At 46.1% G+C, this 144179-nt stretch overlaps 1 protein-coding gene across 1 annotated transcript; it reads left to right on the top strand.

Moving 5' to 3' along the window:
* The first annotated feature begins 48897 nt into the window (after positions 1 to 48897).
* On the top strand, positions 48898 to 124860 carry LOC147701032 (phospholipase A2 inhibitor and Ly6/PLAUR domain-containing protein-like). Its single transcript, XM_086929292.1, has 5 exons — positions 48898 to 49189; positions 62453 to 62572; positions 64217 to 64372; positions 97022 to 97171; positions 124730 to 124860. The coding sequence occupies exons 1-5, from the start codon at positions 48898 to 48900 to the stop codon at positions 124858 to 124860; spliced, it is 849 nt and encodes a 282-aa protein (XP_086785418.1).
* Positions 124861 to 144179: the final 19319 nt, after the last annotated feature.

Raw genomic sequence — 144179 nt, 5'->3', positions numbered from 1 at the left:
CCCTTGTGCCACTACGAATGGATCTGGATATTCTCCCAATAGAGAACTTAACTTCAGCAAGGCCACTGTTATATTGGCGGCGGGTGTGGACTACACCCGAGTTGAAACACTATACGGATGAATTGATAGTGGTACTGTTATTATTGGGGGCTGTAGGCTGCATACCCTAGCTGTCGTTCATCAGAGACTCCTTTCAGGCCATGGGTAGGGAGGACTTATGGACCACCACTGAGGAATCATGTTTAGTTATTTCCAAAAGTCAATTTGCTAAAGCTGTGAAAGTCCATAAACTCACTAGCCTAATACAGGGAGTAGCAACGACCAGTCTAACGTACGGGTTCCCTGACTTTAAGTCACTGTATCAATTCAAACAGGTATTAGATCAGATCCAGCCGCCTCTAGCTAGGAAGCTGTATCTGCAATTCAGATACTGGACGCTCCCGCTATATGCAGTAACTAATAAGTGGGCTGGGGGTATAAAGTCTTTCTGCCCAGGATGCATGGTGGAGGAGGAAACAGTGACCCATGTAATTTTATTCTGCCCAGCATACAAGTTGACTAGGGCAAAATGGATCATTCAACTGTGCAGAAATATGGGCATTAGAAATTATCGAGACTATTTAAGGATCCTAAAATCTGATACTGCATTAGTATATGTTGTGGCATGTTCAAAATTTCTCTTTGCCATGTGGCTTAAACATATGTTTTTGCTAAAGAAAGTTATTTAGCCACTAGTGACTGTTTTTTTGGACACAATTTTTTAGCTCATCAAAGTGGGATGCCTTTTTTTAACAATGTTTGCTAATTTTTAAAAGTTTTTAAATGGTCTTAACCTCAAATTATGTTTTATACTAACTATTAATTACTATAATTGATCCCCTTGTCATTCTATCTTGATCCCTGTGTAAACTGTTAAAGTCAATATTGTAATGAAACCACAATCCCTCATGCTGCGATTGACTATATTGTATTGTATTGTTAAAATGTACATGTGCTTTTATGGCTGAAATAGCCGCAATAAAGTTCGGTGATGATGATTAGTCAGTCGAAGTCCGGGTTTTCCACTTACCCCCTCATTTGCCTGTTTCCACACAGAAGCCATGTAGCCTACTGGTAGAAATACCTTGTACAAAGTTTAGCTGCTACTTAACAAACCTGATAAAAAACAATACCACAGTGTACATATTTAAAGGGTGCGCTAAATAACACCTGTTATGAGTTGGTGGGGAATAGCACATAGATTTTGGAAATTTAACTCACCAAAATCCACATGATACAGTAACTATTGTATACTATTTCCACATTACATTTTGACAGGTTAGACCTCCTGAAAATGTAACGAAGGTTGAGGTATTTAACACATTCGATAATTATCAAATGTGTTGAATAACTACCAACTACTAACTGCAACCCATGTGTGAACAGGGTTTAAACACTGGTTGGAATATAATGACCACCTCATAATTAGAGCCTTAGAATCCCTCCGAAAATCGAGACATTATGTGATGGAACTGTCAATGTATCTCCCGTCATCAGTGCTAAGAGCAGGGTATAATATACTAAGTAGGGTCCAGGCAAATGGTATCCTTCGTTAATCATCACGATTGATACATCCACCAAAGTGGGTTTCTACCAGGTAGGAGCCCCTTCCCCAACAGCAGACAGCACTTTAGTGTTCTGAAGACAGTCCTTATTTCAGACATCCAATCGTTGGTAGTGTCGAAAGACTTTGAGAAATCTTTTAACATTATTAGCTGGACATGCATGTTTTAGAGCAGAAGCTATGAAATGGAAATATGCGGCAAGGGAGGGACAAATTATGTAGCAGGGTTGAGTACATTATGCAGCATATAAAGGCAAATTATGTGGCACAATGAAACACATTTTGTAGTTTAACTTCGTAACACTCTCTGGGCATTGGTTGCACCTCATTAGTACCAGTTTGACATCCATATAGAGTAAGAAGCAACAGAAAGGTGACCGGTCCAGCTTTGCAAAGAGCGTTCTACTGTGTGTCAACATGTGTCATCCCAGTTTTAGCAACTTTTGAACCATTTGAGTTAGAAACAAATCTTGTTTTGTTAAAATCTGCAGAATATGCGGCAGATGAAGGATTGTGTAGCAAATGAAGAACATTTATAAATATGCGAAAATTGCTTCTGCTGAAGAATCACATAATTCTAGTGGCAATCCTACGATGAGGGTATGCACAGAATACATTTAATAGAGGTTGTTGCAAATTGGGTTATTAGTTGTGTGGCCGTTACAAGTAATAGGTCCGCAATTCTTTCAACACCATTGTAGCGCTTAACTCACACAGGGTAGTGAAGCAGAGCAGGTGAAGGCCTACTGTAGGCTAGTAAGCACCAATCACTGGCACGCAGTAATAACACTGAGTAAATCATTGTTCAGTCAGTACTTTTCCTTTAGAAAAAGGAGAAATACATTTATTACACACCTATACACACTAATAAATGCTACGCAGTAATTTACAAATATGTAAAGTGGAAGATGGATGATACAATAGATGACATTGTGTAACCACTGGTGACCTCCTAGAGAGGTAACCCAAACATACCAAGTGAGTTTAACCACGTTGGCCATGTTGTTTCATAATAAACCACATTAGCAGAGATAATTGTCATTTTTGTTTTGATCAACAGCGCATTATGCATCATTATAGTGAACCATACATGTGAAATCATTATGGTGTACCAATAACCAATAAAGCATTTATGAGAAATACGCTCTGTATTTGTGCAATTCTCAGGCACTTCATACCAAGCTGCTATTATACAAACAGCCCATAGAGAGCCTCACATTGCAAATGTTTTGCAATGCAACCATACATGCAGTCCCTAAAGGGCATAATAACATCAAACCGACATGTATGTATTTTTAGTCCTTCCAGAATGCCACTATACCCATGGTCCCCAGAGGGCATAACACTCCCTGTTGTAGAGCAAACGTTTCAGCCATGAGAGTGCTCACAAAGACATTGAAAATCCAGGGGGAGATGATAAGACCCAGAAAGTATGCTTGGAGGAAAAGCTGTATTGTGCTGAGTGGGGTCCCATTGTCCTGTGACCACCACCAGAAGATATATGTAAGTAGGTACATGTATTATTGCTTGGTTAATCATAACCAGTGCATACAATTGTACATAATAAAACATTACCCCACCATATAAAGTTAGTTTAGAAAAATATATGTTTCAATGATTCACACAGATGCTTTAAAATGCATGATGGCATCGAAATGGTACACAAGTGCTTTCCAGCTCTCACGCAGGAGAAGGTCTTTGGACAGAGTGTGCAAGGACGCAAGGAAGTATTTGCATATCCAGCAAATAGAAAGCAGCATCAAGTAAAAAACAAGCATTTGCAATGCAATAGGTCTTGCATTTATGGCAGTTTGAGCAATTTGCATTGTAAATAACAATGTGTAGTAATCTAGTCCACGCTGGTAGAGTATTTCATGAAGATTTATTGAGGTTGGTTACAGCATAGTAGTACAGTAGATACTAACCCCACCACGAGCACCCAGCTAGGCGCTCAGCCCTTCTCCAACTGTGAGTTCCCACTCCCAACATTCCATCTTACATGACTCAAGCAGGGTTCCACTGGTGCAGCAAAAATATGATCATGTTACACATTCTTGAAATCCTGGATTAAAAAGACAAAAACTGCAGAGCATCCTAATTCAACAGTCTTTGTGGAAACAACTGGCATCCAAAATCGTCACCATTCACATTGTGATTTGGATGTGAAACAGAAGGCGAAAGTAAACTCAGTCAAGCGTATTCTCAAAATATTGAAATGTCCATGCAACCGCAAAATTAATCTCTTACCAGGAAATACTACCGATGACAGGAACATGCTGCAGGACAACCATTTGCTTCCAATAAAGTTTCATCTTGCTCGGAAAAAAAAAACTGCGGCAAAATTAGAGGGGTTGGCAAATGGTCATGTGAAACAAGTCAAAGGTAAAACCATCTTGTCTGCAGCAAAATGGCAGCACGTAAATTGACGCCCCGCCGGAAAGCTCAAGGCAACAGAGTGCGCCAAAATGGTAGAGGGCAGTGGTGCAGCTGATGCGTCACAAAGAAGATCGTTTATTAGATGAAGAAGATACCAGAGACTGAATAGGACCCTTGAGCTGCTCCAAGGTGAGAGCGAGAAAAGTCTCTTTTAAGTTTGAAATTGACAGTTGAATAGAGCGCTGCACACTAGAAGAAAGCATTGGCAAAAGCAAAGATCTGAGAGTACATACTTTGCCTGACTCGCGAATCAAATGGCTCCATAAAATGTACTCGAAATGACACACACTGCTCTGAGAGTCAGCACAGCGAACTGTGGTAAATGAAGAGACGCACTGTACATGTATGGTCACTTTGCACAGCATCCACAAAACAAATGAAACAGCTTACTGTACTTGTACTGTACTTGCAGGGCTTGTGCATTTGGTGGCAGAACTCTCTTTGTGACATTTGGCAGAAACATAGAGTGTGCAGACATCTGAAATGAGTGACAGTCAAACAGAAATTAAGATAAGACACTGCAGCATAGGTACACGTCTTCTTCAACTGAATCATACTTGATCAGTCACACTTCTTCCCCAGACAGTGTGTGGAGGCTTGATGAGACAAAAGGCTTACCCTCATGTACAGCAAAATGAGCTAGGAACTGAAAAGATTCGGGTTTAGCCCCCCTGAAGGCACAGCTCCGGTACAGGGTGCAGATACTTGCAGTCATAGCAAAACGTAGAAAGGCTCACCCTGTTTTGTAGATTCAGCACGTTGTTGAGGAGTGGCTTCTTACCCTCATAAAAACCATAGCTGAAGACAGAAAGAGGTTGTGGGCTGTCTTGCTTACCCTCACTGAGAGCACATCACGGGAACCAACTTGAGGGCTGATTAGGGCGACCGGTGCATAGGTCACTGGTGGGGCTAACTTGACAGTTGGTAGACAGCAGTGAAGATAGCTTGAGGTTCCCAGACACATCTACTTGAACTTGAGAGGTAGAAATCGCAGGTTCTTTCTTAAAATCATCGCCATAAATAATGTAATCTAGTCCACACTGGTAGTAGTATTTCATGAAGATTTGTTCAGGTTAGTTACAGCATAGTAGTACAGTAGATACTAACCCCACCAGGAGCACCCAGCTAGGCGCTCAGCCCTTCTCCAACTGTGAGTTCCCACTCCCAACATTCCATCTTACATCACTCAAGCGGGGTTCCACTGGTACAGCATAAATAATAGCAACCCAGGATTCAACACAACACCTTTTATTTATGTGTTTTGAAAACCTGCAAGCAGCGTGTAGACACGCACTTTGTACTTTTAGTCGTCGCTCATGAGAAGCAAGGCTGGCAGTAACTGCACCTCTTTTACTGCCAGCCTTGCTTCTTGTAAGCAATGACTAAAACTAGTACCTGTTAACGAATCAGAAGCAAGGGACTGAGTAATGATGAAGCCAACCAATAGGAAACAATGAGTGGGCTGTAAACCCACTGTAAGCTAAAAAAATATATGTGTACAGGCCATGGATGAAGAGATTCTGAGCAACCTGCATCGTCATGGCAGTAAGAGTAGCCTAGTCCAAGGTAGAAAGAACATTTGGAAGCAGGCTTTCAAATCTTAATAGGAAAAAATAATCTAGCAAGCACTTAGCAAAGGTTGAGTATAATCAGAACACAGAAAACACTTAATTTAGTATCAATCACACACACTTAGCAATATATATGCCAAACCTCACATGCATGGTTATTACTAATTAAAACCTGGCATAAGAGCAGCACTTCAAGCATGAAATTGATTATTCGAAAACAATCAGTCGAAATAAAATATAATAGAAAAGAGTGCCAAACGAACACCAAGAGAAATTAGGAAACCAATGATTCCATGTGTTACACAAATCAGGAGGTAAAAAGGCCAATTCATGTTTTGTGTTGGAAAAATGCTTTCCAAGTGCCTATACAGTTTTACCTAACTTAAGACAGTGCATTAAAATGCTATTTTTTTAAACAATTAATGTTTTGATCCGTTTACAGTGAGTAGATCTCAAAATTCATTGTCATGTGAGGAATGTTCAACTCCTCTCGGAGTGTAAAATAGCAATGCCAATATAAGTGTGGTGACCGCATTCTTTGTTAAAAAAATAATTCGTTATTAAACATAATAATATAAATAAATCAAGGTGTAAACAGGCTGAAGTGAGCAAACCAGCTTGTAAGGGCTGGGAAAGCACAGAGGGACTATTACTCAAATACCCAGATCCAGTGAAGTGACAGTTACCTGCAATGCCATCTCCCACCGGAAGTGAGCCTGTGGTAATAGGGTCATCAAGAAAACCGCACTGAGTGAGAAAACCGAGAACTCGATGTGCTATGGAGGTTAGGCACCTGAATGAATTAAATCCAGGTCCCACATAACCAATCAGTCGCGGAGGTGAGAAGAGGGGCAGGAAATTTAACAAGGCTAAGTTCCACTTTCGTTTTCAAAACCTCCTATGAATCGAACTTCAAACAGCTCAACTAACATCGTCTGAGGAAAATGTTACATTGTTTTAAAAAGAAAAAACTGCTAGAGGCTTTCACGGCTATTGCACCGGAGCTGCTGCACTATTTGCTGCAGCAACTAACTCATAAAAAGAGAGGTTTCAATTCTGACCCTGCCTCCCATCGGGCCATAAACACGTCATGGTCCCAAATTTGGGGGAAAAGGCCGCTTTATTGGACAGGTAGGCAATACAAACATATTTATATACAGACCATAATACAAATTCCAAACTAACACCCCTGCCCCCAAGCAATGTCCTCATAGCAGCTATTACCCTAAGTTGTTCGGCCTAATTCTCCTCCCCAAACCCCTATCTCCCTCTCCTGCCTACCTCTATCCGAAGCTATTCCTAATACCCCCAACCCTTCCTGCCTGTCTGGATCTCCTCCAACTCTGCCACCAGAAAAAACCCTAACTCAGGCATTTTTCCTATCCCCCTCATTTACCAGGAATTCAAGAAAATTACATGCTTTTCATCATTTATATTTAAAAGAACAGAGTACCACTGTCACCAAACAGGTGAAAAAGCTTTATTCAAATATAAAAACCCATGCTACCTGAAAGCATAAAACTCTTTCTATCGCCAAACATTCAATATATTATCCAAAATAAACATATCCAGAAACTAAATTAATTAAAACTTTTTATGTGGAGGGGGAGAAACAGGGTGGATGGGGGGTGGAGGATTCTAAATGGTAAGAGAAGAATGTGGAGGAGGGGGAATGGGTAGCTTATGTTTATTAATGAAAACATTTTGAAAAAACTGGTAGGTACTGTACACCCTCCACATTAATGCAGTCGCTTCTACAGCATGAGTTCAAAACCATGTGTGTATACCCAACACTTTAGAAATCATTTCTCTTTTGTTTAAAATGTAAATTTCAATTCCAATAAAGGACAAGTGAACTCCATTGTGCTTAAAAAACTGTTACGCTTCTTTAGTGATCTCAACATGAACTTACCAATATATTCCGTTTATAAAACAAATACGTTGCTGTTCTCTGTTGACTTTCCTTCTTGCTCTTTCAACGGCAGTAAATCTCTCTGCCCCCCTCCAAATTCTGCGAGGCATCAGTGCGGTAAGGATGAGTTGTGTGTTGGGCCACATCTTTGAGAAAAGTTCCAAATATGTTTTTATCTCTATCAATAGCTCATGCCCTGACTACTGGACTAAATAATCTTCTCCAGGTGTAACATGACCACTTCTGGTGTGTTCTTAACTGATAACTCTCTCATTAACGGCATTAGCTGGCTTCACTTCATGCCGATTTTTCCCCCCTAAGACAACAAAACTTCTTCAAAAGAAAGATCCAAATTTTTCCCAATATGCCATTTCAGACTGTTTTGCTGCCCACTTGATGAATGAGTGTCCAATAATCCAAACTTGATGATGGGACATTGCCAAACCTGCAACCGAACCTGAAAAGAGAAAACAATTAATATCCTCATTTTTAACTGTCATGCTCTAACTCCCTATTATAATTCAAACAACAATCCGAGGACCAACGCCCCAGTTTTTTAACATCGCTAATGGAAACCCCCCAACTGGCAGCTTCTGAGGCTGCCCAAATGCGGAATGAGTGTGTACCAAAATTGGATGGATCCTTCCCAATTCTCTTTAATGACTTCCTCAATATTGACAACAATTGTGAAGCTTTTAGTTGAGATCCATCCAGGTGTCGAAAAATAAAGGTTGAATTTGCACCTCCTACTGTTAGAAAATGTAACCATGCTTGTTTAGGGCATAAAGTACCACCTATAGCTTGCAAAATTATTTTTGAACCTTTGCCTGTTTGGTCGGTTTTTGAGTGCTTAAGAAAAATGTCTATATTTGAATTCAGGATATGTTGTGTGTTTTTATGTCATCATTAATGGCAGTCCCTAACAATTCAGATATCCTGAAGGCACTAAAACAAAGCCAAATCATGCACAATTTGAACAAATAAAATTCAAAAGCAGAAAAACAAATCTCTTGCTGATTTAATGTTATTTTATAAAACAGTTTTAGAGATATTGGCTGTCTTTTGTATAACTTTCTCTTTTTTGTCTTGCCCAGCCTTGCAGTATTCTCATACCCATTTCCGCTGCCGATGGCTCATATCCCCAAAAGAACTTCCCGTAAAATGATATTCCAGCAGGTCTACCAGCTATTGTAGTAGAAGAAATGTTCTTGTCAACCATAAGCATAATGAACTTGACTATATTCTCTCTGTGCTGCTGTAACCCAAAGCTATCATGAAATCTATACGTTGCACCTGAGTCTAGGAACTCCAGCCAGCTGTAAGCCAGTTTGGTACTCTTTGCTAATGAGTTTTTGATGAGTTGATGAGCATTCATATCACCAAATCACATATCTCGCTGGGTATCTGAGTCTTCGTATATCTGCTCCAGGCGCCAAAGCATGGAATCTCTCCCACTGAAAATGAGATAGGGCATCTGCGATGTTATTTTCCAATCCTGCAATTTGTTTAACTTTGAATATAATGTTAAAATTTAAACAGCCTAGCATAAAAGTTTGCAACAACTTCAACATCTGTTTATCTTTGGCCTTCTGACTGTTGATTAAGTCAACTACTGTTTTATTGTCTACATTGAATTGCACTGTTCTGTTTGCCAGTTTAGTTCCCCACACTGCCAGAGTGAATATCAAAGGAAAACAATCCAGGAAATCTATACTTTCTTTTCAGCAACCCACCTGGCTGGCCATCTTTCTGTGCACCACTTTCCTTCCCCAAAAAGGCCAAAACCTTTGGCCCTAGAAGCGTCCGAGAAAAGTTGCATCTGCCAAATGAAATCTTTATCCAGTGACCCGAGTGTCACACCATTAAAAATGTGGACCATCCCTCAAATTCTGCTCAAATGTGCCGTTACCTGGATTCTAAGATGTGGTATCTTGACACCCAACATAGAAAAACCCAGACGCCTGCAATAAGTTCTGCCTGCTCGTATGACCTTACAGGCAAAATTTAGATGACCTAACAAACATTGGGCCTCCAATAATGTCAATTTTTCAACCTTATGCACATGTTTCAATAGCCTGGTTATTTCAATTATTTTTTTCTCTGGGAGCCTGGCCTGCATCCTATTGGTATCTATTTAAATGCCAAGATATGTGAGACAACAACGGGGGTTTTCTGTTTTGTCCTCTGCTAAAGGCACACCCATCTCCTGTGCAAATTTTTGAAATCTTGTTGCGCCTTTTTACATTGTCATGGCAGTGCATCACTCCGATAAGCCCTGTACGAAAAAAAAACCACCACTGCAGGAAAGAGCTGAGGGATTCAAACAATCAGCAAGATATAGCACAACCCACGGGGAGGGTCTTATCTACGAAAAATTGACCTTCAAAAAAGATACCCAGCAACGAAAAATCTGGCAATAACCTGAAAGCCCTGGCAATAACCTGAAAGCTGACTTAATATCACATTTTGCCAATTCAGAATTTCCCCATGTGTTCCTTATCATTGCTAACGCCAAATCTATCGAAGTGAATTGGACCATGGAATCCTCTCTTGCAATAAAATCATTGATTGAAAAACCTTGGGGCCATGATAGGTGTTGAATCATTCTGAATTCCCCTTCAGTTTTTTTAGGGACCACCCCTAAAGGTGCAACAATGAGATTATCTAACAGCCAAGAATCAAAAGGCCCTGCCATCCTTCCTTACTTTACTTCTGTCAGTAGTTTTTTCTTAACAATATGTGGAAATGTATTTGCAGATTTCAAATTTTGCGCAAATCTTCGACATCTGGGCCCTTGATATCCCAATTTAAATACTTCCTTGAAGCCCATTCTAACAATGCTGCGTCTTGCGTATCAGGGTAGAAATTTAACCATTTGCATAAATTGCCCACCTTGGAGTAGAAGCCCTTGTTTCCAGACTGGAACGCAAATCCTCTTCCTCTGTTTGCAAACCACCTCCCCTCTTTGATTGCTCACCGAAACATTGCATTACTGTGTGTTTTCCCCCGCACCTTGAACATTCCTGTTTGTATTTGCAAGGGCTTTGTTGTACAGTACCCTTTATTACGATTCCAGCATGCACCGGAGACAATTGTCTGTGGTCTGTTCCAAATACCCAACCCCGCTGGGTGGGTCTATTCTGAAAGAGCCGATAAGAAACCGCTAAACTACTAGTCGTGTGCATGGATGGCGGAGGCCATTAAGGGTACATCCATTGGATGCAAAGCTAGTTATCGACCTCCCCCTTGATTTTTCTAGCATTAACACCAGTCTGGCCCTGAATTCCTCATCATGGTGTAACCAGGAATAACCCCCAAATTCTGTTACTGCCTTCTTAATAGTGTCTAAGTACTTGAACAATGACACTGACCTATCAGGGAATTTTTCGCAGTATACACTAGCGAAAATGAGATGGGCAGAAATCCATGTGTCTATATTTGTTGGTACACTTGGTCTCTTTGACAATTCCCATGCTTCCTCCTTTGATCCTTCTTTCGCTTGTATTTCCCTATGGAGTAGTTTAAATACATCAATGAACTCCCCTTTCCATATCTTACCTTTTGTATTTTTGCTTAAATGTGCACCAAATGGCATCGAAAATCCCATATAAGGTAAGCATTTAAAATTCAATGTGTTCTTTTCTTCAGATACTGTTTTATGCATGGTATCTGAACCTACCGTAATGTTAACCTTGTCATCTCCTGTTCCTACCTATTCAACTCCTTGACTGTCTTTATTTGGTATTACCACCTCGTTAAGAATACCATCAGTGGGGCGTGGCCAAGTTGGCGGCGGAGTAGGACGTGCTTTTAAGTCCCTCCGGCGCCTGGCCTTCTATAGCTTTGTTTTAGCATCCTGCTCCGGTCTCGACTGCGGCCCTCCGGGTCCCCTTGCATCTCCTGGAGATCTGTGTCCCACTGCCGATTCTACGCTGCCCAGCCAAAGGTGTCCTGGGGGCGGAGAGCGATCTGGCAGAGCTGGAGCTGGCGGCCCGCGCAAATGGGACACGGCGGTGAACTGACGACTGCCCTGTTCCCATGATGCACTGGGCCAGGGCCAGACTAATTTGCATATAGCCAAGTTCTGAGCTGGGATGGTGCAGTGAGCTAAAAAACGGTGATGGATCAAGCCCTGATCTTTGGACTGGGTAAGAGTGGTCTGCTTAATTCAGACACTCTGTTCATCACCACCCCCTTTTCTGAATCATTTTTGTCCACCATAAGCATGGAAGGGTATACTCAGATGTGAGTCCCTTGCTCATTGCACCATCAGGATTCAAGCAAGCCGGGCCGAAGACGGCTGAAATGCCAGAAACCGGTCCCCGGAAGCTTGTTTCCTTCCCAGTATAAGAATTGGCTTAGTAGTTTGGTCTGCCCTGTTCCCATGATGAACTGGGCCAGGGTCAGACTAATTTGCATATAGCCAAGTTCTGAGCTGGGATGGTGCAGTGAGCTAAAAAATGGTGATGGATCAAGCCCTGATCTTTGGACTGGGTAAGACTGGTCTGCTTAATTCTGACACTCTGTTCATCACCACCCCCTTTTCTGAATCATTTTTGTCCACCATAAGCGTGGAAGGGTATACTCAGATGTGAGTCCCTTGCTCAATGCACCATCAGGATTCAAGCAAACCGTGCCGAAGACGGCTGAAATGCCAGAAACCGGTCCCCGGAAGCTTGTTTCCTTCCCAGTATAAGAATTGGCTTGGTAGTTTGGTCTGCCCTGTTCCCATGATGCACTGGGCCAGGGTCAGACTAATTTGCATATAGCCAAGTTCTGAGCTGGGATGGTGCAGTGAGCTAAAAAACGGTGATGGATCAAGCCTTGATCTTTGGACTGGGTAAGACTGGTCTGCTTAATTCAGACACTCTGTTCATCACCACCCCCTTTTCTGAATCATTTTTGTCCACCATAAGCGTGGAAGGGTATACTCAGATGTGAGTCCCTTGCTCAATGCACCATCAGGATTCAAGCAAACCGTGCCGAAGACGGCTGAAATGCCAGAAACCGGTCCCCGGAAGCTTGTTTCCTTCCCAGTATAAGAATTGGCTTGGTAGTTTGGTCTGCCCTGTTCCCATGATGCACTGGGCCAGGGTCAGACTAATTTGCATATAGCCAAGTTCTGAGCTGGGATGGTGCAGTGAGCTAAAAAACGGTGATGGATCAAGCCTTGATCTTTGGACTGGGTAAGACTGGTCTGCTTAATTCAGACACTCTGTTCATCACCACCCCCTTTTCTGAATCATTTTTGTCCACCATAAGCGTGGAAGGGTATACTCAGATGTGAGTCCCTTGATCATTGCACCATCAGGATTCAAGCAAACCGTGCCGAAGACGGCTGAAATGCCAGAAACCGGTCCCCGGAAGCTTGTTTCCTTCCCAGTATAAGAATTGGCTTGGTAGTTTGGTCTGCCCAGTTCCCATGATGCACTGGGCCAGGGTCAGACTAATTTGCATATAGCCAAGTTCTGAGCTGGGATGGTGCAGTGAGCTAAAAAACGGTGATGGATAAAGCCCTGATCTTTGGACTGGGTAAGAGTGGTCTGCCTAATTCAGACACTCTGTTCATCACCACCCCCTTTTCTGAATCATTTTTGTCCACCATAAGCGTGGAAGGGTATACTCAGATGTGAGTCCCTTGCTCATTGCACCATCAGGATTCAAGCAAGCCGGGCCGAAGACGGCTGAAATGCCAGAAACCGGTCCCCGGAAGCTTGTTTCCTTCCCAGTATAAGAATTGGCTTGGTAGTTTGGTATGCCCTGTTCCCATGATGCACTGGGCCAGGGTCAGACTAATTTGCATATAGCCAAGTTCTGAGCTGGGATGGTGCAGTGAGCTAAAAAACGGTGATGGATCAAGCCCTGATCTTTGGACTGGTAAGAGTGGTCTGCTTAATTCAGACACTCTGTTCATCACCACCCCCTTTTCTGAATCATTTTTGTCCACCATAAGCGTGGAAGGGTATACTCAGATGTGAGTCTCTTGCTCATTGCACCATGAGGATTCAAGCAAGCCGGGCCGAAGACGGCTGAAATGCCAGAAACCGGTCCCCGGAAGCTTGTTTCCTTCTCAGTATAAGAATTGGCTTGGTAGTTTGGTCTGCCCTGTTCCCATGATGTACTGGGCCTGGGTCAGACTAATTTGCATATAGCCAAGTTCTGAGCTGGGATGGTGCAGTGAGCTAAAAAACAGTGATGGATCAAGCCTTGATCTTTGGACTGGGTATGACTGGTCTGCTTAATTCAGACACTCTGTTCATCACCACCCCCCTTTTCTGAATCATTTTTGTCCACCATAAGCGTGGAAGGGTATACTCAGATGTGAGTCCCTTGCTCATTGCACCATCAGGATTCAAGCAAACCGTGCCGAAGACGGCTGAAATGCCAGAAACCGGTCCCCGGAAGCTTGTTTCCTTCCCAGTATAAGAATTGGCTTGGTAGTTTGGTCTGCCCAGTTCCCATGATGCACTGGGCCAGGGTCAGACTAATTTGCATATAGCCAAGTTCTGAGCTGGGATGGTGCAGTGAGCTAAAAAAACGGTGATGGATAAAGCCCTGATCTTTGGACTGGGTAAGAGTGGTCTGCCTAATTCAGACACTCTGTTCATCACCACCCCCTTTTCTGAATCATTTTTGTCCACCATAAGCGTGGAAGGGTATACTCAGATGTGAGTCCCTTGCTCATTGCACCATCAGGATTCAAGCAAGCCGGGCCGAAGATGGCTGAAATGCCAGAAACCGGTCCCCGGAAGCTTGTTTCCTTCCCAGTATAAGAATTGGCTTGGTAGTTTGGTATGCCCTGTTCCCATGATGCACTGGGCCAGGGTCAGACTAATTTGCATATAGCCAAGTTCTGAGCTGGGATGGTGCAGTGAGCTAAAAAACGGTGATGGATCAAGCCCTGATCTTTGGACTGGGTAAGAGTGGTCTGCTTAATTCAGACACTCTGTTCATCACCACCCCCTTTTCTGAATCATTTTTGTCCACCATAAGCGTGGAAGGGTATACTCAGATGTGAGTCCCTTAGTCATTGCACCATCAGGATTCAAGCAAGCAGGGCCGAAGACGGCTGAAATGCCAGAAACCGGTCCTCGGAACTTGTTTCCTTCCCAGTATAAGAATTGGCTTGGTAGTTTGGTCTGCCCTGTTCCCATTATGCACTGGGCCAGGGTCAGACTAATTTGCATATAGCCAAGTTCTGAGCTGGGATGGTGCAGTGAGCTAAAAAACGGTGATGGATCAAGCCCTGATCTTTGGACTGGGTAAGAGTGGTCTGCTTAGTTCAGACACTCTGTTCATCACCACCCCCTTTTCTGAATCATTTTTGTCCACCATAAGCGTGGAAGGGTATACTCAGATGTGAGTCCCTTGCTCATTGCACCATGAGGATTCAAGCAAGCCGGGCCGAAGACGGCTGAAATGCCAGAAACCGGTCCCCGGAAGCTTGTTTCCTTCCCAGTATAAGAATTGGCTTGGTAGTTTGGTCTGCCCTGTTCCCATGATGCACTGGGCCAGGGTCAGACTAATTTGCATATAGCCAAGTTCTGAGCTGGGATGGTGCAGGGAGCTAAAAAACGGTGATGGATCAAGCCTTGATCTTTGGACTGGGTAAGAGTGGTCTGCTTAATTCAGACACTCTGTTCATCACCACCCCCTTTTCTGAATCAGAACTGACGACTGTGGCCGAGGCTCGGCTGGGAAGAGCTGCGCGCTGGGGCTGCACGGTGAGAGGCGCCTGGGTGTTGCCTGATTTTGCGAGGAGCTGACCTGGACCCGGCGGCGGGCACTGGAGGAGACGGAGGCCCAGCACGGATGGGGGCGCGCCTCCCGGGCCCACGACCCATGCGAGCCCGAGGCTTGTGGCCTAGATCTCCCGGAGGTTGCTACCGTGAAGTGGGGTCTGCCCTGACGCTGGGCTCTCTGGGGCTGCGGAGCTGCTACTGGAGGTGAGCGCGCGCTGGGCGGCGCGAGACGGAGAGCTGTGCGACGGCCCAGAGGAGCGGGAACCCACCCCGGAGATCACCGGCCCACGTAGCGGACTGTTGGAGGCCTGGACGGCCCTCCTGGGATACCCTCACTCCCCCACTGATGTTGGAGGGGGGACGGCTTGTGGGGCCGGAGAGGCAGTGATCTTGACACTGAAGCACCTGGAGCCTGGGTAGGGCCTGGAGCAGGGGACGCCGGCACGAAAATCGAGTCCGGGGATTACGGGCCTACTGCGGCGGAGAGCCGAGCCTGTGGCATCCAAGGGCATGCGAGGGGTGGAATAGTGTTGCCGACCCGCCCGGGCCGCTGTGGCGAGTGCCTTCCCCCGGCGTGGTGCGCTGGAGCCCCTGAGCCCCGTGGGACTACTGGATTAAGAGATCACCGGTGCAGAAATCGAGCCCGTGGATTGAGGGCCTGCGGCCGCTGGGAACTGGACCTGCAGCATCTAGAGGCCCCCGAGATAGGGTGTGAGGCGATCGATGCATCGGGGCATTGGTGAGTGGCGCTCTCTCCCGGCGCTGCAGTGGTAGTCCCCCCTGGACTTTGTATACCTCTTGAGCTAAGGAACCACCGACAGTGGGTTCAGTCCAGCTGGTGTGGAGCTGAGTCAATTGCGGTGCCCCCCGACGGACCGTGCTTGGGCCGGTTGTGGATTTGCATGGATGGGCGGATAGTGAGAAACGTGGCGGGCGCCATATACCACATGGGGAGCACGACGCCTGCCAGGGGACCGCTGAAGCAGACATCTTGCTCTTGGGCTGAGATCTGGACAGTGAAGGTGTAAAGTCGGGCCAGCGGCGCTACATACTAGAGATAGGAGATCCCTCGCCCTGAATACCTGAATGAGCGGGGGACACGCAATGTCCTCCACACAGCACAAAGGGAAGCCCGGTAAGGATGGCCCCCCAAAAGGATCCCAGCAGCCTGCGTCCCCCGGACCCAGCGTATCGCCTAGGCAGAAGGATGATGAGGCCCCCGCAACCAAAGCCTTTATGATAGAGCTTTTCGCTTCTATCAAGGAGGACATCTCTGAACTAACCCTGGGCGTAGTGGGCGTAGTGGGGCTTCGCGGAGCTACGTGAAGTGGGCGAGAAACTACGCCCACCTACCGACAGTAGATGCCTTTAAAAAACATTTGAAAACACATCTGTTTAATAGTGTAATCTAGGATTTCTTCCCATGCTCTGCTATTTGCTTTTATTTTTCCTCCGCGCCAGGATACTCTCCAGTAACGGAGCGCGTTATAAAATTGTTTATACTTATACTTATACTTATACTCCGCGTAGCCCCACTACGCACCACAGGCTTCCCTCCCGCCCTCCCTAAATACGTTAAATTAAAAGTATAACATAATTAAAAAGGCACTTACCTTGCCCACCGCTGCCCGCCGTGTCCCCGGGGCTCGCTATTTTCTTTGCTGCCGTCTTGTTTACTAATGCGCATGCGCGGGCGGCCGCGCATGCGCATTTTCTTGTGAGAAATGCGCATGCGCGGCCGCCCGCGCATGCGCATTAGTAAACAAGACGGCAGCAAAGAAGATAGCGAGCCCCGGGGACGCAGCGGGCAGCGGCGGGCAAGGTAAGTGCCTTTTAATTAATTTAAACATTTAATTTAAAGTATTTAGGGAGGGCGGGAGGGAGGCGGGTGGCGGCCAGCTACGCTCCGTCTGCAGAGCATGCGTAGTGCCGCCTGGCTACGCCCGCTACGCATAATGCGGAGTAGGCGGCACTACGCATACTCCGTGCACGGAGCGTAGCTGGCCGCCCACCCCTACTCTGAACTCCGTTCTCAGCTGGCCTTGGACCCCCGCGAGGTGAGGAGGGACGTGGATGGTATCGGAGAGCGGGTAGCTACTCTGGAAGATCACGACCTAAGCGTGGCGAACGATGTTCACCAATTGCAGCAGGATGTAATTCGGCTCACGGAGCAGAACCTAGACCTCCAAGCACATGCGGAGGACTTGGAGAATCGTTCCCGCCGGAACAACATCCGCATACGTGCAGTGCCATGGGACGGGGAAGCAGGTGATCTACGGGGCTATGTGCTGGCACTCTTCTTGCAGATCCTGGACGATGAGGACCTACATGAAATCAAGATGGACAGGGTCCACAGGGTCGGACTGCCTAGACGGGGAGGATCCGCCACCCAACATTTTGGTCTGCGTGCACGACTTTCAGCTGAAGGAACGCATTCTTCGAAAAGCACGGGATATCCCGTCATTACAGTTCCGAGATCATCGTCCTCAATTATACCAGGACTTGGCAGCATCAACACTCCAAAAGAGGCGCAAATTTCGTCCAGTGACTACCTTTCTGCGGGAACACAATGTCTCCTACTCTTGGGGCCACCCCTTCCACATTATTTTCAGATGGCAGAATAGGCTGGTGCAAATCTGATCTCTTCAGGTAGCGAAAGACCTCCTGGGCCTTGATGACACGGCCCCCTCCCCAGGGGGCAGAAGCTCCCCATCGCGGAGAAGATGGCGGTCCTCCTCATGGCAGAGAGTGGGTCGAGAGACGGATCGGAGATGACCTGCTCGTACAACCAGCCTACGGGAGAGGGGAGAGGCGGTGGCCTCTGTGGCTTCGGCAACAGTGGCGACCTCCCAGCATAGCTCCGGGGCTGCCTGAGCTCTGAGATGACGGCCGATTGGTGCCGGAGGGGCACGTATCTTCAGGTACCGTGGGTAAATTTGTACTTTTTGGGAAGACACCCCGGTCCATGGCCCAGGGGGCACTCCCAGTGTTGCCCCGTCCTCACCCCATGGTGGAATCTACAGACTTCTCACTGGGACTGCTAAGTACATTGTTCCTCTTTGTTTTTTGGGGGGGTGGGAACCGGGGGGTTTTGTGGTGGGAGTGGGGAGGAGGGTAGTTGGGGACTGTGCTGGGACTGAAATTGGGGGTGGTGGCGACCGATGTGTGCTTTCTGTGAGAAGCGTTGTTTTTGGAAGTATGAGACATGTGCTCCTTGATAGCCAGGTCCTGGGCTATGGTGCCCAATGGGTCTTTGATAGAGACGCCCTAGTGCTGCTGTTGGGTTGGCCTTCAGTGGGGCCTGAGGATTGGTTCCGGTGGTTTATTGGATGGGAGGTGAGGCTTGATGGCGGGATGGGGGGTGGGGATGAGGAGCGGAGGGGCGCCTCGCAAGCCTGTGGTGGGGAGGGGGCTGGGGCCTGTTGACTGGGTGGATGCAATGCGGTTGGAACTAATGGTTTGTCATGCCACTTAGTATTGGCACGTGGAATGTGAGGGGCCTGAACTCCCCACAAAAGCGCCAGAAAATTTGGAAATACCTGACTGACCATCAATTAGATGTGGTGGGTCTCCAGGAGAACCACCTGGCGCGCAAAGATGATCTCCGGCTCTGGCACAAACACTTCCCCCTCATCTACAGGTCATCTGACTCCACAAAACACAGGGGGGCGGCTCTTCTGTTTCGGGCGTCCCTTCACTTTCAGCCTATGGGAGTGTGTTGTGATAAGGAGGGCCCCTGGTTGATGGTCAAAGGATTGCTGTATGGCAGGTTATGCACTTTTGTGGTGGTGTACGTCCCCAATGCTGGGCAGAATAGCTTTCTCCAGGAGCTGTTGGATAAGGTTGGGAACTTTGTGGAAGGGCACCTGTTTTTAATGGGGGATTTCAATTTGGTTTGGGACAAGAACCTGGATAGCTCCCGCACTCAGAGAGCAGATGCGGGCATTTTTTCCAATGAAACGCAGCGCCTTATGCGTGACTTAGGTTTGATTGACGGTTGGCGTTCTTTGCACCACCAATCCCGAGACTACACCTTCTTCTCCCATGCCCACCATTCCTATTCCCACCTAGACCACATCTTTTTGAGCCAAGCCCTCAGGGGAGATGTCCGCGACTCCAGCATTTTTCCACTCTCCGTGTCTGATCACAGCCTGTTGGTCCTTGGGTTGCACTGGTCGGTGAGAGGGGACGGACTGCGGAAATGTTACTTACCGGCTGCTCCCATCTCCAGAATAGAAGTGTTAGATGCTATTAAGGCCCTAAAACTCCATAAAGCACCGGGTCCAGACGGCTACACTGCTCTTGTCTATAAGTCGTTTGCAACGGAGTTGTGCGACTATCTGGTCTCCCTCTTTAATGAAATGGCTGTCACCGGGAAAACCTCGGGGTCTATGGCCGAAGTCGTGATCTCCGTTATTCCCAAACCAGAGAAAGACCTATCTAAATGCTCGTCGTAACGCCCGATAGCCCTCCTCAATATTGATGCTAAAATGTATTCCTCTATCATTGCACGCAGGCTCCAGGACTTAATGCCGGCTCTCGTTCACCCGGACCAGTCTGGGTTCATCAAAGGCCGGCAGACACATGACAACATGAGGCGGGTGATCCACCTGATGGAAAAGGCCACTAGATTTCGCATTCCGGCGGTGCTGGTGGGTCTTGACGCGGAAAAAGCTTTTGACCGCGTGGACTGGGGGTTCATGTCTCGCACCCTGGTCGCCTTTGGCTTCTCGACTCAGTTCATATCAATGATCCGTGCAAATTACAGCAGTTCCCGCTCTAGAGTAATGATTAATGGACATCGATCCGCCTGTTTCACTCACTCCCGTGGTACCAGACAGGGCTGTCCCCTCTCCCCCTTCTCTTCGCTCTGAGCATCGAGCCACTAGCTCTAGCGGTGCGGGAGCATGAGCAGATCAAGGGTTTCCCCTTTACTGGTGAGCAGCATAAAATCTCCCTATTTGCGGATGATGTATTATTATCGGTGGGGGACGCGCCTCACTCATTACCGCATATCCAAGCAGTGTTGTCTGTCTTTGAAAGGGTGGCCGGTTTCAAAGTCAACTTTGATAAATCATATATCCTAAATCTCACTCTTCCTCCAGCGGAAATGGAGCGTGTGCGGCTGCTCACACCTCTGTAATGGGCATCCACCTCTCTCTTATACCTGGGGGTCTGACTGACACCCTCCATGGGGTCACTGTTCTCCGCGAAATTCCCCCCATTGCTGGCGGTGGTGCGAGCTGACTTGGACCGATGGAAGCCAAAGTATATCTCGTGGCTGGGCAGGATCCATGCTCTTAAGATGGTCCTCCTCCCCAAGTTTTTATACCTTTTCCAGGCCCTTCCTATTCCAATAGGCGTGGACTTCTTCCTGCGCCTTAAAACCTTGATGCTACGATTCATCTGGCAGGGAGGGCGGGCGCGGTTCTCCTTCGCAACTCTGCGACGACCGCGGAAGGAGGGGGGAGTGGGCTTCCCCGATATGCACCTGTACTATAAGGCCGCGCAGCTACGGGTCCTCGTGGAATGGTCCCAACAGCTCTCAGAAAAACACTGGCTGGGGACACGGTCTCTGGTGACGTCCGCTGGACTACGTTCCCATCCCCCTTTACACCCATACACTTCAACCCGGCCTTTCCGCCGGCGATGCAGGAAGGCCCCTTTCAACTATGGAGGGAGGGAGGATGCAGGGCTGTTACACACTTGTTCCATGGGTCTGCACCGCTCACTTTTAACAACTGCATGAGAGATTATGGGGTCCCGGCCACTGAACTATTCCGCCACATCCAACTCCTCCACTGGGCAACCTCACTGGGAGTGGGAGATGCAGCTACAAGACCGCCGTCACCGTTTGAGGCCTTTATCCTACGTACCTCCACCATGAAGGGCGCGATCTCCATCTTTTACAGTTTGCTGCTTACCACTGCAGTGTCTCCCCGTCCCCGCTACATGGGGCAATGGGAGGAACTTCTGGGCCGGGATATTACAGATGAGGAATGGAATGGTCTCTGGCGGGACATCGCTGCACACAACCATTCGGTGGATCTTAGAGAGGCCCACCTAAAGACCCTTATGGATTGGTACTTCCAAGCTACATCGAATATTTCCGGCCTCCTCAGACAGATGTTGGAGGGGCTGTGGTCTGTTGGGGGACTTCCGCCACATTTGGTGGGATTGCCCGATCATCCGCCCACACTGGGAAGAAATTCTGTCCCAAATCAAAGACCTCCTAGGCTATCCGATACCTGATTCCATAGCTCATGTCCTACTGGGTCTCCGAGATCCGGCTCTGGAACATCAAACAAGAACGGATAAACAAATCCTATGGCTCTGCCTCGGAGCCACCAAACTCACTTTGGCTACAGCCTGGAAGAAACCGGACGCTCCGGCGATATCCCTGTGGCACGCGAGACTATGGAGATTACTGAGCATGGAGCGAATGGTGGACATCTTCCTGGGCAACTTCAAGAATTTCCTGTTCCGCTGGGGCCCCCTGGTCCGCTTCCTCTCACGAGGCCTACCCTCTGTGGTCTGCCCGTCCGCTGTGCGCGCTCTACACTTCTTTCAGATTTAAGTAAGGATGTGGGAATGATTGTGAATTGATGTCGCCACCACCAGGGGGGTGGGTAGGTAGGGGGAAAAGTTGGTTAAATTACTTGTTGCGACACCTCAGGGCATATGGAGGCTGCCAGACTTTTTCTTTCTTTTTGCTGCACTCACTCCCTCGCCTGGGTTTCACCACTCTTTTTCGCAGGGCTGCTACCCTTCTGAGATTCGAGAGGGGGATTGATCTCGATTTCTTATATAATTACTATTGGACACTGATTCCTCGAACTGCACTTTGATAGCTCTCTATATTGCCTCCTTTTCGCCTCTTATTTTGCCTCTTCAACTGCCCCCTGCGTGGGGAACATTGCGGGACTGTCGCTTGTCTGATTTTATTTATTTATTTATTTATTTTTTCTCCTGTTCTCTTTCTTCAAAATAAAAAAAAAATTAAAAAATTTAAAAAAAAAAGAATACCATCAGTGCCCACACTTTTATCCACCCGCAAACGTTTGCGCACAACATGAGTATGTACCTCACCTGAATTTAAATACATATGGTCTTCTGTCAACAGTCTGTTCTTTGTCCCTTTGTTCTAGTGCCTCGAACTGAGTCCGCACTGGGTGCCCTCTTTCACTTGGTTCTGCAAAATATTAATTATTGAGACGTCTTTAGTATAACCCCCTGATTCCCCGTCAATTGTTGACAACCGTCCGGTATGTCTCCATATTCTGATATTTCCCCTTCTTCCAAAGACTTGTTTCCATCAACTAGCCCCTGAGATCCTACCAACCCCTTATTCCTACTCCTACTGCTAGACTGTTCCCCATCCCCTATACCCCCATCATAAACTGAAGCTCTTTTTTTGTCCAACAGTGTGGGGAATTTTGCTGAAAAATCCCCCTCTTCGCTATTTCCTATCTTGCAGAAGGCTAGAAGCCTGACTGGAATATCTGTTCTGTCCTTTCTTGGGCCTGGCAGTATCCTGCTCACGTTGGGCTGCAAGACGCTTGAACATGCAGCTGGGAGAGACCTATTCTCTTTTAAAGGTAATAATCTGTGTTCATCATTTACTTATTTCGGTATCCACACCCATTGTCCATCCTGCTCGGGTACCAGGGAACTGACAACCTGACTAACCTAGTCTTTTTTTTAATGTTACAGAAAAGGAGGTCGTCTTTATCTGTATTTACATTAAAGTTACGCAACTCATGACCAGATTTCTGAGGTAAAGTAGGTCAAACATCGATTTTCTTTGAGGTATGTTTTGGCAACAAAATAGTATCACCTTTTTAACTGACTATAATAGGGGACAAACCTCTGTCAGTTAACTGTTCCTCCGACATTTCAACATTTTTAAACACACTTTTTTTAAATATAAAAATATCTTTATTCCCCTTCATAACCTGTGAATTAGTATTGTTAGGCGTTTTCTCTATTTGGTCCTTATTTATATCAGCCACTGAGTAATTTCTCTTCAAGACGATTTGTTTCTTGCAATGTCTTCTCCCATTAACCCATTAGCTGCTGCCGTTGGCCAACGGCCGGCGCGAACATTACCTCGGTAGTGCTGCGCACGTCCGTTGGCCGACGCGGCCCCGCCCGCGCAATAGAATACCCGCAGCATGGTGGATTTTGCACCACGCTAAACGGGTTAAAGGAAAAGGAAGGCACTGCATGTGTGCGCAACCTGCCCCTCCCATTTTTCAGAGTGCTTGAGAATTCAGAGGCAGATGGCGACCGGGGGAGCTGCTGACTAAAAGAAGGTGAGGCGTCCCTCAGCGAGTGGTTGCCGCTAACAGACGGCACTGGTGAACCCAGCGGAGACAGCTGCTGAAACTCTCTCTGCAGCCTGTCGCCTTTGCTGCTCCATGCCGACCCATGCCTCAGAGAGTACACCGGGCACAAGTGAATCCTCCCTCCCGGCCTTGCACATAGCCCGCGGCGCTTCCCTGACAGAAGTGGCGGTTTCCATATAAAAAACTACCAATAATTAGCAAATGTATTACCACAAGTAATAGAGCACCAAAATCCGTTACCCTACCTCACCATGGTCAAGCAGAGTGCGCCACATAGAATGTTCACAACTGAGGCTTGCACTGATAAGCGTCAGCCAATCCGCATTGCCTAAACTGTCCTAGAGCAATTCTATGTGTCCGAAGCTGCCCGGGGGTGTACTCTCTTTGGGTAACACCCCCAGTAAACCCTCATTCCCGCAGCCACCAATTGTATGACTGCAATTTCCACCGAAGACGGACAGACTCCAGACAAACTTCCAGATTAAATAAAAGTAATTTCTTGACATACACGACCGAACACGTTTGTACCTACAAAAATGAACATTACCCCAATACCTCTGTAGCTCTAAGAAAAGCAGGTCAGGGAGAGTCTCTCTGTCTGGTATTATAAGAAGGTGGCTGTGGCAATCCATGGCATTATAAATTGTGAGCAAAGTCACCTGTCTCTGCTTTCTGCTGGAGCCCCGTGACTCATTGAAAGGGAATGGGAGGATGATCAGATAGAGTCGGGCAGAGGAGCAGGGGAAAAGACACAAGAACAAAAGCAAATCTAGTGCAGCGTTCGTAAAAATGGTGCCACTGGTAGAAAGAGCCCATATCAGCAGTTCGCTGCAGAGATCAGAACCAGTCCACGTCTGGGACAGCTGCGAGGAGCAGGGACAGACAGCAGTGCCCCTGCTCTGAGGTAGCCTGCAGCACAATCCTCCCTCTTGCCGCCTGGCTCCTCTGCTCTGCTGTGAGGCAGATGAGGCTGGATTGGTGGGGGAGGGAGAGCAGGGAAAGTGGGAAAAAGAAAAACATTGGCATAGCCAATAGGTCTCGATTTTAGGACCTTGTAAGTATTTAGTTATGCAGCACAATATCCTTGGTGCAATAACATCAACTGTTGCATGGCTAAAAACTTATAAGGTCCCAAAGGCGAGACCTATTGGCTGTGCCCAATTCGTTATGGGGCTGGCATAAATAACAGGAGGGTGAAGGTTATTTACTCAGTCATTTAGGTAGTTAGTGAGAGTGATTTTCGAGAGTAAGTCAATGAGAGATAGTCAGTTAGTGAGAGAGGTAATTAGTCAGTTAGTTAGAGTGAGAGAATCAGTTAGCCAGTGAGAGAGTGAGAGTCAGTTATTTATTGGGACCGTGAGCGTTAGTGAGAGTGTGAGAGTCAGTATATTTAAGCAAGGCAAACAACCAGCACACGTGTGCTTGGAAATATTTCCATTCTGGTTTCACTCGTGTACGGCTAGGTCTTGCATTTGTTTTATTCACAGTAAAAGAAAACCTTCATGGCACAAGGGAATGAATAAGTAAAACCATTGCATTTAATATAAGAGGAGCGAAATCTTAAAAGGTTGAGAGATATGTTGTGGGCAGAAAAGCGTGTGAAGAGCGATTGAGGGTGGTAATATGTTTGCATTCAGAGATGCCGTAGAGTTGTCTGTGGCCGATTACCAGTGCTTAATTTGTGCAGGCATTTGCTTGTGTTTGACACAGATACAGCATTTAAAAAAAAAACTTTGGCGCATATTCACGACAGCCTGTTCCAGCCGCAGCCTATTTTTAAAAGAGCGTAGGAACAAGGGGCCTCATTTATGAGGCCGTGCGTCACTTTTACGCCGCCGGTGCGTCACTTTTTGTGACGCACCAGTGGCGTAAAAAATGCGCCTTGTTGCGCCATATTTACAAAGTGACGCATCTAGGTAGATGCGTCACTTTGTAAACCCCTGCACCACATTATACCTGCGCCAGGTATAATGTATGCAAGGGGGGCGTATTGACGCAAGGAAGGGTCTTAGAAGTGACGCAGTGAAATCTATGAGATTTCACTGCGTCACTTTTAGGACACCGTTGCGTCGAAATCTTACGCCTGCTGTGAGGCAGGTGTAAGACTGACGCAGGCCCTTTCACATGGGATGTATTGCTGGAGTTGCGTCACTTTTGTGACACACTCCAGCAATGCGTCACTTTTGCGCTTACAGATACGTCAGAAATACTGACGTATCTGTAACTCCTTGCGACATGATGTGTCATACATAAATATGATGCATCAGGAATGTCGCAAGGAGTGCGCACTGAGAAGTGACGCATCGCTGCTTTCACGCAGCGATGCGTCATTTCTCATAAATGAGGCCCCAAGCGTTTGCAATCTGATATAAATTAAAAATACACAAAAATGCTATAAAAGATAATCAATTTTATTCCCAGGCTAAACTGTATGGGATAGGCTGAGCTTAAGCACGTTGATATTGTTATTGTTTTCAATTAATAAGCCTATTCAGGTTCTTAAGGCACGCCATCAACAAAAACAAACCTGTTAACAAAGTAAAATATAGAAATAAGTCTCCGCAAACCAAAATCAGCTTCTTGCGACCCGTTTACAGAAGAAAACACGCGCTGATGCTGTAGGGAGTGGGTCTGGGGAGCCAGTAGGCCACAGGTTAGGGGAGCACTGAGGCCATGGGGTGGCAGGGGCTCAGAGCAGCACTAAGGCTGCAGGGGATGGGTCCCTACTAAAACATTAATCGGATGCATGCCATATTTTTCAGGTAATGTCTGTAATAGACAGCAATTTTTTTTGCAAATGCTTTTAGAACTTCTTTTAATATTTGCTGACTATTAGACAAATAGAATGATGTTTAATATTTGTGATGTGAACTGCAGCTTGCAAAAATGTACGCTGTTTTCTAATTCGACGTAAACTGTTCAGAATAGCCCACAGTGCCTCTGAATCCAGGCCAGGTTTTGTGTACGGACACACATCTACAAGGACATGGCACCATTTTTGTGAAATACAACAGAAACAATAAGTTGGACATCCCAGAGCAGCAGAGAGCGAGTGGAAGGCGCAGCCCTAGGTTTGCAGCGACTTGTATTGGCAGAGCGTGGATAACAAAATCAAAAGTTGATTCGAACGGGGCAACAAAATATATCTTGCCTTGCGGTCTCGAAAATCATTAAAGAGGCCCTGCAGCTTTGCAGATAAGAGGCTGTACTGTCCTTGTAAAAGGTCAACCCCTGACACTTTCTCAAAAGTTCATCAGCTCCGTAGTAATCAATCAATCAATCAGTGACACTTATAGAGCACGCTACCCGTAGGGTCTCAAGGCGCTGGGGGGGGGCGCTACTGCTCGAACAGCCAGGTCTTCAGCTTCTTCCTGAAGGAGAGGTGGTCTTGGGTCAGGCGCAGGTCGGGAGGGAGGGAGTTCCAGGTCTTGGCGGCCAGGTAGGAGAAGGACCTCCTAGTAACATTTGACCACCTGTTCTGAGTACAGTAACGTTGTTGCAAAGTGCCAGTACTGCCCCCAGTGTATGCATAGAAGCCTAAGCCAGATGTCCCATTAAATTACAGAAACTCAGCTATAAAGTGCCTTTGAAATCTAGAAGTGCCTAATTTGTAATTCCCTCAATAGGCTACTGTTGTGCCTGACTTATTTGTTTAATGCCCTGGCCTGGTTCACAGATAAACACAACAGTGAACTAAAATGAACAGCGAACCTCACGACACGACACGACAGACTTGCCCGCCCTGCACAAGACGTACAATGGCATCTGTCAATAGTGGTTCTGCTGTAAAACTAGCTTTTCAAGCCTTGTGAGCTTCTCCTGGGGGGAGGGGTTAGGGCAGAGGGGAATTGGGGTCATGCCGATTTGGGAAGCTCTGAGAGGCATCCATGGGTGACAAAAGCTAGCATCTTCGTTTACAGCACAACAGGAAATAAAAAGCTGAGCCTCGCTGACTCGGAGCAGGAGCAAACGCAAAAATGACAGCTATTTGAGGTATTCAACAAATCAGGGCTGGTCAGCAAGTCCCGGCCGGTGCGCGCGCTTGTGTTCCTTAAACAGAGCTTCTTGCGGCGCTCGAGAGCCAGCAGCTGCTGTTTTGTTTAGCTGGAGGAGCCCAGGCTGTGCCTCGAGGAGGAAGAAGGGTCTCTGGGCGCGCCATGCTCGCTTTCTGAAAAGTTTGAAACACCAGTTCAGCACCAGCTGTGCCAGCGCAAGAAAAAAAAGAAGACAAGGCGTGAGACTGAAGCCTGCGCCTTGTGTTTCCCTTGTGATTCCCTTGCGGGAGTGAGCAGGGGCACAATATGTTTGCACATTAATTACAAACATATGCTGTCAAAGCTTGCTCCTGCAAGGGAATCGCCAAACGTGCATGTGTTGCCATTGAAAGCAATTTATTTATTTATTTTAAAAGTTTTATAGAGCGCGAACAAGACCCTTGTGGGTATCAGAGCGCTATACAGGCAGTGAAGAAATATTATACAACGAAATACAAAACGAGTTGAAACGAATGTACGTGTACATAATGTGCAAACATACATCAAACCATTGAGGTAGATCAAATATGAATAATACATTGTGCAAAATAAAACAAAGAGAGGGGTGCGGGCCGAGGGAGCATCTGTGCAAGTAGGTTTTCTGTTTGCACCCATAAAAGTAATGGTATCTTTAGGTGATGATCATGCAAATTTTTCCATGAGAATCGCCTTTACTTCCTTTTTGAACAGTGAAGTAGATGTAACAAGTCTTATTTCTGGGGGTAGTGCGTTCCAGATCCTAGGAGCCATCCCTGAGAAGGAACGTTTATAAGTTTTTGACTTATTAAATCTGTGTGGCTTCAGTAATAAGTTTTCTGCACTTCTTGTGGATCTCTTACCCCCAGAGATAGTCAATTTCTGAGAGAGATAACTAGGTGTCTTGTGGTGAATGACTTTGTGCATCATGCAGGTTATTTTTAGGTGAATTCTGGCTTCCCATGGTAGCCAATGCAAGGCTTTTAAGTTCGGGGAGATGTGGGACCTTTCTTTGGAGCCCGTGATGAGTCTAGCTGCAGCGTTGATGGTGGCTCTTAGTGGTGCTGTTGTTGCTTTGGGGAGGCCGCAAAGAAACAAACTTCTGTACTCGATCCTGGGAATAACTAGAGCTTGCACTGCCGTCTTGAAGTTGTTTTTTGGTAGGAAGGGTTTAAGCTCCTTAGAATATTAATCTCGAAATTTGCTCCCTTTGTTGCGTTGCCAATATGTTTATGCATGTTGAGGTTGCAATCAAGGGTTATACCCAACGATTTTGCTGAGTCAATGATTGTTGGTTGAACGTTGAATGCCGTGAGGTGATTGAACCAATCCTGGAGGAGGGGTATTTTGGAAGGTGGAGCTATGAGTAGGAATTTAGTTTTGAGTGCATTAAGCTTGAGATGGTTCTCAGCTAGCCATGATTGGGTGTTCAGCAGCGTTTTGTTAAGTAGTTTGATGTCTTTTGGAGTATGAATCTTTATGTAAAGTTGTGTATCGTCTGCGTACCTGTGTAATTGGACGTTGGATTCTTGCAACAAGACAGTAAGAGGTTCCATAAATAGATTGAATAGTGTAGGGGATAGTGCGGACCCTTGTGGGACTCCCAGAGTTACTGGTACGGGTTTGAACAAGGAGTTATTGACCTTGAATTTTTGGGTCCGGTTTTGAAGAAAGGAGGTAAACCAATTGAGCACTGAGCCTGATAGGCCCATTCTGAGATTCAGATCAGGTTCTCGTGTTTGACCCTATCGAAGGCTGAGGAGAGGTCTAATAAATTGAGTAGGCATGATCCATTCTGATCGATTTATTTGTAAGGCGTCGTCGATAATGTGAGTCATGGCTGATTCGGTGCTATGCCCTGCTCTAAAGCCAGGTTGGTGATTGTCAAGGAGGTCGAAGTGGCCAATGTGTTTAGTCAGTTGTTGGAGTACACATTTTTCCAAGAGTTTGGCTAAGGTAGGGCTGTTAGAAATAGGGTGATAGTTGTTAAGGTCCATCGGGTCAGCTGTGTTTTTTTTAGGATGGGTGACACTTGACCAATTTTGAGGATGTCAGGGATGCAGCCTTGATGATCCTGGTCCAGAGAGGCAGAATCAGAGGGGTTAAATCTTTAACTGCGTTAGCGGGGAGAGGATCGGTGGTATGATCGGCCAGCTTGAGGGTTTTAAGAATCTTGCCTAAATCTTCTTCAGTGTAGGTATAGAAGGAGGACCAGGCTGCCTCGTTTTTTTGTTTAATTTTTGTGGATGCTTGTTGTGGTGGGGTTGGAAGAGAGGGAGGGATTTTGGTGTTGGGGCAAGACTGCAAGCCTGTAAGGTCATTGAGAAGATCTCTCTTGATATTTTCATTTTTTTGATTAAAGAAAGCAGAGTATTCGTCACATGTGGGCTGGGTGTGCAAGGTATCTTGTAGTTGTTTAGGTTCATCTTTAGATAGGGATTTGATTAATTCAAAAGGTTTTTGGGGACGATTTCCTGCTTGATCTAATTGGTGAGAGAAAAATTTGGCTTTGGTGCTTTTGATTTGTCTGTAGTAATCCTTTCTCTTATTCCTTAGAATTTTAAGGTGCTTGGAGGATGGGACTGATCTCCAAATGCATTCCGTAGTTTTGAGCACACTTCTGTCATCGTTCAGCAGGTCATTGAACCAGAGTTTAAAGTTTTTCGATGAAACTCTCTTTAGTTGCAAAGGAGCAACCTCATTGCTAACCATAGACATTGAGTTAAGGTAATAGTTGGTGAGGTCCTGTACGGAGGAGAGGCCATCTGGAGGCTGGAGTAATTTATGGGAGTGGATGGGCAAAGTGTTGGGCTTGAGTTTTTTCAAGTCTCTTTTCCATATCTTTGGTTTAGTGGATTGGGCTGTGTTGAGTTTCACTGTTTCCTTGATGAAGAAAGTAATGATGTGGTGGTCTAACCAATCACAGGGAAGGATTGAGTCAAGCTGAATGGAGTTGTTTTTGGAAAATATTAAGTCCAGGATTGCACCTTTGTTGTGTGTGGGGCTGTTGCAGATTTGGGTGAGGTCAAGCGCGCTGATGATGTTTTTGAGACTGTTGATCATTGAATCATTGATGTCGTTCCAATGGAGATTGAAGTTGCCTAGGAAAATGAGTGTTTTGACGTCCGGTGGTCGTTGTGACCATGTCCATGAAGTGTTCAGTGATGCTAAGGTTATCACGAGGTGTATGATATATGATGTGTAGGGAGCATACTGGCGTTAAGCATGAGCGGATTTTGCGGATTGGCAATCCGCGAATTTGCGGATTTGCAAACTCGCAATCCGCAAAATCCGCGAATTCCCGCGAATTTGCGGATTTTTTTTTTTTTTTGTGTTCGCCCGTGTTTCTGCCAGTTCGCGAGGGTTTTTACAATTTTGCAATTTGCGAACTTACCTGTCGGGTCGCAAGTTTTGCGAACTTGTTGTTTCTACGTGTCCAACCTGTTTGGGACACTCTTCTTCATCACTGCCACTCTCTGTCACCACTGCCACTCTCTGACTACTCATGCCACCCTCTGGCCCACCCATGCCACCCTCTGTTTCATCACCACACCCTCTGGTTGTCCAGTGTACATTATTTTTGGCAAAGCAAAGCACACCTTCCCTGCCTCAAGTGACCTGAATTAATTTGGGGCTGATTAATGTGTCACAGAATATTTTTTTAGCTGGCACCTGCTTCCTTAGTGCGCCCTGATTAGTGATCTTTTGCACTTGCTAAGTGCTTTCATTGTTGCAAAATTAGTTACAACACCTGCCCTGCCCCAACTGACAATAATGAATTAGGGGCTGATTAATGGATTTTAACTTCCAGCCTGGCTCCTGCTTGTCTCCCTTAGCTGTAATTCAGGACCTTTGTGGCATATGTGTAACTATTCTGAGGTTCAGAGCAGGGTCACATAATAGTTTCAACTGGCAACTGAACTCTTGAGGGGCCCCTCAGGAAGCACTACAGGAAATGGCTACTAATGATGAGCCTGAACTTTTGAACCTGGTAAGTAGTTACTTTCAGTTTTGCTAAAATCGTATTTCTGCAATTTCGCACTTATTCGCGGGGCGCGAACTCACGCGAACAGTGCGAGCAGTGCGAGCAAAATCCGCTGCTCGCGGATTTGCGGATTTTTCAGGAAATTCGCAAATCTCGCGGATTGCGGATTTCCCGAAAATCCGCAAAATCCGCGAGCGGAACGGATTTTCCGCCCATGCCTAACTGGCGTACTATTACTGGTGATGTCAAAGCACATGTATTCACAAGAGGAGAATGTGGGTGATAAGGCTCTATTTACTGAGATGGTGCTCCTGTGTATGCATCCTATTCCTCCTCCAGATTGTTCACTTCTATCAAGTCTGATGATGTCGTAGTTTGGAGGTACCAGGATGCCCAAGAGGGGTGAGGAGGATTCAGTTAGCCACGTCTCTGTTAGCACAAGCAAGTCAAGCTCATGAGAGATGATGATGAGGTCAGCGACATCTACTGCGTGTCTTGCGGCCTATCTACAGTTCAGGAGGGTGCATTTAAGACGGGGTGTAATGAGGGAAGGGGTGGGATCAAGTGTGAGTGTGAATATTGTCAGTGATGCAGGACACAGATGTCGCTTTTGAGCTTGGCCAGGTAATCTAGGATCTTCCTCCTCTTCACTGGGTGGATGAGGCCCTTTTCGTTCAGGGACACTACCTTAATGTCTGTCGTGAGATTATGGTGTGTGTTGTGTTTCATCTTTCGTTCTGTCTAAACTGGTGTGTTGTCTGGTTGTGTTTTGATCGTCTTCTTATCTTAGTCCTACGTTTTTCCTTGTGTGTTGTTCGTTTACTATCTTTACACCTGTGCTTAGAGTTCCAGTGTACATTCCCTAGGGATAGGTGATAGATGTAGAGAGATGGGAAAAGAGAAAAGAGTAGTATCAGCCCATTTGTGTTCTCCCTGCACCCCTCTACCCCCTCCTTGCCTCCCTCGCCTCCCTCCCCCCTCCCCCCTTACTTGCATATTGGGTGTGCGACAACAAACTTCCTTTGCTCCGTGTCGTCCTGAGGTCATGTTGCTGGTTCCTTATTCCTCCAGTGATCGGCCATTCCTATGTCTCTGGGTTTTGTGCAAGTTTGTGAGGTAGGCGTTCTTCTTTTCTTCACAGTGTTAAGTTGGCTGTTGCTGTTGCTGCCCTCCCCTTTAGGTCCCGGCTGTTTGCGTTCGTAGGTCAGCACAGATGCTGCTTGCCTAGTCTGTGGGTTCTGAGGTAGGTTGTTGTTTCGGGGTTTGAGGTAGCATTGAGGTTGCTTCTGTTGAGTTAGTGTTTTGTTTGTCAGAGGCATTTTCTAGGACTTTAGTCTGCTTTCAGTCCGATTTCCCTTCCTCGTTTGGCGAGGTGCTTCTTTTTGGGGCGCTCTGGCTTTTTGTGTCCATTTCTTCAGTCGGTGGTCCTCTGATGTATCTTCTCAAATCCTCTGGGTCTTCGAAAAGCATTGTTCTCCAGTTGTCCGTAACTTTAAAACGAGCTGGGCCGGTGAAAGTGTAGCTCAGATTCCTTCTTCGCAGGGACTCTCTCATGGCCAGGAAGCTCCCTCGTGGCTATGATGTTCTTGCTTGTTGCGTCTTCGACATCACTTGTCCTTCCCTCTGCTGTTTCCAGTCTGGTATTTGTGTTGTGCTGGTCGGCTCGAATCGCAGCCAATTCTAACTGCATGTTGTCAATTGTGATTTAGTCTCTCTTGTTACTTCTTTCACCTCATTGATTCTTTTCAAAACTGTTTCCAGGGTGGCTGTCTCTGATTTTAGCTTCGCCGGCGAGTCCTGTATGTCTTTTCTCAATTTTTTTTGGTCATTTGAGTTTTTCCCTTCAGCCATCTTATTTGACTGTGTTTTGCACAGGCTGTCTGCCTTCCTTGTGTTCGCTCGCTCCCTGGTGCCGGTTTTGTAGCTTGCGCTATATAGTTTGTACGATAGCGGCTTGGTTCCCTGATGTACCGAGTCTTAGTTTTTAACTTTGTTCCTGCCAGCGCTTGCTTTGTCTCGTTCTCCCTTAATAAAAACAAGGACAGTGCAAAAAGAGCAGTCTAACCATATAACTGCATATATAGGGCCAACATGTTTCAGCCTTAAGGGAAACGCATCCCACGGCTTTCTTGAGGCCACAGTCCTAAACGTTTGCTAAAGCATATCAAAAAAGTGAAAAATAACTAAACCAATTAAAGGATACATATGTGTAATCCGAATGTCATGTTCCTCTGTAGCAATCAGTATCGTTTATATCTGTATTGTACAGGGAGTATACCTCACCTCTCCTCGAACCTTGCTCAGGATAAAAGAGGCCCCGCTCTGTCCGTCGTTGCCTCGTTGCCAGGAACTGAGCTCAGTGCGACTTACACACAACAATGAAAAGTGAGGCGCAGGGCGGCTTACACACTGGCCACCAGTGAAAATATCGCACAGGGCAACATGCACGCAAATGACGTACAACAAAGTGTCCAACACGTGTAGAGAAGGGATTATCACCATATACCCAAACACGAGGGTTAACAGTAGAAGTGTGGCTCAATGATTAGAGCGGCAAACCCTGATGCAGAGGTCTAGTCCGGGACCAGAGTTCAATTCCCCACCTCGGCGGGTCTTGGGCTCAAAAATTCCATTGACCTGATAATTCTCGCCTGGTGCCTATTCCAATCATAGAGTCCCCCTCTGCAACTCTGGGCAATAGCTTGCTTAATCTCCACAACGGCCCCCACAACGCTAAGGATGCCTGGCCTTCACCCTGGGGGTGCCCAGGAGTGGACGCCTCACAGGGAAAGCCAGGTATTCGCACAAGCGCCTTGAGACCCATACGGGTGAGTAGTGCGCTATACAAGTATCAATTTATAATTTTTATTTAAATTACAAATTACTTAGAAAGGGAATTGTCACCCCACAACCCTAGAATAAGGGTTAACAGTATAAATGCATTTAAAAAGGACCTTGAAGCAGGGCTGACACACATCTCAACCTTGAAAAGGACCATAACAGTGAAAGAGGGAATATGGAAATGAAACCCACTCCAATCCATTGATACACCGGTGAGCGAATTCTCACCCAAGCTGACCAACCTTTGGAATACTTTAGACTAAAACCCAACATTGTACTAGGACCAGCAATCTTGAAAATGCATGTAACAGTTAAAATAATAAAAATGTCCAGCTGTGAACGAAGTAAAATACTCAAATAAAGTGTGCCTTCAAACTAACTCAAATAATGCACACAGACTTGCCTAATAGGTGTGCCTGTCACCGAGGAATGCAGCAGAATAAAAAATGACAGGCTAGAAAAACAAAACAGCAGAGTCACTGACCGCATCGCATCATTTTCATAGTTCATGTGATCTCTGGAATCCAAATAGGAAATGAACTTCAGCAAATAAGTCACACATGACTGAGTTAATCCCAGCTGCATCTTGCGTTTTTAGTGCTGAATATTAACGACTTTGCATGACGAGGAGAACAGACTTGAACGATCACGCAGCAAACTCCATGAAGAAAAACGAAATCCAGATATCGCGACGCTGGCTTTGCACATGAAAAAAAATACTTTATTGCGAAAACAATGGTTGGAAGGTTGTCAGAGGGCACATTATGATAGCATGCAAAGAAAAGTGCCTGCAACTGCCAACATCGAAATGGCGGGACATACAGGAGACGTATGTCGGGTGGCTCAGGGCACGCTCCTGCTCCAAACACCCTTTTTCTGCCTCTTCGAACGTGAAGATAGATGACATCATGGGAGGCTCAAGAGAAGCTCTGCACGGAACAATTCAAAATTTGCAAACATTCGTGACAAGAATTTTCAATTCTATTAAGGACTAGGAGGCGAGGATTATGCTTAGACTCAATTTCTTTACTGAAACACAGCAGCCAATCACAGAACAGTAAAGAAACAAAAAACTACATTACCCATAACCCTGGGTAACCATAGAGTACACCAATGGTATATAAACAGTCATAGAGGTAACCACTTCCTCTTTCTTTGTTCAAAATCCATTAGGAAGAACAACTTGAACATCAGAAATCCAGTAAGGACATCATCCAGAAGAGCCAACATCCGGACGAGAGAGCGAAGGAAACTCCCAAAGCCACAGGAAGAAAAGCAGGCCAACGAGGAGAAGAAATTCGCCGTACATCTCACACAAGGACCGAGCCGGAGGAACGTCACTTGGGATCAGAGCCTGAAAAGAGACACAAAGCCGTAATACACATTCCGTGTAATCATGAGCAAATAAAGGGTGGGTAGAGAAAAAACAAAGCAATCACCACAGTACAGTAGGAATAAGATCCATGAATCATTGCACATTAACAATATATGATATAGCAAATGCATATACAATGGGTGGGATAATCCTCGCCTCCTAGTCCTTAATAGAATTAAAAATTCTTGTCACGAATGTTTGCAAATTTTGAATTCTATTTCAGGACAGGAGGCTCCGATTATGCTTGTTTAAAGCTCCTCCACCACAACAGAAGCAACAGTAGCAACAGGCTTAAAGTAAAAGGTCTTAAATACAGAATCCGATGACCAGTCAGCCGCTTTCATAATGTCGCATAAAGTGACACCTAAAGAAAAAGCCTTAGAGGCCATGGCCCCCCGAGCCGAATGAGCACCAAACACAGAAACATCAATGCCCACTTCCCCCATGAGCCACCGTACCCAACGAGCCAACGTGGCCGGAGTAACGGGGCAAAAGGGCTTCTGCAATGCAATCAACAATTGACCTTGCATATCAGAGCGATGAAGAGAAGTACTTACCTCATAATCTTTAAGGCATTGGACAACACAAAGGTTAGGCCGAGCGGGAAAAGAAGGGTAAGAAATGACCTCAGTGTTAGTTTTAGTGCGCCTGGAAAGGCGAAAGGAAACTCCTTCAGGCGTGAAGCTACGTCCCGCAAGATCCAAAGCGCGGACATCCGATATCCGTTTGCAGGAAAGCAAACACAACAACATAGTAAGCTTGGCCGAAAGTTGTTTACGATTCAATAAAGAGTTAACCGGCCAAGCTTCTAGAAAACGTAAGACAACCGAAACGTCCCATAAAGAAACATATTTAGGACGTGGAGGAGTAGCCATACGAATACCTTTTAGAATCTTAGCCACAAGTGGATGTTCACCAACAGGTTTCCCATCCACAGGAAGATGGCCCGCCGAAATGGCGGAACGGAAATTGTTGACTGTGCAGTAGGCCAAACCAGAAGAAGAAGATAGAGAAGCCAAAAAATTAACTATCAAAGAGACATCAGCCGATGTGGGATCAACTTGTCGTTGAGTACACCAATCACTCCAACGCTTCCAGAAGCTTCTGTAACGTTTGTGAGTGTTTGGGGCCCAGGCGTTGCTGAGAAATCTGGTAGCGTCTGCAGGAAGGCCTGGCACCGCCCAACGTTCCCCGAAATCCGCCACGCCAGGAGAAGGAGTGAGCCGGACTGAACCAGGGGATGCGGATTCTGCAGTGGATCTAGAAGGAGATTCTCCTTCCGAGGAAGAAGAAATGGCAAGTCGCATGCCATCTCCAGGAGAACAGGGAACCACGGCTGAGCCCTCCAGAGAGGGGCAATCAGAATTAATTCCGCCCGAAAGCGTGTCACATAAGCCAGAACCCTGGGGAGCATCATGAATGGGGGAAACGCATAACAGAGGGACGACGGCCACGGCTGGAGGAAAGCATCGGTGGCCAGAGCTTCCGGATCCGGTCTCCAACTGAAAAAACGGGGAAGTTGGGTGTTGAGACGGGACGCAAAGAGGTCGATCAGACACGGGCCCCAACTGCGAAGAAGTTGGCGAAACACACGAGGATGGAGCCTCCAGTCGCTGAAGTCCTTCAGGTACCTGGAGTTCCAGTCCGCCACAAGATTGCGAGAACCGGGAAGATACTCCGCAATAACTGTGATCTTGTTCTGAAGGCAATAGTGCCAAAACTCCTTGGCAATCTCTGCCAACAACCTCAAACGAGTCCCTCCCAGCTTGTTGATGTAACGTACTGCTGAGACATTGTCCATCCGGAGAAGGATGCAGCAGTGGGACCGAAGAGGCGACAGGCATTTGATCGCAAACGACCCCGCCAGCAACTCCAAACAATTTATGTGGAGTGAAAGTTCCTGTGGAGACCACCGCCCCCCCGTCGAGATTGGACCTCAACGAGCTCCCCAGCCCCAACAACTGCCATCCGATTCTATCACAATCTCCGGAGAGGAGCCGAAAAGAGCCCTGCCGTTCCAGGCCTCCATATGGTCCAACCACCATTGCATTTCCGATTTGGCTTCCTCCGAGAGAGGAATCAGATCGGAATAACGAAGGCCCCGTTGAAGATGTTGAATCTTCAAACGCTGTAGGGCACGATAATGTAGCGGAGCTGGAAATATCGCTTGCAGGGAAGACGCTAAAAGACCGACAACTCGTGCTAACAACCTCAATGAAACAGTCGGACTCGAGATAACGGAAGTCAATTCCCGTTTGATGTACTGAATCTTCTGTTGGGGAAGCAGAAGCTGACAAGTGAGGGAGTTGACCCTGAACCCCAAGAAATCGATCACTTGAGTAGGTCGAAGCACAGACTTGGGAACATTCACCAGAAAACTGAGGGACTGAAGAAGGTCTATGGTCCAGTCCAGATGAGTCATCAGTTTGATAGGACAATCCGCCAGTAGGAGGATGTCGTCCAAATAGATGATCAAGCGAACTCCGCGGCTGCGGAGAGATTCCACCACAGGACGTAACAGTTTTGTGAAGCACCACGGTGCTGACGAAAGGCCGAAGGGTAGAACCTGATACTGATACCAAGTCCCCAGCCACTGAAACTGCAGAAAGCGGCAATGGGGACGGAAGATCGCAACAGAGAGATAAGCATCTTTGAGGTCCAGACGAACCATCCAATCCCGTTCCCGCAGGAGATCCCGCAACAGATGGATGCCCTCCATCTTGAAGTGCCGATAAACTATTCCCGCATTGAAATCCTTCAGATTGAGGACCAACCTCAATCCCCCTCCCTTCTTCTCCATCAGGAAGACCGAACTGGCAAACCCCTGAGGATGGCGTACTGTCGGCACAATGGCCCCTTTCAATACCAGAGACTTGAGTTCCTCTGTGATGAACTCTTGACTTTGCCTTGAGAAGTGAAGGGGAAAAGGAGGACGAGACTGGTGTAAGGGATGATAGAATTCTATTTTGAATCCCTGAACCGTTTCCAGCACCCAAGCATCGCCGGAGATTGCGTGCCAATTGGCTAGAAAATGGCAAATCCTGCCCCCCAGAGCAACACTGCATGCAGGAAGAAGTCTCACCTGAAGTGGCGGAATCCTGATATCCACCGGAGTTGCCGCTTGATCGTCCTTTTTTGTACTGACCACGTCCTTTCCTGGAAGGGTAGAAGTTAGAACTCTGGGCATAGCCGGAATCCTGCTGGCCTCCCCTATGGGACTGATACCCACGTTGACTGGGTTGGTATTGACCACGGCCGGACGAGCATCCCCTGTTTCGTCCGGCCCTGTCGAAAACCTGACGCATGGCCCGTTTCAAGGATGCCTGTGCCTTGTCAATACTGCTGAAAGTACTGACAAAATGCGTGAGTTCCTTTAAAAAGGCTGGCCGAAAAGAAGACCCTGAGCCCCAGCCCCTGCCTCAGAAGAAGAAAGTTCAGATCATTTTGGGTCCAACTTAAGCAGAATAGAACGCCGATGTTCACTTGAGAGGGCACAGTTGGCGTTTCCCAACAGGCAGATGGCACGCTGCGCCCATTCAATGAGCTCATCAGGATCAACCGTGGAGGAAGCCTCCTTGGCTCGGAAACCCAGATCCAACATTTTTGTGAGAGGACCTAGGAGGTCCAAGACCTTATCCTGGCAAGCCCGCCAGGAAAGGTCTAGACCCTTCTTGGGGTCCTTAGAATTTTTTTTCATATATGTCAACATGGTAGGGTCAATCTCAGGCGTGTCCGCCAGGTTATCCGCTAAATCGGGCCGCAGACACTCTGAGCGAAGACGCGCACGCACGTCCTTATCAAATGGATGGCGGATATATTGTTGAACATACTCCGCCACAGCTGGGGAGGGGAGCCAGGCAGATGAATTAGGGTGTACAATATCCTCAGGTTCGAAAGTCAAGACAGGAGGTTGAGAAGGTGCATCAACAAAATGTTCTTTACATTTACGCTTTTTAGGTGGAGGAGGCAGAACCTCCGAGGAGGAGGAGGAAGCATCGTGGTCGTCACTCTCAACAATTACGGGAACAGACTTCAACTTGGAGGAGGACAATGACCGTGCCAGTTTGCGAAAGTCAGAAGAATGGGGATTACCAGGGAAAGAGGACTTCTTGGAAGGCACCCAACCTTGCTTTTGCGCATACTGCGTCAAATGGCGCTTCAGGGGCGTAATGGCGCGAACCATCGCCTTGTTCATGGCATGCTGAACCCCTTTGTCCAGCGCCTCAACAAGGTCCTGCTCAAAAAATTCGGACCCCTCCTCCTCATAGTCACCCTCCTCCTCATAGTATTAGGAATCACTCATGGTACACAGGGAACGTGTAAATACAGCCCAGTAGGTGACTAGAAATCCGGTATGTCAGTGACACAGTCAGAGGGAGTGAAAAAACCTCACAGCCAGCAAGTACAGGCAGAAAAAACTGCGTGGAAACAACAATTAGAGTGTGGAGGGAGGTTTGCTGACAAAAAATATAGTCACTCTTGGCACAGCCTATGCAATTATTCAACCGGGACTCTTTTCCCAAGCTCCGGTGTCAACAGGGGTCAGCTGAAAGGCAGTGGGCGTATTCGTCGAGCAGATGAGTTCAGGAGCCGGCGCTGCAATGTAAATAAACGCAGCGTGAGGAGGAAACACAGCGTGGCAAGTCGCGCATGCGCAGAGAAACCGGCTGGCCAGACAGCACCGGAACCGCTCGCGCTAGACGCGTGCGAGGCGGCACCACCCCAAAACTCCCTCCAAAGAGAACGGGACACAGGCACCAAGCGCCCGACCCAGGGAGGTGTCACACGGTCCCCTACCGCTAGCGCCGAACGAGGAACACACGCAACGAAACGGCAGCAAGAGCGCGAGAGAAGCGCTTATCAAAGCGGTACACAAAGTAAGCAAAGCGATAACAATAGCATGAAAAAATGCACAATGTAAGCAATGCTAGCAATATAAGAATATCAAGAATGCACTTAACTGGCTGCGGAGCAGCAAAGAAAGAGGAAGTGGTTACCTCTATGACTGTTTATATACCATTGGTGTACTCTATGGTTACCCAAGGTTATGGGTAATGTCGTTTTTTGTTTCTTTACTGTTCTGTGATTGGCTGCTGTGTTTCAGTAAAGAGATTGAGTCTAAGCATAATCGGAGCCTCCTGTCCTGAAATAGAATTGAAAAGGTGAGATGCACGAGCTCAATTTGAATTTGAAATAAAAATGCAACTGTCGTTTTTACTGCCCTTAGATTATGTGAAGTTAAAAATTGGACATTTAGAAGCATATTAAAATTCATTTTGCCCATAGATTCAGTTTCACGTCAAAAGAAAAAAACGAACAAAAGACATTCCTTAAACTGACAATACTTCCACAATAGTTTCAAATCCATCGATGTAGCTCTGACCCAAATATGCACTGAAAAGTTATCACTGTTTGAATTCCACGCATGTTGAGTAAAACAGTCAAAAATGTAAACTCGTACAGAACAACTATGCCTAAGACGGAAATTCTTTACTAGAGAAATGATACAGAATCTCAGTCAGACACAGAGTACCCTAAATTTAGCTGAATAGTAGTCGATAGTAGTTGTCAGCGTAAACTTTAGTTGTTGCCTTGAATACCTTAGAAGATTTGAAGACGTAGACAGAGGCAGCTTTGATGACATATTACCAGATGTAGAGATGACTTCACAGCACGCCTGGGCTAGGGCTGTCGCTTTAGTGGACACTGGTGGGGCTACTACACGTGCTTGCTGAAGTTCCTTCATCTTGAAATACTTGTTGCTTGTTCCATATTAGTTACTGGTGTGTTCCAACTCGTGTCAGATGGCTCATTTTACACAGATCAGTCTCCTCAAGATCGTCGCCAAGAAAAATGTAGTATGTTAGTCCATACATACATTTAATGATGTAGCTGAGGCAGATGAAGTAGAGTTAAGTAGAAGATTTATTTTGTCCATAAGTTAAATACAGGTAGTAGAAGTCGGGACCAAGCAGCCCCACCAGGAGCAGCCTCCTAGCTGCTCAGCCCATCTCCCAACTGACAACACTCACACCAGGCACACACGCATTCCATTCATGTCAATCACACTAACATTCTACCCGGAACATTCACACTGGCTGAGCAGCTAGATGCAGAGGAGTACTGAAACATGAGTACAAATCCGAGGATACTACACAGTCCCTTCTGGGTTGGCTCCAGTTTTCTTGGCACTCTCTACTGTTCAGTGGGCTTGGGTACAGCTGACAGCTGAGTGATTGATGGAGATCATTCCGACCCACCACTTTCCTCCTCAGGAGCTAGGAGAAGTACTGCTAATTGCTCCTTTTGTGTGGGGTGGCCTTTGTTCCTGCTGCTTGAGAAAATGTGAATACCTGGGCACAGCAGGAAGACACAAGGCCTGGGCTCTGATCCTGATCCTGAACTGAGCCAGGAAAATATGGAAACACTCGACCCATAAGATGTTCAGTTATCATGTTGAAAGCTATATATTTTATTTCCCTGCACAGGTTGTGCTCTAGTTTGAGATGTCAAGGATCTCTGTAGGTCAAGGGGGAGTGAAACAATACTCTTAGCCAGTTCTCTTCCAATGTATATAATGGGTGCCACTACAGGAAAAACATTAATGTACACTAACTTCCCATGTTAGTGTACACAGCCCTTAAAAGGCCTATCCCACATGAATACATAATCCTGCAGAGTCCCCATTATCTGTTCACTGTTACATGGCTGGGCACAACAGCCCCTATGTATCCAGCCAAGTGCCCCTTACCCTTGTGGTATCGCAGCAGCCTTACCGTAAAAACAAGCAGACACTGGTGGTAAACCCGAGCGGTTCGTTTACCATGTTATTACTGTGGGTAAGACACCAGTATTGAGACACACTCACAGTAAAAAGTTAAAAGACTGGGTGATCAGAAAAGCAAAACATCCAACCATACTGAAAAGGAGGGACTCAGTGCAACAGGAATCATGCAGGGTAGAGCGAGGGACCACTCAAGGTTGCATTTCTAAAGGAACCATTAGCCAATTGTATGGAACCGAAGAGCAGGAAAAGGGAGGGTTCAGGCTAGGCATTACTTCCTTTTAAGAAGATGATATACTGCTTTGTGTAAGGGTATGCAGACATGGTTATGACCATTTATAGATGGTTAGAATAGTTCAGGGAACTATCAGGCATGAAGGGAATTTGGCCCAAATTGTGTACATTTCCAGTGGGCTTGTGCAGGGCAGCGGCATGCCACAAGATGTATCCACCCTCTTAATCAGGAGCATCACATTGCGGTAGTTAAGGGCGCAGATACAAAGAATGGAAAGGAATAATATTGAAGGAGGTATAGGACAAACTAAAGCATCCTTCTGAGGCCCGCATTCTCTGAGTGTCCCAATCTGGAGCTTCAGAGGAATAGGTGGACAGAGTGGGTCCCATGGTTTAGTATACTAGACCTCTATGGGGGTGATTGCAGATGAGAAACTTCTACAACAACAGGGTTCTCAAGCACATGACACAGGAGAATGGGTTTTCAGGTATCTAAGGAACAGTTCATAACTCACAATAATATCATCAATGTGGTACAATAGTTTTAGGGCAGCAAAAGTGATAAATCCCCGACATCTGAAATATTCAATCTATTAATCATGATAGTAACTGGAAAAGAGCAGTTTCACATCTATTTACAGTTCTAATACACTGAACCGAAACTATACCGGCTGGGTTATATATATATCTCCTTTTGTATATTCGGGAGTTATGCAACACAATTTTACAGAAAGCAGTTGATGGTATTCAGGAGGGGACGCACATTAAGGGATTCTCTGTACCCAAGTTACATAACCTCAACACCACAAGGAGGTACTGGATTGACATCCAAACGATGTGGTGTTCATACATGTAATACCTATAATGTATGTCCATATGGCAGAAACAAGACAAACAACTTTAGATTCAATACATCACAAGAACACAGTTTAAAATATTTCATTAATTGCAACACATGCTTTGTAGTATATCTAATTTGCTGCTAATGCAATATAATTTAAGCAGGCGCAACAGCAGTTTTGATCTTAAGACACGCATACAAGAACACAGCAGAGAATTAAGGAATGGAGACAGCAAATATTCAATGGCTGACCATTACAGGGTGATTCATCCAAATAACTTGAGCTTTTGGTTCCTAGGAATTGACCATATTATTGAGAAATCATATGAAAGGAACAGAGAATTGATTTGTAGACAACTTGAGGCCAATTGTATATGTCTTTTGAGAACAATCACTGATGGCCATCACGCCGACAATGAATTTCACCACTTCTTTGGTTAAGATCATGTCCATATATACCATTAGTCTATGAAACTTTATTACAGACTTACTCTGACACTTTCAATTGATTTGGTATGCAGGGGTACATTAAAGATCTCCATATAAAGATGAATGGTACCTGGACTGACCTCCAGTGCCACATCTAATTTTAAGCTTACATTTTTTATATGGCTGAGTGTGGTGATGTTTTCTTTCCCATCAAAATAGAATCTTGTGACTATTAAATTGTAAGTTTCCTTTCTCTTGATCATTATGCCCATCTAATATTCCGTACAACCTTCGTGACACACTTTTAACATAATTTTTATTCTGAGTCATCAGCATTCTGATATCGGAATTTTTACTCACATCATTGTCTCTTTCTCAAAGTCTTTGTAATAATGTGAATGTGATCCCACTTCTTTCATTCCACCTTTTTATCTCTAATTTTTCTGATACACTGATTTGTGACAATGCATATGAATCATTAGGATCAGTTATCAAGTCATATAGTCTTCTATAGAGCAACATATCACCGCTAGGTCTCAGGGAGCTTGCAGACACAGTGAGGGTCATCAGGTCGCTATTAGTTGGGAAATAGCCAGGATTTTAGTTCCTTACGAAAGGACATATGATCTGAAATGGAAGAGATATGTGGGGGGAGCTTGTTCCAGAGATGGGGGGCGAGATAAGAAAAAGACCGTCCACCCTGTCTTGTGGTGCGCACTCTCAATGGTGTTAATAGAAATTTAGAGCTAGATCTCAAGGTTCTGTTCGGTTGATATTTACGCAGTTTAATAATTAGGTACCCGGGCTCAGAATGGTAGAGGCTCTTCTGTATGAGGCAGAAAGTCTGAAATTTGCCTCTCAGCCTAATTGGTAGCCAGTGTAGAAATTTCAAATTAGCACAGGAGGATGATCTCCTAGGAAGATCCAGAATACGTCTGGCAGCAGTGTTTTGAAGGGTTTGTAGCTTGGCATAGAGATTGTCATTTATGCAAGCCAGTAGCGCATTACCATAATCTACTGGACTCGTAATTAGGCCCTGGATTAATTGTTTACGAGAGTCGATAGGTAACCACTTCAAAATCCTACGCAAATTGCGTAAAATTCCATAACAAGTACTCACGACCCGGTTCACATGATCTTTCATTGACAATTTATTGTCGATGGTGATCCCCAAATTGCAAACAGTTGATTTCGGTGGTGGGCAGGGGCCCAGTAATTGGGGCCACCAGTCACTGGACCAATGATCTTCAGCTCTGCCAAACAAAATTATCTCAGTTTTGCTCTTATTCAGTTGCAATTTATTTTGACCTATTTATTATACCATTGTTATCCATTGTTGTTATACCGTTTTTACTCATCCTAAAGATCTTTATTTAAAAATGGATGGCATCTGGAGTTACCTCCAGTGCAGCATCATATTTTAAATTTCATATATAAGGGCTTCTCTCAGCACAATGGTATTCTTTGACTTTAATTCCAAATATTTGTTTTCTTGGCCACTATGCCCTTCCAGTATCACCTCGATTGGATATTGGCTATTTATTGTTTATATCGTACAACATGCCTAAGGACCTTAATTTGTAAAAAATAATTCTCTAGCCAACTATGGCCTTCCAGTATCACCTCAATCCAATATTTGAAATGTGATTGTTTATATTTTTCAACATGTCTAAGGACTAAACAATTATGATATCTCAATATTTGAAATTGCACCTTGACTCTCCAGTGGTTTGTGATCACCATCTATATTGTTATAGTTTGATAAGCCTAAATGCTCTGTTATGCCACACTAAGGTGGAAGCCACCTTTGCTTTAGTCCCTAATATCCGGTGGCCATGGTCTTCCGTGAGTTCCATGAACCAGCTGATGAAAAGTAGCATTTCCAGCTTCCTTAAAATAGGGGGCTGTCACTGGCGGGCAGGGTTTACATGAGCCACAGGATTCGTATCAAGTTACACGTGGTTACTAGGCGCTAAGTTAAGGTTTTGGAACAGTGTCTTTATTATGGTGTACAGCTCTGACAAAAAAGGGATTGCTCGAATGGAGGTTTGTTCCCCCAATCCAAGTTTATCCACCTGTGTTTAGTTACGTTCTAGGATCCCTAAGTCATTTTCTTGTGAATAGATTTCATGGTCAGTGGGCCGTTTTATCCTTGAACATGTTTTCTATCTTACGGCCATACACATGAAATCAGCAGATTACAGTCGAGTTTTCAAATGCTTTGAAGGATGTGTTAAATCTGGTGAACTATTTATTGACGGTGCTTGTGTGGTTTTGCACCGTTTGAGCACTTAAGTTTCACTGTATACAACTAAGTGAGATCCGGAGGGTTTAATGTTTAAGATGTGTTGCTTCTCATATTGCGGTTTGAGGCATTTTAGTACACAACAAATGTTGTTTTATGCGCGTTATGTGCTTTTGCACTCAAAGATGATTCACTTACTGGGATCGTACTATTGGGCAATTTACCCCTATGTTACAGAATTGTGTGTGTCTTTATGAAGTAGGGATTTGATTAAGAACACTATTGGGGTTGCCACATGAGGTTTTTATAACAGAGATGTTGTGCTCTTTACCCGTATAATCCTTCTGACATTTTGCATGTTATTTGCAGGACTTTGATGACTTATTTTTGTGTTACATCATTAATTTATATAACATTCGTATAATCCTTATAGGTATCATCTCTGGAGGGATTCCTCCCAGAATATGTTCTGATAGAAGTAACATGTTTCCCTGGATGGATCTCATCCGTGAATATGAGAGCTGTTTCTTACATTAGACATTTATCCAACACACTTGGAAGGATTTCACAAAGAAGAGAAACAAATTATCCATACTAGGAGTATAAAGTGAACAAATGTATATGAGGTATGTTCTATTTAAGCATCATATGGGGACAAGTAGATATAATGTGGGCGGTCCCTCTGTGGTTGAGAATAATATGTAGTGAATGAAGAGGACTGGGTATTCAGTGACTCATTATAAAATATCTAAGCACTGTTTGTGTAAGACTCCTTAGCAGTGCATTACTTTGCTTGAGGTACTTGGAGCTAAGCACTAGATGATGGGAGTGAGCTTATTATTTTTACATGTTTAAACCCCCTCAATACACATGCGCTTCTATACACCCACTGAAATTTATAATTGTGTGATAGTTGTGTAATGTGATGATTTTTTTTGTTCTTTTGTAATTCTTGTTTTCTAAATTAATTTCCTTTCATGTACTTGTACATAGTGTTGTAGTGTTCCAATGTGCCAGCAAGAATTGTCTTACTCTTGCTTTTTGTATGTCACATACAGCCCCGACGAAGTTCAAAATCCTGTTTGAACAAAACACATTGGTTGGATGTTCTTTGTATGGAAAAAAAATTTCTGTGGACATAAAGTAAAGAAAGAATAACATATGCTTTGATACATATATGTGATGTTTATGGACTACAGTGTTTCCAAGCGCACATTTCTATGCAAGTTCCTTGTGTTGTGCAATTCCTCTAACTCACTTCTCAAATGTTGTTTTCTTCTTCCATACCTGCTGTGCGGTTTGATTATTTGCCCAAGTAATATTAGTAGATTCTTCCATGTTCTTCTGCGCTGGTCGCCAGAATGCAACTGTTAAAATGTCATTGGTTGTGATGTGCTGCAGATAAAAAGGTTTTCCTGGGTCACAAGTAACATTAAACATGTATTAATTAAATCATGCCGTCTACTGAAATTGTTTTCAGGGGTGAAAATTAAATCCAATCTTCAAAGCAGGCAGTAGATCCAACCCATAGAACTACCGACTGATCGCGCTTATCGACATTGAAGCCAAATTACTATTAGACCTTGAGGCTTGGGCCGCAGCCAGCAACATTGTTCCAATTACACAAATAGGATTTAGAGCTGGCATGAGCACAATGAGCAACTTTCTTGCACTGAGTTTACTTGTTGAAAAAGCTATTCACAAGACCTCTAAATTATGCACCTGCTTTGTTGACCTAAAATCGGCATTTGACATGGTCCAGAAAGAGCACCTTTGGGCAAAGATGGCCAGATGGGGTGCACCACCAAAGCTACTGGGGGCATAATCAACTTATACTCATAGACATGGTTTAGAGTTAAGCTAGACAAGGGCAACAGAACAACAGTGAAGAACCCCACAATCACCGGCCTATAGCAAGGGTGTGTGTGTTTGCCCCTTGCTTATTTAAAATCTTGATGGCAGACCTGGATGAACGGTTATCTGAAGGACTAAGCGATCCACCCAAACTAGCAAAGACCCCAGTGGTGTGCCTAAAATATGTGGACGACATTGTTCTATGTTGCCAGACCCCAATTGGTCTTCAGCACCTGATAACCAGATGACTTCCTTGCATAGAAGTGCTGGGTGTAGAATTGAACTATAATGAAACAAAGGTCATCTGTTTTTCTGCAAACGCCTATCATCACAATATCGAATTCAAGTAGAAAACAGCAGGGAACAAATGGGAACTGGTCCTGGACTCCAGACTAAAGTTTAAGGAGCACCTAGTTCAAAGAAGGGCTGAGGCTAATAAATTTTGATTCGCACTTAACACACTACAAATAAAGCTCGGATGCATGTCACACTCCCATCTACAAGCAACAGCAGCTAAGTGTCACCTTACACTTACTTACGGTTTGAAACTTTTAAAGGGAAAGGATGCGACCACTCTAAAACAACTTCAGTCTACCCTCTTTAAGTGCATTCATCGCCTTCCGCAATACACTTCTCAAGCTCTGGTTTGATTGGAATTTGGGTTATTCCATCAATCGCCGAATAAGGATGGACGCACATGTCAACCCGTGTCAGAAATTGAGATCGGAAAAACCAGATTCACTGGCTGCCTTATGCTGGACCAAAATGAAGAACCAGCACACAACCAAAAATGACTGGCTAACGGTGCTTCAGCAAGCGTTAAACACCCTTAACCTGGCCAAAGCGTGGGGCCTAAACATCACTTTTACTACATTTAAGAAAATTGTTAATAAAGCAGCCAAATTACAAGCCTGGACACTTAACAATGCAGAGATGGCTCAAGCAGAACACAAATTAATGATTCTGCAAACCTGCAAAGGTTGGGGCCCACAACCCTACCACATACTTCATATATCCCCATCAATATAACATTATCTGCTTCTAATCCGCCTGAGAGTTCTCCCATCAAAAGACTAGGTTCAAGCCTGGAAACAAACCTGGTTGGTCCTTGACTGTCTAGAAAGGGAGAGACGGTAGTGGTGTATCCAAAAGGAAAGGACCGCACATTCACTAATGGCAATTAGATATATGATACGTGCTGGAAATATAACAAATCTTCAGTTGCGAAGACGGAGTGCTCTACATACCACTGTCCCCCACTACCAAGAGAGATTCAATGACAATCGAAGTTTGACAAATACAAATGAAGCAAGAGGGTCAAAACTAGCACATTCCTAACAAACAAGTAAACAGGGACAAAATATATCTCCTGGTTGTTTCTCAGTAAACAGAGGTTTTCCAATATCAGTAGTGGTTGGACATCACAAACAAACAAGAAAGTTCAGATTTTTATGTTCTTTATTCCAAATCCATGGGAGTAAGCTTGACAAAGAAACAGCCAACACGTGTTTCGTCAGTACTAAGGGTAAGTACTAAAGACTTTTTCAAGGCTAGGCAAGACATAAAATACCGGTGTATGTCACCTGCATGTGCAAGCGCAGGACTCTCCCCAACGGATGTCGTAGCCAAATATGCTCAATCAGGACAGAGGCAACATGGTCTTTTATCTTTATGTAAATGTCCAGGTAGATTGATCATATTTGGCTACGACATCCGTTGGGGAGAGTCCTGCGCTTGGCACATGCAGGTGCTTCCATTCTCACTATTATTGTTCCTGGTGTTTTTATCACAACACCCAGACCAGGATGCTCTGATTCCACATCCTTCTACATTTGGATATTTTCTTCATCTTTCTGGACTTTCCTTTGTATCTGGTTCCATATTTTAATTCTACATGTCTGGACAAGCCCCTATGTGACATACAACGTTATTTTACGTCTTGCCTAGCCTTGAAAAAGTCTTTAGTACTTACCCTAAGTACTGACGAAACATGTGTCAGCTGTTTCTTTGTCAAGCTTACTCCCATGGATTTGGAATAAAGAACATAAAAATCTGAACTTTCTTGTTTGTTTGTGATGTCCAACCACTACTGATATTGGAAAACCTCTGTTTACTGAGAAACAACCAGGGTCCCTGACTGTCATTTATGTGGAAGGAGACTATTCGTTTTTTTGCATTTACCTGACTATCAGCCAGCTGAGATGGAAACTACTACTATGGGCCCTCCAGATAAGATTCTGCCAACCCACTGTGATGATGCACTTGAACAGTCAGTCGCTCTAGCTCTCTCTGCAGGGCAACAAAGTTCCTGCTACAAGTTAATAGACTGTGTGGCTGCCCAGCCAATGGAAGTAAATCTCAAGCTCCCACCATACAGTTCTTTGCTTATAAACTGCTGTACTGCATCCTAGTAATTATGGGTATTCTCTGCCCCGTGAGAGTTTTATCCGGTTTTAAACAAAAATCACACTTTATCAATTGACATTGTGTGCCTTATCAGTTACAGATTTTTAAAATTGTGTACTGGTCTGTCTTTTGTAATGACTTTAATTAATCAGCAAATAAAGAAAATATAATTTGAGTGAAAATTTATTTATTCTACAATGTACAAGTGTTTTGTGCCTTCACTGCCTCTGGTCCTTGCTCTCAGCATTCAAATTACTGTGATCATCATTCAATGGGAGTTTTATTGTGACCTGCAGAATGACACTGTTGCTTGGTTCTATTAACTCCATGAAGTCTGGAAGGTCTGAAGGTACCTGACATGTTTTACTGCAAGGATAACCCCTTCCTGCACTGTTGCTTTTAGAGCTACAGTATGGTTGGGATACCCGTCACCCCCTCCCAACACAATCCCCAAGAATGGGAAGACGGAAACGGTTCTTGAACTTTTGGAAGGCGGGAGGGAGTTACCCTCCCGGCCGTATTTATTAAAATATGAAACAAAATTAAAACATTAAAATAACAGTTTCATATCATGTACAATTTCATTTATACATTACGATGTTTCTTGGCTAACCTTAACACATCTCTAATACAAAGGTTCTCCTAGCCGATTCTAAAACATCCTGTAAATGCATTTCTCAAAATTCAAATTGTACATCCTAACAGTACGGGACAACGGCAAGGTCGTAACCGGTGTCAGATCCCTAATACCAGAATTCCCCCCTCACTTGTGAGGGGCGGGCGCACAGAGGACTGTCCCTCTGTGCCAACTTCCAATTTCCCTTGTCTTAACGGGGGCCCCCTATTTACTCGACGCCATCTTAGTGGTCGTCCGAAGACTCGTGTGAGGTGTCTAGAAGGTAGCGTAGACCCCCCTCCCACCCCACACTGCTTACCACATCTGCCGTCGCAGATGTCCTGGCCCCGGGAAATTCCCAGGAGGGGCCCGTAGCCCCTCCTCCACAGGGAGGGGCCTATGACCGCCTTCCCTTTCGGCGGCCCCATCCTTAGAGGGGACCGCCTCCCCGTTTGAGGGGCCAATGGCCGCCTCCCCCCGGGCGCTCCCATCCATAATGGGTGACGCCCCCACCTCTAGGGATCTTCCAATTACTGCTCACCGATCATGACCTTACCGCCTGACCAAAATAAATACGACATTTTAAACTAAAGAGGATGGAAAAGACAGTTATACTGAGCGGTTCAAAGTATAAACTCCTACTAAGCACTACATTTAACTCTGCTGCAACTACTTTGCCGAAATACATGCTGAAAGAGCAACCACTTTATTACGTACCAAAATTACCAACTTTATTCGTAAACAACCTGGAAAAGAAACAGTATCATGTCACTCGACTTTATTCCAAAACAAATCGCTGCCATCAGGGGCTGGTGGGTGGGTCAAAATTGGCTCCTTGTTCCGTCTCGAGCTCACGTGCAACGGGGAGGTGCAGCTTCTGAGTACGGGAACAAGAGGATGCTTCCTTGGATTGTTGCTCCTTTTATCCTCCTTCGGGCGGGTGTGGACCCTCCTCCAATCCGCCTACGGGGCGTGGCCAACGGTGTAGGTGTCTAGGACAACCCCTCTTGGGCGGGAAAAGGCACGCCCCGGCTACGCCACTTCGGGCATACCAGCCGAGACTCGCCTCCCGCCCAAAATGGTTTCCCGGGGGGATCGGGGTACTCCACCATACGTTCGGGGGGACCGAGCGGTCGCCCCTTTCCATATGGTTGGGATACCCGTCACAACCTCCCAACACAATCCCCAAGAATGGGAAGACAGAAACGGTTCTTGAACTTTTGGAAGGCGGGAGGGAGTTACCCTCCCGGCTGTATTTATTAAAATATGAAACAAAATTAAAACATTAAAATAACAGTTTCATATCATGTACAATTTCATTTATACATTACGATGTTTCTTGGCTAACCTTAACACATCTCTAATACAAAGGTTCTACTAGACGATTCTAAAACATCCTGTAAATGGATTTCTCAAAATTCAAATTGTACATCCTAACATTACGGGCCAACGGCAAGGTCGTAACCGGTGTCAGATCCCTAATACCAGAATTCCCCCCTCACTTGTGAGGGGCGGGCGCACAGAGGACTGTCCCTCTGTGCCAACTTCCAATTTCCCTTGTCTTAACGGGGGCCCCCTATTTACTCGACGCCATCTTAGTGGTCGTCCGAGGACTCGTGTGAGGTGTCTAGAAGGTAGCGTAGACCCCCCTCCCACCCCACACTGCTTACCACATCTGCCGTCGCAGATGTCCTGGCCCCGGGAAATTCCCAGGAGGGGCCCGTAGCCCCTCCTCCCCAGGGAGGGGCCTATGACCGCCTTCCCTTTCGGCGGCCCCATCCTTAGAGGGGACCGCCTCCCCGTTTGAGGGGCCAATGGCCGCCTCCCCCCGGGCGCTCCCATCCATAATGGGTGACGCCCCCACCTCTAGGGATCTTCCAATTACTGCTCACCGATCATGACCTTACCGCCACAGGCCGGATAGTTGACCGGCTATCCGGACCCCCCACAGAAACTCCTACTTAAAGGTCATGGCTGCACAAACTCTTTAACCAAGCTACGAAGTCTCCTATGAGTAAGGTATTCCCCTCCCGGGACAAATGGACCCCATCCTCCAGATACATATGGTCCCCCCGGATACATCCATGAGGAATACAATGCAATTTACCTGTACGAAACAACCTACCAAGTTTGTTATTAACTTTCTTCACCGACTGATTTAAGGCTGACACAGAAATAGCCCCCCGCCACACCTTCCGTGGAATCATGTGTGACCATGCTATCGTGCACCCCGGAACCCTTCTCGCCAACCAACTTACTGTGGATAGAATTAATTTGAAAAGTACTCGTCGACCAATGGTCACCAAATCATTGCCCCCAAGATCCACTATGATTACAGATGGCGGTAACCTTGTCCGCCCTAACAATCCCTCCATAAAATTTTGAAACTGGTCAATACAGAGCCCGCCCCTTCCGTAGAAGGTCACCCTGTACCCGTATTCCCCAGCCATGTGAATCATGTCACCTGCTTTGAATACGTCTGCGGCGCGCCTCACGTATGAGTGGCCGACGACCCACACCGCTCTTCCCTCAGCCGGTGATCTTTGACCGCTGGTCCCCAGGTGTCGGGTCAACTGCACAGTCCGCCCCGCAAAGCCTGCTTGCGAAACTGAAAACCAAACAGAAAACAAGAAGCGTGAGTGCATGACATTAGCTTCACAACATGTGCAACCGCACATACCTCTTATAACAATTCGAGGACCAACGCCCCAACTGTTTCACTTTATCCACACTCAACCCCCTGGCTGTGGCCTCTGTAGCAGCACCTATCCGGAATGAGTGGGTCCCAAAATCGCCCGGGTTCAAGCCCGCTGCCGCGATTGCCATTGTTAACACCCGCTGAAACTGAAACCTGGTCAGTGGGGTGGCGTCGGTATGTCTCAGCAAGCTCCCCCCCCATGATGCCGCCCTTTGCGCTAAGTAATCCTCTACGCATTTCACTGGGCACATGTGGGACCCTAGCATGCCCTGAACAACCACACTGTCTCTGATCGCTCCCTGATCGGTTTTGGACTTGGCTATTGTGACTACCATCGTGTCACCTTTGATCTGGATGTGTTCTCGACACAGACCTCCCCCCGTATCCTGCTTGTTCCTTGCTACCAGCTCGCTTATCCGCATAGCCCCATGGAATGCTAATGCAAAGGCGGCCCGGAACAGCACTGTCTCTGACTGAGATGAACAAGTCGCAGGGAGTACGGACATTAACTGGGACAACCTTGCTAGCCCTATCGGGCGCCTCTCGTCCTCTCTACGACCGTCAAGGCGTTGCCACCCGCGCAGCGCCTTCTTTACTAAAAAGGATGCTGTGGGGTCCTGAATGCCATGAGCCTGCGCCATGAACGCAATGGCGGCTCGATGTCTATTGGCTGTTGCCACTGATCGGCCTGCCTGATGTAATGATACTAGGAATTTCAGAACATACTCTTGCTGCCCCCAATGCTCCCCCCTAGCTGGACCCAAAAATGCCCAATAGGAACGGAACGCCCCTTCATATGCCTTCCTTGTCCTGGGGGCTAGACTCTCTCCCACGAGGTTTTGTAATCCGGGGCACCGAGAGACCAGAGAACTTCGGGAAATGGTGCCACCACCAAGTCCGCAGAGGGCAGATGGCCCCGAAAGGCCTGTATGTGGGAACGAGAGAGTGCATCAGCCGCCTGGTTCAGTACCCCAGGCACGTGTTTTGCTCTAAAGTGGACGTTTAATTTCATACACAGCAGTACAATTTCTTTCATTAATCTCAAGATCAATTTGCAGCGTGCTGCCTGATTATTGATACATTCTACCACGGTCATATTATCCGACCAGAACACCACAGTGCGATCACGAAACCCCTCCGGCCATGTCTTTAAGGCCACTAGAATAGGGAACAGTTCAAGAAACCCAATGTTACCTGTGAGCCCACTCTCGTGCCACCATGCCGGCCAAGTTCGTGCCGACCAATGATTACCAAAGATGGCGCCAAAACCAACACTCCCTGCCGAGTCGGTCCACAATCCCAGCTCCTCGGAGGAAACCGCTGGTTTGTTCCACAGGACATGACCGTTGAAATCCGCCAGAAATGCCAACCATATGCGCATGTCCTGGCGAACCTCTGCCGAGAGTCTTGTGCGGTGATGCCCTTCCTTAAGGCCAACCATGGCTTGAGCAATAGAGCGAGAAAAGGGACGAGCCATCGGTATCACTCTAAGGGCAAAATTAAGCTGACCCACAGCCTGCTGCAACTGATGCAATGTTACTTTCATCTCGCTAATACATGTCTCGAGCGAGGCCTTAAATTTTAATACCTTCTCCTTAGGCAAACGGAAGCACCCTTCTTTAGAATCGAGCTCAATTCCCAGAAACTCGAGTGAAGTAGACGGCCCCACTGTCTTGCCTGGTGCCAATGGCACGCCAAATCTTCTCATGAGATCACAAAATTTACTCAAAACCTGCGCACATTCCGTGTCCCCGGCTGCCCCCAGAAACAGAAAATCATCAAGGTAATGCATAACCTGCGTAAAGCCTGTGGCTCTGGTGAACGCCCATTGTAAAAAACTACTGAATTTTTCAAAATACGCACAAGAGATGGAGCAACCCATTGGCATACATTGATCCATGTAATAGCGTCCTTGGAACACAAAACCTAACAGACGCTGATCTTGAGGGTGTACCGGGAGTAACCGGAACGCTGACTCGATATCAGATTTAGCCATCAGCGCTCCGGGCCCCAGGCGATGTTTCAACATGGCGACGGCCTCATCAAAGGATGCGTACCGCACCGAACAAACTCCCGGGTCAATCGCATCATTCACGGAAAGACCCTTAGGAGCGGACAAATTATGTATCAACCTAAACTCACCTGGGTCCTTCTTGGGGACTACTCCCAACGGTGAACAAACAAAATTAGGAACAGGCGGGTTCGCATATGGACCCGCAACCCGACCTCGGGCCACCTCCTTAGCAATCTTTGCCTGTACTACAACCGTATTCTGTTGAACCGACAGTTGGTTTTTACACAGTGCTTCCCCCCGAAAATCCCCCGCCGGGATGCGGAAACCACATGAGAAACCGTCCCTCAACACCCCGGCGGAGACATGATCAGGGTATTCGTTCAGCCAGGGGATCATTGCCATGATGTCGATGAGAGTAGGTAGCAGCGCCCTTCGGCCGTCATTAGACCTGTTTGGCGCCGCCTCTGCCCCCTGTATCGCCATTCTTGGCTCTGCATGAACTCTCGGGGTGTGAAGACTGTCCGCACCCTGCACACTCATGCCTGAACTTGCACGTCCCCTGTGGTCTAGTGCACTTGCCCCTGTTGAAGCTCCAACAGACCCCTCTCTTGCCCGAGTTCCCATTATTCTTTGCGTGCTGATCACTTCCGGCGCCCGCTCGAAAGGGCACCGACGAGGAATGGCGGGAAGGCTCTGCCCCATTCCCGCCAAACGAAGACGGCTTTGTCGGGTTTGACCTGACCTGTTTCTGCCAGGAAATGGAGTCGAAACAATCCCACATCAGGGATGAGTCGTGCTCCTTGGCCTTACGAAATTTGTTATCATAACCCAACCATTGATCACCATCGTACGATTCATAAAACTCCATTATTCGTGTCTGGTAACAAGCCAATTCCTGTAACACCTCGGACCTACATTCCCCCATGATTGCCGTGAACATCCCAAAAGCCCTGGGCCAATTAGCGATCGTCTCATCAACTTTGAAACCCGCCATCTTTGCTCGCCATACACTTGGATGCAACAATTCTTTCTGATTTCTAACGTGTTCTATTTCATAGTGATCAGTCAATAGCGAAAACATGTTCACGTATTTATCAGCCCATATCATTCCCTTTGTGGCCATCGGGATATGTTGCACCACCTTTTCCCTCCTTGAGGGTAACGACCCCCCCCCCCCCAGCCATTGGCAACGGCTTCTTACCCGAATCAGTAGCTGAACTCGCTGCTGCTGCTGTTCCAACGCCTGAAGACGGTTGTTCCGCAGGAACCTGAGGGGGAACAAAAGGACAAGGTGCCTTCGCAGCATCTCGCGATTGCCGCAACTGCTTCATTATTAGTTTGGCCTCTTCGGCCGTATCCCCTGGAGCTATGGCACCCTCATTGTTCTTGCCCAACCACGCCGCCAACTGGGCGGCCAACTCGGGAGGCATATCACCCTCGTTCACAGGTGTGACTACGACAGGTATCGGCTGTCCTGCGTCCGGAATCGGAACTGGGGCCTCTACTGGCCTGACCGGGCTCGCCGGAGGTGACTCGGGAACCGGAGCCTCACCCCCTGCCGCCCTATTCCTGGCCCTTTTACCTCTCCCGGCAGGGACTACTCCCGGCAATGCCGGTCCGATGACTTTCTTAGGCCGGCCCGCACCATTCGTGGCCGCCATCTGCTTCTTCATGTTCGCCATGTCCTTTACCAGCATACGAAGCATTTGGTCGGTGCTAACCTTCTTTCCGACCCTTTTGCCCGGCATTTTCACACGATAGTCGACCGAAAGGTCCTGGAACCAAAATTCGAAGCGCTAGAAAAGAGAAACACAAAAATTACTAATTCTCAAAATTGGCTCCTTGTTCCGTCTCGAGCTCACGTGCAACGGGGAGGTGCAGCTTCTGAGCACAGGAACAAGAGGATGCTTCCTTGGATTGTTGCTCCTTTTATCCTCCTTCGGGCGGGCGTGGACCCTCCTCCAATCCGCCTACGGGGCGTGGCCATTGGTGTAGGTGTCTAGGACAACCCCTCTTGGGCGGGAAAAGGTGCGCCCCGTCTACGCCGCTTCGGGCATACCAGCCGAGACTCGCCTCCCGTCCAAAATGGTTTCCCGGGGGTATCGGGGTACTCCACCATACGTTCGGGGGGACCGAGCGGTCGCCCCTTTCCATAATCTTTGATCCAGACTTAAGATCTGGTGTGCCGCCCATTTGGTGATTTTAAGTGGTTGAATTTTCACACTTGTCTAATTTCTTCTGGTAGTCACTGGGACCTGTTTCCTTCTGGATAACCCAGGGTTCTGCGTGTATCTTGTGTACTGGTGGCATCTTCTTTTGTGCTGGAAGGATGAGGCGCACCCAGTTTTATTACATTACTGGTATTTTGCAAGGTGGACTTTGCTATTGTTGAAGAACTCCAGCTTGCTGCAGCTGCTATGACCTCCATTGGTGACGCAGGAGATGGCCCTACTTTTTTAGATGCTCTTCTGAAGATGGAATTATCTCATCCATCTGTTTGGTTTAGCCCCCTTGAGAGAGCTGCTTATTGTGGGCCTTTCTTTGTTGCTTGCGTTGCTTTTTTGACAGATACTAGTTAGCCCTGGCTCAAGAATCAGTTGTTCGATGATATGAGGAGGTCTCTTTAAAGAGGTCTATAGACTCAATCTACTCTGAGTTTGGGGTCATTAGGTATTATCACTGGTTATCATTTCAGGGAGTTTGTAGATTGCTTGTTTTTCAGTTGTGCAGTTCTTGGCTTAAGTTGTAGTTTTGTTTAGTTTAGGACAGCATCACATTATGCAGGAAGGGTGGATGATTTATCAATCATTGGACCTCAGGTAGATGCCACTACTGATTGTGCCGCATCTGCTTGTGGTCGCTGGATCAGATTTATTAAGGCCTCTATTTTGTTATTGATCGCAGTGACATAATTTGCCAAGGTATTAAGTAAATTTCCCCACATGTCAAGTTTTTTTGACTGATACGTTAGAATGTCTCCTGCCACTTGGAATGAATTTAGCAGAACCTCCCAAGTACCCTGCATTTCACCTCTTTGATAATATGCATTGAGTAGTTGTGAGTGTTGTTTAATATTGCACTAGTTTCAGACAGATATGGGTGTCAATCCCAAGAGACCAAATTGTACTCTATTGTTCCTGTTTCTACCAGGCTCATTTCTTACAACTGGGGGGTAGCTTCCAATGTAGAGGCAAATGAAATGCTGGAAGAGGCCAGTCTGCTCAACAACCATCTAGAGTCATTTGTTGGTTAGTTAAGTGTATGCTCCTGGGGGCAAGGTGTGTATGCTGGTGGATCCTGTTTGCTTGTTACTTCATGGAATGGAGCACTGAATGGTGTTACTTTTAGAATCATGTGTGCACCTCTGACTATGCCCAATGGTTTTCAGTGTTTAAAGTGTTTCCCCGACCTCATTCGATCCTACCTGGTGGGTTAGGTTTGACACCAACCTCTAATTTTGAGGTTCAGGGAAAAGTGAGGGCCTCCACTCCCACAGAAGCACCTGTCTCTCTCTCTAATTCTTTAGATAATAGATTATGTTGTTGCCCTTGCACTGGTCTTACTGGGATTGCAGAAGGGAGCAACTTTTCTGTTGACCGTGGGTAGTAAGCACTAAATTGCGTGCCTCTGAATAGAATGTCATGTACGGTTCTTGTCAATCGCCGCACTCTACAAATGAAACTGACACTGTGTGCCTAGAATAAAGCTGAAGGTGCGTTCATAGAGAACTGATCTTTGTTTAATGGCAGGCCTACTTTCTCTGCAGTGTTTTGTATGGTTTTTGTATGGTTTTGTATGGCTTGGAGATGGTGACAATTTGTAGACTACTCTTAAATCTTGTTTGACACTCCCATAAAGGACATGGGTGGAAGGTTGCAGTACTTTAGGCTAGGACCAGATTTGAGGGAGCGAACAGCGGGGGGCAAGCTGCACCATGGACTTAGCTGGGCCACTTTCACCCTCCGCCAGCTCTATCCCGGAAAGAGCGCTAAAGCTCTCACCCATGCTCCAAGCTACATAGCTGTGCAAGGAGTTCTGCTGCCTACCTCTGCCATCTCACTTCTAGCGCCCCATCAGGATCTAATCTCCATCTGCTGGTGCTGTTGCTGCAAGACTGCATGGCCTTCCACACTGCCTCTCTGCCTTGGACTGCTTCTTCATCCTTGGCCTTGTTGCTGACATGGGTCTTCAGATGGGCTAACTTACAACTATCCTGCGGGCCTGAAGGCGGTTTTCTATCCCGTTGGATAACAAGTTTCTAGTTACCCCCTAGAGATGTCCTGATGAGCCAAAATGATGGGGCTTGGAGGAGGCCTTAATCATGAAGTCCCTCAGGCCTCCATATACTAGCAGTGCTTGGAGTGGTCACGGTTGTATCAGTGCCGGAAGCACCTTGAGTGGGCAGAACAGTGTTGCTACAAAATTTCCTGCAAGTAAGCAATCCATCCATCTGCCTCTGATATGCTTATTATAAAAAGGTATGACAAAGGCAGTAAGGCTGACTAATTTATTGTGAAAAGTGTTGGTTAATGCCAACGGGCCTTTAAGTATGATCATATATTCACTACACTTAGTTAAAGGTTGTAGACAGATATTTTATTACTAGGAATATCACAGATGTAAATTGTGATCAAGGGGTTCAGTTTGGTTATCGCTTTGCATAAACACTTGTAGTTGAAGACTTGCTATGGGATAATCCTTGTTAGTACGATTTCATTAGTGTTGTCTATTTCTTTGCTAAGTCTAAGTTTGCATATACTTGTTATTCTTCAAATGTTGATGATGGTTGCCGGCTTATGTGTAAGACAGATGGCTTCAGTTTGTTATGGCGATAACTCAATAATGAAGGGTATTATCTTGATCGGTTCATTGAGAAACGCTATGTCAGTTGCCACAGGTCTGATATGTTTATTATTAAACATTACAAAGGGAGTAGGCCTGGCCTACGTATTGTGAAATACATTTATTAATTACAATGGGCCTTTACGGGTGGATTGTTATGACACTGTATTGAAGACTGTAGACTGATATGTTGTTACATGGAATCTCACAGATACCTTGGCCAACACTTTGTGTAGAGGACTGGCATTGTAATAATTCTTATTAGGCCTTCTTTTGTCGGGTGGTGTCTGTCAATCGCCTTACCTAAATACATAAAGGACCTTTGGGCCAGGCTTCTTCCATCTGTTCTTATTCTGCTTCTCCCCATGACAGCATAGTGCATGGGGCACTCATTTTGTCTATTTCTGCAATTGGCTGTGGGTAACAGAATTGTCCCAGTTAGATGTGCACATCCATATGAAAACGAGGGCACTTATTTGTCTGGGCTGGTGGACAATCCATTAGTTTCCCACGTTTTCATTTCATTGGTCAGCTTTCATTTCTTTGATTCTTTTTCATGAGCGTCCTGCAGCTCACACACACTCCTACCGGCTGCTCGCTTACCCCAAAATGTAATTTGCTGCATCCGCTGTTGTCACTATTTCTAAACTGGTTGCCCATCTTGAAATCGTATTGTCTATATGTGTCATTGTTTTCTAGTTCCAAGATGGTCAACATATTTTGAAGTGTTATGTCGGCCTCTTTGGCTTAATATTGCTTTAACATTTTAATATTTTATTCTGCACACTTTGTCATTGCTTTTACTGCTCCAATGTGGCCAACACATTGCTACTTAATGTGGCATCTATGTTGAATGTAAAACAGTTGTGCACTGTGTACAATACTATTGAAAGGTGACAGCCTCTTCCTGTGCTATATTGTATTTGCATTTTCTCACCAAGTTTAGGGGGTGGCTTGTATTCATTTATCTATGTGTGCTCTTTATATTTATTGTACAAGTGGGAATTTGTCAGTATATTTTATTTTGGTTGGATAATCTGCTAAATGCTAGAAATACCCATTGGGTGGATGTATTTATCTAAAAGCCCAGGAATGAGTGGCAGAGTGCATTCATGATGACTTCCAAGGAGAGTTGCTAAAATACATCAGTGACAGAAGAGTAAATAGTAAATTGATACTTGTATAGCGCACTACTTACCCGCAAGGGTCTCAAGGCGCTTGTACGAATACCGCTGTGGAACCCATCCTGGCTTTCCCTGTGAGGCGTCCACTCCTGGGCACCCCCAGAGGACTATCAGTTGTAAGCTAGACTAATTAGCACTGCCAGTGCTTGTTTCTTTTTAGCAATTTCCTTCTCATGCCAATTCTTAGGTGCATATAATATACAATATGACACACCAGCCTGTGGCTCAGCATCATTTAATGTACACAGTCCCCAGATTGGAGAATGTTCTAAAAAAGAGCAGTTTAATTGAATACTAATATATTTTCTGCAATATGCTGTACAGTAGAACCAGGGTCTACCTTAGAAAATGTTTTCAGGGCCAACACATATCATAAATATAAGTTTCTGACAAACATGCTCGGCCCAGTAGAAAAATAGTTGCACAATGAAAAATGTAACAACACACAAAATCTAACAATATAAACATTCTTTTCTTTTCAGGGAGTTCCCTCATTTGCGAGCATTGCTTAAGCATCAACAACAACAGTTGCTCTGGCAGTTTTTACCAGTGCCCCCAAGGAGTCACTCACTGCATCATTGGCTTGAGGAATAAAACAGTAGGTATGTGTCCATGGATGAATGGATTAATTGTGTCTTCATTACTGACATAGGCCATTTAAATGCATTGTGCACAGGGGGCGCAGAAGGCATGTGCGCCCACTTTGAGCTCCCCCGGTCACAATGGTACTACAGAAGAAGCCACAGATGCTTTTATGTCCCCTTCTGCAATACAGATAGCGCTGGTGCACAAGTTTCTCCAGTGCTATCATGGGAGAGCATTTCTACATTTGCATGGGGGTGTGGCTCCATGTAAATGAGGGAATCACTTTGCCTCTGAGCCCGTGCTGTATTACTGATGTGGGCACTGACATAAACATGCCTTTGAGAGGTATACTGAAAGTGTGCCACAAATAGGTAGCACACTTTCAGTGTGCCTTCCAACGGCAGCCTCAGGGGGAGAAACAAGGTGCCATGGACCTCCTCAGACATTACCCTGAATGCGGGTGCAGTCACTCACTGAGCCCATTGACAAGGGGATCTCTAATCTCCCTTAAATGTGCCTGTGGGTTGCTGGCTGCACTGTGAAACAAGGAGCAGGTTTCAAATTGCTGGTCACTATTTCAATTGAATGCACAGCCCCAGGGCAGCGGAAGTGTGCATCTGCTTTGGAGGCAGAACATTCATGTCAATATGGTGCACTTTCCTTATTTGCTCCGGCCGAAGTTCAGTACAATGTGTGAAAAGTAAGACCATGCTAGTTTTATGGAAAGCGGGTGTAATTTAGGTAATTTTCCATTTTGCATACTTTGAAAAATGTTAATACCAGACACCATTAGGTAATTTATTACATTTTATTGCGTGGAAGCTATTCAAGCCTAAAAGGTCTTGGGAGACAGATTCTGACAGAAAATGTGCCATAAGAGAAATTTCCATTATGATCCATTCCCCTTGTCGGCGACTTTTGAATGTGAGGAATACTCATATGTTTATTGTTCACTCGAGATAACATTGTACATTACATGCCATTTTTTTGCAATTTTCTTAAATTTCACATTTGTTTGAAATAAGAAATATGAGCTGTTGCACTCTTTTGATGTAAAATGTTTGGAAGATACAAAATTGGCGCCATATTGGGTAACACTGGGATATTGTTGAGTCACTCAGCTCAAACGTATGGATGGGCTGGTCCGATATTAGCAATTAAACCTAAATGCATTAGAACTCGGTTTAAAGTGCATAGCTGAGAAGATATTCTGGAAATTAGGTTCGAAAGACCATTTACAAATTGCTGGAATAAGTAGTTGAACAGTGCACCGGGAGACCAGCTAGGACTCTTGAATTTGCTACAAATATATTGGGGGTGAAAAGTGTGTGTTGCTCACCCACACACTACTGGCTCAATATTTGAATTTAATTGTATAGCCAATTGTTTTTTTTTTGCACATCAATCAGTTGTTCCATCTTCCACTTATTATGACATCATTTTAACTTTTGGAACATTTTGAGAACATTCTTGCCATGCCAGAAGCAAATTGTGCTGCTATAATAAGTCAGACGAGTACATTGAACTGAGAGAAGGCAGTTCATAATGTACTGAAGGGCTATACCCAGAGTGCCTGTGTTTGTGTAGGTGTTGGATATTGGGCCCTTTTTGGCAGCAATTCCCTTTTCATTTAACAAGAAAATGCGTTCTTTTTTATGTAGGACCCAAAGTTGTTTTAACTGCAGTCAAGGGCTGCTTGAAGCCCGCCAAACTGGCCACCTGTGGAAAGGAAGTTGTGATCACGGGCGCTGGCATTTCCTTGCAGATCACACGACATTGCTGCGACTCAGACAAATGTAACCATCATGAAATTTATGGTAAGGAACATGCCTGATCTGGCCATACAAAATGAAAAAAGGCTTGTGAAAATGAAAAAAGGTTTAGAAAAGTGTAAAGATGACTTCAATTTGTAAAATATGTACTTATAAATTCACCATTGTAACATTACCAACACATACTTTTAGATCTAAGATGGCTGATTTGTGGAAGCCCAAGGAAAGCAATCCACCCACCATCACGGTAGAATCCAGCAGGGTGTTCAATCCGCAGACTCATTATTGGATGAATTTGCAGTTATTTGTCACATCTTAATCGGACTGTCAAAGAAGAACTGCACATGCGCCAATTGCATGACAAGTAATTAGCCTGTACTGAATGCTGCTGACATATGCAGGGCTGCATAAGGCAGATTTTTGTGACTGAGTTTTCGAGGTGCTGGATGCCCACAATGTGACCAGTGATAGAGCACTTTAACCCTTGAAGATGCTCGTACAAATTCAGGTTCAGAAAGCACTCTCCGATGAATCTTTCATTCCGAATGAGGCTGGCAGCCACATCAATACAAGTCAATAACCTGAAACACATTTGGCTACACAAGTAAGACAGGGAGTGGTTAAGTTTTAAAACCATAAAGGTTTAGCAAAGGGTTAGCAAAGTTGTAAACTGAAAAAATCAAATTCGTTTTGAATCAATACATAAATGTGTTAGTCAATATACTTAAAGCAAATCATCATGAATAAACACTATTTTACATCTCAAAGGCAAAATAAGCAAGGTCAGTTCTACCATAAAGAGACCACCCTGCCTTGCTAAGTCAGGGAAAGGTTCTGCAAGGATGTCAGGACAAAGGGTTCTGCTGTAAAGGCAAGTGAAAGGGCATCTGCGTTATACACCTGAATCTCTGTCTACATTGCATTAGTTTTAATCACACAATTCTAACACTTGGTACACCTACCCATCATTCCCACACGAAGGGTCATTCACTTTAGGGGACACGAAGATAACAACATGTTATTATTTTCAGTTCACAGCCTACTGCACAATAGTCCAATCCTAAACATACTTTGGACTAACGATTATCTGTAACTTAATGAGATATGCTTGGTTCAAGAAGTACTTAACACATGTACGTTAGTGTGTTGATAATGTGTAAACACAAATTTTCACATAGGAACAGAAAAAGAAAGTGACACCATTTGAGATTGCTGCTTCACTTTCTCCTAATATAAAGAAAGATACACAAAATGGAAAAAGAGGGCAAGCAGACACTGCACTAAATATTTTAAAATGAGGTCTACATTTGCTGTGGTCAGTCTAAACGTGAAAAGTACACACCTAGTACATTTTCGTGTAACATGTTAATATCAATATAAATTTCAAAACATTTAATAGTGAAAATATCATCATCACAGGCACAGAAACTACAGTAGGTATAGTCTTGTCAGATTCTGACCCTCCACCCTTGCTATACCTGGGCCCACGGGTTCCCCCACTGGGTACATACTTAATCCCACTTGACTGCTTGCCATAGATAGGCTGTGCCCTTTGAAAGATAAAGGGAAAGGTGGAGGTTCAAAGAGGGTGAGCAAGATATGGAATTTTAAATCAATAAAAAAAGGCTTTCTAATGAAAAAGAATGAAAGGGCCAAATAAGAAGACATTAAGCAGAAAGAGGAAGAAACAAGAGATGAATCTTGCTGATGCCCTAGAATTGAGACAGTCTAAGCTTCCAACTTCCACTGTAGGGCCTTACAGGGAGAGATGCATCTCAGACTAGTACCCAGTTCATAGGTGAATGTTTTTTAACTGGCACCTAACCTGTTTCCGTTATGTGTAGGTAAGAAAATATAGCTTCTTTATTAACCACTTTCCTTAGCACGCAACGTGGCTCCAATAGAGCGTAGTAGAACCGTCTAAAGGTTTTTAAAAATTTCGGATTCGGGTGGAACATTTATATATTGTTAGAGCCTTCCCTAGCGGACTCAACTTGGCCATTATAGGCCTGCTTCGGTGTTAAAGTCCTGAGCCAAAGGCAAGAGCCTTAAACAAGGATCAGGCCTTTGATGGCCAGTAGAGCCCATTATGGGGCGCTCTAAAGCTATTAAAACAGTCCGCCCCTGGAGGGCCAAATGTTCTAATTTGTAAAACAAAGGCCTCATGGATCCGAGGGGGTTGAAAAAAACTTGAGGCCTTTGTTAAACATTAGAATGTTGATGCTCAGGGATCCTACCAGCTGTGAGAAGCCCAGAGCACTCCATTGTTTTCAATAGAGCGACCAGCTTTGCAATGTTCTAATCAGTGTTAAAACAAGTTAAAGGTGCTAAGATGCTGAATGTGAATTGGAAGAAAAATATTTATTGATTTTTTTAATGTTTGGGTGGTATGTGAAGGGAAAGAATCTGACAATCGTCCATGGATTACCTAATCTGATGTGTATAAATCAATTGTGCTACGTATTCTCAGAAAAAACTTTGTCATGATTGATTCACAGAGCAGTGGTGTAAAGAAAAACGCTTAGAAATGATGATGGTTGAAGAATTTATTCTTGTAATCAGGATATCAATGGAGCTGCCCTCCTTCAGTCCTCCTCTCTGAACAGCTGCCTCAAGGAATGCAGTTTGTCCAGTGAGCACCACCGAAGGCATAGAATGCTCCCTCAAACAATAACAAATACCTTCTGACATATGCAAAGCTTGTTTTGCAACACAAGGAAAGTATTCCTTAAAGATATACAACACAACGCATCTTCCTCCCAATACAAAACAAAAAAAAATATTAATAATTTGCATTAATTAGATAAATCATCACAAACAAAATCTTTTAACCATACAGGTTTAGATCGAGTACTCACAGAGAGACTAACAATAGTACCATTGATGGAGGGGTAATTTCTTCTGTAGTTTCTCAATGCAAAACCCTCATGCTACCTCTAATTTACTGCTCAAAAGGAGTTGGGCCATTCACACCATGTATTACCTTCAGGAGACTTTAAATAAAGATGAACAGTCAAAAATGCAATTATTATTTGAGCCAATAAAGAGAGTTGTTGAGTATTTAAAGAGTTTTATTTTCTAGTCAAAAGTTAATTTTTCTCTGACCCTTTATTCATTAGTAAAATATCAATCAGATTACAGAATTTGGGAAACAGGAAAAATAGCATTAATACAGAACATATTACAGTCTGCATATAAGCAATACATATATGAATGTGGCGCAAAATGTCATTCAAAACTCTTAAAGAGTTTTTAAGAAAAATATAGTCTTGCAAGGCTAATCAAAAATCAAATAGTTTGTAAACATCTCCCATAAAGAGAAATAAATGCATAAGACAAATAAATCTTTTCAGACCTAATTAATTAGCCAAAGCATAAACTTAAAGTCTAGCATCTAATTCTATTTAATCAGCTGTTCTCTCTGTCTGTCTGTGTCTAAAGAGCAAGCAGGGAGTGAGATAGCCCCTCCTTCACCAGACCTCAAAGGAATGCGCCTGCAGTGCAAAGATATGACGTGGAAGCAAGAAACCTCCCCCTGACTCTCCTCAGACGCCACTCCTCCCTTCAGCAATCTCCCGGGAAGTTTCTCGTACCTAACCCATAGAATGAAGCAAAGCCTAAGCCAAAATGAGAAAGAAGCCAGCTGAGCTAAAAAAGCAAGCCCCTCCTCCGGAGAGGTCAGTTTTTATACACAAAAGTTTGGCAGACTACACAATATGTTTCAACTTTCAGGAAAACCTGTACGTGATTGGTCTGTCATGATGGCATGAGTTCTCACAACCCTGACACATTCTAAAAAAACCTGACTTTACTAGTTTTAACAAAAGAAGCATACATGAATAATACATTTATAAACATTTGTAACATTTACTAGGAAAAATGTTTCTATAGTTTCCTTCCTTCCTGCCACAGAGCAGTCAGATGGATACGTTTAACTAACTGGTACATTGGCACAGTCACAAGAATGTACAGTTCAAGCTGTCCTTGACTTCTTCGTGGTTTGAGTCAAGCTGCCACAGTCTGCGCATGCTCTCTTCTCTTTCAAAGCAAGCAATAGCCTGGTTTCACAGGCAGCCATTTAATGGTAGGCCCCAAAATAAAACAAACAAAAAGATAATATTAATGTCATGTATAAATGTTTACCTTAGCAAAGCTAATAGTGTAAAGCAGCTTTTCTAATATTTATGACAACATGGCAATGTGCAACAAAGAAAAAGAGATGTTATTAACTGAAAATATTTATCAAAATATGCAACAAGTCAAAGTCTATTAAGACAGAAATAGTGGATGAAGATTATAAGGGATGAGCTGGGAAGAGAGAAACATATTCTATTAATCTTCAAAGCTAAAAAGGCCACTTTTCTCTACATTGCAAAAAACATATGTTAATTCAGCAAAATCATTTAAGAGTGAATAGGCCTCACTTTCATATTTTTCATGTGCTATGTTTTTAACTTGCACCAAACGGTGTGTGGCAATTTAAATGCAGTCTGTCTGAAGCACAAAAATGAAACAATGCCTGACTGAAGATGAAATCTGCTCCATCTTCATCACCTTGAGAGACTCTGACACCAGATGTTACAGTGTCTGAAACAGGATCTGAAGATCTGATGGCAACATTATCAGGAACCGTATCATGTTCTGAAAATTCTACACTTCCTCTTACATTCTCTGATGCTCCAGCATGACAATTAGTATCACCTATGTTGCTCTTCATAGAAGAAGAATCAGCTATGTGATTTGGAATAACTTCTGCTTCATGATTCTTAATAAGGTCATCATCAATGATAAAATGTTGAGACGCCTTTTTTGATAACCCTGAATTTCCATTTTGTTTGTACAAATGTATGTCACTCCTAAGAACTGCAATACGTTTTAAATTCCACACTTTACCATCACTAAGACGAACCACATTTTTTAAGATTTTTTCAGCCTTCAAAGGTTCAGAATACTGACTTTCTCCTTTTTTAACCTTCCAAGGTTTTTTAACCTTGACCCACGCCCCCACAATAATGTGACAAAATTTTACATTGTTTTAAGTCATATGTTTCTTTGCTTTTCAAATGCTTATTCTCAATCGTAATCCTCAATTTTTCCAATGGAATAACAGGTTTTGAATTATTAACCATCCATTCCGGATTACACTTTGTACGTACAGCTCTTCCTCTCATAACTTCAAAAGGTAACAGTTATTACTGACAGCCGCTTGTATGGCATTTTTTAACACTTTTGAGTTGCTCAATCATGCCGTTTCCACTTGGATTGTAAAGAGATGTGGTACAATGTCTTACTCCCACTTTCTCAAAATATTCCTTGGCGATTTTTGATGTGAACTGTACGCCATTGTCACTAATTAGTAAAGCCGGTAACCCTTCACCAACAAACACATAATCCAAAAATGTTATCACCACCTCAGAACTCATTTTCTCAACAATCTTATAATCCGGCCATCTGGAAAAGAGGTCAAATATTTGTTTTGTGAACCAATGGGCCCCATTATATCAATAGCAACTGTGTGCCAAGGAGCACTGGAAATAATTGACTCAGCCATTGGTGGTTTTAAGGTCACTAATGTTTTATCTGAATTGGCACACTGAGGTAATTGAAATTTTTATGGTCAAGTATGTCCCCTATCGTGTACCCCTACGTCTCCATGTACGTGCTTAAAGTACATGTAATTTCCCTCCATGACCGAATATGAAGACGCAAATACATTTGCGTCCAACGTTCACATGTCCTCTTTCAGATCCTCCATGAATGGATCGATAATTCAGTTCCTAACCATACCATGCCAACATCTTTACATGGTACACTTTTACGTTTTTCCTGGCTCTGCCGAGCTAGGCCCTGATTTCTGTCTCCGAGCCCTTTCTGCCTTCTGCCTCTGAAAGCTGCAGCATGGACACGTATCCCTGACCTCCGCCTTACTTCCTGCCAAGCGAAGCGGTGCCTGGCTCAACCTGGCCTGCCTGCCAAAACCGTATTTTGCCTTCAAGTTATCTGTTCAGCCTCCTCGAAAATACATTCCTGTCTAGTGATTTAGGTAAACACCTCCCCGGCTGCAGAGCAAAGAGCAAGCTTTCCTGCCTCCATGCAAGTAATTTACAGTTCCCGTTACCATAGTAGGCCCATGGCCCTTCACGTAGACACGTAGACACATATGCATGCACTAGCATTCAGTATAGAATAGCCTCTGCCCGAGAGACCTTTTACTCCAGATAATACATCCTCCAAACATAAGATACCAGATATGTTATAGGTCCAGGTCGTTCTGACATCCCAGACTTCTGTCTCCTCTACTCGTGTTAAAGTTCTCCCCAGTTACCACATCTATGTCACGTCATGCTAGCTGCGCGCGCATCCGCACTTACTGCTGATTCTGCAACTTTCTCTATGCACCCACCCACATGTGACGATTCCTGTGACGTTCCTCTGACATGTACAGTGCACGCCTTCGTGCACGCCTATTTTCACGCCTCCTATTACGCACATGTGTTCTTATCTCGCTCTTTTTCACCTGTAACGCCTACTGTATTGTATTCAATTATGTTACTTTACTATATATAATGTGTAATGTTAATAAAACGTTGACTGTCCCTTCCCGAACCCTAGTGGTGACGGAACATGATCTCCAACCTCGAGGTTTTTCTAATAAACCCCGTAAAACTCAGATACCACGGACTCTGCCTCTCATTTTTATGAGCTATCTTGTAATGATAATTATACGGAAAAACTGACCAGGCAATTTTATTTACCACATAATTTGGCACCCGAACAGGGACCCCTCCCCCACCCCACGCGCCGGCGATGCGTCGCAGGCCTTGCCCCCTGCCACAGCCGTGACGGACACCTATGCGCATCTGCAGGTTTTCTTGTATCTCCCTCAGGCCTACGGAGGTGACTGAGACTGCGGTCGACATCCAGACGAGGCGGTGAGGAGTGCGGAGGATCCCAACCAGAGCCCAGCCGAGAGGAGCAGTGTCCGAGGTATCCAGAGGCCCACCTGTTCCGATGTGACGAGGCGCATGCGTAGTAGCAGTACCAGTAGACGTCCAGTCCAGTCCGAGGCCTTCAAGTTCAAGTATTGCTCCCGGTGAGTACCGTTGCTAGGGACGCATCTAGACGGGTTCATTAGTTTGTGTCCGGTCAAGACAGGTCTGGGTACACAGTCCTGGTCCGTACGTGTTCACTTAGGTGAGCGCGGTATGACGTGTCTCTTTATGGGACCGGTCTGTACTGTTTAGCAGTGCATCTAGTAATTCAGTGATTCAGTGATTCAGTATTCAAGCCTTCTAGCATTATTCTCACGTGATTCTAAGTATTGTGTTTTATGTACTAGACAGTATCTATTTGAAATGTTTTAATGTGTTTCATGTCGTGGTATGAATGACTGTTTGCCTTTCATTGCCGTGTTTATTGTGTTCGAGTCAAAGTAAAGATGCCGTTATTTTCGAAATTGCGTCAGATAGGAACTAGGAAAGGGATACTCGAAGAAGCAGTGCCTGTCCCACCTAGGGACACTCCAGGATATTTTATGTACCACAAGCACGGCTTAGACGCTGTGTTATATTTAGATTTGTGGGTGGACTACACCAAGCATTTAGAAGAGCAGTTTAGATGGCCTGTCTCAGGGACATGGGATGCCGAGTGCATCATGAGAGTAGAAGAAGCATTATGGAAAAAGAAAGCCAGACAGTCCCAGAAAGATGCCATAGAATTGTGGCGTAAAGAATCGCATAGAAGAACAGAAAAAGAATTCAGAAAAGCAGAGAGAAGTAGAGAAGAGTCCGAGAAAGCCAAAGAAAAAGAGTTACTAGAAGAAGGAGAACAGGTCAGATCAGAACAATTAGACCATAAAAGAAATGCACTCATTACAGGCATGTATCCAGTTGTTGCCGAGGGCCTGCCTAAGGCCAACCCGGAAGTATCCAGTAACTTGCCACCACCATTGATTCCGACTAAAGTACGTCACCATAAGACCGCAGCAGATATTTTCCTTTCTTCCTATTTAGATGATGTAGCTCCCGCATATACCAACGTACCCGTACAACCTGCTAATAATAATCTGCCACAGCTTATTCCTGCTGATTGATTACCACAAGCCACGACCCCTCCACGTCAGCATTTTCCCGCACCTGGTATCACTTCCCCTACTGTTCCCCCTACTAATCCTTTTTCGACAGATGCAGCCCAAGGTTCAACCCCGCTACAGCCAGGTTATGCCCATGCCTCCGCCTCAGGAGGTGCCACAGGAGGTCCCTATCACACCCCGCCACAAGTACAGCGACTGACAATGAGAGAACTAGCTACACTGCGTACCCCGAAAGCGACCCCAGCCGAAACGCTTAAACAATATCTCACAGATTGTAGATATGATTCAGTACCTGGCAAGACAGGACCCATGATGTTAGCCTCGTTACGTTTAAGACGTGTTGCAGATTTTTTGGTTACAGTACCAGGAATGCCCGAACAATTAGATAGGATATATCATTTTATTCAAACAGGAGAAGGCCCTGAATGTGTTCGTGAAGCCATGGCATATCAGAAAGTTGATACACAAGCTTTAATATTACGGTTCTTGATTAATTGTTTGATAAGAGAACGGGATCGACCAGGTTTTGATCAAGAAGAGATGAATGTATTGACTAAATGGATTCAGAATATTGCAGATTGCAAGCATGACAGAGAGAAATGTATAGAGGCCATGTCCAGGAAAATCCGTAAAGCAATAGAAGCTATACATACCCGACAAAATGCCGAAAGGACAGCCGAGTCAGACGATAAAGATTCCTCAGAGGAGGAAGAACCAGAGAATACTACAGTAACTCAAGATATGGTAGCGTATGTAGGTAGAGCGAAACCTCCTAACCAGTACCCTTTAGGTAATCCTTTTGACAGACCCATTCATCTAGAAAGCAAGAAACTATACCTTTCCCCAATACCAGAGCAATGTTCTCTTGAACATATATTCCAAGTTACTGACAAAATCCTGAAAGAAAGAGTAGGTTATCATGAACTCAATACCTTACGTGATCAGGAACTAGCCCGGTCAGCAGTTCAATGGGCCGGGGATGACAATGTATAAAAAGATGAACTAGTAGCGCAAACGTTTTTAAGCCTTACTCCAGAAGAACAGCGATTAGCTGGTATATACATGACTCAACATCTCATCACCCAGTATAAAACCAACAGTCTGATCCAGGTCCCCTGTATAATCTATTACAAGACTTGCTCCTGAGAAGGTGGAGAGGTCTAGGTACCGATTTAATTGATATCATTTTAGAACAACGTCACAAATATAGTACGTTCCTGACTCCACGTCTTGTTTCAGTTCCATCCCCAGTTAGACAGCCATATCACCTAGATAGACAGAATCCTTTACGAGAAGTACATCCAATCCGGAAGCCAGATAATACGCTTGAACGTGTATTTGTAAACACTCCTTTGACTAAAATGGAATTATTGGAAATGAAGAAAATAGTACCTTGTCACGATAAAGACCCTGCCGGATTCCACCGTGAATTGAAAGATATGTTACTTATGGGTGATTACACATATTCAGACATCCTTAAGATGTTAAAAGTATTATTGCCAGAAGGGATTTACGAAAAACTGAAAGAGAAGGATTGGGAGGTGGGAGATAAAAAGATTAATTGGACCGAATTAGAAGATGAAGATAAAGGACGTTACCCCAGGTTTAGGTCTTGGGGATAAAACCAAAGCATTACAAGGATTGTTAGTACAGGTTTTGCCTAGATTATTGACAGTTAAAAAGGAAGATTGGGATGCAATTTCAGCCTGCAAACAGAAACCAGACGAAGACACTAGTGATTTTTATTCTAGATTCGAGAAATGTTTTATTATTAACAGTGGCCTAAAAACAAGTAGCGAGTCATTCCCACATCTTTTCGTAACCAAATTAGTTGAGAATTCCTTACCCCAGGTTAAGAACAGAGTATTGAAAGTCGAAAGTACATGGCAAGCAAATACGCCTTCCCAAATGTTACAAATGTTACAGTATCACCAGAATAGAATCAGAGAGGAACACGATCATGAACAGAGACGCATGAAAGACACTAAAATGAAAGTATTAGTTGCCCAGTCTGTTCCAGCAGATGGTCAGAAGAGGGGTAACATGCAGAACACACAGACTAGTCATCCTACAGGTCCCGTTAAAGGAAATTGCAATTATTGCAAACAGCCAGGTCATTTTATTAGTGATTGTGCCGTTCTGAAACATAATATTTCTACAGGCAAAACGAAAGAAAGACCACGCCAGCCTAGGCCAGAACATGTTCAACAGAATATTCAACAGAATCTGCAACCTGCTCCACAGCATGTTCAGCAACAGACCGTAGCGGTACCACAGCCCCAGCCCATTGCCGCAACACAACACGTTACACAGCAGATGTACCAGTATGCACAGTCAGAGTATCCAGATTACCAACAGTATTCATGAAACAGCCTAGAGAGGGAAGTGGGTTTGCCTCTCATCGAGATTCCTGTAGATCAAGACGGTCCTTATGTACATAGTCAGGTATTAGGAAAAGACAGAAAATTTTTGATTGACACAGGGGCAAGCAGAACTACCATTAGTCATGACGAGGTTCCAGGGGCACCCCTCTCAGGCTCACAGAATGTTTCCCTTGGATTTTCAGGAAAGCCTATTGTTAATGAAGTATCGAAACCAGTTCCCCTTGCAGTTGGTCCATTGTCCCGTACTACAGATTTATTGCTTACGAAGTCATGTCCATAAAACTTGTTAGGTATTAAAACACTGAAAGCTCTAGGAGCTGTAATATGTTGTTCTCCGGAAGGAGTGAGATTGTTTTTACGTGACTTCAAGGGTCACTATGTGTTGAGAGATTTTGATCCCCGATTACAGAATGTACCACAGCATTTATGGGCACAAGGTCCGACTGATGTAGGTTGTATGCATATCACACCATATCGTGTCACACTCAAGCCAGGAGTTGTTCTGCCCAGAATTCGACAGTACAAATTGCCACCCGAGGCTGTAGCAGCCTTATTGAAAATCATTGACGAGCTCATTGCTCACGGAGTAGTTGTAGAAACTGACTCCAATATCTGTAATTCTCCCATCATTCCGATTCTCAAACGTACCGATCCAAATGAACCTCCTGTATATCGTCTAGTGATCGACCTTAGAGAACTTAACAAATGTATCATACCTCAGTTCCCAGTGGTCCCAGATATTTCATCCCTATTGACTGCTATTGATTCCGAAGCGGTGTTCTTCACTGTAATTGATCTTAAGAATGCCTTCTTTAGTGTTCCCATTGATCCGGAAAGCCAGTACCTTTTCGGATTCAGTTTAAATGGCCGAAGCTTTAAATTTGCACGTGCACCTCAAGGGTTCACGGAAAGTCCGAGTATCTATAGCCAAGCACTGAAAAGACAACTTGACAGTATCCACATGCCTGCTAACACTGCCCTACTTCAGTATGTCGATGATCTATTGATCACCGCTCGAAGTGAACAAGAATGTGAACAAGCATCTCTGACAGTCCTATTTTTTCTGGCCGACAAGGGACACAAAGTGTCTCCTTCGAAGCTGCAATTCTGTGTTCAGCAAGTTGTGTAGCTTGGTCACTTGCTGTCCAAGAGGGGGAGACAGCTTACACCTGACCGCATCCAGTTGATTGTACATATGCCACAACCCAAGACACAAAAGGAGGTACAGGCCTTCATAGGCCTCACCTCTTACTGTAGACAATGGATCCCTCAGTACGCATATCTAGCCAAGCCACTTATACAGTTGACAACCCAGGAGGCAGCGACATCGACTGTCCTCCCTTGGACTCAGGAACATACACAAGCTTTTGACGACCTGAAGAAAGCCCTATGTCAAGCACCTGTTCTAGCGACACCATGTTACAGCAAGCCTTTTACACTTTTTGTCACAGAGCGCAAAGGTACTGCATTGTCAGTACTCACCCAAGATCAAGCAGGTTCACACAAGCCATGTGCTTATTTTTCTAGTACATTAGACCCAGTAGCTCAGGCTCTGCCTGCATGCTTGAAATCTGTAGCAGCAACAGCTCTAGCAATCAGACAAAGTGATTCCATAGTATTAGGACACCAATTGACAGTACAGGTTCCACATTCCGTGGAAGTTCTTTTAAACCGAACACAGACTCAGCACTTGACTATAGCACGACTGACAGGGTATGAATTGACGTTATTCCAGCCACACATAGATATCAGACGCTGCAACACACTGAATCCTGCTACACTTTTACCGTTAAGCACAATAGACCCTTTGGCACATGACTGTGTGGAAGTCATTAACACTATGACGAAACCCAGACAAGATCTGACAGATATTGCATTACCAGATCCGGACCTGACACTTTATGTGGATGGTTCATGCATGAGAACCAGTACAGGAGAGTTGGTGGCCGCATATGCAGTGACCACTGAAACCGAAGTCATAGAAACACATCGTATTGACACCCTGTCTGCCCAAGCAGCAGAGCTCATCGCTCTGACCCAAGCCTGTATTCGAGCCAAGAACAAGTTAACATATACACAGATTCCCGTTATGCATTCAGAGTTGTACACGACTTCGGAGTCCTGTGGCAAGAGAGAGGTTTTTTAACTTCCCACGGTGCCAAGATACAGCACGGTCCCCTCATTCAAGCTCCGTTAGAAGCAATACATTTGCCTACAGCCATAGCCATCATGAAGTGTAAGGCACATACGAAAGTCACAGATACCATTTCCCAGGATAATGACCTGGCAGATCGAACAGCCAAACATACAGCACAGACTCACACTCATACGACTGATATGACAAAGACAATAGTTCCAACACATTGCATGACAGTTAGGGATCCCGCCCTAGATGTAATTGACATACAGACACATGCTACCCCAGACGAAATCAAGAAATGGACAGAACTAGGAGGGATCCAGACAGAACAGGGATGGATGACGAAGGGAAAATCCACTTGGTTTCTCCCCGACTCTATGGTTCAAGTTATCATTAACACAGCACATAGTCCTGCACATTTAGGAGAAAAAGCTATGTTAGACAGTATTCAAAACCTTTGGTTCAATAAGCATTTACGAGCAGCAGCAAAACAGAAAGTGCGTACTTGCATGATCTGTTGTCAGTTCAACCCAGGCAAAGGCATTCCCGTAGAGCAAGGTGGATTTCATCCTCCTGATCACCCTTTTGAAGCCCTTCAGATGGATTATATCCAGATGGACCGTTGTCGAGGATTCAAATATGTCCTCGTAGTTGTATGTGCACTTTCCCGATGGACAGAAGCATATCCAGTCCCAGATTACACTGCCGTGACCACTGCCAAGCAGTTGGTTCGCGAATTTTTCCCGAGGTTTGGTTTGCCTCGTGTCGTGTATTCAGATAACGGACAGCCATTCTCGTCCGAGCTCATGAAGCAAGTTTCCCTTTTGTTAGGATATCAGTGGAAGTTCCACTGTGTTCGGCATCCCGAAGCAGCTGGTTTAGTCGAGAGACACAATCAGACTCTGAAAACACGTCTTGCCAAGGTCTGTGCAGAAAAAGGAGTAGACTGGATAGTAGCCCTTCCAGTTGCCCTCTTCTATATGCGAATGGTAGCACATTCTAGAACAGGGCTATCCCCGTATGAGGTGGTTTTTGGCCGGCCACCGAATATATGGGAGACGCCTCTGCCTCGTAAATTAACCGATGTTGACAGTAATATGCTGACAGATTACCTTGCTTCCTTGATGTCTGCACTACAATCATGTCGTTCACAGGTCGCAGCAGCCTTCCCAGACAACACCGAGGTGAAGCCACACAAGATCGTCCCTGGTGACTTCGTGTACGTCCGTAATTTTGAAAGATCAAGCCCCCTGGAGCCCCGTTGGAAGGAGCCCAAGATCGTTCTGATGACAACGAGGACTGCTGTAAAACTAGAAGGAAGAAAAAATTGGCTCCACTCGAGCCACGTCAAAAAGTGCTATGGACTTCCGCCAAAAACTGATTCCCAGGACTTTCACATTCCAGAGACTGATACTAAACTCCCCCTGGTAGAGAAAACTCCGTCCCAGGAGTACAAATTAAAGTTGAGGTCTAGTAAGTCAGACAGTTTAATTGTTTAAGTCCCCCTGGGTGAAGCGGTTAGACGGGTTCCTGACATGTACAAGCTAGACCCCCATAATGGGAGAGATAGACAGGAGATCAAGAAACAGAAATATTGCAAGAATCTGCGAAGCAGATGTATCATTACTTTGCTTATTATGTTCTTTCTGAGTCTTACGATTATATGCCTAAGCTATGTGTTACATGTATATTTTCCTATACAAGCACACTCTTCTTTCAATTACACTGCAGATCACACCTTTAGTGATCTGCCCCCGCACGAACTTTCTTACCGACTTGCACTGCGTAACAATTCTTTCATCCGTATGTTACATCATTCTCACCAGACCAGCAATGCTACTAATTGCTGGGTTTTTCGCCGACTCCCTCCCTACCAGAAAATGACGGGAGCCTTGCCTCTTTTTCCTTATCCGTTTACACATAATGGTTCATGTGGTGCATGATTTACATTAATGTCCTCGTTAGACAGTAAGTCCAATGTTTCCCAAGGTAATTGGATATGGGGAGACCTGAACACAGTTATGAATAAGGCATGTTTCCCTGACAAGGAGGGTCTTCCCCAAATGACAGGTACTGATCTAGAAAACGAAGTATATGGATTAGGTAATTTTACACTTAACCTCATGATTTTGAATGTCCAGTCAGAGACTAGTTCGAACTCACCTTCAATTACAGTTTTGCCAGTGAAAGGTGACCTATGCGTTAGAAAGAATGGTTCAGTACATTTAGGACACAGCGATTGTAATACAGTTATTGAATTCAGTGATAAAGGCAAGTCTACATTCAAAGCTTCCCGACATTCCTATTTCATTTGTGGCCATACAGCTTACATACGTTTACCTCCAGACTGGGATGGTACTTGTTATATTGCATTCCTATTGCCACCTATTTTTCTAGCCCCACCTGATTACCATAGAAATTCCCATCTCATTCATGTTAGACCCAAGAGAGATCTCCCAATTGTCGATTACACTGAAACAACATGGGAACAATACACAGATTTCAATAAAGGATTCTTTCCCTATTTAGGAACTGTCTCAAACAGTAAACTGATACGTAGATTGACCAGAACCCTTGAAGCTGTAGTGAACGAAACTACTTTTGCCCTAGGTAACTTAACAGAAGAGCAGTCTGCTATGAGACTGGTCGGTCTTCAAAATCGTCTCGTCCTTGACGTCATCCTGGCAGATAGGGGCGGGGCTTGTAGAGTCATCGGATCCAGTTGTTGTGTTTTCATTCCAAATAATGCACCGTCAGTATACAGAGCCATAACTCGGCTCCACAAGATTGCTAGTTAGATACACCAGAATCCAGGCACCTGGACCTGGTCCGGTTGGCTCTGGAGCGTGTTGTCCGCCTGGGGATGGAAAGTCCTATCCTTCCTTGGAATAGCCCTACTCATAGTATTCAGTTGTTGCCTATGTCTCCAATGTGGGCCAGCGATTTGCGGCTTGTGCGCCACATCATGTATTCCCCGTCCAAGTCCACGTTCTCGTGCTCGAATGAAAAAAGATGAGCAAATGATGTTATATGAACAGATAGATGGACTCATGAAAATAGATATATCCTGAAGGGTCCGTAGGGGACAAGGAGGGAATGAGGTAATTGAAATTTTTATGGTCAAGTATGTCCCCTATTGTGTACCCCAACGTCTCCATGTACGTGCTTAAAGTACATGTAATTTCCCTCCATGACCGAATATGAAGACGCAAATACATTTGCGTCCAACGTTAACATGTCCTCTTTCAGATCCTCCATGAATGGATCGATAATTCAGTTCCTAACCATACCATGCCAACGTCTTTACATGGTACACTTTTACGTTTTTCCTGGCTCTGCCGAGCTAGGCCCTGATTTCTGTCTCCGAGCCCTTTCTGCCTTCTGCCTCCAAAAGCTGCAGCATGGACACGTATCCCTGACCTCCGCCTTACTTCCTGCCAAGCGAAGCGGTGCCTGGCTCAACCTGGCCTGCCTGCCAAAACCGTATTTTGCCTTCAAGTTATCTGTTCAGCCTCCTCAAAAATACATTCCTGTCTAGTGATTTAGGTAAACACCTCCCCGGCTGCAGAGCAAAGAGCAAGCTTTCCTGCCTCCATGCAAGTAATTTACAGTTCCCGTTGCCATAGTAGGCCCATGGCCCTTCACGTAGACACGTAGACACGCACTAGCATTCAGTATAGAATAGCCTCTGCCCGAGAGACCTTTTACTCCAGATAATACATCCTCCAAACATAAGATACCAGATATGTTATAGGTCCAGGTCGTTCTGACATCCCAGACTTCTGTCTCCTCTACTCGTGTTAAAGTTCTCCCCAGTTACCACATCTATGTCACGTTATGCTAGCTGCGCGCGCATCCGCACTTACTGCTGATTCTGCAACTTTCTCTATGCACCCACCCACATGTGACGATTCCTGTGACGTTCCTCTGACATGTACAGTGCGCGCCTTCGTGTACGCCTATTTTTACGCCTCCTATTACGCACATGTGTTCTTATCTCGCTCTTTTTCACCTGTTACGCCTACTGTATTGGATTCAATTATGTTACTTTACTATATATAATGTGTAATGTTAATAAAACGTTGACTGTCCCTTCCCGAACCCTAGTGGTGACGGAACATGATCTCCAACCTCGAGGTTTTTCTAATAAACCCCGTAAAACTCAGATACCACGGACTCTGCCTCTCATTTTTATGAGCTATCTTGTAATAATAATTATATGGAAAAACTGACCAGGTAATTTTATTTACCACAACACCAAACACAATTCCTAATGATTCTCTCAATAAATAAGTCCATGCCTGGCCACCAATACCACTGCTTAATCGTTTGCTTAGTTTTAACTATCCCACTGTGACCTTCATGACACATTTTCACAATGGTTTCTCAAATTGGAAGGAGGAATGACTTTATCATTTCGCATTATGTTTCCATTCAATGTAGAAAGCTCATCACAAATTTCCCACAAATGCTTTAATTCATCTGACAAATTGTGCTTAGTAGGGCATCCTTTAGAGATGAAAGAAGATAATTATTTTCCCACTCATTTTTATCAATGCTGGGTAAACCATGATCATATACCATTGCTACCTGAGCATTTTCCCATTCGTGATCAGAACTATCCAATAAATTGATTGGCATCCGTGAAAGGAAATCAGCTACAACAATTTCCTTACCTGGTACATAAATCACCTTATAGATATAATCCTGTAACCTCAAAGACATTCTAGCAATCCTGGGGGATTCATTAAATAAACCTTCTGTAGTCAGCAATCTCACCAAGGGTTTATGATCAGTTCTGAGAGTACAAGGTTTTCCCCATACATAAGCTCTAACATTTTTTGAAGACCAAATGCAAGCTAAAGACTCTTTCTCTATCACCGAGAATTTTTTCTCAGTAGGTGAGAAAGAACGAGAAGCATAAGCAATGATATACTCCCTTCCATCTGGATCAATTTGTGAAAGCACACCTCCTAGCCGTTTATTGCTTGCATCCACAGTTATTACATTGTCGAAATTTGGGTCAAACGCTCTCAAAGCAGGTGCTTTAGCGATCTCACACTTAATATTTTTAAACTCTTCATTGCATTCCACATACCACAAAAACTAAGATTTGTTCTTTATTAGTTGTCGTATGTTCAAAATTTTACTCAAACTTTTTTACAAATTTTTTGTAAAACTCAACCAGACCAACAAAAGATCTCACTTCATTTTTGTTTTTCGGGTGTGGAGTATTCAACACAGAATCAACAAGGAAAGGTTTAGTGGAAATACTTTCACCACTAATAACATATCCAAGATAAGTGATTGATCACACAGCAAATTTGCATTTGGAGTGTTCAACTGTTAAACCTTTTTGTTCCAAAATACTCAAAACTTCTTTCAAAAAAGTATTGTGTACCTGTTTATCCTTTCCAAAAACTAGGATATCATCCTGAAAGCATCTCACATTGTCGAATTTCTTGAAAAGCTGGTGCATTAGACTTTGAAAGATTGCAGCAGCAGATGCAAGACCAAATGGTAACCACTTGTACTGATAGCAACCTGAAGGAGTGATAAATGCAGTTAATGGTTTGCTCTCATCAGTAAGGGGACTCTGAGGGTAAGCGGCTGACAAGTCTATGGTGGAGAACCAATTAGCATCCTTAATGAAACTCAACATTTCTGAAATTTTCGGCAAAGGAAATTTGTCAACCACAATATTATTATTCAAATGTCTCAAATCAATGCCGAGCCTCAACTTGCCATTGCTACGGCGAGCAACCACAATGGGAGAAATCCATTGTGACCATTCGATCGGTTCAATAATGTCAGCTTGAACAAGTTTCTCAAGTTCAAAATCAACTTCCTTTCTCAAAACAATGGGAATGTTTCTGACATTGTGTACTTTAGGGCAAGCGTCAGGTTTTAGTACAATATGATGTTTGAAATTATTTAACTTACCAATCCCTTTTACTGAAGACATTAGGGTACACATTTAACATTTCTTTGCAAAACTCAATTAACATCACGGGATCTTCATTGTTTGGATTAAGAATTATTCCAAGACTTCCTTGGTCAATCCATTCAAGGACGGAGGGACCTTTCTTCGGAACATACAATTTTCCGTAAGCTTCCCTGCCTTTAAATCTAAATAAAAGGGACCTACAGCCAACCATGTAAATATTCTCTCCTGAAAAACCTTCTGGTCCAATATAAGGAGGTAACAACTTATTAGTAAGTTTTTTAAAAAACATACTCTTCCAAACATCTTCATTGACTGTAGCAAGTTTAATGGAAAGGTATTTCCTATTAAGAAAGGGATTATCAGGCCATGTAGAAAAAAGGTCTAGGACAAGTCTAACATTCCACAAGGATTGGTTTTTGGGACTAGGAGGTCTTCTTAGTCTAATACTTTTCAGAACTCTACAAATGGTTACATTCTTACCTACCGTCTTACCGTTGACGAGAGAATGTCCAGCAGAGATCGCTGATCTGTAACAATTAATGGATCTATAGAAGAGGCCATTGTCAAATAATTCGACAAGGAAATTAACTATGCCGACAATAGGAACCTCCACCGGCTCCAGATCCTCTCCATGCACCAACAAAACCATTTTCTCCAAATGCTTTTGTGCCTGTAATGTGTCCATGGTGCCCAGGACTCTCTGAGGAGAGTGAGAGCTGATGACGAAAGTCCAGACAACTTGTTAGATTGCCTGACACTTTCCAAGCAAGAAGGTTTAAATTCCCTGAAAGGATTAGGTGATGATCTTCTCTGTTTGCATTTGAAACCAGACCTTTTGTTGCCGGAGTTAGGAAGGGGATGTCGCAAGACAGTTCCAAAGTTGTCTGGAACCATGCCAGAGAAGGTCAGCAGGGAGTTCTTGAGGGCTCTTTCAAGGCCCTTCCTAGGGTCTTTACCTAGTTTTAATAACATTTTTATTAAATCAGGGTCGAGGTTTGGGGCCTGACAGACCTTGTCTTAAATGGAGAGCCTTGGACATTCTGACCTAAGAGTGTTACGCGTTTCCCTCTAAAGAGAATTTCTTAGTCCATCTGATGATACATTTTGAAACATGATCTTGTGGAAACCATTTGGATTTATTGGGGAGGGAGATGTTGAGAGGAGAGAACATTTCCCCACTCAGGGGGTCAAGGATAGCATCTTTAGCAGAGGGGGAGGTGTTAAGCTCGAATTGAATATTGAAGTTGAGATCTTCATCGCCTAGGTCAAGGACAAACTCATCATAGGGAATATGGAAGATTTCTTCCTCATCAGAGTCTCTACCTGCATCAGCGTGGGCACTATTATAATTTGTGTCGCTAGGGAAACCCATCAAGATTGTGCCGCTACGGACACCCATCCTATTTGTGTCGCGAGGGACACCTGCATCCTTTGAGGCGCAAGAGCCTCCAGACAAGTTTGAGGTGCTGGGACCTCCCAAGTAAGTTGAGGTTCCACGACCTCTCATAGTGCCTGTGCAGTGTTTGGACTTCTTGCTGCTCTTGGTGTGTAAGAGTAGAGGATCACAAGGTGAGGTGTCATCATGTTCAAGAAGAAACGGTATCTTAGATGCCATAACCTCCTTTAGCATATACATCATGCAGGACCTCATTTCTTTTTGTAGGAAGTTTTTAAAAGAGTCACTTGTGTGATTAGGGGAACTGGCAATGGCATTATCGGACTCCATGTCAGACATAACAGGTACTTAGAAGAGAAAGATACTGTTGTTGCATATGGACCTATGAAAAACAGGTAAGTAAGGTTTAGATTAACAAAAAATATATATATATATAAGTGCCGAAGAGCTATTTATTTATTTTTTTATACATCTTTTTTGCATTTTAGTAAGAGATATATAGGTTAATAAGGTGAAAAATGTTGGGTATTTATTTATGACTTTAAAGTCAGGGTCAGTGAGGGTTAGTAAAATGGGAGTTAAAGCTGTCTTCCCAATAAAGTTTGTTTACCCCCTTTTTTTTAATGAGTATCAGTAAAGATCCTTAAAAGATGTGATTTGAAACAGTATCAGTGAGATCTCCGGCAGCAGCTGGGGAGCGCAATGTAACTGACGCACTCAAGCCAGCCGCTGCCGGAGAATCAGAGGAAAGACCGTAGGCAAGTGGGGGACGCAACGCCACGCCACCGCTGCCAAGGGCCATTCCTCGTTATGAAGGGGAAAGACGAGCTTGAGCGAGCGAGTGCGTCTTATGAGCATGAGCAGTAAAACCAAAACTTGGAAAGTGGGTCGAATGAAGAAAACCAATGGAAAGTAAGGGCGAAAGAAAACAGGAATGAAGGAGGAGGCGCTCTGAAGGCGGATCACCGGAAAGAGTGAGTTCGGGCCCACCCAAAGAACTTCGGTGAGGAAGGGGGGGATCGGACTCGACGAGCATAAATTTGAAGTCGAGGGAGGGGGAGGGAAGGGTTTTCGGGAAAAGCGTTGGTTCAGAATGAACAGAGAGTGAATGAAAAGAGAGGCAGTAAAGCACAATAAATAACAATCAGTACAAATGGCAATGAGTATTCATTAGTAATCAATATTAAAGATGTCAGCTAAAAGCGTTTAGCACAATAAATAAAGATAAAGGAATATAAGTAGAAATCAAGGTAAAGTAACATATCTGCTTGTGAGCTGCATTTAGGAGGCAGCTCTGCTGTTACTCATGCCTTTTATTAGTTGTTGTCCCTTGATTCTATAACTGTTTTGCTTATGATTTAAGCGAGGCTGCTTGTGACTGCATTACAAGATTAATGCATAATGTAGCCTCCTGTCTTGTAATGAAATCATTGCAACTGTTAGCAGTGTCTAGCTAAAGATGGATGGTGAGTCCAGGCCAGCTACTGCTGCCCTTAGATAAGGTCTAGGTATAGCATGCCTGCTGAACAAGAGTCTTAGAAGTGAAGGTAGCGCTAACCAGAGCACAAGCTACCACAAGAAACCCATTGGAGTATGCTTCCAACCGGTGACTTGGAAGTGCCTCGTAGGTCTAGGTATGACAGGAGCACTATCTCAGATGCCTTCTTATATGGTGGAGAAAGAGAAATGCCAGCAGTAGACCCTACCAGAATTTAAGTAATTGCTGTAAGTTAAATGTCCCAGCAAAAGTGGAATTTATGAAAACTCCACCAGTATGTAGCAGCACAAGCCCAATAGTGGTAAGTCTGTGGATTCATAATGGTTACGAATATGGACTACCCTCCAGTGAAATAGCATACCCTGAACCTATAGCCGGGAAGAGACAGTTGTTCTATGGTCAACGGAGAAGCCTGTGGAGCCCAGCCACTATAATAAGATGTACTTCACCCTGAGTGAAAAGAGGCTAACCTATTAAAATGGGGAAAAGCTTGATTGTGTCAGACGTCTTGCCGTGACCACTAAACCACTAAATGGGGATACAAACTATAGAGGGCCACTCATTTGGACATCTTTGCACCAGCTCAAAACAAGTGCATTACTTTTCAGCAAGCTTCAGGAGGATTGGTATTTTCTTACCCTGGTTGGGAACAAAATGTGAACTCTTAATATATGCTTGGCTGGTGTGACCTGTGAGGTTTAGAGGAGCTGACTTCCTATACAAAAGGAGGTGCTGAATTCCTTTTAAACAATAGAGGTTGTCCTAATAATAGGATGATCTGCACAAGGCCCAGCAGGATGGAGAATATGAAGGATGCAAAGCTGGACTGGTCCTACTAGTCATCAGGTGTTTCACCTGGAGGATGAAAGAGTGGGGGCGGGGGTGGTTTCTTTAGTGGGGTTTTAAAAGCACTGCAAGTTTCTTGTGTATTCAGATGTTTGCAGGCAACAATAAAAGTGTCAATATTACTCTAGTGATTAAAGTACCTGTAAGAAAGGGATTGAAGTTTTGCCTAGAGCAAGTTTTGACTTATACAAGGTAGCGCAGAGGGTTAATATGCGGGGTGGGCAGAATTTGCGTAATCGCGGTACGCAAATCTCCGCGACATGGTAAAAAATCTCTGCGAACACGCAGAAATTCCGCGAACACGCGGAATTGCTTGTTCGCGATACTGTTTTACTGTTCGCAATCGCTGTTTGCGTGCTTGGGGGGGAAATATCTTGGAAACACGCATTTTGAGAACGCGAACAAGCAAAAAATTTCACGAAGTGGCGGAACGCAGAATTTTGGGCAGTTTTGCGTTCTCCGTGGAACGACAAATTACCCAAACTCCGCAAATTCCACGAACAGAACTGAATTTACCACCCAGGCCTAGTTAATATGCCTTCTGCAAAGAACATGTATTATTCATTACACCGAACAGTTTATGTGTATAGCTCATTTGGTTACTTCTTTTGTCACGGAGATTATTCATGACTCTGCAGTCCATAAATTGCAATGGTAATCTGGCACAGCGAGCTATGAACTGCTATTAAAGAGCTGCAAGCAAGTTGCATGGTGTAGGTTAGAAAGTTATGTTTTTCCTACTACTCTTTCTTCATCCTGATGTTGCTAAAAAAGGTTTGTTTGGATTGAAATGCATTCTTATTAGTAAATTCGATGCTAACCACTGTGTATTGTTTTGAATCCTGGATTTGTGGTTCTCCAGACCAAGCACTCTTAAAACCTGCCTACCAGTATAAGTAGCATGTAAAGCCTAAATCTTATAGTCCCCTTTGCCTTATGAAACAGTTTTTATACTCTGATTACACATGTATGATACATTGTCTCTGAATGTTTGTGTGAAGTGCTCAAACACCCAACACTGGTATGAAAGGTGCTATAACGAAGAACATATGTTTGAGTGAGAGGCTGTGCAGAGATGAGAGACACTGTTGAAAGGTGATAGTGAGGGAACCATTAAAGAGCCCCAGGTAAGATTCACATATCCTGGTGCCCAGTAATGCAATTTTTTACTGTGCTTCAAAAGCTAATACAATTGAATATATAAAGTGAAAAACGTGTTGTAGAAGGCACGATTCTCCCCCACGTTTTCCTTGGGGGAGAATTCTCGTCAAAGCTCCCCTTTGTAGTTGTCAGGCTCTATTGCTGCACATGCTATGCACCGTAGTGGGGCTGGTCTGACAACATTTTCCAGGACTGCTTTGGATTCCGAGTCTGGCTCTGGGCGGATCTTTCAATGAATAGAGCCCCCCCCAGAGCCAGCAAGCTCCACATCCAAGGACGCAAAGAAAAAAACAAGTTTGTGGAACTTGCAGAGATACTACTACTTTTCTTTGTGCTGGGTATCCATCCTAAAGACTCGTACCCATGGGGACTGGTTCACCTAACAACTAGAAGATATCAGTTGACTATCACATCCCTCCGGTGCTACAAACTAAAAGGCCTAAATAGGTTTCGAACTGTGTTCTATCTAAAAACTGAGTAGCTGAACCTTAAACGAGCAGACTAGTCCTCTTGCACCAGAAGCATTACAACAGAGTAAAAAATATCATAAGACTGTTGCATTAATGTAGCATTGCATTACTTGTAGCAAGTCTCAAAGATCCCTGGTTCAGCTCAAGCATATCCCATTGGGACACCAGTGTTAAAGCAACCAAGTGCATGCGCATGTTCTATGTTGTTCCTCAACTCAAGAAGGTGTTAGGACCGTTCAGAGTTCTCTGTATATTGTGTTTAATTTACTTTTTAACACACACGTAAATAAAAGCCTTTTCTATGTTGAGTGTGTTTAGTGTTATTTACTTTATCGTGCTTTATCTTACTCTGTATCAAATACTTATCCAAGAATAAGCCTTGATGGCATGGCGTCACTACCCCAGTAGAGAGTAAAAATACCCCACTGTTCACATTATATGAAGTCTATGGTGTTAGCTCCAAAGTTTTTATGTGTAGCCCACGGGCCACAGTGTTGTGCTCAGAGGTTCTGAGGAAAATGTTAATCCATTCATTTACGAAGATGCTGGGACAGCTGGCATTGCAGGTGAGACTGACAGGACCTTTGATGCTGCATGTCCCCAGTAGAGGAGATGTACAAATGGACTTGCTTATCCCCTGTCTGGACACTGCATGTTTGTCCAGGAGGGCACACTGCACCTCCCTTTATATGGGAGATTTGTGAAGTGAGTAGCTACCTCGGGATGTGGCTAGCTGGGACAGTCTACCGATTTTTTTTTTTTTTTTTTGGAAGACGTTTATTATTGCGAGAAAAAATGCAGTACATATAGCCAAGCCTACAACCCTGCGGGCCGGCTGCAAGTAGTCTGTGCATTGTTGGGGCATAGGGTACAGGGGAAGGCATTATGCATTGTCTCGTTCGTTGTCTGGTGTGCTTTGTCACAGATAGTTGGTACATATTTCTTACATTTATTGCACGACCATTCCTGTAATTGACGTCTCATTTTACATTTTTCTATAACTCAACTATTAACTCCTCAACATAAAAACAGGGCTGCTCACTACGGTGTGTCCCATTGTGTCTGTGGTGCCAGTGCCGCATCACGTACCTACGGCGCGCACGGCACCATCGTCCCATCTACTTGCGAGGTATGCGCTGGTGGCGCTTCAGTGGGATGTGGGATCTATGGCTCGCTTGCATGGGTAGCTGTAAAGCTGGTGGGGTACGGGCCCGGTGAGCGGTGATGTCACCCCAACTGCCGGTTCAGTGCACGGCGTGTGTGGCAGGACATATGTGTCTCCCTATTTGCACTGACTGCGGGTGTCACCTGCTCCCGCGTTCCCTGGCGAGGGTTCAAGTAGCGGCACCTATCCGCCGCTGTGTGGTGGTGGGTGTATACGCAGCTAGTAAGAATAGGAGTGCGAAACGTTTAACGTGGGGTTGTGTTGGGGTTGCCAGGAATAGGGGGGGGAGTGTACTCGTGGGGGTTGTGTCTCTGCTATAGTACGAAGTGCAGTGGCCGGGCCATTGTGTGGTGGAGAGCCCCAGTGTGTGTGTGTGGCCAATTATGGTTGCGGCCCGTGTTCCGGGGGGTCGGTGTTGCCCATCTGGGGGGGGTGCCCTATCTATGGTGTCGCCGCTCGCGGGGCGCCTACCCCTCTCAGTTGTCTCTGCGTGAGTCCCCTGGCCTCGCCCTCCTCCCGCAGGGCTCCCAGGATGTCATCCCAGACGTGTGCGATCGGGAACTGTCGCAGACCTGCTATCTCCTCTCCGCGCAGCGCCGTGCCCTCTGCTCTGGCCCAGTTAATAAAGGATGTGTACCAGTGTGCGGGGGTTGGTGGTTCTCTTCTTTTCCAGTGTCTGGTGAGCAGGCGTTTGGCCGTGATAAGGCCTAGGTCCCAGAACCGGGCCTGTGTTTTATTTTGTTTAGTCCTCTTGTATAGCCCAAGAACGCATGCCTCCCACGTGGTAGGTAGCCCCGGGCCTGTGCTGTGCGTCAGGAGCGATGTCACCTCCCCCCAGTATGCGGACAGGGTCGGGCAGCTCCAAAGCATGTGCAAGATGTCGGCATCCCGCAGGTCGCACCTGGGACAGGCTGCGGTATCCGTCGCGAAGTATTTATTTATTCTGTTAGGTGACAGATATGCCTGATGCAGTATGTACAGCTGAATAGTACGGAAGCGGGAGTTACGCGGGACGTTCACAGGGCTGGCTAGGACCAGTTTCCATTCTTTGTCTGTCCATTCCCTCCCTCGGTGAGCCGCCCACTTGTCCCTAATCGGTTGTGTGGTCCTCTGGGTGTGTATGAGGAGCGCCTGTGCCAGCCAGTGTGTAATATGCGAGCCTCTGCCCATAACATGTAGGTATTGGATCAAGTGATGGAGCGGTGGCTCCTCCTGGATATCCCCCCAGGACTCCGTGTACGTCCTCATCACTGACGCATGGAGCAAGAATTGCCCCGCCGGAAGGCCTGTGCTCGCTGATAGTTCCGTGAAAGGAAGCAAGCCCCCGTCCGTGTCGAGGTCTCCCATTGTCTCTACTCTGGCTGCAGACCAGGGCTCCATGTTGCGCAGTGACACCATCCCATTCCTCCGGGGGGTGCCCAGTAGGGGAAGGGCGGGGGCGTATGGCCTGACGTTCTGTGTCAGCTTCAAGCAGCGAAGGAAGCATTTGCGGGCTACGGCCATGTGAAGGGGCAGAGGGCGAGGACCTTTGGTCAGCGGGTGAAACAGTGCACACACCTGCGGATGCGTCCATTGGTAGTCCGCGTTGGCGGTGTCATCCAGGTGCGTGTCGCTGAGCCAGTATGTGACCCACTGCAGCTGGGCTGCCAGGTAGTACAATTCCATGTTAGGGACCGCCAGCCCTCCCTCCGCCGTCGGGGAGTACAGCTTCGCCAAGGCCACTCGCGGGCGCCCCGCGTTCCAGATCAAGCCGCGGAGCATCGACTCCAGTTCGCCGAAGATCCTTGTGGGGACATACATTGGGACATTTGCAAAGTGATAGAGTAGTCTCGGTAGCGCAATCATTTTAGACAGGGCAATCCGGCTAGGCACATTCAATGGCAGGGTCTTCCAGAAGTTCATCTGGGCCCTCAGCGAGGACACGGCGCGCACCAGGTTGCCCTCCAGTATATTCTGCGGGTCTCTGTAGATTTGTAGCCCGAGTTACTTGAACGTAGTCGGGTACCAGGTAAGCCGGGCGCCACCGAGGTGTACCTCGCATTCCTCCAGCTCCGGGCTGAAGGCGTATACACCGGACTTGGTCCAATTGACCCTGAGGCCCGATACCTCCCCAAAGGTCCGGAATATGTCCGACAGTGCTGCAGGCACCGCGGTGAGGTCTCGCACATAGAGTAATAGGTCGTCCGCGTATAGCGAGACCGTGTGCACCCCGTCGGCCAGCGGGATCCCCCATTCCACTCCCTTGTCCCGCAGTAGAGCTGCCAGGGGTTCTATGGCCAGGGAGAAGAGAAGGGGCGACAGGGGGCAGCCTTGTCTGGTGCCCCTGCGTACCCGCACTGTCTCCGACAGTAGCTTGCCCGTCCGCACGCGGACGTTGGGTCTCTGGTATAGCAGCCCGACCATGTCCATGAAGGCTTCCCTCACGCCAAGTTTGTCTAGCACCGCACCCAAGTACGGCCACTCCACCGAGTCGAAGGCCTTCTCTAGGTCTAAGACGAGGCACCCCGACCTCGGCCAGTGTGTGGTGGCCGCTTCCTGGACTCGGAAGAGGCGTCGCAAGTTGCGGGAAGTGCTCCTCGCCGGCATGAACCCGTTTTGGTCAGCATGTACCAGCGCCGGGACCTCCAGGGTCAGGCGGCGGGCCAGCAGGGAGGTGAATACCTTGTAGTCCGTGTTCAACATGGCTAAGGGCCTGTAGGACCCCATACACGTGCCATCCCTGCCTGGCTTCAACAGCGAAACCAGGTTCGCCTCATTAAGCGAGGTCGGGAGCGCTGAGTCTTCGATCGCATGTGTATATAGTTTGAGCATCTCCGGGACCAGTACATCCGAGCAGGCCTTGAAGAACTCGGCAGGCAGGCCGTCGGGGCCAGGAGACTTGCCGTTGGACAACGCGAAGATGGCCTCTCGCATTTCCTCCTGGGTAAATGGGCCCCCTAAGTCTCCCTGCTGCGCGTCCGTCAGGGAAGGCAGCTGGATATCAGCAAGGAATTCTGCGATGGTAGCCGCAGTGACCCTCAGCTGTGACTTGTATAGGGCTTGGTAGTGCCCCACAAACGCCCGGTGTATCCTACTTTGTGTGTACGCGATCTCCCCTTCAGCCGTCCGGATAGCGGATACCGGTTCCGTGCGGGACTCCTGCTTGACCAGCCAAGCCAGTAATCTCCCCGGTTTGTCGCCGTGCTGGTGCACCCGCGCAGAGTGGGCCGCGAAGTTGACGTGCCTCAGTCTCTCCAGTAGTGCCGCATGTTCCTCGCGAGCCTCCCGTAGTTGGTCACCCGCGCCGGACACCGCCTCCCACTCCCAATGGAGCAGGTCCGCCTCCACCCTGCATAGGTCAGCTTACAGCTTCCTCTGTATGCTCCCTTGTGTGCTCAAGCAGTGACCCCGTATCACCACTTTGAAGGCGTCCCATTCCACACTCGGGGAGGACGCCGTGCCCGAGTTGTCGGTGAAGTACTGCGCTACTCGGGCCTGTAGGGCGTCTCTGAAGGGGGCGTCGAGTAGGAGGGCGGGTTGTAGCCGCCACGTGGGGATGGGTGGGTGCGGGCGCTCCCATGCTATTGCCAGCGTGTGTGGGTTGTGGTCTGAATGTGTCCGACCGAGATATTGTGACTCAGTGATTTGCGGCAGCATTTCCGTTGTCACCATGAATCTATCTAGGCGGACATGTAGCGCGTGTGCCCCCGAGTAATATGAGTATACCCTAGTGTCTGGGTTGTGCGCGCGCCATGCATCCTTGAGGTCCCACTGTGTCGCCCATCTGGTGAACGCCTTTGTAGCCCCTAAAGATGTAGCATCCGGCCTGGGTGGGGTCGAGCGGTCCAGTACAGGATCTAGCACTGTGTTGTAGTCACCTCCCAGTACCCAGGGGACCCCGTGCCAGGGCGCCAACTTTTCCAAAAGGTGTGTCAGGAAGCTTCCCTGGTCTGTGTTCGGAGAGTAAACAGACGCCAGGACTACTGGTTGCCCGTCCATCCTACCCCTCACAAGCTCATATCTCCCCCCCTGGTCCGTGAGCACTTCCGACATCGTGAAAGGGGTGCCCGGCCTAACCCACAGTAGTGTCCCACGGGCAAACGAGGAGTATTCTGTGGCGTACAATTGACCCCTCCACCTGCGCCGCAGTGCAGCCACTTCCGCCCCGCATAGGTGTGTTTCCTGCAGGAGTGCGATCTGTACCTGCTGCCTTTTCAGGTAGGAGTATATCTGGTATCTGCGCGCGGGTGTGTGCATTCCTCTAATATTCCAAGTGCATATCTTGATCGAAGTCATATTAGCGGTGTGTGCTCCACCCCGTCCCCCGTGTCAGCAGCAGTTCCACCAGGGGCTCTCCCATCGCTATCTACAGCATGCCCAACCCCACCCCCCGTAGTACACTCAATATTGTTCAGGTAGACATTAGGTAGGGGAAAAACAATAAACAACATTAACCAACTGTGGGCAAGACCCACTGAAATACCAAAGGGGCAGTGGCGAAACGGGCCACCGTCCATAATCTCAATTGAGAGGGACAACATTTCCAGTCTAAGGGGCAGTGTGCATAAGCACGGTTAAGGCTAGGAGGAAGATTAGTCTGTTAAAGGGATTCCAGTTCCATCCCCGAGCCTCAGTTTGCAGGCCGTTTGCTGGCCACCGGTTGTGGACCGGCGCATGGCATCGCTCTGGTCCCAGGGAGCCCCGCCTGCATGGACCCCGGCCATCGGGGGGGAAGGGTCGCGGTTCTGTGCGTGCTCTCGGCCTCAGTCATGGAGGGCACCCCACCTCGTCCAGGCCGCAGCAGCAACCGGCCAAGGATGAGCACGGGTCAAGGGGTGACCCCACCTTCGCCAACCCAGCAACCACCAACGCCAATCAGGCTGTACTCACTGTTTCTGCAGTCCGCTGTCCATTCCGTTGTCAGGGGGGGAGAGGAGCGCACCCCCAGTTGCACCCGGCGCTGGCTGCGCCTCAGTGTCCCGCCGGCCGCTGTTTCTTCCCCCCCTTCCCGTACGGTCATTTTCCTGGCCTCCCCTGCGGTGCTAGTGGATCAGGTCTGAGGTTTGCGGCGTGACCACTGGCAATTCCACAGAGATCTGTGAGTTTGGGATCCCGTAGATGGCTTCGTCGTCATCGCTGGGCGCTGGCTGCTGCCCGTCCTCATGGTGTGATTCCTGGGAGGGTGGGTTGCTGAGCTGAGAAACTTTCCGCAGCGCATCGCGTTGTTCCTGAAGCATCTGATCCAACGGAGGAGAGTGTCGTGACCCTTCTTCTGCCCGCTGGGACTGTTGAGTTCCGTGCCTCCGGCGGTGTCGTGGGCCGCGCCGCCTGGGCCTTGTCTCGCCCCCACGATGGTGCTTGGGTGCTGCGTCCGTGCCTCCGTCCAGCCACTCGCTGACCTCCCCGGGGGTCCCGAAGAAGTACGTGTTGTCCCCCGCCACCACTCTCAGCTTTGCGGGGAAGAGCAGGGAGTATTTGAGGCCTGCAGTGCGTAGCCTTCTCTTTACCTCCAGGAAGTCGTGTCTCTGGCGTTGCACCTGGATGGTGTAGTCGGGGAAAAACATGATCGCCGCATTGTCTATGCGAATTTCACCCATCTTCCTCGTTTCCCGCAGCACTGTGTCACGGTCCCTGTAGTTAAGGATCCTGAAGAGTAGCGGCCTCGGGTTGGCGCCGGTCGCGTAGGGCCTGGTCGGCACACGGTGCGCGCGTTCCACGACAAAGTGGGGCGACAGCGTGCCTTCAGGCAACAGTGTCCGCAGCCAGTCTTCCACATGTTGGGCTGGGCGGTCCCCTTCCCATTTTTCCGGGACCCCTACGAGCCTGACGTTGTTGCGTCTCGCCCTCCCTTCCGCATCTTCGGCCCTATCTTCCAGGAACTCTACTCTGTTCAGTAGGTCCTGCACGTGTCTGTCCGTTTGGGTGACTTTGGGCTCGATCTCCTTCACCGCGCCTTCCAGGACCTTGGTTCGGTCTGACAACTTCCTGTGGTCGTCTTGCAAGAGGGTCAGGTCCACAGCCACGCCGTCTATCTTGGACTCCAGGGAGGTCCTGGTCTGTTGTAGCGATTGTTCCATTCGCTCGACGGCCGCCAGCACGCTGTCCAGTCTCGTGGCCAATTGTTCGGCAGCCATTTTGTCGAGCTGCTTGTTCGCTTTTCCTTTCTGCAGGGCTCCACCAGTCCTGGTGCGGGTCCTCGCCCCCCCTGACATGTGTGAGGGCGCTCTCCTAGCAAAGTTATTGTCTCCGCCACTCAGTTAGCACCTCTGTTTGGTACCTCTGGGATCATCTCCCGCCTGGGTTGGAGGTCCGTGGGTCCGGGGTTCCCCCCCGGTCGTGGCCGGTGCCCCCGCAGGGGGGGGAGGGGGGTCCAGTGGTTCCCCTCCTATCTGTGGCCGTGCAGCCCCCAGCGTAGTGGGCGTCCCAGGGGTCCAAGTATCTCGCGTGTGGCGGATCTCTCCTTCCTGGCCCGTTATCCCCCTGCGCGTGTGTCCGTGCGGAGGGGGGGGGGGTAGTCCGCAATTGCCTCCTCAGGCGCCCTCACTGCGGGAGGGGGGGGGAGGGGGCACGGTCGCTGTGTCACCAGCCGATTATTGCAGGCCTGGCCGGGGGCACCGGTCCGTGTTGGCGAGTAGTAGCTGGCCCCTCCGCCCCGGCCCCTCCGACTCCGCCAGGTGTTGTGTGGCGCCCCAGGGGTCGCCCGACTCTCCCCCTCCTCACCAGGTCGGTTCTCGCTCCTCGGGCGCCTCAGGCGCGCCGGCGGTCTCCTTGCTGGGTTTACGGCGTGGGTGATGGGCCCTCGTCGTCCTTTCGTCAGGGCGGTAGCTACAGGCTGCGTCTCCGCCGAGTCCTTGGCGATCGCTTTCCGGGCGGCGGCCCTCGGGGAGTGTGGGTCGGGCGCGGTGGCGGGTTGTGGGCGGCCTCTCCGTCCCGGTCACTCCGTGCCTGCCTGTGTGCCCCTGGCTCCCCGGACAGCGCCTGACGTTGCGCAGCGTCCCAGGGGCCACCCGACTCTCCCCCTCCTCACCGGGCAGGTCGCGCTCCCGGGCTGCCTCACAGGGGCTGCGACGCTGATGCCGGGCCGTCGTGGTTCGCTGGTCGCATCGGAGGTGGCGAGGCTGGCCTCCGCTGTACCCCCGGTGGTCACTCTCGGTGCAGCGTCGGTCCGCCAGCGGCCCTCAGGGAGTGTGGGCCGGGGCCTACACGCCGGGCCCAAGCCTCGGTCTCTCGTGGTGTCCCTGCCGGCCGGGAGGTCCCCAGGCCCGCAGGAGGGTTGCAGGACAGGCCGGGGTCTGGCCCGATGGAGCCCCGGGCTAAAAGTCAGCCGGGCTGCCGAGATGACCTCCGCGGGTGTCCGCCTGCAATTTCCGGCGGTTTCCGTGTAGTTTAGCGGATAATAGGCTCGGGGAAGGGGAGCTTTTCACGGAGCTCTACCCGAGCACGTCCTCCGCCATTGCGTGCTTAGCCACGCCCCCCTACCGATAGTGATGTGGTCCATGTAAAGACAGGTTCTTATATCCTGTTGAAGTTTAACCAGGCATCATCACCTTTGTGACACTTTGTATTCCTCAAATGTAGTGGAAAAACCCTGAGATGTATTTTCCTTGTTTCTTTAGTGCATCCTATAAATGTGACGGAGAATGGATACAAGTGTCCAGCATGCTTCACGGACCAGTCCTCTGATGGATGCACACCTGCGGAGGACATTCTCTGCGTAGGCAAGGAGGACAAGTGTGCCACCTTCACTAAATCAGGCTCCAGACCAGGTAACCCTCATGGGTGATGCATCATCGTTATCAGTTATTTAATATGGTTACTTATTCACAAATCCCAGGAAAAAGCTGTGCATCATATTGGATAATTTTACAGCGAACTGATATGCTGTGGCTAAGAGCACTAGATAAGGAAACTAGAAAAAATATGCATTTATTTATTCAATGAAGTAAAATTAGCATTTATTTAAATGCATTCGCAATTAATATTTTAAAACACAGTGTTGTGCATTAAAGAAAGAATACATCTAGTATATGAAAGTAGTGAAAACCGGTTGATGGAGTGGAAAAGAACACAACAAGGTCATAGATATGGGAGTACAGTAGAACTTGTAACATTTTAACAGGTGAATGTAACGGGTAAATGACCTTTGCTTGAGGTATATAGGCACAACTGACATATCTGTACTCTTAGGAAGAACTGCATGCAGAACTCAAATGGGATAAAGGTGGGGAGGATCTCTGAAATGGGTGTGGCCTTTGCAGGTATAGCCATGACTTAAATACAAACAATTTCTGTGTGTGTGTGTGTGCCACCAGACCAGTATTTTGGTACACCTAAATCTAGACAAGACACTTTGTTTTGCCAATGGTTGTTTGTGTGGAGAAAATCCAGGGATTGGTTGAATATGTATTCTGAGCATCCCATTGACAGGCTGTAGTAAATGAGAGCCAAAAGTATTCTGCTTACATATTTATTGATGAGTAAAACACTGCAGACTGCTGTCAGCTTGACAACCTGGAAGCCTGGGTCGCTGTGTCAACATTCCACAGCGCGCGCCTGGCTGTCCAGGGGAATGTACCATCATGAGATAACAAGGAGGGGGGAAAGGGAGAGAACAGGGGAAGAGTAAAGCGTTCACTTTAGTTACAACACATCATCCCCCTTAAGGGAAAGAACAGAACAGAACAGGTTGTCTAGTCTATGGTGGTGTGGAATACTATAACTATAGGTGTATGAGTCTATCTCATTATGTACTGTTTGTGCCACTGAGGAGAGGTTCTAAATCTGTCACTCCTTCTGTCTTGTCTGATGGTTTCCCTGATGTCATTACCTCCTGCTCTTCTCACCACTGTCCTATGCTCTCCCCCTTCCGCTGGAACCACTCGATCGTGACTCCATAGTCTCCCATCTTCCACGACCACGGAGTTCCTATTTGGTCGCTGGATGGTCTTGGAGGCATAGAACCGGTTGCCGCCTCTCCATAGTCTCTCTGGTTTCTTTACAAGGACTCCTTGTCCTTCCTGGAATACTCTCTCCTTCACTCCCCACTTCTTGTCATACCATTCCTTATATTTATGTTGACTGTCTTCAATTCTCCTCTTGACTTCTTTGTGCTCGATCTCCTTTGTTTGTTTCCTCTCCATCCACCCTGGTGTGAGTTTGGTGCCCGCTTTTCTTCCCCTCAATAACTCAAAGGGCGTGCATCCAGTGGTGGACTTGGGTGTGGTGTGGTATGCCCACAACATGTCCCTCATGGCCTCCTCTATGTTCTCCCCCGCCCGGTTGGCCAACTGTATGCACTCCTTCAGCATTCGATTGACTCTCTCCACTTTCCCGTTTGCTTTAGGATAATACAGTGGCGTGCGAATGTGGGTCACTAAACAGTCTTTGAGGAAATCCTTCATCTCTTCCGAGATCAGTTGCACACCATTGTCGGTCACCAGAGTTGAGGGTATACCTTCTTGTGCGAACACCTCTTTCAGGAAATCTATTATCATTTTGGTGCTCACGCTGTGGACGGTCTTGCAGGTTATCCAGCTTGAGAAGTAGTCCACTAGAACCAATAAGTACCAATCTTGGGGTCCTTTACCATGGATGGGACCTGCTATATCAAAGCCTAACTTGCTCCATGGCTCCTCCGGTACTTCAACTGGTGACAGCGGTGCTCTTCTCGTGATTTTGGTTTTGTCACTCAGAGCGCACGCGTAGCAATCTCGCACCTTGTCCTCCATTTCTCTGTCCATTGTAGGAAACCAGTAGTCTGCACGAAGTCTGGCTTTGCACAAGCTTCTTCCTAAATGTCCCTCGTGGGCCAGTTCCACTACTTTGTTTCTTAAGTCTTCTGGAGGGACTAATTTCCCTGACTTCAGTATGAAATTACCTTCCACCGACAGATCTTCCCTCACATTCCAAAATGGCTGGATCTCTGTCTCCATGTCCTTGCATTTCTTGGGCCATCCAGATAGTATATACCTCCTCACCTTCTTCAAAACTTTGTCTTGTTCCATCTGTGTTTCCCATGACTCCTTTTCCACTGCTGCAAGACGCACCTCTAAGACCGAGCTACCCATCACTTCCTCGTCCTCTTCACCTTCTGCGGGAGCTCTCGACAGGAAGTCTGAAAACCTATTTTGTTGTCCGGGTATGTAGGATACTCTGAAGTTGTAGGCTTGTAGGCCTACTGCCCATTTCGCTATCCTTGGCGTCATGCTTTCCATGTCCTTCTTGGTGAACAGGGAAACCAAAGGTTTGTGGTCAGTCTGTACTTCAAATGGAATTCCCCAAATGAAAAATTTGTAGTGACAAATGGCCCAATAAACAGCTAGAGCCTCCTTCTCTATGGTCGAGTAATTTTTCTCGGACAATGTGAGTGTTCTTGATGCGAAGGCTATCACATTTATCTTGCTGCCTTCTCTTTGTGCCAAAGTTGCCCCGATGCCTCTGTTGCTTGCATCCGTAGAGATGATGGTTGAACCGTTAGGATCAAACTTCCCTATAAATGGGGCTTCGATGATAGCCTTCTTTATGCTCTTCATGGAAATTTCTTGTTCCTTTCCCCAAACAAAAACACTGTCCTTCTTTATCAGGTCTCTTAGCGGCTGCGACACCATTGCAAAATCCTTGATAAATTTGGACATATATTCAGCCAAGCCTAGGAAAGAAAGTATGTCCTCTTTACTCTTGGGATTGGGAGCAGCCTCCACTGCCTTCACTAAGTCAAGTTTTGGCTTGATGCCTTCTTCCGATAAAGTATGTCCCAGGTAGTCCACCGAACTCACACCTAGTTTGCATTTGGAGGGTTTCGTGGTGAAGCCTACCTCTTCCAACTTTTCCAAGACCCTTCTAGCCATTTCATTGTGTTCTTCTTCGCTACCTCCAAAGATAAGTATATCATCCTGAAAACAGATGGTGTTCCTGCAGTCTTGTAACACATGTTGCATGACTCTTTGGAAAGCAGCAGCTGCTGATGCCAAGCCAAATGGCATTCTCTGAAACTTGAAATTCCCGAATGGAGTTGTGAACGCAGTTAGTAGTTGGGAATCCGGATGGAGCTTGATTTGATAATAGGCGGATGATAGGTCCAGCACACTGAAATACTTGGCCCCCCTTATGGTGCTTGGCATCTCTCCTATTCTGGGAAGAGGAAACCTGTCCACAAGGATATTCGCATTCAGGTCCCTCAGGTCCACACATAGTCTTATGCTGTTCCCTTTATCCTTGGCCATGATGACAATCGGGGCTAGCCAGGCTGAGCTCTCAATTTCTGTAATGACCCCCTCACTGACTAGTCTTTGAAGCTCTTGCTGGAGGGGCTCTCTCATGCGCAATGGTATGGACCTAGTCTTGTGCACTACTGGTACAGCCCCCTCCTTTAACACTATCTTGTGCATGTAGTTCTTAAATACTCCCATCCTATCACTGAACACTTCTCTGTACTCTTGGGTGAGATCCTCTGATATCCCTACAGGGTCAATTAACAGTACCTGTTCACTGTTGTTTGGATCTAGGGTGATCCCCAACTGCTTCTGATGTTTCCAGCTCAATAGGGTCGATCCCCTCGTGGACACATACACCTTTCCTACTGTGTGTCTATCTTTAAATGAGATTCTCATAGTCAACATGCCCTCCAGGGGGATTTTCCCCTCGTTGTAACCCTTGGGACTGATGTCAGGTGGCAACAATTTTACAGGACGGTTGGCAAATTTATCATCAAACACTTTCTTGTCTACTAATGTATATGGGGAACATGAATCTGCATACATGCTAAACTTCACCCCATCTAGTAAGACATCACACTTGGGGTAAACCTCTTCACAGTTATCTTCTTCATCCCCCACTTGGAAAACATAAGACTTTTCCCTTTCCTCTTCCTGGGGTGACTCCTCAATAACATGCACTGCCTTTCCTGGGGCCTTACACACCTTTGAGAAATGCCCCCACCTGTTACATTTTCTGCACTGTACATTCCTTGCCGGACATTTCCAGTTATTGGCCAAGTGATTGGGACTACCACATTTATAGCACACAGAGGAACTTGGCTTGCTACGATTGATCTCTTTACTCTTATCCCCTACTTTACAAACAGTCTCACTCTCTCTGTTTGACCCTTCTGGTGCTTTCATTTCCCTCATGCAACGTGCCGTGTGTTCTAGTCCTTTTGCTATGTTTATTGCTTCCTCAAGATTTGGGTTCTTAGTAAGTAGTTCCTCTTGTATCTTAGTGTCATTGGTGCACCTCACCAGTTGGTCTCTTATTAACGAGTCTGTGAGTTGACCAAACTCACATGTGGCTGACAACCCTCTCAACACCGCTATATAATTGCTCACTTTCTCCTCCCTCTTCTGCACTCTCTTGAAGAACTTATGCCTTTCCATCACCACATTTATTTTCTCCTTAAAGTGTGCCGCTAATTCCCTCAGCGTGCTTTCATAAACGTTGACACCTTCCTCCACAACCTCTTCTTCATCCTCAATCAATCTCCCCGTAATATCTTCGTAAACTTTCCTCCCATGTGTGCCTAAATTGTGTAGTAATATATGTTGTTTACGTACATTAGTGTAGTTGCTACCCCCAATAGCTATCAAGTACGACTTGAAGATACCTTCCCATCTCCTCCAAGGAATATCTGGCTCTCCTAACTCATTGAGGAAAGGTGGGGGTTGGCTCATTCCTGCTCCTGCCATTGCCATAAAATTCCTGAAACCCTTAGTTTATTTAATATTTACTGAAACCAACAATCACCACAGAGATGTGCAAGGGCCTCACTGCCACTGTCTGTGGTTACTCACAAAAGAGCATGCACTGGTAAATACCTTAAGCCTTCACACTTCCCACTTAGACACGTGATACTCTTGAAATGTACCTAGAAAAATAACATTAGCGAGGAAATCCCTGCAGTCCCCTTTCTGCTTCCACAGGTCGAGAAGCTGTGTCCAATGAAATAGCCTTCTTTCCATCCTACAGGCGGGAGCTTCCTGTGTGCAGATTTCTCCTCAGAGCAGTTCCTGTCAGGCCGGCATCGAACATCCGAATTGGAAATTGCCTCAAACGTGTCTGCCCCGGGCCGGCAGCCCCTTCCAACACCTCCGCTGTGCTCGGCTGGAGCTCACACCAGAGCTAGGAGCGGGCACAAACTGCACCGACGCGTCAGGAAACTGCCGGTGAGTGCGCTGCTTGGTGATTAATGTTTTCCGTCACTCCGTTAGTGGAGCGCGCACGAAGCCCAGGATGATTGGAAACTGCCTCACTTCAAACAGCGCGTCAGAGGCTCTCGCGCGCCGGAGCTTCTAGCGGGGTGAGGAGAAACAAAGTGCCTCACCGCGCGGAACCAGGACACCTCGTCACCACTAACTTGGAACTGGGTTTGTTGGCCGCCTTTCCTTCAATTAAGGGGGTGCAGGATGCGATCAATGTGGCTGGATAACGGGTCAAATATTTCCTCAATCCACCATGTGTGCCCGACCCGGCACCCGAGTATAACGATGTCACCAGCCCTGAAACGCTCCTACTTCATCCGCATTTATTCTGCATTTCCCCAGCGCGGTGCTTGCGCGATGCCTGACGTGGCACCCAGGTCGAAAGCCTCTACCACAACAGTATTTCTTTTGTTTATCAATCTTCTCTGTGCCTCGATGTCTCGTAGCGCTATTTCCTTACTTGTGAAGCTCCCACAGCTTCTTGACAGCCAGCATAAGACAGTCGCTCCTGTCTTTACTTCAGTCACAGGCTCCGTTTTATTTTCTTTATCTTCTTTTAGTTGACAAGCATTAAATATCCCAGGGAAACGACAGTCACTGTCCCTGGATCAGTTTCCGAACCCTCGTCGCCAGGAAATGTAGTAAATGAGAGCCAAAAGTATTCTGCTTACATATTTATTGATGAGTAAAACACTGCAGACTGCCGTCAGCTTGACAACCTGGAAGCCTGGGTCGCTGTGTCAACATTCCACAGCGAGCGCCTGGCTGTCCAGGGGAATGTACCATCATGAGATAACAAGGAGGGGGGAAAGGGAGAGAACAGGGGAAGAGTAAAGCGTTCACTTTAGTTACAACACAGGCATTGTGAGAAACTTGCACTGCCTTAGTCTCAAGTCCAGAGCTCTGTCGCAGCTTTTATAAACAGCTGAAGATGGCTTAGTTCAAAGCATGCACCTTACAAGAGTAATATGCTACAAAAGCATACACAAAAAGCAATATCCCGGAGATAGCTAATACTCTAATGGAGTTCAAGATTTGTGACAAGATATGAAATATATACCAGAACAGAATCACTGACATGAATTACCTAAATCTTTATTATATTTATTTTTCAGAAATCCCTGAAAAGTCATGGGCATGAATATAGGCCCCTATAGGGGCTCGTTTCAATGTCCGTTTTAAAATACTATCAGGTCCGAGAGTCAGAGGGACCTGGCCCTTTCAAAGCCTGGCTGCATAAACAGTTAAGCATATGACCTTTGAACTCCCACCCTGTTCTAATGGTATTGGTAGCCAGTGGAAGAGGGTTCCAGTGTTTTGGCCTAGAAGGACCGGACTCAGAAGTGCACAGGGAACTCTTACAACGGTTAAGAAGCAAAAATGAGCTGATATTAGGTTGCAGGAAGTGATATTTTTGCCAAAAGTATGAAGATAGAGGTGCCTGATTCACAAATATGTTGCTGTGATTACACTTGTCACACACCTTAATTCCAAAAGAATTCCAAGGGTAATCGCCCATTTGCGAATGCAAAATTGTTCCCAAATGGGTTGAAAATTACACCTGCATCATGAATATTAATGAGACTGGCAACTTGCGACCCCATGAGGAATCACAACTACTGTCTGAGACACTGTTGTAAATTACATTTTTCAAGTCGCAAAACGACGAAATTTTAAGGATCGTACATCTGGCCCAAAGTGTTCTTGTGTTAAGAAAGTGATATAGAAGGGTATCTAAAGTACTAATGCAGTAGCCCAAGTTCCTGATAACGAAAGAGTTCATTTCAACCATGACTGTACAAAAGGGAGACCACTGCGCAGAAGCTGATCTCACTGTGGAAGTGGAACTAGAATGCATTTTACATAGATTTAGGATTTTAGGCATGGCTTGAGTGGTGATAAAATGGTGGTAGTGGTAAATGCTGTTGTATCAGAAGGAAACTATATATACCTAGGAGTAGCGGTTATAGTAGAAGAGAGCTACAGCTACATGTGGGGGGGCATGGAGTACCATGCCATATTGAACATTTCTCCATTATTGGAACAGACCTTCTGTCCGAGAGATCCCTGCGCTGTAAGAGCTCCAACTCTCATAGAAGGGCTGGGAGGTCCGATCATCAGCTCTACAAAGTGTTGTGACACGTGTGGGGGACACATAAGGGTTCTGTCCGGGCAAAGCCCAGGCCAGGTTGGGCCCATCCATGTCCACCGGAGCCCAGGGACGGTTGAGCTGGGCCCACCGATTGTTTTTAAAACTTGGCCCATCTACCTGCCTGACCCAGCTGGACCATCTCAAACTCATGCAGGTAGTGTGACTACACTACCTTCTGTGTTTTGTCGCTCCTTCATTATCCACTTTCCTGAATGGACTTGTGTAAGGAACCTTTATTGCATGCTCTTATGGGCATGAGGGCAGGAACGCTTGTCCATCTATTGAATCCCATTAGCTTATCAGGGAATTATATGCTTTAATGTAGCTGCTGAGATGGGGTGTTTGCTTTTGCCTCCAGATTACGCTGCTCATCCTATGCACAGCTAAAAACTTCTTACATTCCATTTAATGTTTGCATGACTATGTAGACACGGGCTAGAGGGGTTTGGACATAACTGCAATTTTTTTTGTCTCTGCACCAGTTTAGGGTGGGACTACTTCTCCCAGACATTGTCAGTGCAAGGCGGGAGTCCTGAAGCGAAGGATATAATGTGCCCCTCCAAGTGTACTATAAGGCTCCTAGCGCTAGAAGAGGCTGGGCCTATTTTCTTTCATTTGCAGCTCTCTGACCCACCTGCTATTGTTGTGCAGTGCCCTGGCTGTGCTATCTCTAGGAGGTTGTCAGCTCTGGTGCTTTAGCACCCTCATTTCATGCCAACATACATTTTCTTGTGGTCCTTGCATAGGGGGAATAGAATAATGGTCAAAAAGAAAATCCAAGAGGCAAAGTCATTACTTCTGCCAATACCTCGGGAGGTACAACATTGCTCTCATTTTTGATTTGTGTTGTCTATGTTGTTTCAAAGAAAATAGAACTGGCCGAAAGGTTTCTTTCTCAGGATTTTGGTGTTGCCTCAGGTTGTCCTCTAGCTTCCCCGGCAAGTCCATCCGCAGGTCCAATCATTCTAGTCCTACCCATCACCCCTGGATTAATGCTGGGTATGGCTACAGAAAAGAGGGATGCCCTGCGCACTCCTACATCTTTCTGCAATCAGTGTGGTACACAAATCAGTGACTGTGAACCTAGCTCCAAAAGGAAGCATAAAACAAAGCATGAGGGACGAGCTAAATTACAATGCAGTTTGTCATACTACTGGTCGCAAGGTGTCTGTAGACCCCCCCACGCCTTGCTGCTGTTGGGGCAGGCTTCAATTAAACCTACAGCTGATGATGGTGTACCGTCACCTACCGACTAGGCTGGGACTTTGGACAGATGTTCGTCTTCTGTGCATGCTTGTATTTCTCCATTGTTGGATAAGATTTGTTTCCGGGAACATACTGTAAGCCAGTTGGTTTGTTCTTTATACGTTGCCTCATGTCAACAGATTTTGGCGTATCTGCAGTTGACTAACATTGTTGGTGATAGTACTCCTTCAGCTGTCCTCTTGAGGTTACTGGATAGCATAGGTCCTGACCAGTCCTCCCAAGTTCAAGGTGATTTGTGCCCCCCACAGTCGGGCGCAAGAGGGGTAAATGGCTCAGGGTGCATACTTTAAATTGGGTGCCCTGGACTGGCAGGGCCTAACTCGCAGATTCAAGTGACTCCCCTCAGCTTAAGTCCTGCCTTGACCTCCCCTGCCCGCTATCCATATGTGGCCATTCTTACTGGAGTTCCCCCACCTCAGGTGTGCTGTGAAGAGCCTATGAGCACCATACAAATAAGGTATGTCATCGCTTGATCAATCATACAGTTTTCAAAATCCCTCAATGTGACGACATCCTATTGGTAAGGATGGTGTGTTGGGTGGACTCATCACCCAAAAAACATTAGAGGGGATTGTGTTGTTATCAATTGTAAGAACCCTGGTCTGGATCAGTGGTTGGTAAAGAATTGGGCTAGGGCCTGTTTAGTGAGAGACAACATTAATCTTGTCCCCCTTGCATTTTTCTGTAAGCATTTGTCACCCAGGGAAAGTGTGGGATCATCCAGGGTTGCTGCTGGGGATGCGTTTTCAGGCTTGACCTCCAACTGAATTGTTTCTCTAACTAACCTGGATAGCTTAGACTGGCACCCTGTTCTGTCTACCAGCAATAGCGATATTCTGGCTACTAGTGTCCAAATTCCTTCCCATCAAGGTGCAGCCGTCTCCCACTAATCCACCATGTGCTGCTCCTCATCCATCTGGAGTGTGTATCATCTCCCTTAGTTATGTTGGGCTTCCTCATGTATCCCCCATAGCCTTGGAGTCTCACGTTTTGGGCGACACTCCACTGCACCTGCACTCCTATACTAAGATCATCTCCTTGAATTTTGCTGGATTGTTGTCAAAACTTGAGTACCCTGATTATGGTCTTTCCACAGATTAATTTGACATCTGCCTGTCAGATGTACCAAGTTCTCATGCAGAATAGTGCGGCAGCTGCAAATTTTGCACTGCTTGAGAAGGAGAGAGCAGGAGAGCACCACATTTACAGAAATATGGCACTCTCCTACCCTCTCCGTAGTGTGGAGCTGAGATTAGCTGCCGTACACCACGGGCCACCTTTGCGCCATAGTGCCAAGGTGTCTCTGCGAGTCAAGCATAGGTTTTGTTGTGGAAGGCTACCCTTCCAGTTCAAAATACTATGTTGAGACTAATTTTAGAAATGTTCCAAATTTGTATGTGTGCTGTATAGTGTACCACACATGCCCAGTATCAAAATAAAGGAGGTTGCACAATTTTCTGATGCTAAAGTCTGTCTATTTTATTTAGGAAATTGGACACCCAAGGTATGCCCCCTTGGCATTAAGTAATGCATAGCAGTGCCATGCGCTGCTACGAGATACTTTCACCTAATGTCCAACATTAAACAAATTTGGCACTGGAATGAAAATTCGACAAAATGATTAGGCACTGATATGCTTTACTTTTGTGACACAAACATGGTATATAGGGCCATATGTATCATGCTGCAGTTTTGCGATTCTGAATTAGCGATTTTTGCGAATCGCAAAATCAGAATCGCAAAACAGTATGTATGAAATAAATCGCACAAAAATAGCGATTCCCCAAAAATCGCTATTTTTTGCGATGTCAGAAATTGCGATTCCTTAACGGGAAAAATCACAAATTTGCGAATTTCGCTAATCTGAAAATCGGTAACTCAGGTGCAGCTTGATGACATCACAATCAGGAAGTGTGACTATCCTTGTTGCACCTGCGTTTCTGACGCACAGAGAGAAAGAGAAAACAGAAATGTTCTGAAGCTGAGCTGGAAGTGCTCAGCCAAGAGATGGTCACAAGCCATGAACTGCTGTTTGGTAAAAAAATCTCTCAGGGTGCCTGAGACAAGGAAGAGGTGCATTTGGACAGACATCCAACAAAAGGTGAACGCTGTTGGGGTAACACACAGGAGTGTGGAAGACTTAAGGAAGCACTGGTACGACATGCCCAAGCGCTCCAAGGAGAAGGTGGCTGCCAGGTTGGGTGAAGCCAGGAAGACTGGTGGAGGGACCTCCACTCCCACTGACTCAACACCTTTGGAGGAACTGGTGGAGGGAACCCTACTTCCTGAAAGTGTCATGAACGTGGCCAACCTGGACAGCTCCGACCCCCCGGGACCAGGACAAGGTAGGAGGCATGCCATCATACCCCTGACCCCCCCCCCCCCTAACTACCCCACACACTCAGGGTGACCCAGGGGCAGGACACATCTAGAAGGCCAGTGCAGGTACAAAAGCACACACTGCAATGCATTATGGGAGATCTAGTCACATGCACATAACAGTGGTGCATTTACACCAAGCCAATCCCCAAATGCTTGTGCACATCATCAAAGGAAAAAACAAGATACATGTAATCCCAAAAAGAGATATTTAATAATTTACAAGTGCAAGTCAAAACAGAAAATAAATGTGTGCTTTTACGTCCACAGGATCAACTGCAACACTGGCAACAGGAAGTGAAAGACAGGGCAATTCCCCTACAAGACCAGCGGCTGCGCAGAAGAATGAAACTGAGGACAAGCCTAGCCCAGTGAACCCACCCAAGCGCCGCAGGCGGAATGTTGTGTGCCCACTACTCCCTTTGGAGGACAAGGGCCAGGACACTGATGGTGATGGCCAAACTGATACCACAGCCAGAACCACAACAGCCCCAACTTGCAGAACCAATTGCAGCTGTCCCAAACCAGGCGCAGGTCCCATGCTTCCAGCAGTGGTGCAGCTCCAGGGGATGGGTCCTTGTTTGCGGGCCTGGAGCTCAACATGTTCCATGTACAGCGCCTGCAAGCAAAAAACATAAAGTCACAGCAAAGGGAAGTCAGGGCGGGCTTCAGGAACTTGACATGTGCCATAGAGGCCCTGTGTGCTGAACTCTGGGCCGACCATGCAGCTCGGCATAGGGAGATACAGCGCCTGGACTTGTACACCGGGCAGTGAACCGCCTGTCCTCTGCCACCATTAGCTAGGCGCAGCATCTGCATGAAGTGTGAGGTGGCGCACAATAGCCAGGACGTGGCAAGGGCCCTACTCCAGATCCTTACGGCTGTGGATGAGCTGCGTGCAGTACGCATTACTGGGCCAGGAGTCCTGACTCCCACTGATGAGGACGCCCTATCAGTATGGAGCAGTACCACCCCTAGCCCCCCCCCACCCACCATGGAAAGGCGCTGTAGTGGCCGTAACAGCAGGCCTAGTGGCCCAAGTGAGGTAGGCACTGTGCATCCCAAAACTGGGTCTTCCTCCCGCCACGGCCATTAGTGAGAAGATGTACACCGGACCACAGGATGGATGCAGCTACCCACTGCACACGGACACTTGCCCCTGATGAGATATTTGCTCTGTGCAGGAACATGTGCAGGACATTTTGAAGGACATTGTGTGTCACTCAGCCTGTGTGACATTAATAATCCTGATGTTAAGGAATAAAAAACACAGTCTGACAACTGATATATAGCAGTGTGTCACTTTGTCTTACCTAGAAATAGTTGTGTGTGATTTCATCCCGCCTCTGGCGCCAACAGCTGCACCAAGTACACCGGGGCTGGCATGCGTCCTGGAGCAGGCCCCTCCGCATCTGATGTGTCAGATTCACTGAGCTCCACCGGTTTGCCTTTCCTGGTGGCGATATTGTGCAGCATGGCACATGCTACCACTATCTTGCAACAGGTCTGTGGGCTGTATTGTAGTTCCCCTCTACTCTTGTGAAGGCATCTGAATCGGCGATTTAATATCCCAAATGTCCTCTCAATGGTTGCTCTTGTTGCTATGTGGGCGCTGTTGTACCGCTGCTCCGCTGCATTGGCCGGATTCAGGTAGGGCGTCAGTATGAAGTCACGGACCGCATACGCACTGTCACCTGTGAGGTGGGCGGTATATGGTTAAACACTGTCCTGCACATGCTAACCTTACCAAGTGTGGCCTCTGCTCTAATGTATTTACCTAGTAGATAGCCTTCGCCAAACTCCCCACTTGTGAGTCTATGGTGTATCCCACTGTGGCGGAAGATGAAAGAGTCATACGTGCTGCCAGGGTATTTGGCAATAATGTTCCTGATGATGTGTTTGGCATCACACACCACCTGTATGTTCAGGGAAAGGGAATGGTAGGATTTGCGATTCCTGAACACGTACTCATTCTGGGAGGGGGGGATATTGCAATGTGTGTCCCATCTATGCATCCAATGACGTGGGGAAATTGGGCTATTTGATAAAAGTCCTGTTTGGTCTGGTCTAGTGCCTGTGGGGTGCTTGGGAAATGAATGTGGTGATGTAGCCTCTGTACCATGGCATTAAGGAATGCGTGGAAAAAACACAAAAGTGCACTCTGTGACACACCTCCTACAGAGGCAATCACCCCCTGAAAACTACCAGATGCCAAGAGGTGGAGTGAGCGCAGGACCTGGATGTGGCTGGGGATGGAGTGTGTCCTGCGTGTGGGGTGTTCAAGAAAGGGTTTGAGTTCCTCAATTAAATCAAGGATGCTCTCTTCATCCAGCCTGTAGTGTGTATGGATGCCCTCCTCAGTGCGCTGGAAGATGGTAATGCGCGCACGGAATATCCTCTCCTGGCGTCTCCTCCTCTGTGCAGCAGCTCTGAGACGCGGCCTCCTGGCTATCACGTAAAGCCCAGTCATTGTGGAAAAAAAGTCTGTTGCATTGTGGGACTCGTTATATAGTTTGCACCTGGTTACCACCTGCTCCCTCTTGGTGTTAATTTTGATTCTCTAAAATGCGAATTTTGTGTAATCGCAAATTGGGATTTTTTCATACATTCCATTGCGATTCCTTATTTTGCGATTACCCCATTCGCGAATTTCGTAAACTCTGCTAATCGCAAAATAAGGAATCGCTTGGAAAATCGCAGAATTCAGGGCCTCGCAACGTAAGGAATCTCTATTTTAGGGATTTCCTATTTTGCTCTGCGATTACGCTTCATACATTGGGAATAGTGGATTTTTAGTTGCAAACTCTGTTTTTTGCGATTCGCAGCATTTACGGTTAAAAATGTGCTGATACATATGGGCCAAAATCTTTTTAATCTGCTTTTATGTCATTTGCCCCAGACGCCAAGCAGGGTTTGTCAATTTTTTTTTTTTTTTATTTCAAATCGTTTTTATTGAAGTAAGAAAACAAAAGCAAAAGACAATACAATAAATCTTCCATCAAAAGTGAGTTGATACATATGTTGTCAGACCAGTACAGAAACTACAAATGATAAAAAATAAAGAGAAAAATCACTCTTGCTTGTCACAAAGTTATTGATTAATTTGTCAAACACTTGACGTGTGGATGCAGTGGGTATAGCTCTAACATTCGGACTAGGTTCACACCCATATATCAAAGGTATTATAACAAGGTCGTATTGCTTCAAGGCGGCTCAAAATGGAGGGAAGATTTGTGTAATGATTTCCATAACTTCTTATTGGATGGACACCACGTAGAAGACTGTAATGCCTGATTCGTGGCACCTCTTAGGAAAGACAGCCATTCCTGCCAAATCTTGAAATTTACTTCCTTAGCACATTTCCACTTGCATAAAACAACCTTACATGCCAATGTCAACATTAAGTCCAAAAGTTGGCGATCTTGCTCATTTGCCAATCGCGGTTCCAGCCCCCTTAGAATGACATATACAAATTCCTTCATTGGCTTTATCTTAAATACATGATGAATGCATACAAATATTTTCTCCCAATATTCTCTCAGTAGGGGACAGTTGAATAGCATGTGAGGAAGATCACCAGTCCCTGATTGGCAATTCCAGCACTCCGGAGAGTCACGTAATTTACATTTAAATAGCTTTTCCGGAGTCCAGAACGACCTATTTATGAGCATATACTTTGTCTGGAATAGGATGGGTGATACTTTGTGGGCAAGTGCTGACTTATGAATCAATTCCCAATCCAACTCTATTCCTGTGGTGTTTGGTTCCGCTTCCCATTTCGCTTCCACAGTTCTGTGAGATTTACTGGGCAACGGTAGCAACAGTTTATACACCTTGGAAACAAAGTGACCTGTGTGCATAATGCGTGGGAGATGCGTTATCTGCCATGGAGTGTAGGGTGAGAAGTTACGGCTAGTTAGTGTCGCCTTGACTTTTAGGAAATTATAGAAGTCTATCGGGGGTAGGTCAAACTTCATCTGTAAGCTTGAGAACGGGATTGGTTCGCTATTGTCATACAAATCTCCGGCCAGATTAATACCTTTTCCGGACCATGACTCCCAGAAGAGTTCCACACCCGTGTGTTTAAGGTAGGGGTTTCTCCATAATGACATACATGATGATTTAGAAAATGTCAATTTGGTTTTGTGCGTTTGGTCAAGTCTGAGTAGGGCCCTTCTGGTATTTAACATTATATATCTGGAGTGAGGCAGGTGTGACAGATCCATGGTGATTAAAGACTCAAGAGGAGCATTGCCCATTATTGATCTCTCAATTTCAATCCACACAGGAGTGTAAGTTGGTGATTTTATTAACCATTGAGCACCTTGCTTACAAAGAAAGGCTGTCTGGTAGTTCCTGAACGATGGCAGACCCAGGCCGCCTTTATCTTTCGCCAATTGTAGTTTCTTTAGAGATATCCTGGCTTTCTTGCCCCGCCACAGGAAGTTACCAAACAGCTGGTCTATTTTCGAGACAAAATTATTAGAGAACGTCATAGGGAGCATACTGGCCAGGTAGTTAACTAAGGGGGTCGACATCATTTTGAGAGTTTCAGCCCTGCCCCACCAAGAGAGAAATTTTGTGGACCAACTTTCTAGGAGAGTAGATATTTTTTTCAAAGTCGATTCTTCATTTATTTTTAGAGTGAAGACTAAATCCTTATCGAAGTCCAACCCCAGGTACTTAAAGCATTTGGGCTGCCATGTAAGACCAGAATCCCCCAAGATCCCCTTGTCACCTATATTGTTCAGCAGTTTGACCTCCGTCTTGTCTTTATTGAGCTTGTAGCCTGATACCTTCGAAAAGTCTTCAATGTCCGACATGAGTGCAGACACTGCCTCATCCGCCCTTTCAGATAGGACAAGCATATCATCTGCATACGCTGTCAATTTGACCGTGCAGTCTCCAAACGGTATACCTGCAATTTTAGGATCTTCCCTTATATGATGTAAGAACGGTTCGATTGCCAATAAAAATAACGAGGGTGATAGAGGGCACCCCTGCCGCGTACCTTGCTTTAAGCAAAAGGAGGATAAAAACGATACACCCGCCCTGACTCGTGCTGAGGGGCAGCAATAAAGGGACATTACTAGCCGTGTAAATGTTTCCCCCAAGTTAAATTTATTGAGGACTGCTTCGAGAAAGGCCCAATCAACCTTATCGAAGGCTTTTTCGGCATTTAACGTTATTGCCACTGTAGGGGTTTCTAGAAGTTTAGCTTTCTCCAACACATGCGCCAAAATCCGTGTGTTATCACTAGACAACCTATGCTTTAGAAAGCCCGCTTGAAATGGATGGACTAGTTGTGGGAGCACCGTTTGAAGACGTGCGGAAAGTATCATAGCTAGGATCTTACAGTCAATATTAATTAGCGAAATTGGCCTGTAGTTTTTTGGGAGCGATGGGTCTTTCCCTTCCTTAGGAAGTACTGCAATTGTTGCCTCCGCCATAGTACCTTTTACTTCACCAGAGCTATTTATTTCTTGGAATAGGTTTAGCAAGGGCCCAGTTAATATAGTGGGGAATGTTTTATAGAATTTTGCTGTAAAGCCATCCGGGCCTGGTGCCTTCCCTGATTTCAATTTTTTAATCGCACTTTCCACTTCTTGAGCACTAATTGGGCCATTTAGACCAACCTGATCCTCAGCAGTCAACCTTGGAAGATCACACTCATCCAAATAATTCTTAATTTTATCTTCTTCCACCTTTGTATTTTTTGCATAAAGGTCCTCATAGAACACCCTAAATACCTCAGCTATCTTGTCTGGCTCAGAATGTGAGTTCCCTGAGGCGTCCTTAAGGATGTTAATACAATTCTTTTGTACTTTAAATTTCAAATATGAAGCGAGACTCTTCCCCGCTTTATTGGATTCACAAATTTTAAATCTCCTACCTTTGTCTAGCCAAACTCCCGCCCTTTCACTTATTAATTTATTGTGTTCATATTTTTTATTTGCCAGAGCATAGAGAGTCATATCGTCTCTTAGCCTTAGATGCTTACTTTCAAGATCTCCAATTTCACTTTCTAGGGATTCCAATTTCGCGTTATAATTTTTGTTCATGGCAGACCTAATCTTGATACATACTCCCCGTATTGCACTTTTCATGGCATCCCATCTAATAAGATCAGATGTGTCCCCTTCTTTATTAATTTGCAGGTAAGAGACAATCGCAGCTTGTATTGTGGATCTGTGTTGAGCATCGCTTAATATCTCATCATTTAGGCGCCAAGACGTCTGACGAGGTGATGATTTGGCATTTGCGATGGACAGGGAAATACAAGAGTGATCCGACATCACACGAGGCTCTATGGTGGTAGATTCTATTCTGGGTACCCCGTTCTGTGTTATGAGGATGTAGTCGATCCTGGAGTACGAGTCATGTGGTGTAGAATAAAAAGTATAATCCCTCCCTGTAGGGTTCTGGAGCCTCCATGCATCCACTAAATGAAAGCGTTCACACAGATTAATGAAGGCTCTATGAGATTTGCTTGGTTTGAAACGGCAGTGGGAGTCCCTAACTAGCGTTGCGTCTTTTGGAAGATTAAAGTCACCACCCACTATGTGAATAGCGCTATCTGGGATGTTTTCCATATGTTTATTTAGATCTTCCCAAAACTTGAGGTCACTGGTGTTAGGAGCATATATGCTCGTAACATAAAACTCCGTATTATCCTTACTTAGTTTGGCCGTAACCCACCTCCCGTCTAAACTGGCCTCGGAAGACAAAACCTCCACCTTTGATTTCTTCGCAACAAGAATCAACACCCCATTCTTTTTGTGTACAGATTCTGCACCCACAACCTCACTGTAAAACTTATTCCTCAGGTGGTAAAACAGCTTAGCTTCCAATTTTGTCTTTTGTAGCAATACAATATCACCTTTTAACCTACGCACATAATCTAAGATTTTTTGTCTTTTGATCGGTTGGTTCAAACCTTTAACATTGAGTGGTAATATCTTCATTTTGTCCATATTACATACTCCCATCGGAGTATTCACAGTGTTATGTGTGAACAGTTAAAGGATGCTTCATCCGGAGAAAGACATTCATCACACCTGACCAACTACAATATGTTAAGCTTTCACCTCCCCGAGACTTCGAAAGGACATATGAGTGAACATAGAGTCTATAACCCTCACCACCATCAAGTGCCAGTGCAATAGTGTAAATGCAAGCAATAAGAAGAAGAATCAAACATAAAAGACATGTAACACATACCCGAACCCCCAATCCCCTCAACCCTCCACCCTCCCCACCCCACCTGTATTCAGTAGGCATGGCGATTGGAGAGAGAGTACGGTGCAGCCTCCCCGTGCCTAAACATATCCATATTAGTTTGGAGCATACGAACCTATGAACATTCACTGCAATCTCGTGAGTTGTTTCTAGCTATTGTAACTATGACAAACCATGCATCTAATAACCTCGCACATATGAAGGAATTCAAAGACTGCAAGATAAAAGACAAGCGAAACAAGGCATTTCTTTCATTTGAATGAGTAACAGAACCAACAGCATTACCAACTGGTAAAGGTATAAAGTTATGTAATGAGGCATGCGAAAACGCATTAAACATAGTAGCTCAAGATACAAGAATACAAATGTGGAGACACGGATACCTTAGTCAAAAGCCTTAAACCTGGGCCTTAACCTGGACCCTCAAAGTATACAGAAAAATGTGTACAAATGTGGAGACATGAACTCCGTAAACAAAAGCCTTAAAGCTGGGCCTTAACCAGGGCCTTCAAAAGTACCATATTTTGTGTGACAAAATAGTCTGAACATATTCTTTTGTTCTGCTTAACAACCAGGAATAGAAAACCATTGGAAAATGCGTGCAGCAGGATGACCTTCATTTATAACCTGAGGCTGAAGCCTGATCAGCGGAGCTTTCAGGTTTGTTCGTCTCCATGTCCAAGTCCTCAGGGCCATCCAGCATACGTTTCAATTTCAGTGGATCGGAAAAAATGTGCGGAGAGCCTTGAATAATCACTCGATACCTTGCCGGACCAGCGAATCCATATTTGAAGCCCCTTTTCTTCAGCTGCGGTTGAAGTGCCAAGAATGCCTTCCTGACGTCCACCGTCTCTTTACTATAGTCTTGAGATATATAGACCTTAGCAGATTTCCACAAAATGTGATTGTTTTTACGCATGAAGGTAAGAATCTGTTCTACATGCTGGTACCGGAGCGGTTTACAAACAATAGCTCTGGGACCTTTTTGATCCTTTGAAATCCTGGCCGGGACTCTATGGGCTCTATCAAATTCTAGTGGGTGTAGAAAAGTCATGTTTGTAGCTTGGGTAAACCAGGACTCAAGAAAGGCCACGCAGCTCCCCAGTTGATCCTCTGAACCTTCCGGAATACCAAAAATGCGTAGATTCCCCCTTCGATTCCGGTCCTCCAATTCAGCGAGTTTCCGTGTTGTTTGATCCGCTGCTATGCACAAGCGTTTAACTGCGTTGCAGGTCTTTACTTCCATATCCTCAAGTTTGCTAATCCTCGTTTCTGCCTCTAAAAGTTTTGCATTGGTGTCGCGGTTATCTTGTCTGATTGCTGCCACCTCTTCCTTGGTCGCTTTCGCCAGATCCCTGACTTCATCAAGTCTGCTAAGTATTAAATCTATTGGATCCGGGTTATCCTTCCTCCCTTTGCCAGGTGAGGGCAGATCAGACTTAAGTCTCTTTAGGCTTTTTGCTAGCTCTTTGTCTGACATGGTCACTTGTGGTGTAGACTGACTGATCGTTGACAGTGGTTCCCCTGTTTTGTGCCTGACCGCTATGGCGCACTTTCTTTTTCCAGCCTCCGGTATTTTGTTCCTATTTGTTCCTACAAATGACCACTGATAAAGCAGAGACACCCAGGAGCCGACAATCAACTTATCTGTCCGTTTACTTGACTAGATCGGGCACTGTGTTGAAAGGCGCAATTCTTCATCTCAGGGTGGAAGCCCGCGTCGCCATTTTGAAATCCACCACGTGCGCCATTCTTACGTGACTACCTCCTCAGTGGCACTACTGTGTCAGCCCAGCTTCGCTACAACCACATAAGAAGCGTTAGATAGGTAATATGCGAGGAGTGGAACTCGCACTCATTTGCATTGCAGTGATACAGCGTGTGGTGGGCGCAAACTCCAAAGACTCACATTCAAGCATACATTTAGATTCTTTTACTCTTTTACCAGTCTTTACCAGCTTTTACCAAACCCTGGTTTGCACATAACTTTTTGCCCATTATAAGACATCAGGTATCATTTTCTTCGCATTGAGCCAGCACCAAGGCATCACAGCATGTGAAATTGTGGTAGCCCTGAAGCCTTAGCAGTATCGAAAATAACTTGGTTGATTTGGGATCATGGCCAGCTTTCACAGACAAGTTCGTTATAGAACCTCAGGGATCAAAATCGTCACAAAAAGCACATTTCCGCTTATTACCGATTTAATGTTCAATCGTTTTTAGTTCCTTTACCCCCGTGGAATCGCTGATAACATTTGGGCAGATCCGATCTGTAGACCTGCAGATCCTTACAAGTGCGTTATGCCGCCATTTTGTGAGGGTGCGAGCGGTGACTGTCTCTCGAGCTGCTTTTGTTGTGCCCCCAAGCGTTAATATTACTCACGGTTTTCTTTCTCCCGCTACCCTTTTGCTCATCTCACAGTCCGCTTCGCCGCCGGAATCCTCAGAAGTCTGCCCTCATATCGAGCTGGATCCTCGATTTTCGTCGGCCGGCATCATCGGCGGTTTGCTGGGCGGTCACGTAGTCTTCCACCCGCCGTACTTTACCAGAGCCCGGCAGCACCCGGAGCGGGGGCGTGGTTTGGACGCCGAGAGAGATGGCGGCTCTGTGAGTCTCTCTGCCCGTGCCGAGGTAGTCATCTAGATCTGGAGCGTGCAAAACCTCTCCAGCGCCGACAACAACAGAAGAATCGGACGCCGGAATGTGAGCAGTTCACATAGAGGGCTCGACCGACGAGTTACACGAAGGAGAAGTCGGGTTTTGACCGCTTCGCAGGGTTTGTCAATTTTAACCTAATTGCCACCACCACAGGGAAGGGAAGACCCTCTAGAGCATTGTCAGTTTGGATCAAAACTACTGTTTGCTGCATGTCTGCTAGATCCAATCAGTAATGAGGATGACGCCTTGGGTGTTCCTGGCCTCCCACTCCCTCATGGTCATGAGATGGACTGCTACTGTTTTATAGATAAATGCTTTTACACATAGCAGTTGTCTACGGGAGGGCAATGGGAGAGGCGTAGGCTCAAGTGGAGCTCTCTGACAGAATCAGACTCACAGATTTTAGGACCCCAGATGACGCAACTTTCCTACGGAGATTGAGTAAAATGTGTAAGCTTATGTTTTCCTCCCTAAGGAATTTATTCTTGATAGAATCTAGTCCATTCCCATGAGGAAGAAAGAGATCCCATGTTACACCTGGTGATTGGCCAGGTATGTTCTATCCTGAGCCATCAAAACTGGATTTAGAACCCCCATCTGGATGGCTAGGTCACTCTACAAAAATGAATTAGTATTTCTAAAAGGGAACCTTTTTAAATGGGACTCTATTCTAAGTATCAAAAAATGCAAGTATTATTGTTCTTTTTGGCGCAACATCGCTAATGAGGACTTTGGCATCCATGCCCCATTGGATAGTAACATTTCTTCTGTTGCTTGGGTTGAGAATTTCTCCCTGTTATAATCGGGAGCTGTCGACCAGGGATTGTCCCAGGCTTCCCTTTGTAGCCAAGCCACCGGGTTGGCAAGTACTAACCCCTTCCTAAATGTATGGCTGAGCATTCCATTTAGTCACTGACGCAAACAGCCCACAATATTTCCAACAGTGAGATCTCCAAAGCATCAGACTGTATCGTACCAATTAAAGTCCTAGGTTTGGATAAGATGGCAGGTGATCTTTTCAAGACCTACGGAGATGCATTGAGTCCTTATTTTTCTCTGCTCTTTAGTGCTATAGAAGTCAGTGCACCTATGCCTTCCACTAGAGCAGTGTCTGAAATTAACCCAATTTTTAAAAAGTGTTCTAGGTCCCTACCCTCTAACTACAGACCAATACGCCTCATTGATATTTCATAATAATTGTTTTGTCAGATAATTTTAATAGGTTCAATGAGTGGATGTCAGATTCGAATGTACTAACTTCCTTGCAGGTGGGTTTCACTGATGGCTTAGGAACAATTGACCAGGCATTCTGCCTGCAATTGTTATACTGGAAATATAATCATGTAGGGGGCAACAGACTTTAAGATATTGTACTTTCTTTTATATTCAGGTTCCCTTGAGCCAGTGGGGCTGACAAGCCCTGGTTACTCACCTGCGTGCCACAAACGATACCGGACCTGCGAATATTTTTCGGCAGCCTACTCAGCAACCCTACATACATGCCTATTCCCTGCTGACGAGAGGTAACCACCTCGAAACACGTGTCCAGGGATGGCCAACGCGACAGTGATTTTTGCTCAAGACTCTGGCAGAGGCGCACCCGCTGATGCTTACTTCATGGACCATAATGCTTTGCGGTAACACGCTGGTAGGACAAGCAGTGTGTGACCAATTGGACTTTCTTTTATATTCAGGCTCCCTTGAGCCAGTGGGGCTGATGAGCCCTAGTTACGCACCTGCGTGCCACGAGCGATACCAGACCTGCAAATATTTTTCGGCAGCCTACGCAGCAACCCTACATACATGCCTATTCCCTGCTGACGAGAGGTAACAACCTTGAAACAAGTGTCCAGGGATGGCCAACGCGACAGTGATTTTTGCTCAAGACTCTGGCAGAGGCGTACCCGCTGATGCTTACTTCATAAACCATAATGCTTTGGGGTAACACGCTGGTAGGACAAGCAGAGTGCGACCAATTGGACAGACTTTAAGATATATTTTTGGACCTTCAGTATGCTTTTGATGTAGCGCCCAGATAATCTCTGTGGAAGGTATTTGGCAGAGATGGAGGTCCGGGAGTGTCCAATAGAAGTTTTAACTAGACTACATTCGACAAATTATGCCCAGGTCAGGTGCGGATCCCGCGGTGAATTAACGCATCCCATCCCATATACTCAGGGAGTAAGGCAGTGGTGAGTGATGGTTCCTACCCTCTTTCTCTTATGTATTAATGATTTAGTATCACAGCTTGAGAAATGTAAGAGTGACACCCCACGTTGTCCCGGGGTTGTAATCCTATTGCTTGCAGACAATACCCTTTTATTATCGAAATCCACTACAGGGATCTAGATTCTCTGGGTTGTTTTGGGTCATTCTCCAAGCAGTATATGCTGAAGATTTACCTTGGCAAGACAAAATGCATGGGTTTCAACTTCTGCCCAACTACCCATGTACACCTGACTCAGAGTGGCTCTTGAAAGAGTTTAGATGTTCATTTATCTGGGGGTTACGCTCACAGAATGATTTGATTGATTACCCCATATTCAGATGCATGGGCTCAAACTACATTGTGGGGGTATTTTGGGGCTCATCTTTTCACCAGTTAACTTCAGCCCTTGAAATCTACAAAGCTCAGGCACTAGGAGCCACTCTGTACAGTGGAGAGCTTTTGGGCTTCCAAGACACTAGACCCCTAGAGATAATAGAAGATTGTTTTTATGAGGAACCTAAGTAGCTTACCAGCTTGCTCCCAGCTTGTCTCCCTACATCTATATTATTTCCTTAGACACATCAATGACACAGTTGGGTTAAGACGGCTTTTGTGCTGGCTGAGACTCTGAAGGCCATAAGAACAAGTCCCTATCGCCACTACAACATCAGTTTTTCCAACGTTGTGGCTTAGCCTTATTTACTATGCAGTGTTAAGCCACTTAATGTACATAAAGCCCCTTTCACACTATGGTTAGTGTGAAAGATGTGGGAAATGGGTGATGTGGTGGGCATTCCACAGCAACACCCATTGTTTTGATGCTGCCCCTTATGTACATGGCCGCGTGCATAGGAGGCAGTGCCAAAATTAGGCTGGATATTGTGTGGCGGAAGGGCATCCCCAAATGACCAGGGGGTTCAGCTGCGACCTGACTGGTCCCGTGTGGGGAGCGGCTCACAAAGGGATCTCTCACAACAGGGTAATCACCCAACTTTCTCTCGGGGCAACCCCGGGCGCTGTCGGCTGTCCGGCCTGGTGTGGTGTTGCTGGGCACCTCCACTCCCTTTGTGCCCTTCCTCACCTGTTGTCTATGGGTGCAGCAGCTGGGCAGGGTTTCAGTGGGGCCGACTGCACCCCCTTTCGCCAGGTACAGGCCTCACGCTCTTTGCTGATAATCAGGCCTTGCCAGGCCCAAAGCCTGGGCCTTGAGTTTCGTAGAGGGCAGCCCTGCTCTCCTGGTCGACGGCTCCCCAATGGGGTAGTGTGTGGTCAGGGTCAGCTCCCTCACGCTCAAGTTTCACGATGGCCCACCAGGGCGCCCCAGGGCCCAGCCGTCCTTGCCTCCTACTGGTTGACGCTTCTGCCGGGACCCCGTAGCTGTGTATGGTCCCAGCCCGTGCGATTTGCCCGCCGTCAGTGGTTCTCTGCTGGTGCGGAACCGGCGCCAGCATCTCAGGAGCCGTCACTGGAGACGCGCCGGGCAGTGCGCGCTCGCAGCCGCCATTACACTTCACCTCCGGGCAGGGCAGCCACAGTGAATCTAGTTCATCCCAGGGAGTCGTCTCCGTGGCTAGAAGTCGCTCCGCTGGGCACCGCTGAGGAGCGCAGTGCGGCGGGCAGGACACCAGCAACTTGGGGGATTTGCAGGTTTATGGAAGGGCAGAATGGGGTATGGGGCCGGGGAGCTGATCGGAGCACATCCTAGCAGGTTGCCATCTTGGCCACCTGTATGTTATTTTTGATGACAAATACCTTTCTGGCACCTATTAAGAAGCTTACTACATCCTTCCTTATGCTTAAAGTAATCAGAGAAAGTACTCGGTTCCTGCAGAGCTGCTCCAGATAAAAACCTATTTCGGACCCTCACCATTTCTACTTTGGAGTAGTCAGCAATTCTCTTTTGTAGGATTGTCTGCTATCTCCTCTACAAACTGCAACTTAACTAGAGTGACTATTCAGGGGCTAAGCAAGAAAGCAAACTTTCTGTCCATCTTCCTCTCCTTTACTGGCTCCCTATGAGCAAGTGTTGATTATTGAAGATCTTGTGTTTCTGAGCCATATACTGCCTCACCACTAACAGTTACTTGGCTTCTCTTTTCTCAACCCATTCTGAAAGTAGATACCTCTAATCCTGATCTTTACATTATGTTTCCCTACAAGACAAAAATATACATTTAACATACTCTGGTTCCCTTGTACAATCATCCTTGTAAACAAAATCATAATGTAAAAAACTGCAAACAAATAAGCCCCAACAGCAGAATAAAGAAAGGCATAAAATGCACCCAAACAGAGAAAGCCACTAGCAGCCTGATCAGATTGGTCTAAACTGTCTAAAATATCTTCTAATTGGTTGAAATCATGCCCAATCAGTATTGTTGGAAGATGATGTTGTTGAAGAATCTGATTGACAAAGCATTCACTCAATAAGAACAAGGCCCTGCAGTTGCAGCATTTTCAATGGCTACGGGTAGCCGGTAGGAACAGCTGTGGCATAGACTACTTGGGGATGGAAAAAATGTAGTCATCTGTAGACTGTTGTGAGATGCTCTTAATATTATATTTGATTGCCTGGTAAGCCAAAATGGACCCCCCCCCCCAATATTTGCTTTTTCTTACCATGAACTAAAAACGATAAAAAGGTCCTGCGCCCCCATAGGTACAATGGGTGTCACAGAAGGAAACAATGCACAATGATTCAGTAAATGCTACCCCGAACAGTCACAGCAGCTAATAGTATTACAAAATATATATGAAACATTGTGCTTTGATAACCAGGTACCAAGTTAACACCCCTCTAAGTGCACTTGCTGTCTTTCCACTTAAATATACCTCACTGATAGCCTTATATCTCAGTGTCCTAGCTGTTAGGCACCTGTCTTCACTTATTGCTGAGGAAGGTTACGCTTTTAAATTGTATGGTTAGTCAAGCACTTGCCGCCCGATTCATGAACCTAAATTGCGCTCGCAAGGGGCCGGATTCTGAGAATCCGGCCCTTTGCGAGAGCGATTTTTGCATTTGGGATTCAGCATCCCAAATGCAAAAATCGCTAATTGCGATGTCGCAAATGTGCGAGGAATTACATTTAAGGAATCTCTATTAGAGATTCCTTAAATGCAATTCAACATCCAATTTAAATTTGCGAATTCGCAATTTCTTGCCGCAATTTACCGCGAGGTCAGACCTCGCGGTAAATTGCGAAAACTCAGAAAAATGCATTTAAATGCATTTTTCTGAGTTGCATGTTACACACACACATGTCCTTTGGACATGTGTGTGTGCAACACCTGTGTGAAATTTCATTTGAGGGGTGCTACAGGGTGTCCTGTGGACACCCCTGGCACCCTTCAAATCGCAATCTTATTTGCGATTAGCTAATTGCTAATCGCAAATAAGGAATACTCCCCATTCATTCCTATGGGCCTTTTGGCCCATAGGAATGAATGGCGAGTTATTCCTTATTTGCGATTAGCAATTTGCTAATCGCAAATAAGGAATCAGTAGGAATCGCATTTTATTATGCGATTCCTACATGATTACCGTTTTGCGAGTCCTTAATAGCGAATCGCTATGGTTCGCTATTAGGGGCTCGCAAAACGGCCCGTTGATGAATCAGGCTGTTGATGCCTTAATTCAAAAATATACTTACTGCTTACCTGAGAAAATGTAAGATGAACTTTAAAATGAGATTCCTTATTTGTTTCAACTTCTGGTTTCTTGTTTTATTGCCCAATTCAGCCAATTCAGCCTTCTGAAAGCTTATTCGATCGATCCAAACACCAAATGACACGTGTCAGCTTAAAGGTTTTAAGAATGTAGAATGTGGTACAATGAACAAATAATGAGCAAATAATATAATACTGAAGTAACATATTGCATCAAAAGTGTTCATTCTAAAAATATGTTATTTTTGCCCTGAGAAATGTACCCATCTTGGTATGAGGTTCCCACCAAGTGTAGTCAATATCACATTATGTTCTCTTATTACGTTCCTAGTACTACAACTGAAAAGAAATACGTCAATTGTTTGGTGCCTTCCTTTTGTAGAAAAAAAGTCTCAGTTCAATCATCAAACATGTTATGTGATGTGCAGCTTTTCATACTCACACAATATCTCACCCGGTCAAACAATGCATGTTATGCAGAGTTCTACAGCTTTCTGAGCTTACAAAGTACAAAGTACACTAGAGGATGGGAAACTGAGGTGTGTTGTCTTTTTGTTTCAGGTAAGCCGGTAAAAAGGTATAGCATGAGAGGGTGTGCTACTACGGATACCTGTGATGTCGGACTTCTCAGCATGGTGTCAAATAAATCACATCATTTTGATTTAAAGTGTATTGCTTCCAATAAAGTTTAAAATGGCCCTAGAAGCCTACAACCAATCCTTTTCTCAGCCTTGTTAATCCTAGGTAGCATCATCGATATTTCACTGTGGCCATCTAATGAACAGAGTCAGGTTTTATGAAGAGTACCACAATTTGAACTAACCACATCTTCTTGTCACCATCCAGGCTACACAAAATTAAGCCAAAGTGATGCTCATTGTAAGGACACCATGCTGTTTGTGGGCCAGTCCCACTTCTATTGGGCCAGCTTTGTCTGTAGGTTGGGTTCCACCTTTAGGCACATTGAGTATTTATTATATGTATGCATATATGTATGTCACTTTATAGAGATGAAATGGAGTGATGTGGATGGTACAGTTTGACGGTACTGAGCGGAAAGAAAAAGAGGATATGGAATCTTTGGAGCAAGGATACAGCCCTGAGTGGTGAATCTTTAATAGCCATAAAGAAGATGGCCACCATGAGCATTATAGTTAACATGTACATGATTAGTCAAAACTTAAGCCTAATTTATTTTAGTACTGTACAATATTTGTGATGTACTTGGTCCCAGAAGTCTCAAGGGAGCCGCTGGGTGCATGGTTTGAACAATGAATCAGACTTCATAGGAGTTTAACTCCCTACTGACATTGTATCTGATACCCATCAGTATTTGAGAGAGGGGTAACATGGCTGATCAGGGCCGGACTGGCGTAGCAGGCACCGGGCAATCCCCCGGTTTGTCGCACGGGTGGGTGCCGGTTCTGGGCCTGACAAAGAGCTTGGGGTTGAGTGGGGGCAGGCCGAGCAATTTGTCAGGGCTAGTTTTGGTTCCCAGTCCTGGGCCCTGTGGCTGATCCTGATGAACTTGCCTGATTAACCTTGAAATATGCTGCTGGCTGCATGGCTAGCTAACTGCACCCCTTACTTCCCAGTAACATCTCGAACTTGAGTAGGTCCTTCCAAAGACTAGCAAGAAAAGGCCCACTCACCTCGGAGAGAACACTCTGAAAATTGCAGATGATCAAAGTCTGGAGCTGATCATCCTCATATTCTTCTCCACCTCTGGCCAATGTACCCCCACACAGATTTTCCACACTTCTGCAAAACAAAATGCACTTGTATTTGTGGGCATTTCCTGTGTTGACCCATATCAATCCTGCTCTGCCAAATCATGTTTTGTGGGTGGTAACAAGTGAACACAGGGAAAGTAGCCTGGGAAAACAAATCTGTCAACAAATTGATACTTTTCATACATTAGCACCAGGCTACTGTTGTGATGGCAGAGTGACACATTTTTGGTGGGGAAATTAGAGGCAGCTTTCTTCATGTATCTTTGAACCTACATGACTGTTGGCAATGATCATCTTTTTTATAGTATTCCCCCAGATGTTTGACTTCTTATGCTGTATCTGTTTTTGCTGGTCATAGGACTTTGTATACTTTACTACTGCTAACCAGTGGCAAAGTCCTTGTGATCAACTCTTTAAAAATGTTGTAATGGGTATACCACTAAGTGGCACATTTAATGTATTTGTAAATCCCTAGTAGATAGCACCACATGTATCCAGTTTTGTACAATGACCCAAGAAGGATGAGGCATGCTGTTGTCAATCTGGTGAAATATATTAAAAAAGTGTGTCATTGGTCCACTGTCTTCATTAATGTGATGTAGACACACACAGACTCTGCATACTGTTAGATCATAATGTGTGAAAGAAAAGCAGACATGTGTTTATTTCAGGTGGGGAGATGATAACATGTCAGTCCTAATACACAGTCAGTTTGATCAGTAGCTGTTGGGCGGTGACGTGGGGAGGGGCAGAGTGGGGGGTAGTAATCTATGGATTACAGAGGATTACAGGTAAGAAAACATATACATAAATAAAACAAACTTTGTTGCGGGCACTGCATCCTCAAATGGGATGCAGTGCACACAACGAAATTCGTTTTATTAATCACAGATTGTGATTTTAAACAACACATTTTTAAAAATAACATGTTCACTATTGAATTGTGTGTGCATTAAGCATGCTTGTATATGTTGGTGCATTCCTATCCTTCGAATATGGAGTGATGTTGCATGGTGATCCATCTTCCCCTGTGCGTAGCGTGTTTCATACAAGGTGGGGATTCCCTTTGTGTCAGTTTACTTCATTCTATTGGGGTATGGCTGGGTGGGTCATAGAGTTTGTGATGGTGGTGTGTTCCAGTAAGTAGATTTGTAGGGGTGCCCATATATCCCGTGGTGGTGAGGATAGGGGGTAGGAGTTCCGCATAAGTGTGCAATTGTTCTTGGCAATAGATAAGGTCTTGAAGCCAATCCTTACATGTTGGTGCCCTCCCTCGTCCCCATCTGCAAGCGATCCTTCTCTTTGCAAGGAGAAGTGCGAGGGATGCGTATCTGCAGATTTTGGCAGCTCGAGGATCAGTGTATCCTAAGAGTGTGGTCTGAGGGTCATCGGGAACATGCAGCCCTGTCATGTGGTCCAATGCCGCGAGTACCTCCCTCCAGAAACAGCGAACCGGTGGACAGTCCCAGGCGATGTGTTGAAAGTCAGAGCCCTCACTACCGCAGCGGTAGCATCTGTCATTATAGCAAATACGTAGGCGTTGTAGTCGCGCTGACGGATAGTAGAGGCGATGGATACATTTATAATGAATGATTCAAAATGTGCTGTTTGCAATAATGTATCTCCAGTCAGTCTGCAGCAAAAGGACCACTGTTAGTCAGTTAAGGGATGCCCTAATTCATCCTCCCATCTGCCTTTAGCTAGGGGAGGTTCATATTCTCTGTCTTTTTGTACTGTGCGGTATAGTAGTGATATAACGTGGGAGGCAGCGGTTTGTTGTAGAATGACATGTAGGGGGACATGATGGGGGGCTCCTGTGGGAAGCAGGGGGTTAGGGCTTTGACGTCTTGATGCAGCCTAACATAGTAGAAACGTAAAGTTGCCCCCAGGTTTTATTGACAGCTTTCGGAGGAGCCTGCGACAGCTGCCTTCTTGTGTAACTGGGATATCCTGTCTAGTGGACAGGGGTACAATGGGGAGTACAGCAGAGTGCATTGTGTGAGGTTTGCTAGGTCTTACCATGCGTTGGTCTTACATTGTACAGTGGTGGAGGCAAGACACCTTGGGACTGCAGGGGTGCTTAGGTATGCAGTGCATGGGGTCGGGGTCATATATCCGTCCTTAATCGCCAGGTGTGGCACATATAGGGGATTTTCCAATATGAGGCAAAATGAGCTTGGGCACAGGTAAAGTATAACTCCAGGTCCTGCGTTTTGAAATCCGCCTACCCAGAAGGGTTGCATGAGAATATCCCACGAAGTCTGGCTATTTATCCTCCCCAAGTGAGTTTTTAGAATGTCCCACCGTAGTCTGGCCATTTTTCCTCCCCAAGTGAGTTTTATAAGTGGGCTTTTAATGATCGAGAAAAGGGTCAGCTGGGGAGGGTAGGGAATATTGACAAACAGATATAATAGTTTGGGTAATATTATCATTTTTATGAAAGCGGCCCTGCCAGCCACGGACAGGGGCAATGCGATCCACCGATGATTTTTTCAGTGATTGAATCCAATGTGCATACGTTATTAGCCCTCATTAGTTCCTCTTGTTTGTGGGAGTTGACTATACTGAGTTAAGTGTTTGTATCATCGCACCATTTTAGGGAATAATGCGGCTCGAATCCGGGAGTGGAGTCGGTGAGGGGATAGATTTGGGATTTTCCCCAATTGATATTTACCGGAAGAGGATGAATAGTCTGAGACTGAGGTTCAAGTTTTCATTTGGGTTTCGTAAATAAAGGGTGATATCATCTGCACATAAAGAAATGTATATTTTCCTTTCTGGGTAGACAATGGCATGTTCACGGAAGTGTTGGCGGACCTTGGCGGCAAGGGGTTCAATGGCTAGGGCAAACAGGAGAGGAGACAGGGGGCCCCCCTGTCTGGTGCCTCTGGCATTTGTGAAGGTGGATGAACGCTTGCCATTAATCATCACTTTAGCATGTAGGCCCATGTATAATAGATGTATCCAGGCCAGAAATGGGAGAGGGAATCCCATGCGATGTAGTACAAAGGCTAGATAGTCCCTTTCTAGAGAGTCAAACGCCTTAGTGGTGTCTAGAAAAATGGAGGCAGCGTTTGTGTGGGAGTCGATGTCATGAAGGACCGCAAGGAGGGCGTGCAAATTATGGGAGGTGCCCCTGGTTTGTACAATTCCCGACTGGTCCGGGAGGACCAATACAGGCATAAGATGGGTGATGCGATTAGTGATTAGCTAGAATCTTAGCATCGACGTTATTAAGGGACAAGGGTCTATATGAGTCAACTTGTTTGGTCGGCTTCCCCCGTTTAGGTAGGGAGATAATTAGTGTTTTGTGCATAGATTGAGGTAGAATGCCTGACTTGCAAGCTTCTTTAACGATGGCGTAGCATAGGAATGAGCAGATGACGAAACGTTTTTTAAAATTCGGCCGTCAGGCCTCTGGGCCTTGCCAGACTGCAGTTGCATTATGGCGGAGATAATTTCTATTTAAAATTATTTATACAGCGCACGTACACCAGCGGTTTCTTGGCGCTAAAAACTGAAAGAGGTCAGAGCAGAAAACCCGGGGTAGGAGAAAAATGAGAAACTAAAGTATTAATTAAAGGATTTGGCGAAAAGGTATGCCTTGAGTTGTTTCCGGAATAACAGGTATGAGGTTGAAGCTCTAAGCTCTGCAGGCAAAGAGTTCCAAAAAGTCGGGGCGAGGGTCGCAAACTTCGAGCCTCCCCATTTCTTTCTTCGAAACCGTGGGACAGTGAGAAGGGATTGGGAAGATGACCTCAGTTCCCTAGATGGAACATAGGGAATGATCTCCGAGGAGATAAAAGCTGGCGCCGTGCCCAGTCGTGCTTGGAAGGTGATAGATGCAAGCTTAAACTGGACACGGGCACAGACAGGAAGCCAATGTAAAGATTTCAGGAGGGGAGTGGTATGGGAGGATTTTGGGAGTTTGAACACCAGGCGCGCCGCCTGGTTTTGGATCTGCTGCAAACGCCGAAGACTATATGCAGGGATACCTGCATATAGGGCGTTGCCATAATCCAGGCGGGATACGACCATGGCAAGAGTGATAAGTTTTAAGGCATCAAATGAAAAAAAACAGGACACCTTGCGAATAGTGCGAAGAGCCAAGAAGGAGGAAGAAACCACATAACTAACCTGGGAGTGAAGGGTGAGTTGGGAATTGAGCTTGATGCCTAGAGTTTTAACTGAGGTGGAGGGAACAGGTGGGGCACCAAGGGAAGGGGGCCAGAAGATGGGGGACCAGGGGCTGGATGAACCACCCGTCAACACCAGCTCGGTCTTGTCTGGGTTGAGTTTAAGATGGTTGTGGTTCATCCAGTCTCGGATGTGAATCATGATAGTTTGGAAGTTGGAGACAGAGTCGGGGGAAGAGGAAAGGTTGAACACAAGCTGGAGGTCGTCCGCATAGTTAAATACGGTGACCTCCATTTGTTGCAGTGAAAAGATAAGAGGGGAGATGTAGAGATTGAATAAGAGGGGGGAAAGGGAGGAACTTTGGGGAACCCCGCACTGAACGTCGCGGAAGTCCGCAGTGAAGTCTCCCAGGCGAACTGCCTGGGTGTGGTCCCTCAGGAAGGAGGATAACCAGACCAATGCGGTACCCCCGATCCCCGCCGCCCTGACACGGGAAAGTAAGATGGAATGGTCCACCGTGTCAAAGGCGGCTGAGAGGTCGAGGAGAACCAGGGCCTGAGGTTGGTTGGTATCCATTCCCTCCCTGAGGTTATCAAGGACCGAAATCACTACGGACTCCGTGGAGTGTGCGGGCGAAACCCGGCCTGGCGGGGGGCAAGAGCCCCGTTCTTCTCCACGAAAGAGCTCAGGGCGTGGGTGACGTGACGCTCGAGTACTTTCGCCAGGAACGGTAGAAGAGAGATGGGACGGAAATTGGCTGGGGTTGAGGGATCGGCACCAGGTTTTTTCAAAATAGGGACGATTACAGCAGATTTAAGTGAGTTGGGTACCACACCCTGGGATAAAGAACCGTTGAGAAGGTGGAGGGGGGGATCTGGGCAGCTAGAGAAGATATGACGGAGGATATGAGCCGGGCAGGGATCTAGCGGGGAACCAGATTTAACAAGTGGAATTATGGCAGTTATTGATTCCTTAGTTAGAGGTGGGAGGGTGGTGAGATGGTCCTTGGGAGGAGGACACTGAGGGTCCACAAAGGTAGGGGAAGGAGAGGGAATGTTGGTTTTAATGGTTACGATTGTTTGAATAAAGAAATTATTTAGGGAGTGACAGAGTTCCAGAGAAGGGGTGGGTTTGAGAGAGGTTCTATACGAAAAAGCTAGATTGTGAACAATCGAAAAGATTTCCTTCGATTTGCTTTCGGCTGCGAGGATTTTGGAGGAAAAGTAGATGGTTTTTGCCTCAAGGATGTTTTTCTTATATAGGGTCAGGATGTTTATAAACTCTAAACGTAAGGAGGGGCAGTAGTTTTTCCTCCAGGCCCGCTCCGCACGCCGCACCACCAGTTTAGTGGCTTTAAGATCTTGATTAAACCACTGGTTGGCGTCCTTCTCTCGTTTGGTTGAGACCCGCTTCAGAGGAGCAATGGTATCACAGCCTGCAGAGAGCCATTGGTCAATGGCCGTGACCTGGGAGCTGGTAAATAGGTCTTGGAGGAGGGGAGCGGAGGAAGTGAGTATGGAGGATAGACTATCTGGGTCAACTCGGCCCCATGCTCGAACCCAAGTGTTTTTAGGGAGTGATGGCTTGGTCGGGGGGTGAATGGGAAGAGAAAAGGAAATCAAGTGATGGTCGGACCAGGTACAAGGTAAGATTGAAAGGGATTCAACGGGGCAGTTAGAGGACCAGATCTGGTCGAGAGTGTGACCTTTGACGTGGGTGGGAGAGTGAATATGGGAAATGAAGTTAAGAGAGGAAAGGGTGTCTGAGAATTCCTTAGAAGATGGGCATTCGGCTTGGTCAGAAGGCCAAAAATTAAAATCACCCAAAAGTAAAATGGAGGAGTTGTTGACTGTGATAGTAGCCAGAACATCCAAGAAATCCGGAAGGAACAATAAGGGAGATGGGGGGGACGATAGATGAGAATACAAGTGAGAGGGGGCGTGATGGAAGTGGTACGGATAGCTAAATACTCCGTAGTAGCGATATCTGGAAGGGACAAGGGCTGAAAAGGGAGGTCTGTTCGAGTGATGACCGCCACCCCGCCTCCAGCTTTGCCATTAAGCCGGTCGGCACGGATTGCGTAATATGGAGCTGGTAGAGTAGCCAATAAGGTGGGGAGGGAGTTGTCGCGGAACCAAGTTTCTGTTAAGAAAAGAAGGTCGGGGGCATGGAGATCCAGCAGGACCGAAAGTTCATGGGCGTGGGCAACTGCAGACCTAGTGTTCAGATAGAAAGCCGTAAGAGATCTAGAAGCAGCTGGAGAAGCGCTACCACTAGAGGGAGTCGGGGGAACAGGTTGTGGCCAAGGTATTGTCAGAGGGGCAGGAGGAGCTAAGCCAAGAGACGAGATGTGGGAGCAGATGGAGGCAGATAACGGCCATGGGCCCCGAAGGCAGCGCAGTTGGGCAGGTGAATAGGTGGTAAAGCGAGCAGAGTGACATGCCCCTTGCCCCGGACGGTCGCGGACGAGCGCAGACGAGCTTGCCTTAAGCGCGCCTTCGGTGGCGCAATCGTCGCGCCCGCTGCGCTCGTCCGCTGCGCTTCCTGCCAAGGCACATAATTTATATTAGTTGGTCGGGGCGTTGGAGGGGGTGTGGCCAACCGAGGTGGGCGTGTCTCGTGGCTCGCCTCGCCGTCAGGAATGGCGACCTAGATGTAAACAAACGTTGCAGCGCGAGGCGCGCTGTTCAGGAGAAGCAAGAGTCAAGCAATATTTAAAAGGTACACAATATCACAGAGTATTTTAAAAGAATGTCTTTCGCCCTCCCGGCTTCCGCCTCAGGAGTCTCTATCAGTGTCGTCTTCGGGATGTGCAAGAAGGAATTCTCTCTGACCGTCTCCCAGCCAAGTGATAGCAGTGTCCTCAAAGAATGTGGTAAAATCTAGTGACTGCTTTCTGTGCATTTTGTATAGTTGTTTATAGAATCTTTTGAATATGTTTACTATATTCGAGGAGTCCCTATGTGCCTGGCCATCTTCATCCTCTATCTCTAGTATTGTATTGGTAAAGCGGGGGTGCATAACGCAGAGGCAAGCGCTTTCCCCGGCCTCTCTACATCGCTGTAACGATGTGTCTGATGGTATTTCCCTCTATATTTCCACTCCATTTCATCTGTCTCTCGGTAATCAGTGAGTAGGTCGCGTAGGCGCGCCTTTAGTTCAGGGGTGGGCGAGGTTTGAATAGACGGTTCCACCTTTTTGATATCAAGTTTGAGCTTCTGCAATGTGGTACGTATATCTTTTAGGATCCCTCCACTTTCGCCTATGAAGATACCGTGTATGGTAACCTTGAAGGCTTCCCATATCGTAGAGTAATGCGGAACTGAGTCTTCGTTCCGGGGAAAGAAATCTGAAATTTCGTGCTTGAGTTTGTCCTCAAAGACTGGATCTAAGAAGGTTTGCGGGTTGAGACGCCAGGAGTTGTAGGGTAGGTCTTCATGATGTGGTGTGAGAATGAGAAGTACAGGAGAGTGGTCCGAATATGTGCAGGAGAGGTGAGATGCATGCGCCATCCAGGTAGCTAAACCTTTGTCTATTAGCCAGTTGTTCATGGGGACCAAGATGAATGAGCAGTGGAGTAAAAGTTCCTTCTCGGGTTTGTGGTTGGAGAGTTCTCCAAGCGTCTATGAGGTTGTGTTCCTCCACAATGTTTTTAAGGGCAATCTGAGCGTTAGAGTAGTGGTGAGTTTAAGGATGCGACCTATCCAGAGTCGGGTTTATGGTAACATTGAAGTCTCCCCCCATATCAGGTGTGTAGAGCCTATTTCCATTATTTTGTCCCAAAGGACCCAGAAAAATTCTGGGTCGTCAGTGTTGAGTACATAGCATGAGACAAGTGTGATGAATTGTGCAGATGACCTTCCCCATCGGATACTGTATCGTACCTGTGGGTCTCCATAAGATGCAATGGGGGTGCGTTTCACCAAGATGAGGGTTCCACAGGCATATTAAGAATAGGATGAGAAACATTTGCTGGTCGCCCAGCGGGTTGCGAATGTGGGGGATGCAGTGGGAGCAAGGTACGTTTCCTGAAGCATGGCACAGTCAATGTTGTGGCGGTCTAAGTAGGATAGGATATGGTGACGTTTGCTGAGGTCCCCCACATATTGACGGGAGATTGGTCGGGACTCCATTGCGTGTGTACATAATAATGCGGATGAAGAGCGCGTAGTGTGTTTATTAGAATTTTCGGTGTCAGAATGCATATGCAGAGTAGCAAAATAAAAAGTGGCATAAAAATATGTCCCATTCCCTCCCCCCCTACCACATCAGCAACCCAAACTCGCAGTGGCTCATCCCTCCCCCTCCTCATAAGTCCCAAAATCCACTGTCCCAACGGGATAGTGGGATCAACATTTTAACCATTTATCGTGTACATTGTTTAGGGTTCACCTGTCGGGTGGGTTCTATAGGGCGACCAGTCTCTCCTCGTCAAGGTGAGGGTGTTCGGGTGGTAAAGTGTAGTTTCATCGCGTCACTGTGTCTGTTTTGATTCTTCAGTTGGGAGATTCTGATTAGTGCGGCGCCACGTAGCATGTATGTTGTTTCATGCGGCACGTTTCAGCTTAGGGATAGCTAGTCGTGCAACTGTTGCAGAGGTCAGACATTAATTTACTGCCAGCACTGGGCGCAGTTGAAGAGAGGCAGAAGTGTCTTGCAGGGTGACAGTTTTTTTAAGAGTCTAGGGGCAAGTGCTGCCTCATCTCAGTATACGTTGACAGTTTGCCCTTTCAGGCTACACTATGAAGTATATGTTCTGGACTCTGCGTTTTTTTCCCCAGTCTGTGTGATATGGGCGAAGTTACTAGGGCTGCTTCGATTTCCGCCATGGTTTTAGAAGAATGAGTGTGTCTGCAGGGGCTCAATGCATATCTGTACAGTTTCGGGGTTGGTCCCCCCTGGGATTTACTCTACATTGGAGGTACGGCTGTTTCCCTCCTGAGGATGTGCAGGGGATGACTGGCCTGTGGAGTGTTTGGGTAGGATCCTGTGGAAATCCTGAGCATGTTGTGGATTGGTAAAGAAAAGTTGTATCCCTTGATGCTTTACTGTGAGGTGGGCCGGGTACAGCATAGCATAGGGCAGGTTGAGTTGTTGTAGTTTTTCCTTTACCTGGAGGAACTTTCGTCTGTGGTCTTGGTTGGCCATGGTGAAGTCGGGATAGATTGATATCTCCGTCCCTTCATGTTTAAGTTGTCCTTTTTCCCTAGAGAGGCGTAGGGCAGTGTCTCTATCTCGATAATTTAGTAACTTGGCTATTCTAGGCCAAAGGAGGGGTCCCAGGAGCTGGTTGATTTGCCAATGATCGATGTGCTCGTTCTACAACAAGGACAGGTGAAAAAGCCTCTCTGCCAAATAGAGTTATAAGGAGACGTTCTACATATCCTTCCATCTTGCCAGTGGCTCTTGATTCTGGAATTCGTGGGTTGTTTCTTCTCGAGCGAGATTCAAAATCCTCGTTTTTGCCGGCTATCACTTTCAAGACCCTCTCCATCTCCAGTGTGCAGCTTGTGGTGCCGCTGGTTGTGTCCTCCAGGTCAGAAATTCGTCTTTCCGCTTCGGTAGGTGACCTTCGTGTTTCTCCACCCTGTGAGTAAGGCCATCTAGTCTGGCATTCATAGAGTCCATTTTTGATTCAATGGATGTCAGACTCAACTACATCACCAGCAAATGTACCGGTAGAAGTGGTCAGCACGTCAGGCTGATCTTCATCAGGTTTTGTTTGGGAGTGGGTAGCCTTGCGAGTGTCGAAGTTAAGTTTTGGTTGCTGCCCATCTGTTTTCCCCATGGCTACCGAGTGGGGAGGGTGGTGACGCAGCTGTATTTGGGGTGGGTCCGTTGTACGACTTTGTTAAGGGTTCCCAGTGTCCTATGACGAGGGTCGCAAGCTCGGCGCGTGGGGGTGGGTGGTGTCAATGTGGGCAGGTGATGTTCAATAGTAACCCCTTTAAATGAGTTCAGTAGTTGTGATGCTGTAGTGGTTACAGCGGAGCTCCACATCCATTCACATGAGTCTCAGCTCTAGGTTTTTTCCCCCGAGCTGCGGGGGTGCGGATGGAGGATGCGGGCTGTAGGGGTAAGGCGGTTGATTCTGGAGCCGATTGGGATGGAGCTGCTGGAAAGAGTGCGAGGCTGTACGTTGGGCTGGAGACTCTGAAAGGCAGCTTTGTGTTGTCTGGGGTGTAGAGCTGTGAGCCGCAGGGTGTGGCGGGCACCGGGTGTCAGCCTGTAGTGCTCAGCAGTCGGGCGATCATAAGGCGCATAAGATCCAGCTGCTCCTGCGGCAGAGCGGGAAACAAAAATCCAGTTGGGGGCATACCACCAAACTCCCACCCGTACCTGTGGCTTAATCCTGGTCCCGCGGACATCCTTGCTCTCCCCCGCCGTCGTTGTTGACATTGCGGCCGCGGAGAGGGGGGAGCCCCAAGGAGAGCTACACTTCCCAGCGTCCCCTGCCTGCGGGGACGCCAACGCCGACTGCAGCATCATTTTGCCGCGCCCGGAGGCGCATAAGATCCAGCTGCTCCTGCGGCAGAGCGGGAAGCCAAATCCAGTTGGGGGCATACCACCAAACTCCCACCCGTACCTGTGGCTGAATCCTGGTCCTGCGGACATCTTTGCTCTCCCCCGCCGCCGTTGTTGACATCGCGGCCGCGGAGATGGGGGAGCCCCAAGGAGAACTACACTTCCCAGCGTCCCCTGCCTGCGGGGACGCCGACGCCGACTGCTGCATCATTTTGCCACGCCCGGAGGCGCATAAGATCCAGCTGCTCCTGCGGCGGAGCGGGAAACCAAATCCAGTTGGGGGCATACCACCACAATCCCACCCGTGCCTGTGGCTGAATCCTGGTCCCATGGACATCCTTGCTCTCCCCCGCTGCCATTGTTGACATCGCGGCAGCGGAGAGGGGGAGCCATTCCCAGTGTCCCCTGCCTGCTGGACGCCGACGCCGACTGCCGCATCATTTTGCCACGCCCAGAGGCGCATAAGATCCAGCTGCTCCTGACGCGTCGCGGGACGCGCGCGGGCGGCGCCGGGCTGAGCCCGGGCAGAGGGCGGGCCATCTGTGGCCATCAGGGGCCAGAGGAGGCCGGGCTGGGCCACCCCCCTTGGACCTTCCCTCAGGTACCTCTGTGTGACTTTGATTCGTATAGAGACTAATTCACTTACAACAAAACTTGGGACATTGCATAACATCTGATAAAGCGAATGATAGACGGTTTGTGGGAAGGGCAAAAACTGATTATTTTTGCTGATAACTGTTGCTCCTTTAAGTACTATCTAACTAGCTCTGTATTCAGCAAAGTGGAAGGCAGGAAGTAACCATGGCTACTAAACCGAAAACTCTCTCTAATAAGGGCAAATCAGGAACCCCCCATACATGCACCAAAATAGGGATTGACCCAAACAATACAGTAAGTCATGAAGCAACACCAACAGCTATTTACCTAATGCTGAGGAAGGTCATCGGGGCTGTCGCAGGGGAGATATAGCGCACTGAGAGGCGCTTATCAATGACACCAACAACTATCCCCTCACACCCACACAAACTGGGACCTTAAACTTATGCGAGTCATCACTAAATGGCAGTCCGGACAACTCACTTGAAGTTGTCCCTTGTGCCCAACCAGTAACAGAGGTTGGGGCAGAGACAGACAGGGCTGATATGAGAATACCCAGAAATAGAAGTAAAAAACGGGGTAATAAGAATACACATTCCAGAAAAGTGAACCAGCCCATTAGGGGCGATAAGGCAAATGAAACAGAGGGTGAAGCAGTGATAATTGACGCCCCATGTCCCTCAATACCCCCAGGGTGACTGGATCCTGTAATCTCAGAACTCCAAAAATATCTGGAGGCATTTATAGTCAGTCAAATAAAACCATTAGTTAGCAAACTAGATAAAATTGCTAACAAACTACATAGACAGGGTAAGATAAAGGAGACCACAAACGCTAACTTAAATGGCAATGCTTCCTTACTAGTAGCTCCCCTAGTCCAGCAACCGCTAGCTAACAATAATTGTGTAAGCAATGAACAGTATACCATTGTACAAGTTCATGCAGTGCCCAAAGCCTCTGCTGAGAAGGGGGACAGAAGTATGCAATTAGACGGGAATAATGGTAGAGATAAAGCTCAGGGGCAGACAAACGTAAAACAAACACAAATAGGGAACCCTGCAATCGCCAAGCAGGCAGATACCTATCAGACAGGTAGGGAGCGAAATGATAGATTTCAGGGTCCTTTACCATGCGTAAATTTACCCCCGGAAGCGAGCCCTTTTGTTGTCATTTTTGCCGGGGTTCCTGAACTTAGAATGGGGCAGAGAGAGTCGCATTTGGAACTCAAAAATAAAATCATTAACTGGTTGAATATCCATAGGCCACTGCAAGGGGATGAATCAGGGGAAATTCTGCATGTCAGGAGGGCAAATTGGGTTGGCAGCAGAAGGAAGGATATAGAAGGGAATTGCATTATCGCAAATTTTAGGAACCCGAACCTAGTGGAGTACATATTGGATAATTATAACAAGAATGCTACCAGTACTATAAGAACCATGCCACTAGGGTATTTCTATCCGAGAAAATTTGTTACATACCCCCTACATTTCATTCAGGGTAGAAAGGGTAAAGCATCAGATGGCTATTGGGCAAGGAAAAATGAATACTCTGGCCGGCCTATATTAAACCAAGGTGGTTTGCAATGGACAAATAGATTCAGTCCCCTACAATCCCTGGATGAGAACGAAGGACTACCCTTACCAGGGAACTTTCAGGAGGGTATGGATAGAAGGGTGCTCATGGTCAGTAGCGAACAAGGATCTCAAAGCAGTCAACAGGGGAAGGGGCCGGTAGTACTCCCACCAAGTCAGGAAAAGAGAGAACAGGGGGCTGGTAGCGAACAAGGATCACTACACAACCAACAGGGGAAGGGGCTGGTAGAACTCCCATTAAGTCAGGACAGGGGAGAACAGGGGGCTATATTAATGAGGAAAGACGAATGTAGACTAAATGCTCGGAGCATTAATGTTGTGAAAATACCAGGGGGAGGGCTGATTATAATGTCCTGGAACATAGCAGTCTTAGCCGGAAAATTTGAAAATGTAGATTGGAGAAATCATTTACGTGGTTTTCATATACTAGCATTCCAGGAGACCTGCGCAGTTGAATCCTCTCCCTACCAAATAGAGGGCTACAAGTGGTTTTTCTTCCTAGCACAAGAAAGTAGAGCGGGTAGGGCGAAGGGTGGGCTCGCATTGTATGTTGATCTTAACCTAGAAGGAAGATGGTTGCTACCATCTTGGACGTCACACACCCTTCAAGCACTAACATTCCAAGGAAGAGGGCTGAGGCTACAGTTGTTTAATATTTATAACTCAGGACCAACCAATGGGAATAATGCTGTTTTTTCCGGGAACTAGATGGAAGACTCACTCAAGAGGCCAAAGAAAGAAAGGGGGGGGGACCAATTGTGTTACTGATGGGAGACCTAAACTGACACCTTTGCCCTACTCTGCTCCCTGTAACTGTTGATTGGGCCGCGTGCCCGGCTAAGAATGGGCCACATTTTGAACACAGCACTGAGGGCACAACACTAACCACTTTAATTGAAACTCATACACTAACACATACAATTGACCTGATAGACCCGGAGGTAGAGGGCACATTTATCCCAACATATAAAGGAAGAGGTTGTTCTTCCATCATAGACTTTATGTTGATATCCACTTTTGCTAAAAATCGAATCATAGAGGTCAGAGTGGAATGGAGCACTTTTAGTGACCATAATTCCCAAATTTTAGAACTAATATACAATGACCGCTCATATATGAACAAACAAGCGGACATAAGTCTGAAGCCAACGGATCAGGGGAGGCAACTAAAGTGGGTGAAAATTAACCCCCAGGAGTTTTATATAACATTAATTGAAAAAGGCAAAACACTGCTTAGACCCTCGAATAGTAGACGCAGAGCTAGTCGAGACATTTGGGTTGCTGACCAAACTGGCGGATAAATTACTGGAAGCAAAAGGACACAGAAAGCCTATCTTACAACCACGTTGGTTTGACACAAGCTGCTCAAGAGCATTAAGGAATTTAAAAGCAAGCCTTAAAACCAACCCAAGGGATAAGGTAGAAGTGGCCAATTGTAGACAAATCTACAAAATTAAGGTAAAAGAGAGAAAGGCCACCCTACAAGCTGAAGTTTGGGCTGATTTAAGAGAGGCAGGAGAGAATAGGGATTTCACAGAATTCTGGAGGATCATTAACAGGCCCTGTTTTCAGGATAACAGTAACCCGGATAGTAGTACTAATATCCTCCCGGAACAATGGGTTACTCACTTTGAGGGTCTCTATAACAACTCTAAGGAAATAATCCAAGATGGGGGCTGGGATGGTACCCGGAGTTCGGACATAGATTTTTCACTAATAGAGATAACCAATGCAATCCAAGGTCTGACACTGAACAAAGACCCAGGGCCCGATGGTACTCCCCCAGATTTATATAGAAGTAACACAGTTCTGTGGGCGCCAATCCTGACGAGGGTCCTAAATGCGGCTATTAGATCTGGTCTTCCACAATCATGGTCTACCGCACTGATTGTCCCTTTTTTCAAGAAAGGGAATAGGGACAATCCTCAGTGCTATTGACCAGTATCATTAATTGACGTCTCAGCCGAAATTCTTGGTCGAGTGATATTAAATCGGCTGATGGCTTGGACAGGGAAGCACCATATTATAGCCGCTACACAGTATGGGTTAGAACGGGTAAATCGACCAGTGATCAATGTCTCAATTTGTATTTATTAGTCGCTAAGTACACCAAAGCAAGTAATGGCACTGTTTACATGGTATTCATGGATTTGGCTGCGGCCTTTGATAATGTGAACAGGAACAAATTATGGGCCATGATGTACAAATTGGGAATAGATCCAGGCCTTATAAACATTCTAAAGGAGTTGCACTGGAACACTACTGCTAGGGTCCGCTTTAATGCAGAAGGGGGGCGTACTGACCCATTTCCGTGCTCAAGTGGAGTAAGGCAAGGGTGCATCCTTGCTCCCTTTTTGTTTTCGTTGTATATCAACGATCTCGCGAGCACCCTTGTATCCAAGAATATAGACTGCCCCAAAGCAGGAACGCGTCAAATTCCGGTACTTTTGTACGCGGATGACGCGGTCCTGCTTGCACGAACATCACGGAGCCTACAACACTTCATTGATGGATTTGTGAAGTTCATGGACAATTTAGACCTATCGGTGAATCTGAGCAAATGGTTCGTGATGGTGGCTGGTAAAAAACCCTCTACGAAATTTGTGTTTAAAATAGGGACAAATACATTAAACACTGTAAGTACCTTTCCCTACTTGGGCCTTCTTTTTGATGGCGAAATCCAGTTTAATTCCCTGATTGAGGAACATTGCACAAAGCTTGTTTCTTCAAACGGTGCAATATTAAATTTTGCTTGCAGGCTTGGTCGCTGGTGTCCCGAACAAGTAATGAGCCTATATGGCTCGATAAGTACAGCAATGGCCTTGTATGGTGCTGAGGTGTGGGGCTTCAGGTATGCCAAACAACTACAGATAGAGGAAGATAAATTCCTTCGCAGAATCCTAAAGATCTAACAGTCCACCCCAGCTGAGATAGCGCATGCGGAACTTGGGACCCCGTATATTACAGATCAGGTGAAGATGAGGCCGATTATGGCATGGTTCAGAATATGGGCCAACCCTGAGGCAGAATTGAGTAGGGAAATTGCTGTAGACTGTCTGCAAATGGATAAGAGGATACAGATCCCCTGGCTGAAATACGTTAAAAGTACGCTAGAGACTATAGATCAACATATCCTTTTTAGCAACCCTGGCTAAAGCTGCAAACCAAGAATTAAAAAGTTGCTGCTAGAAAAATTGGAAATGGGCAGAGTAGGTCCTGGACCATTAAAGCAATCAGTAGCAGCTTAATGTTTAGTTAACAATGGGGAGGGCATGTAGCCCTACTTATTCCTCATGCATAATCAGCAGGATAGGTTTTTAATGTGTTGTTTTAGGCTCAATGTGTTACCTAATATTTTAGCTTATGCAGCAGGTTTTACTGTAACTATTGAGCAGAAGGGTGCCTGCGGCTGCGTCAATAGGTCTCCGCAGGACACCCTTCCTTTTGTACTTTTGTGTCCATTTTATCGGAATCCACGGCGTAGCTTTTTGGTTGACATTTTAAGAGAGAAGGAATTTTGTCATGCTAAAGATGCACTAATGTTTCTACAAAGAGCTAATGATATGCGCACTTTATGCTCTGTTATAAGTTTTTTAAAAGTAGCAGTAAGGTTAAGGAACACAACAGACTAACTAATCATGTATGTAATATTTATTCCTCTCTATGAATTTTATTAGCTTTGCCTCATTGTTTTTAATTTGTTTGTCTGTTAATTGAGTTCAGAAATGTAATTTAATGAATTTTTTATTGTATAAATTGTATTTTTATGATGGTTTTTAATCATCGAAATAAAGATTTACTGAACTGAACTTGTTAGGCAGGAGATGACTAGGATATTCGGTGAATAGGCTCCCGAGCAGCAAGAGCCTCACGTAAGTGCAGCCATCTTGCTTGGCATCCTCTAGCGCCCCCCTTGACACATTACTTAATTTCCCCGTGCCCAAAAATGAATGTGTCCGTCTGTAATGCAACTGGTGCTCGTGTAAAGCGCTCTGATACCTTCGGGGTGAGTTCGCACTATCCACTTCAAAGAGCCTTCTCGCTAAGGGGGAATCACTCACACACCACGTTGGTGCCTCTGAGAGGCCCAGAGAGCACGTGCAGTCATTATTTGTCTGGCAGTGTCTATGAAATGCCAGGAGGGCTGGGGAGTAGACAGTCACCTGTCGGGCTCCAGCACCTTAAGGTCAGTAGGACAGCCAATCACCTTGTCAGGCCAGTAGATTTAGGTGGGCAGGGTCCGTCCGGTGTTCAGCCTCGGTAGTAAGTAAAAACGCACATTGAAATGGATTCTCCTTCTGACAAATAAACTGATCAATTTCTGCACAACGAGCATTAAAACATAGTTTATTACTAATCAGTTCCAGTTTTAAACTAAACGTTTTTTTTGCATTCCTTTAGAGTGTAGTATTTTTTCGCACAGCACATCACTCTTGTATAGCACATAACTTGAATTGAGTCACCTCTAGGTGTTTATGACAGTGCCCGTCAGTGGGCAAAAAAAAAGATGTTCAGGCTACATAGCCATCCAATTCTTGGCCTCTCTGCAGAGCGCACAGAGCAATGGCCATCTGTATCTGTTCAGTCGCAATTGTGATTCAGTGCAAATGTGTGCGATGGAGGTACACAGTTGTCAACATATTGACAAGGTGAATGTAAAAGACAGGCAAGTAGGCGTGTTGCAGATAAGGAAGCGATAAATATCATGGCTCAACAATGGTTATCAAGGGTGCTCGGTCCTAGAGAAGACGGCTTGCCGTAACCGGAGCAGGTGCAGTGGCTTCCCCTGTGCTGGATTGCACATGTAGCACTTGAGCAGTGGTGGCAAAAGAGTTCTGCAGCCTGCTTATCTGCATACTCTTACTGGTGACAGTGGAGTAAACTCCTCCTCAAGGTAAGATGGCAGCAGTACGTGCCGTGAAAGTTCTAAGCGCTTTAAATGATGTTTGTGAATTGCACCAGGGCGCACACTGAAGGAAACTGAACATGGCCTCCTTCCGCTGTGTTTACGCAAAAGTAAAGAGAACTATGGCAGTCTGTGTCAGAATCAGTTTGGTCTTTGTTTTGTTACCAGACAACATTAACGGTGCAAGATGAGTTTATGTTTATTGCTTATTGCTTCATTCTTTTTAAGTCTTATTGTGACTAGTACTTAGGGTCTTGTCTATAATTTGAAAAATAAAAAACGCTGTGCTACTCAGATTAGCCAGGAGAGGTTGACCAAGGAAGAACTGAGCCACAACAGAAGTTTCTTTCTGCTTTACTCAGTGTAACCACAGAGCTCCTGATAACATTCGGAGTGGGGGGCCTCTCCATGCACTTTGCAGAGGGGCCCCCTCAAAATTTGTTACGTCACTGAGAGGAATACGACAATTTGTACATCGCCCACCACACTTGCCTCCTCTTGCGCTCCCCACAGCCTGCCAC

The sequence above is a fragment of the Lissotriton vulgaris genome, chromosome 7 (assembly GCF_964263255.1).
Source record: "Lissotriton vulgaris chromosome 7, aLisVul1.2, whole genome shotgun sequence".
In the NCBI taxonomy this organism is placed as follows: domain Eukaryota; kingdom Metazoa; phylum Chordata; class Amphibia; order Caudata; family Salamandridae; genus Lissotriton; species Lissotriton vulgaris.
This window is presented reverse-complemented; position numbering and strand designations above follow the sequence as displayed.

What these genes read in the sequence shown, in the direction of transcription:
- LOC147701032 (XM_086929292.1), top strand. Translation starts at nt 48,898, where the DNA reads ATGGACGCACATGTCAACCCGTGTCAGAAATTGAGATCGGAAAAACCA. An exon ending in GATTCTGCAAACCTGCAAAG is followed by an intron (nt 49,190 to 62,452) that starts GTTGGGGCCCAC and finishes TTTTCTTTTCAG; the next exon opens with GGAGTTCCCTCATTTGCGAG. An exon ending in CTTGAGGAATAAAACAGTAG is followed by an intron (nt 62,573 to 64,216) that starts GTATGTGTCCAT and finishes TTTTTTATGTAG; the next exon opens with GACCCAAAGTTGTTTTAACT.